This window comes from Sciurus carolinensis, chromosome 9, assembly GCF_902686445.1.
Source record: "Sciurus carolinensis chromosome 9, mSciCar1.2, whole genome shotgun sequence".
In the NCBI taxonomy this organism is placed as follows: domain Eukaryota; kingdom Metazoa; phylum Chordata; class Mammalia; order Rodentia; family Sciuridae; genus Sciurus; species Sciurus carolinensis.
The window spans coordinates 67,102,124-67,246,302 of record NC_062221.1 but is presented as its reverse complement, the minus strand read 5'-3'; the positions used below and the strand labels follow the sequence as shown (position 1 = coordinate 67,246,302).

At 43.2% G+C, this 144,179-nt stretch overlaps 3 protein-coding genes across 17 annotated transcripts; 1 reads left to right on the top strand and 2 right to left on the bottom strand.

Annotated features, from left to right (window-relative positions):
- Positions 1-6,520: 6,520 nt before the first annotated feature.
- On the bottom strand, positions 6,521-53,435 carry Tnk2 (tyrosine kinase non receptor 2). 13 transcript variants are annotated; one of them, XM_047563916.1, is made up of 17 exons: positions 52,653-53,435; positions 32,185-32,304; positions 28,653-28,833; positions 26,758-26,828; positions 24,431-24,652; positions 22,919-23,071; positions 21,719-21,996; positions 20,164-20,290; positions 19,623-19,769; positions 19,426-19,520; positions 14,057-14,251; positions 11,863-11,954; positions 11,142-11,264; positions 9,145-10,493; positions 8,956-9,051; positions 8,704-8,831; positions 6,521-7,356 (listed from the first exon to the last, which is right to left on the bottom strand). In XM_047563916.1, the coding sequence occupies exons 2-17, from the start codon at positions 32,260-32,262 to the stop codon at positions 7,350-7,352; spliced, it is 3,342 nt and encodes a 1,113-aa protein (XP_047419872.1). In that variant the 5' UTR covers positions 32,263-32,304; positions 52,653-53,435; the 3' UTR covers positions 6,521-7,349. The 13 variants fall into 13 exon arrangements, with proteins under 13 accessions (XP_047419872.1, XP_047419873.1, XP_047419874.1 ...); XM_047563917.1 differs by having other exon boundaries at positions 8,956-9,045; XM_047563918.1 differs by having other exon boundaries at positions 11,220-11,264.
- An 11,728-nt stretch (positions 53,436-65,163) lies between these two features.
- On the bottom strand, positions 65,164-96,634 carry Tfrc (transferrin receptor). 3 transcript variants are annotated; one of them, XM_047564110.1, is made up of 19 exons: positions 96,529-96,634; positions 90,645-90,695; positions 88,937-89,138; positions 88,266-88,467; positions 87,052-87,201; positions 86,740-86,845; positions 84,847-84,960; positions 82,190-82,288; positions 81,415-81,554; positions 79,413-79,570; positions 77,801-77,920; positions 75,958-76,043; positions 75,646-75,709; positions 74,602-74,669; positions 73,543-73,601; positions 73,241-73,322; positions 71,502-71,723; positions 69,659-69,799; positions 65,164-68,418 (listed from the first exon to the last, which is right to left on the bottom strand). In XM_047564110.1, exons 2-19 carry the CDS (start codon positions 90,678-90,680, stop codon positions 68,176-68,178), a joined length of 2,292 nt encoding a protein of 763 aa, XP_047420066.1. In that variant the 5' UTR covers positions 90,681-90,695; positions 96,529-96,634; the 3' UTR covers positions 65,164-68,175. The 3 variants fall into 3 exon arrangements, with proteins under 3 accessions (XP_047420066.1, XP_047420068.1, XP_047420067.1); XM_047564112.1 differs by lacking the exon at positions 96,529-96,634 and adding an exon at positions 96,383-96,467; XM_047564111.1 differs by lacking the exon at positions 96,529-96,634 and adding an exon at positions 93,902-95,374.
- On the top strand, positions 96,062-109,857 carry LOC124992829 (uncharacterized). The gene is made up of 4 exons (XM_047564113.1): positions 96,062-96,685; positions 107,858-107,917; positions 108,985-109,033; positions 109,762-109,857. Exons 1-3 carry the CDS (start codon positions 96,149-96,151, stop codon positions 109,000-109,002), a joined length of 615 nt encoding a protein of 204 aa, XP_047420069.1. The 5' UTR covers positions 96,062-96,148; the 3' UTR covers positions 109,003-109,033; positions 109,762-109,857.
- Positions 109,858-144,179: the final 34,322 nt, after the last annotated feature.

The following is a 144,179-nucleotide window of genomic DNA, read 5'->3' as shown; positions in this document are numbered from 1 at the left end:
TGCATATATAGATATGTAACAACAGTTCCCCCCATTATGTATTACAATGCACAAATTAAAAAACAAACAAACCAAAAAACTCAGCCATTTCACGCAAGCATATTCATGATTCAGGCCTGCCTCACTCACCAGGATCTTGAGAACTGTCTCCAACCCCCCCAAAACAAGAGAACAACAGGCTCTGGGACAAGCCAGTTCATGACTCCAACCTTTACAGATGACCACTGCAATGCTGTCACACCCTCACCTTCTTGGGATCTGCTTTTTCTTACCCATCAGTCAGCACAAGGTCACCTTCTGGAGAGCAACCTCCTCAGTAACATGATTGTACAGCTCTCATCTTGCTGTAATGATATCACAGTTCCCTAAAGAATGTCAACCTCTCCCCAGGAGCACAGACTGTGTCTATTTTGCTTGTGCCCCATCATCGAGGATCTACTACACAAAGTGCCCAACAAATCCTGACTTGACTCCCCATGTTGGCAAAGCTGAGTCAGTTTTTTCAACATGCTCCCTTAAGATCTCAGTAAATCCAGGAGATGCTGGCAACAGCTGACAGGTCGATTATAAGAAAACCAGGAGGAAACCCTAGGGTTTAGGAAACTGAGTATGACATGATCTCCTGATCCCAAAAAACCTCCAGATGCTGTGGAATCCCTGTCCTCCCTGGGGGCGGGGGACGGGACTCTTTTGAAATGTGTTCTGTCTGTAACAGACCTGTTTGTTTGTTTGACTTTTTTTGGTAGGACTAGGGATCAAACCCAGGGCCTCACACATGCCAGGCAAGAGCTCTGCCACTCAGATACATCCCCAGCTCTTTTAAGACAGAATTTTGCTAAGGTGCCAGGCTGGCCTCAAACTTTTGATCCTCCTGCCTTAGCCTCTAATAGATTCTTAAACCCTCCTAAAGTGTACAAAGTCTGCCACCACTTACAAAAAAAAAAAAAAAAAAATTGATGTTTAAGTGGAGTTAACAATGTCCTTGACCTAAGATAACTGTGTAGCAAGAGAATAAACCATTTAAAATTTTTAAGGGAAAATGGGAAAAGTAGAACACAATTCTATGCACATGTGGTAGGTATATGATACACATAAGTTACTAACTGGCAGAAACATGAAAAAAATAAAATTTATAATGGTTACAGTTTAGTGGGTTCATTACTATGGCCCATGCGATGGGCAAAATGTTTATCTCTGTGACCTCCTTTAGTCATCACAACCACTCTTTGAAGAAGGAATGGCTCTCTCTCAGTTTACAGGTCCAGAAAGGGTAACTTACTTACTTTCTCTGATTTACCTCTTTTCTTAAAGTTCATATAATAATGTGAAGTTCAAAAAACTAATGTCCTCAATCTAGTAATTCTCCAAGACACAATAAGAACTGATTAATAATCTAATTTTTCTAAAAATGGGTCATGGAGGGGATGGGGGAAGAAAACAATGGGTCATGAATATTAACAGACAACTCACAGGAGAAGAAATACAGATGGCTCAACTTTTTAAGTGTATTCATTCATAAAATAAATACATTTCAAAACTCTAAAAACACCATTTTATGCCAATCAATCTGACAAAGATCAGAAGGTTCCCTAACATGTGGACAGCTCTCACACACTGCTGGTATGGCAACTGGAACTGCTTCCTCTATTGAGGACAATTCAGCAACATCTATCATCACTGCACATGCTCTTTGACCCAGGAATTCCACTGTCGACATTCATCCTTCAGATTGACTTGCCAGGAGGACCCAAGATGGCGGACTACAGGGAGGCTGCATTCCTTGTCCCTCAGTAACTCCCTTGTTGCTCAGTAACTCGAGTTTCAAGCAGAGGATTTCTGTTTCTTGGTGAGGCAGTTTTTGCTGCTTATCAATCCCCTGCTGCTTACCCCATTTGTCTGCTGTGATGACCAGCAGTCTGCCAGCATATCGATGCCTTTTTTGACTGCAGATTGCTCACTGTCAGGCGTCTATCATCCGCCATTTGCCTGCCTCTTGCCTGTTCATCGCCTGCCTTACACCTATCCATCACCTACTGACCAAGGTTCACCTCCCGATCGATCGTCTGACAGCAGTCAGCAAACTGATCGCCGACCGCCAGTGGAGCACCAGCTGCCTGCTGTTGCCTGGAAGTTCACCGTCACAGTACGTGCAGGTTTGGTTACACGTGGCTGCCGCCATTTTGAGACAACAGCCAGGCCCCGTAGGACCCCTGGCCAGACTGACTGAGCCCTGTCTCCAGGATCCCTCAGCCCAACCGATCACTCCCTGCCTCCGGGGCCCTCACACTGACTGACTGCTCCCTACCACCAGGACCCCCAGACCGACTGATTGCACCCCGCCTCCAGGATCCCGCAACCACACCAAACACACCCCATATCCAGGAACCCTGCCTGACCAACCACCCCTCCAGGACCTCCTGCTGACCACGGCCACACCTGAGCTGCAGTTCCCCATTTGCCAACACATTTGGAAGTCGTAGCTGATCTTTAGACACATTTGGAAGCCATAGCTCCAATCTTTAGGTGGGGCAAATCCCATCCTGAGACACCTGCTGGAGACTTGAAGTTCATAGTCAGGTTCCTCTCATGCATCAGGCTATTGAAGACTGGGAGGTTTGAACACTATATGACTGTTATAGTGTAGATTTTCTTTTTTCTCCTTATTGAACAATTTTAAGTTTTTATTTCTTTACTTTTCTTGCTCTCTTTTCCTTTTGTTTACCTGTTTCCTCAGAGTCTCTTTCTCTCTTTTTGCATGCTAACATCCAATTTCTTTTGATTACACTCTCACCCTTTCTATTATCTAGAACTCCTGTATATTCTTTTCTTACCCCATTAACAGCTACAGCCTACATCCCTCTGCATCCTCTTTGTCCTCCATTAGAAACTGCAGACCTTATTGCAAATCTATTTGCTATACTGAAGATAATAATTGAACTCATTCTATTTATTATGACAATATTGTTAATGTCCTCATAGGGGCTATTTGGTCTAGGATTGCATACTGTCTGAACTGGGCACTGCTAATACTGATCTCCCCCTTAAAGAAAAGGTTTAGGAAACCTATAGGGCCACGATAAGCCTATAGGGGGAAATCTGCAATACCCCAGATCTGCACTGCTAGAGGGGAAGATACATGAACCACATGAAAAAACAAGGGAAGAAAATGATCCAAACAAATCTAGATTCTATATTAATAGAATCCAATGACAGTATGTTAGAAGAAATGTCAGAAAGGGACTTCAGATTATACATGATTAAGATGATTCATGAAGCAAAGGATGAGATAAGAGAGCAAATGCAGGCAGTGACTGATCATACCATAAGCAGTTGAAAGAGCAACTGCAGGAAGCAAAAGATCATTTCAACAAAGAGATAAAGATTCTCAAAACACAACAACAACAACAAAAAAAAAAAACCCAAAAAACAAACGGAAATCCTTGAAATAAAGGAAACAATAAACCACATAAAAAACTCAATGGAAAGCATCACCAAAAGACTAGACCACTTGGAAGACAGAACCTCAGACAATGAAGACAGATTGACCTGCCCGTGAAAACAGCCCACATATATGACTTACTGCAGCAATGGCTATAACTACAAAGAAATGAAAACAACCAAAATATCTCTTCATTAAGAAGAGCATGATTAGGCTGGGGTTGTAGCTCAGTGGTAGAGCGCTTACCTCACACGTGTGAAGCACTGAGTTCAATCCTCAGCACTAAATTAAAAAAAATATATATATTGTATCCATCTACAACTAAAAATATATATTTAAAAAAAAAGAACATGATTATAGAACATTAAAGAAACTGAAATTGAAGAAGACACAAGAAGATGGAAAGACCTCCCACGTTCATGAATAGGCAGAAGTAATACTGTTAAGATGGCCATACTACCAAAAGTACTATATAGATTCAATGCAATCCCAATCAAAATACCAATGACATTCTTCACAGAATTAGGAAAAACAAGACTAAAATTCAATTGGGAGAATAAAAGACCCAGAATAGCTAAAGCAGTTCAAAGCCAAGTGGAGGCATCACAATACCTGACTTCAAATTATACTACAGAGATATAGTAACAAAAGCTGCATGATACTGGCATTAAAAACAGATACACAGAATAGAAGCCACAGAGACAAACCCACACTGTTTCTGCCAATCAGTAACTTATTTATGTCATACAAATCCACAGTCATCTGATCCTTGACAAAGGTGCTGAAAACATACTGGAGAAGAGGCAGCCTTTTAACAAATGGTGCTGGGTGGCTATCCATACATAAAAGAATGAGACTAGACCCTTATATCACCCTGCACAAAAACTAACTCAAAATGAATCAACGACCTAGGAATTAGACCAGAAACTATTCAACTCCTAGAAGAAAACATAGGGTCAACACTCCAGCACACAGGCACAGAAAATGACTTTCTCAATAGGACACCTAAAGCTCAGGAAATAATGCCAGGAGTTAATAAATAAGATGGCATCAAATTAAAAAGCTTCTGTACGGCAATGGAAACAATTAGGAATATGAAGAGAGAACCTACAGAATGGGAGAAAATCTTTGTTAGCTGCTCTTCTGACAGAGGATTAATATCTTGAATATATAAAGAACACAAGAAACAACACTAAAAAAAGAATAACCCAATTAATAAATGCAAATCAAAACTACCTTGAGATTTCATCACTTCAATCAGAATGCCAGTCATCAAGAATACAAACAATAATAAATGCTGGAGAGGATGTGGAGAAAAGGAACATTTTGAAACTACTGGTGAGACCTTAAAGTACAACCACTATGGAATCAGCATGGAGGTTCTAAAGACTTGGCATGGAACCACCATATGACCCAGCTCTACCACTCCTTGGTATTTATCCTGAAAAATTAAAAGTCTTCATAAGTGATTCATGCATATCTGTGTTTATAACAGCATAATTCACAATAGCCCAATTATGGCACCAGACTAGGTGTCCATCAACACATGAATGGATAATGAAAATGTGGTATATATACAAAATGGGAGTTTTATTCAGCCATAAATATGAAATTATGTATTTTATAGGAAATGGAGAGAAATTGAGAATGTTAAGTGAAATAAATCAAACTCAGAAGGTCAAGGGTAGTATGTTTTCTTTCATATGTAGAAGCTAGAGAGGAAAGAGAAAAGAAAGGTGGTGATGGGATGTCATGAAAATCAAAGGGAGATCAGTAGAGTAGAGAAAAGGGACCAGGCAGGGGAGGAGGGAAGGTCAAGGGGAAATACTGGGGAATGATACTGGTCAAACTGTATTGTTATATTATGTACATGTATGATATGTAACAATAAATCCCACTATTATGTACAACTATAAAGTAACAATTAAAAAGAAGAAGAAGAAGCAGGGCTAGAGGCACACCTATAATCCCAGCGGCTCCGGAGGCTGAAGTAGGAGGATCACAAGTTCAAAGCCAGTCTCAGCGAAAAGCAAGGTGCTGAGAAATTCAGTGAAACCCTGTCTCTAAAGAAAATACAAAATAGGGCTGAGAATGCGATTCAGTGGTCGAGTGTCCCTGAGTTCAATCCCCAGTACCCCCCACAAAAGAAGAGGATGGTTAAAAAATATGGTAATCCAGATATCCATATGGGGAAGCTCTCTAAATATTGCTGTGAAGCTCCTCAAACTACTGTAAGTTTAAAAGAAACAAAGAATACATAAGAAATGGATTATAAAGGCATCCTGTGGGGGGCAGTGAGCATCTGTAGTGGGACACCACTGTATATTCTTTAATACCTTCTGAATTTTGAACCATGTGAATACTTTATTCAGAAAAACAAAACACTTCTACATACTGAAGACTTCCTTGTTACTAAGTCTTCTGGCTTAACTCTAGTTAACTGAGTGGCTGCCCCCACTCCTGGAGCATATGCTGCATTAAAGAAATCCAAGGAGTAAAAACACAGGCTCAAGCTGGGTGTGGTGGCACATGCCTGTAGTCCCAGCAGCTCGGGAGGCTGAGGCAGGAGAATCACGAATTCAAAGCCAGCCTCAGCAAAAGCCAGGTGCTAAGCAACTCAGTGAGACCCTGTCTCTAAATAAAATACAGAATAGGGCTGAGGATGCAATTCAGTGGTCGAGTGCCCCCGAGTTCAATCCCCAGTACCAAAAAAAAAAAACAAAAAAACAAAAAAAAAAACAAAAAAAACACCCAAAAAACAGGCTCAGTGGCAGAACACTTACCTAACACATGTGAGGCACTGGGTTAAATTCTTAACACTGCATAAAAAAATAAATAAAGGCATGCTGTCCATCTACAACTACAAAAAAAATAAAAACCAAAAACCAAAAGAAACCAAGCAGACTGTCTTCTGGGACAGCCCTGCTAACGGTTGTTAGGCTTAGGGGTTTTTCCTGGCTTGCACTTCCTCCCTCGGCCTACAGGTGGTGCTACAAGGCCCAAGACCTGATAGTGACTTGGGGAGTCTTGGGGCTTCAAGCTGCTGACCAACAAGCACAAAAACAGGCAGGCACAAGTAAATAACATAAAATAGAAACTAACTTTATTTCTCTGGAAGAAGCAGATATCGATAGCTAGGGCAGCAACTTTGGCCACAGAGGTTGGTGGGAAAACATGGATGGTACAGGGGGGAAATAGGGTTGGTCAAACAGGAAGCACTGGTATCCCCCCAAGGGCAGATGCCCCCTTGGTCTCCTTCCAATCCTGGGGCCCTTGGCCCTGGTCCCTGCCAGAAGATGGTCTGGCACCCCTTCTCTGCTTCCTAAACAGCCTTGAGCTATATCCAGGCATAAGAGTCTAAGACCAAACAAATCTCATAACATGTTCATGGTGAGGCCACAAGTCACATTCTGTCTGGCACCCTCAACAGCCTGCCAGGGGCTCTCTGGAAAAGGGACCAGCCCTTAGGGTTTTCCAGGTGCTGACCAACCTTTCCATGGGGCCAACACATCCTCCCTGCCCAGGAGCATGCCTGGTTTTCTCTCAGTCTTGTTCCCCTGGGCAGGGCCTGAGAACACACTCCAGTCACAGGCCGTGTCAAAGACTGAAGCCAGAGTCAGGTCACACATAGGGCCTGCTGAAGCAGCCCCCAGCCTATTATAGGACTCCTTCCCACCTCTTAACTGGGGCACTGAGGTCTGAACAAAAATGTGCAGGGACAGTGCTTGGTGAGGGAGAGATGGGCAAGGCAGGATTCCCAGCCTCCTGCTGCCTTGGCTTTACTCTGTCCACTGGGAGCAGCAGATAGCAGCAGGTTCTCCAGGCCTGGGTGGGAGTGTCTCCCTACCCTTGTCACATGGATAGGCTCAAGTGATTCCTTCAGAGCAGACCCTCGATCTCCAGACGCCCCTCAGCGCCTAAAGAATGGGAAAGAATCAAAAAGTCCCTCCATCAACATGGGCTAGATAAACAGATTATGGAAACTCATGTGTGGCTGAGCACTGAAGAGTCACAGGAAATCACTGCCTCTAGGCACCAGGCAAATGACTTGAAAACTGGTAGTTCAGGCAATAATTTTGGAATTTATAATCCTGGAATGTTTTTTATTTAATAAACTATGAATAAATTAAGAGAACAACATTATTATGTATTGGCATATCCAAGGACAACAGACAATAAATTCTAAATTTATCTGAATGCAGAATAGGAAGAATAATCTCAATATAATATTCAACACTTAGGGACTGTCCTGCATATGCAGTATGACAGATCTACTTCTCCTATCTTTCTAATTGCTTCTGACTAGAAACTACAGATGAGGAAGTCAAGGACTCAGAAATGTGCATAAGGTCACACCATCAGTGAGCAGCAAAGCCTGGTTCACCTGGGCTGTCCACCTCGAAAGCTCAGCAGGTTGAGTCCCACATCCCACCAGCACTTGTTTCCTGAAATACCTACACTTCACTCACTTGCCTGTGTTTCACTATGTTGGACTTAATCGAAGTTTCATATATATATTTGTATATCATTATGTTATTTATATGCCATGTATTTTGTTATATACAAACATAAGTTTTTTTTACAGGAAAGAAGGGAACTTTGGGGGCGGGGAGGTGGCATTTAAAAGGCTTTGGCATTTGAATGAAATTCAGCAAGGCACGATGGTTCACACCTGTAATCCCAGCAACTGTCTGTGAAGCAGGATGATCACAAGCTCAAAGCCAGCCTCAGCAATTTAGCGAGGGCTTAAGCAACTTAGTGAGACCCTGTCTCAAAATTTAAAAAAATAAAAATAAAAAGGGCTAGGGATGTAGCTTAGTGGTAAAACCGCCCCTGGGTTCAATCCCCAATCCCTACCTCCAAAAAAAGGCATTAACATTTGAAATGTTAAAACACAAACATAAAAAAAGAGGTGAGAAACATTTGTTCAAATTATTGGGCCTAAAGCCATGCCACCTGGAGCACAAGCTACCCTGAGTTGCAGGGGAAGCCAGTCTTCTTCACCCAGAGGCTGCAAGTTCCTCTTTTACTCGTCATCTCCAGTGAAAACCAAGTGGCTAAAGGTCCAAATACATTCACTTAGAAGGAATTGTTTTCAACCCAAACTGCCTGCTTCCTGGGTCTTGTGCCTCCCTCCCAGCTGGAGAGCCCTGTCTGCACCTAGCTATGCATGGCCTTTCAGGTGTTGGGTTTTTCTTCCTATGGCATGATCCAGGGACCCTTCATGGGACAGGGAGGTACAGCAGAGTGTAGGGTTCACTCACTTGTGGTGGGCAGGGCCACAGGAGCCCAGAAGGTGACAGCCAGCTTGCTCTAGGTTCCAGTCGAACATCTCTAGCACTTTGTGGCACTCCACTCGTGGCCGTAGACCGAGCCCAAAGAGCTGCTCCACCTGAGGGGCAGAGAATGGTATCATGAGATTCCCTGGAGTCAGAGCCAGGAGGTGGGGGCTAGGAGCAGTAGAACCACTCTTCAGGATCCCTGCATGCCAGAGAGCAGGCAGGAGGTGGTAGTACCTTCAGATACTGGGCAGCCCTCTGCACGCTCCAGCCGTGGCTCTGCAGGGCCGCCTGGCACTCCTCTGTGGTCACCCCATGCACCATGGCCTGTAGCTGGGCACACCCACCCATCAGCACCACTCAGGCTCATTCCTCTGGATCCCTTGGGCCCCTACCCACTCGCCACAAAGCCAGCCTGGCACTCACCATCTGGATCTTGTCTGCTGGCCGTCCAGCCTCTGGCCCATCCCCAGGGCAGCCCCTCTGTGGAAGCCGAGCAGTGGCCCTCAGGGCTGGTGGCCGGGCACCTAGGTTGCTGTTGTTGGTGGAGAAGTTGGCCTTGGGGTCTGGGGCAGCCTGGGGCATTGGTCGAACAGTGGCAGTGGGGGCAGCAGGGGCTGGGGTGCTGGGCGGGGGCAATAGCAGGGGTACAGGCAGAGGGGCCGGATCTTCAGGGCTCTGGGCCTCGTGCAGGTAACGCTGGTAGCGCTCCAAGTAGGGTGGGCGCTCAGGCAACAAGTAATAGTGGGTGTTGCTGACCTTCTTGCCATCCCGGACAATGGGCAAGATGCAGGGACCTGCGCGTGGGCCAGGAGCCTGGATCACCTGGGGTGTAGCATACTTGGGGTCTGAGGCAAAGCTCTGGGTGGTGGGCATGGTCTTCCCAGGTGAGCTTGAGAGCCGGAGTGGCAGCGGGGAACTGCCAGGTGGTACCAGGGGGCTGGGGGTCCTCGAGCCTTGAGGGGACAGAGGTTCTCGGGGAGGTATGCGGGGAGGAGAGGCAGGTCCAGGCCAACGACCTATCTCTTCCTCACCTGAGGGGGCTGGAGATAGCTCAACACGTGGGCGTGTGGGCCGAGGGGGGATGGGCACCCGTGGAGGCACCTGAGGCTTATCATCAGCCCCTGGGCTGGGTGAAGGGGCCAGTGAACCGGTTGGGACCTGCAGCTGCCGCATACACTCCTGCTGCAGTGCCTGGAAGATCTCTGAGGTCTGGGCCAAGCTGGGAGGCTTGCCCCCACCCTGAGGTGGGAGGAACAGGTTGTCCTCCAGGGCAGGGGGGAGCCGCCCCTGCTCTGGCACAAAGGCATAATTGGTCTCTCCCTGGCTAGGCCCAGCTGAAAGCCCTGCACCCACCAGGGTGCTGTTGATGGAGCAGACCTCAAAGTCATCTTCGTCTTGGGCCACATCATCATAGGTAGGGGGCGGAGGAAGCGGGCGTGCATCCCAATCCACCACAGGCGTGGGATGCAGGGGTCGTGGCAGTGCCCGTGTAGGACTCTGTGGAGGGGTCTTGTCCAGCAAGGAGCAGGCGTCCATGGCCAGCTGTGCCAGAGAGGGTGCACAGGGCCGAGAGGCTGGAATCACAGGCTCCTCGCCAAAGTCAATGAGTGTGACCTCGCCACCACTGCTTCGGCCTGCCTTGGTGCCTGGCACCCGGGCTGAGGGCTTTGACAGCCACAGCCCTCGGGGCAGACCTGGCTTCCGCAGGCCCAGCCTCTTGAAGTCACCAGATAGTAGGTCTTGGTCCTCACTCACAGGGTCATAGGTTGGTTCTGTGATGGAAAGGGAGACCCCAATAGGGAGGCAGCATTAGGCAGGGACAGGGGACAAGGGAAGGTAGGATGTGAGAAAGAAAGCCAAGTATCCCCCACCAACCCTCCAATTCTCAAAAAGGATGGCTCTCAGCTGCCAAAATTCTCAGTGTATGCTTGACCCCACACAATGGGAGGATGGAGCTTGCCATCTCTCAGCCCTCTATGGGGGCTGGTGAGCCTCCTGCCTCTACCTAATTTAGAACAGGCCACATGCCACTTGTGTCTGTCTCTGATGCTCCCCCAACAACACAAGACCCCTAATACCCTTGTTCTGGGCCCTGTTAGTAATCCTTTATCCCCACCTCCATTACAGCACACCATTAGTGCAGGCACAGGCAACAGAAGCCATCCTTGGGGAGGACAGAGCTCCTGAACCACCACCTCAGAAGCCCAGACATAGCCTCTGCAAATCTGAAAGGGAGTGAGGCAGGGCTAAGCCACAGCAGAGCAAGGTAAAGGTGAGTGCCAGACCACACACCTGCTTATGAAACCCAGGTCTTGGGGGGGTGTGGAGCAGGGAGGCAGGCATGCTGGGCCAGGTCAGCAAAAGCTCACAGCACACACCTGCTTTCCCCTCCCACCCAGTCAGCCACCAGGAATCTGTACCTTCCAGGAAGAGAGGAGAAGTGAGAGAAGAAAGGGGGCGAGGGCAGGGGCCAAGGCATCCTGAGCAGCCCCACTTACTCTGAGTGAAGATGGCAGGCTGAGGTGGGCGAGGTGGAGGCTCCCCTGCAAGACAGGCCATGCGGACAGGAGAGGAGAGTGATCAAGCAAGACAGAAGACAAGAGAGCAAGACAGAGCCAGACAGTGTTTGGGGGGCGGGGGGGGGTGCAGTGAGGGGAAAGGGGGAGAGAGAGAAGTGAATAGGAATGAGTGAATATACAAACCCAACTGCATATGGGAGGAAATGGGCGGCAAGATGGGGACAACCGTGTTTTAGAATGACAGGACAGGAACCAGGAGATAGATGAGGCTCCTGGCTGAGATGGAACCCGTGGGGTGGTTTTGGCTCAGGAGAGGAGAGCAGGATTAGGGGGAAGAGAGGAAAGCCAGGATCTGAGCAGGCCACTGAGGAAGGAGGGAGGAGGAAGCTGAGGCGGGCAGGGCTGATGCAGGACCAACCCGAGGATGCCCACCTCGGCGGATACAGCTGCCTCCCTTCTTCCACCCCACGCTCAGTCAGAGCCAGGGTCACAGCTGTCCCGCCTGCTGCCCTGACCCAGCTGTCCCCAGAGCAGAACAGCAGGCTCAGAGTGGTCTGAGATGACAGTTCCCCTTCCCGGGTAGCCAGTGAACAAGGGAACCAAGGTGTGAGCAGGCTCTTACTTTTCACCCTTCCTAGGTGCTGGGTGGGTCGGGAGGTGCTCAGTTCCACACTCAGCAGGTCGGGAGGATCCATGGGGTTTCCCAGATAGAGTCTGTGGGGAGAGAGCCAGGTCAGTGTGTGATGTGGTGGCAGTGAGGAAACCTCTGGAAGAAATTCTGAGCCTAAACCCTGGGTTTGGGCAGAAAATAAAATTCTGAATGTGTCCAGGGGAAAACAACATCAAAGTCACTTCATTTTAAGAGACAGGCAGGACTACCAACTCCAATCCATAGATCTTGATCCCTTCTATGGATGTAAGCTGTAGCTTGATAAGTTAAGGAGAAAGGGCAGAAAAAGTCCTCAATTCCCCCCACAGCACCCAAGCCACTCCAGGCAGTTATCTGCTGGTGCGTGCTCCTCTGTCCTGTAGGCTCTGTTGGGAGGGCCTGGGGCAGAAGTATTCTGGGCTCTAGTCCCCCTGGTCAGGGTGGACAGAGGTATCCTTCTGCTCAACTAGCAGGAGTTGGGGGAGAAGTTGGGCCACCAGCACTACTTCAGATTCATCCTTAGCCCCTTGCCAACTGTTAGTATCTGGAACTTAGTCATTGGGGCTGATTAAAGCCCAGAGGAATGGGGCTGGGCTGGCCACAGCATGCCAAGAGTCGGGCAGAGGGCACTGGTCTCCTCCTGGAGGTTGCCCCAGCTTTCACAGGCCCTTGCCTGATTCTTATGAGGAGAGAGACCCTGACTGAGCCCTCTCAGAGCCTTGTGTTCCAGTGTGCCAGGCATGCAGGGTGAAGGGCTGCTTTACCATACCCTTCAGGAGAAGTTACCAAGACAAAGAGCTGCCAAGAGGCATGGAGGCTGGCAGGAGGAGCTGCCAGGGGTTTCCCTGGGGGGAGGCATCCAGGAAGTGCCTAATTCTTCTGTGTTTTCCCAGATGCCTCCCAGTGACCTTACTCTTTACTTAAAGGAGACTACAACCCCCTACCAGACACAGTAAGCTTTGCAGAGAAATCCAGAAAACAGTGGGGTGTGGAGGAGATAGCTGCCACTGCTGTTCCCTCTGAAGTTACCCTGCAGGAAGCTCCCTCCAGGACAGCTCCCACCTGGATCTGTCCAGAGCCAGGTTTACATTTCCAGGACTCTAGTACCACCAGCAAAAGGAAAATTGCTCAAATACAGAAGTCGTGAGAGCTTTCAAACTAAACTGCTTCCACGGTCTAACTTCCCAAAGTCAATGTGCCAGACGGCATTAAGGCCATGGCTCTGGTAACCTTCACACCAAACCAGATTGTGAGTCCAACCTCAGAATTCCCAACCCATGTTTTTTGGTTTTGGTTTTTGTTTTGTTTTGTTTTTTTTGATACCAGGAATTGAACCCAGGGGTGCTTTATGCTTTACCACTGAGCCACATCACCAGCCCTTTTAGTAATTTTTTTTTTTTTTTGCGGTGCCGAGGATTGAACGCAGGGCCTTGTGCTTGCAAGGCAAGCACTCTACCAACTGAGCTATATCCCCAGCCCTTAGTATTTTTTTTTTGAGACAGGATCTTGCAAAGTTGCTGAGACTGGCTTCAAATTTGAGATCCACCTGCCTTAGCCTCTCAAGGTGTGAGGATTACAGGTGTGAGCCACTACACTCAGCAATACTTTCTAATTCACAGTACACTTAAAGCCAGCACAGTGGCACATACCTGTAATCCCAGAGGCTCAGGAGGCTGAGGAAGGAGGATTTCAAGTTCAAAGTCAGACTCAGCAACTTAGCAAGGCCCTAAGCAACTCAGTAAGACCCTGTCTCTAAATAAAATATAAAAAGGGCTGGGGATGTGGCTCAGTGGTTAAGTGCTCCTAGGTTCAATCCCCAGTTACAATCAATCAACCAACCAACCAATCAGAATATATTTACAACCCTTACCTCATAAGTGGACACACAACCCCATCTGTTGAATGTGCCCATTTTACAGAGTAAGTAAGCTCACAAACTCACCAAGAGAGGAGAAGGAATCCTGACTCTCAGGTTAGGGTTTTCTAGGGTTCCACAGCTTCCCCAAAGCAAAGCAAGAATCAGGAGGGAAAAGTGGCAGGGATTTGGGACTGGAGACAAACACAAAGGGTAAGGAGCCCATGAGAGCTTATGTGTGGTATGGTAAGGGGTTGTTGACCCTGGGATCCCTGGGCCAGAGAGGACCAGTGGCCCTGTCCAGGTACTTACTCATCAATCCTGTCAGGGAAGCCCCAGCAGTGGCGAGGGTCACTGTCGCCATGCCCTGTGTGGATGAAGCTATTCTGTAGGGGCTGGCTAATGTCCTGGGCTGACAGGCCAGCCACGGAGGTCACCACATTGCGAGGAAAGGGTCCCACGCACAGTGTCCGTGTGTTCTGTCCACGCCACCAGTAGTTCTCAGCCCTGTCCAAAAGAGATGACAAGGTAGATACCTGGCACAGGGGTAGGGGAACTGCCCAGGCAGTGGGACTCTTCTCAAACCAAGCTCTTTGCCCACAGAAACTGCCATCTTGACAGAAGAGCAGCTTAAGAAGCCTCAGAACTAGACAGTCTGCATCAGCCCACCTCCCCCAGTAGCACTCCCATGACCTGCCACTCCCTGAACAGGGCCTGGCTGTTTGTTCACAGTCTTACCCTAAGATTCCAGGGTAGGTCAGGCAGCTATTCCTATAGTTTACAAATAAGGCAACAGGTTGTAACAAGCGACATAACTTGCCTATGGTTACCAGAACGATTGCAGCAGACCCAGGATTCAAATCCAGTCACTAAGTTTGCAAAGCCAGCACTCCTCTCACAATACTATCTTGCCTCCCTAACTCCCCTGGCAAGGCCTGGCCCTAGTCCTCTTCTGGCATCAGATTTTATTCTTTAGTCAGTTTCCAGGAGTTTTAAGAGATGCAGGGGCCCAAGGGAGCTCTATGGGCCTTAGCACTGAGCTTAGAGCCCTCCAACTGCAATCCATCTCCTGTGTGCAGACCTTCAAGTGTTTGGAAGCACCTGGAGCAAGCCAAGACTTCTTTCTGCCAGTGCTCCTCACATCCGAGAGACAAGGCTGTGGAACCGTGGCCCTTGTCACCCTGCCCATCTCTTCAGGAGGTCTACTCTTATATTAAAATGAGGGGTCCAGAAGGGAACTAAGAACTTGCAGTGTAAGCAGACTATGGGGCCTTTAGTCTCTCATTCTCTCTGACTATAGACACAAAGCATGTGTTAATGCAGCCTAAGCCAGGTCTGTGCTAGAAATGCAGGCAGACAGGTGGAAAAGAACAGAGGTCTCCCCTGGACACTCCAACACCCAAAAGCTCTGACAAGACTGTGAGACTCCTATACCTGCTGCTGGAATTTCTCATACCTGGTGACACAGGCAGAATCTGGTCTAAGGCACATGTGGTGACAGTCTTTTGCTGCTATGACACATGTGTCCTGTCACTCCCTCACCCTCGAGTCACCTGTCCCAGAGCCAGAAGCACATAAAAGGTCTCCTCCAAAATACAGGAGATCAGAGAGGCTGAAGAGGATGCAGGAAGGGGTGATGCCTGAGCACCTGGACCCACTGCTTCCTGAGGTGATACAGTTCAGCTGGGATGATGGCATGATCTCCAAAACAGCCTGTCCTAGAGACTGACAGTCACCCCCCATGAGCATAGCAGTCCTTAGGGAGGTAAGAAGTAGAGCCAGCAGAGGAGGTGCCAGGCTCCCACAGCCAGCCTCCTTTTAAACAAGGTCGCCTGCTTAGCCCACCACCAGACACAGCAACCCTGTGATTACACCCTGCCTTCAGGGTGGGAAGGACAGGAAAGGAAGGAAGAAGAGAAGACAACACCCTAAAAAGGGACAAGACCCATCTGAAAATAGCAAGCCCATTCCAAGGAGGAGAAAATGCTTCCCACTGCACACACAGCCACCCATGGAAGCTGGCAGAGCAGCACCAGCCTAGTACGACCAGCCCTAGTGCTACTCCCAGCAACACCACAGGCTCCCTGATGGCAGCCTCCATAGGGCAGCCCCTCACCACCCTGGGGCTGGCTGTTGGGACTCTGTTCTCCACAACCCCTTAGAGGTGCTCATTAACTTAGGTGGGAAGCACAGCTAAGGAGGAGACGTTGTTCACAGTAGAGCGGACTCATGTCCAAGGCCAGGTCTGCCAGGAGGTCATTCCCTCTATGCCTTTCCTTTTACCAACAAAGCCCATCTCCTCCCACAGATGCCTCCTTCTGAACACACTTCTAAGAGTGAAAGGAGACACCAAAGCCACCTGCCCTTATTATAGGTACAGCCCAGGCCAGAATCCCACGGCCACTGGAAATCCCAAAATCATTTTTCAAAATTATGCTTGTTACCAGAGGAAGGGAAGTCTTTTGGGATTGCACCCAGGCACACTGAGAGGCAGCATTCTCCCCGGGCAAGTCTCAAATTAACATTCCAAGTTGGTCAATGCTCCATCTCACAGCCCACATATGCCCTTTGGGGCTCAGTGGAGCCAAGGTGCCAGAAGCCCACAAGGCTAGGGCCAGCCCTTCCCACCAGCCTGCTCCAAACATATCCTCTCTCCCTGTGGTACACCGATCAGAATCTCCACAGTGATTGGAGAGCCAGGCCAGCCATCCAAAATGAAAGAAGCATATGGGAAAGTCTGGGGTGAGCGAAAAGGGGGCTCAGCACCTCACCATAAACTTTCTACTTCCTGCTGCCTTCAAGCTTCCTGGCAGATTCCCTGGGGCAGAGAAGACAGAAAACTGTGGCCTGGGCTGAGAATTATCTAAGGCTGCCCCAGCTCTAGAAATCTCAGCACCTTGATCTTACCCTGATTAAAGTAGTCAAGAAATGGCTTAACAACAAACGTTGCCTAAACATTCTCTCAGAAAACACACACACACACCCCTATGCCTGCCCCTTGTCTCAGGGGGTCTCAAGTACCTTTGGCCTCAAGGGATAACCCACATACTTAGTGCCTGCCCCCCACGACACACCTCCACTGGAAGCAGAGGAAGCCCAGGCCAAGGACCTGTAAATGGACTTCAAATCTAGGGCCCCCTTCACCACTTCTGTAAAAATAGAATGCAAAATGATTACTAGATATCCTACCCTCCAAATAAGACCCTTTGAGAAAGACCATAGCAGCAAAAGACTGTCACCACATGTGCCTTAGACCAGATTCTGCCTGTGTCACCAGGTATGAGAAATTCCAGCAGCAGGTATAGGGTATTTGTTCCTCCAAATCTAGACAAAGTCTAAGTTCAACTCACAAACCTCCAAGGTGTCTTCTCTGCCCACTGCCTGGCATTCTGAGAAGCACTGAGCCTACAGAATCAGTCAGAGCTGGAGACAGACAAGTGGCTTCCCAGGTTCTGAACTAGGAAACACAAGGGAGATGGTTTTAGCAAGGAGGAATTCAACACCAAGAGAAGAGCCCAGATAAGGAGAGAGTTAAGAGCCAGAGAAACAGAGACCCACATACACAAACCATCACCCAAAGAGACACAAACAGCCCATGCACCTGGGGACATGGAGATAGACTAAGCCAAACAAACAAGAGATATTCGGAAAGTGAGAAAACAAGGGGGCAGAGTTAAAGCTCTGGTACCACCAACACACAGGCCCACTCCCAAAGCCTCACCGGCTGTTGTGGCCTCCTGCCCCTCACCTCCCACCTCCTGAGCAGCTCCAGGGACCCAGGGCAGGCACTGTGGTCCTAGTCAAGGCTGGTAGCCCAGGAGGAGGAGCCCTGTGTGCTAAACCATTGGTGACAGCAGCAGCCAGTGGCAGAACCAGCTGCTGGATACAGCAAGAGTCTGTGACGGAAGGGAGGGACAGGGTGCACCCAAGACAGCCTTCCAGGAGAAGCCACCCCTCCAGCCCCTCCCGCAGACTGCCTTGCTCACAATGACCCAGGGCGCCAGCTCCAGAGACACACAACCAGGAAACACAGGAAACTCCTGAGTCACCCCCAGGCTCCCTGAGAGGAGATGGGGGTGGTGAGGAGAGACAGGGGTGGTAAAAATCTGGGGTTATAGGAGCACAGAAGGGGTGGTCAGGTCCAAGGCTGTCTGCTAGCCCTTCCCACCAGCCTGCTGGTTTAAGGTCCAAACTTCTGGTTTAAGGTTCAGCCAGGTACTTCCAGAAAGGGCCCACCCCCAATCTTCCTATTCCCAGATTGCTCCCCAAAGTGCAAAGCCTACAACCCCTTTCCTTGCCACCTCAGCTGCACACTGGCACTGTTTCTTCCTGTCCCCCAGGTCTCTCCTAGCAATTTTCAGCTATCTTCTACCACAACTAACTCCCCAAGAATACATACCCCTGCAACCTGCTGGAATATCATTCTTATTCTCAGGTACTAGGCCCAAAGGTGAGAAAACCTTGCCCTGGGACAGAGGAATAGGGAATACAGGGTCTATTCCAACACTCAAACTCAGACTCATCCTACTCACCAGTCCCCATGAGGCACAAGATCTGACCACTGCCCCCATAGGCACCTCAACCCCAAGTCCAGGCAGAAAGAGCTCTGTTAGACACATACCCCTCCTGCCCACACCCTTGCCTGATTCTGTGTCAGAGGAGGGGAGAACAGGGAATTCCCTCTACTTCACTCTTCCCAGTCTTCAACACTCACCCTCTGCCCCAAAGGCATCTCCAGCCTGCCCTAACCAGTTCCTCAGACACCTTGGGGATCAGATAACAAAAGGTGGGGCCAGGAGAGGATGAGGCCTCCAAGGCAGGCCCTAGAACTATTTACAGGGGGCTGCAGGTATGAGTCTAATATTTGAGTCTCTTAGCCAGTAGGAGGTAGGGGGTGGGGGTGGGTTGAAGAACAGAGAGTCTTGCAAAGGGTGACTTGGAAGAATGGGAAGAAGGTGGAAGGCCCAAGCTGAGGACAGAGGGAAACCCAAGACTGTGAAGCCCTAGGAGACAGCCATGAGGAAAAGATATAAAACAGACAAGAAAGTTGTAGGACTGGACAACCCCACACCATAAGGCTCAGCAGCAAGGATGGACAGCTGACAAAGGTGGGCCTAGGCAAGGGCAGGTTGCTTTGGGATCCTGAGAGATACCTGGGTAGGTAGAAAGAGTCTTATGCTGTCAATTTAGTGAGGCCCTAAGCGACTTAGCAAGACCCTGTTTCAAGATAAAAAATAAAAAGAAGTAGGGATGTAGCTCTGTGGTAGAAGGCCACTGGATTCAATCCCCAGTACCAAAGAAAAACAAAAAAAAGGAGTCTATGCTGAAGAAGGATGATGAGTATAGGAATGAGAGGAGGAATATCGAGGAGTCAAGGGTTCTGCTGTGGCCCTGACACTAGGCTGGGTCACAGCCTCAACATAATGCAACTTGGCCCTGATCCACACAGTCAGGGCTGGTCCAGTAGGAAAAAGGTAACAGAGGTAGAGTTAGGGAAAATTTCATCTGAGTTACAGAATCTGTGTCTTGACCCCTTCCCTCAGGAGACTGACCCAGACCTGTTGCCATTGCACACTGACACCCAGGCCTGCCACCAATCCAAGTGCTGCCATGGGAACCTTAAAGGAATGCCCCTCCAAACTGTGCCCTTTAAGGAATTCCAGTCCAGGGCTCAGCCCTACCTTCCCTCAATGACAGTGATGACATCATTCATCTGGATGTGCAGCTTGTCAGGTTCCTCAAAGTCCTGAAGGGCCCGCATATCAGTGGGCTGGGCCTGGGGACAAAGACAGGTCACTGACCACCCTGGGACTAACTCTCAGGCAACTCCTTGCTTGGCTACCCCAGCTCCTGTGGGTAGACCAGACCTGTTCCTTACCTCCAGCAGGAAGTCCCGCAGGGCCACAAACGTGGGTCTGTCTTCTGGCTTATGGGCCCAGCACTGGACCATGACATTATAGATGTCCTGGGGGCAGTCCTCAGGCCGGGGTAGTCGCTCCCCCTCCTTATCAATCTTATGCAGGATCTGATGGTAGGGTGGTACAGAGTTTGAGGATAGACAAGAACTTAGTTCTTTATCTCCCATCTTCCTCCAGACCATCCTAGAACTGGAACTGCTGGCTGCCCTATCTATCCTCCAAAGGAGGAAACTGCCAGGGAAGGTCCCATCCCCAGAGCCTCAGATCAGTCAGATACTATAGCAAAGGCTAAAGAATGAGAGCCAACTCCAGTTCTCCCCTCCCCTGATCCACTGGAGTGATCCCTCTCTACGCTCAGTTCTCCATGGATGGTACAAACATGGGGCATGGAGGAAGAGGGAGTCCATCAGATGACAGCCAGTTCCAACAAGGCCAGGCTAGGAACCAGGGATAGAATTACCCCCCTACCCATCCTACAGCAACACATCTCCTGCCCCTCACCTGACTGCCATTGAGGCCAATCCAGGGCTCTTGGCCATAGGTGAACATCTCCCACAATGTGACCCCAAACATCCAGGTGTCACTGGCATGGGAGAAGGTACGTGTCTTCAGGCTTTCAGGGGCACACCTGGCAGAGGACAGGTCAAAGAGAAGGGTTCTTGAGCACCCCTACCTGCATCAGCCCAAAGGGACATAAAACACTGATTTGATAAGCATTTACTGTTGCCCTGTGTGCCAGGCTCAACAGTGGGTACCAGGGACATGGTATGAAGTGCACAGGGAAGGGCAGGACTTCTTAACCATATATGGTGCACAGTCTTGGAGAAAATCACCTATGCTCAGGTCTCTTACTCACATAAAGCCTGGGATGGGGGAAGGAGAGAGGGGTTTCCCTGTCAGGGAAGCAGGGAAAAGGAGGAGGTCAGAAAGCTCCAGGACAGGAAGGGCTCATAAGGTCTCAGACTATTTTCTATCTGGTAGGAGGATGACAATTTCTAGCTCTGTGGAAGAGTATGAGATCTGAAACCGTTTCAGCATAAAGGTGTGGATGGAAAATTCAGATAAAGCCTGGGGAAGAAACAAAATAGGTGCAAAAAGTTACACTGGCTTTACCCAAATATACCCACACTTGCCCCGGACTCCCTCCTGGGTATGGGAGAGACAGCACTATGGTGAAGTTCCAAAGGGGTTTCCCAGGGTGCGCTGAGGTACAGAATGAGGAACATGCACCTTGAATGGAATAAAAAGATCTCTCATGGGATGCTCTCAGGATGGAACTCCAGGAGAGCTACTCAAGATCCCTAAACCTCATTTTCCTATTCTGTGAAATGGGAATAATAACCTGTACACTCCACAGGGTTGTTTAAAGGGGTGGTTAAAAAAACAAACAAAAAAAGGTGACCTCACAATTTATCACCCAAATCAGGATGTCTGAATACAAGAGAGTATGTTATTAATCACTCCAGGCATAATCTAGGATACATGGTCACTGATGGTTACAGAATCAGTTATCAACTAGGGTGAGCATATGTCCTGAATAAAAAAGTTGCCCATACCTACAGCTCTAAATTCCTCCTATCCCAAAGACTATTCTTCGCGTGCCTCTGGCACCAGGGGACCACAATGATCTCATCACAGGGTAAGCCCACACAGAGGTCAGGACCACCTAGTACCACCATAGTACACAGGTGAGCAGCCCATGAGGCCTAGTTCAGCCTGGCCCTGCCAGTCAGTAGCTCTACCTAAAACACAATTACCAACCTGTCTTGCGTGGTTACCCTTCTAATATCTTAGGACCTAAGTCTCTCTAGGAAGTCTTTTAATACCCTACAAGTAGCACAGCCTTGGGCCCACAGCATTTATCCCTGTGCCTTCCAGTATTCGCTTGAGAATTCATGGACAGAAGTAGGAAAGAATGGGCGCACAAGGACGCTCCAGGCCCAGAACAGACAAGGACAGGCCCAGGCTGAGCCAAGGGCTGCAAAAGCTTTAGGCTTGGGTCTGTTGGGACCAGGGTGGGTCCACACCCTCTGAGCCAGCAGCACCTGCCCCTCACCAGGCAAAGGGCACCTTGCGATGTTCCTGCATGACATAGTGGTCATCATTCTGGGGTAGTGCTCGCATCAGTCCAAAGTCCCCAATCTTGACCAAGTCACGGGTAGCCAATAGCAGATTTCGGGCAGCCAGGTCACGGTGAATAAAGCGCTTGGACTCCAGGTAGCCCATGCCTTCAGCCACCTGCACAGCATAGCGGCTCAGAGTCCCCAGGAGGAAGTGACCCTGATGCTTACGTAGTCTGTCCAACAGGGATCCCAGAGGTGCCAGCTCTGTCACCTGAGGCCACAGAGAAGACAAGAGGAATAAATCTGGATGAGTTCCACCCCTCTCTCAACAGCCTATGCCAACTCCTAGTCTTTCCTGAAGGCCTGTCACAGACTACTCAATGTTTCTTCTTAACCTATAATTACGGTTTAGATATGTGTCCCCCAAAAGTTCATGTGTAAGAAAATGCAGGAAGGTTTAGAGGTGAAATGACTGGATCATGAGAGCCTTATTAACCCAATCAGTGAATTAATCCCCTGATGGGATTAACTAAGTAGTGACTGGAAGCAAGTAGGGTGTGGCTGGATGAGGTGGGTTACTAGGGGTGTGTCTTTGAGGTACATATTTTGTCCTTGTTCATCAAAGCTTTCTCTCCCCCTCTCTCTGCTTTCTGGTGTGATGTCTTGAGCCACTTCCCTCCACCACACCCTTCTGCCCTGATGTTCAACCTCACCTCAAGCCCAGAGGAATAGAGTCACCTGTCTATGGACTGAGACCTCTGAAACTGTGAGCCCCTAAATAAACTGCCTCCTCTAATTGTTCTTTTCAGTTCTTTTGGTCACAGCAGCAAAAAAGCTAACTAAAGCTAGGAACCTCCACAAGTCCTATAGTTTCTCAGGCCTCTCCTTGCAAGCAATGTGAGAAATTCAGGCTCAGAGAGAAAAAAGCAGCCCAAAGAGGTTCAGGATAGAAATTACAAAAATTAACTCAAGGTCAGCCCTCCCATGGATATAACTCTTTGCCAATGAGCAATAGCAAAATCCAGAGATGATATAGCCAGCACTGGGTTGGGCCCCTATGAGCCCCTTTGTCACATCAGGTGGATCTGGGGAGCCTCTGTCCTTTGTCAGCACAGGCAGGAAGTGTAGCACACCTGGAGGACCGGAACCTGCAGGCAGCTTCCTGTCCTCACTCCCAACTGCCCAACACTCACCATCTTCATGGGCGGTGTAAGCACTACACCATAGAGGCGAATGAGGTTTCGGTGGTCAAGTGAATGCATGGCATTGACCTCCCGGATGAAGTCATCCATGGCCTCTGGCTGGCTCAGCACATCTGGCTTCAGGCACTTTACAGCCACACTCACCTGGCCAAAACAGAATTTTCAGGGAGTCAGGACTTGCCTGGCTCCCAATACTGAGATAACCTATTCTTCCCTCCAACTTGGCTCAAAGATCCCTGCCTCAGATCTACCTGTCTGTATGGAAGAGCATGTCACCAGTGCCGGACTTACACATATTCTGTCAGTATCCTGGAAAGGGAAAGTCTACTGTCTGACCCCCAGGGGCCATTAGATGGGATTCCCCTTCTGGGAAATTCCCAAGTTAAGGTAAGAGATGATCAGTATGATGACAGAATACTAACATGTTATAATAAGACAGACTATTAAAAATATCTTTGGTATGAAAGGAAAATGCTTTCAATACAATTCCTAAGACTAACCTATGGTGCTGGAAGTGGGAACTATCCTCCCTTGGAGGAAGGTGATACTAAGTGGCAGGGACCTCAGAGTCTTCTGGGGTGCTGGCAATTGCTCACACCAACTGGTCAGTGCTCACAAGATTCTATTCATAGGTAAAAACTCACTTAATTGTATGCCTTAGTGTATATTATCCCCCAGGGGAAAAATACCAAGGAAAAAGGATAAGATCTAAAAAATTATATCCAAAGTTTGTATCTAAAATTTAACTAGAGGCTGGGCACGGTGGTGCAAGCCTGTAATCCCAGTGACTCGGGAGGCTAAGGCAGGAGGACTGCCAATTTCAAAGCCAGTCTCAGCACCTTAGTGAGGCCCTAAGTAACTCAGTGAGACCCTGTCTCAAAATAAAATATAAAAAAGGGCTGGGGATATGACTCAGTGGTTAAGAGCCCCTGGGTTCAATCCCTGGTATGTATGTATAAATAAATAAATAAATAATCAAATTTAACTAGTGCCCAGTATGGTGGCACATGCCTATAATCCTAGTGACTCTGGACTCTGAGGCAAGGGGATCCCAAGTTTGAGGCCAGTCTGGGCAACTTAGCAAGAACCTGTCTCAAAATATAAAGGGCTGGGGATGTAACTCAGTGGTAGAACCCCCCGGGTTCAATACCTAATACTGGAAAAAGGGAAAAAAAGAAAAAGTAAAAATCAACTAAATTCAACAAAATACCTGAGGGAGAATAAAAGGCAGAAACACTAACTCTGCTTCCCCTGAGTAGTGGGATTATAGGCAATTTTTTAAAAAAACTTTTGAATTGTTGCCAAACTTTTACAGTAAGTAAATTATTTTTATAATTAAAAAATGAAATAAATATGATTATTTAACCCTGAGCACGGACTCCAGGATAAGTCACTTATGACCTGTCCCCAGTTGCATTCATATCCCAGCAGAGGGGCAAAGGAGCCTCAACTAATGTCAGGGGCCTCACACCTCTGGCACCACCCACGTGACACGGAGCTCACCGTCTTCCCTGCAGGGGCGTCCCACTCGCCCCTGCGCACCACGCCAAAGGAGCCATCTCCCAGCTTCTCAAGGAGGCGCAGGTCTTTTTCCCCAATGAGGCAGGTGAGGCTTTGCAGAGGCCCCTCACCCACTGGGCCTCCAGGGGTGGGCGAGGGCTTCCGGAAGGTGCTCTGAGAGTGATGAGGGGGAAACTCTGCCTCCAGTCGCTTTCCACTGAATACCTGTTTGAAGGCAGCCAGGGGCCAGATGGAACCCAGGACCCCAGGGCCAGTCACTTAGTTCCACCCCTCTAGGTCTCCCTGCTAGCCCTCAGCTCAACCTCAAAGAGGCTGAGCCACATTGCCAGAGGACAGACTGGCTGGAAGCCCATCCTCCCTCCATATCACGCCCATAACGGAACCCACAGCAGGGTAGCCTCCCGGTGAATGTCTGAAACAGACTGACAGGCATGCAGCCTGTGGCTATGGTGGCCCCACACCCAGATGTGGGTACTGAGAGAGCCCAAAGTCAGGGACACTTTGCCTCCCAAGTCTAAGTCTCCTCCCTGCCCTCCTCCTGCTCCACCCCTCCCTTCCTACATTCCCTACCAGGCACAGACTCCAGCCCTTAACCCTCAAAGATGAGGCAGAAGCCTGAGGGGCCCTCCACAAACACCTCTCTGTCCATTTTTAGCCCTGGCCCCTACTCTGGGTTGACCATTTGGCGCTGTCTGTCTCCACCCTCCCTAGGGAGTCGGCTGCCCTTCATACTGCCCAGGGGAGAGGATAATTTTAGATAATTTTAGTCCGAGGTTGAAGTGGGGAGGGAGGGAAATAAAGAAGAGGGAGGAAGAGAGGGAGGGAGGGGGGAAAGGGGGCAGGGAGAGGGACGGGGTAGTGGAGAGGGAGAGGGGGGAGAGAGGGGGAGACGGGGAGGGGGGGGGAGGGGGAGAGAGAGAGAGAGAGAGAGAGAGAGAGAGAGAGAATATATGAGTGTGAGTGTGTTATTGGGAAGAACCTGGGAAGACAGCTGGGTTTCTGGAGAAGTGCCTAGAACTAAGAGCTGAGAAAGAATGAAGACTGGAGGGGACACTGAGGTCTAGTTTGGAGAGGAGAGGAGTCAAAGGTCAGGGGACAAGAGGAAAAAGGCTGTAAGCAGCAGAGTTGGCCATGTCAGTCTGACTTGGCCACATTCAGTGGGGTATCAGAGTCTGGCTTCAGGCTGTGGATTCTTTTCACCCAACTTAAAAGTTGGTGAAGTCTTATCTATGTGTGCTAGGAGGTATCTCAAATCTGAGGGTGTCTTTTGGCCTCACTCCATCCTTCCTCCCAGTAACTGAACTTCCTTATGTTTGCAAGCAATGTTCATCTTACAAGGACCTTCATGATCATTAACTCCAGGAGGAGCCTAGGCTCCCCATAGTCCTGCAGGTGAGCTGGGCAATGGGGCTAACACTGTTGCTGAAGACGCAACTAAAGTCTGGAGAGGGCACTGACCTCCCAGACACCTACTGTGAGCTGGTGGGAGACCCCAAATCCCTGAATCCTGGTACACACACAGCTCCTCTCTCCTGCCTTTACCAGACCCAACACACTCATCCTTCCCTAAAACCTGGGCCAGGGCCCAAAACTGTGTCCCCAGAAAAGGCCACAGAATCCCCAAAAACAGTCCTTTTGCCAGACTGCAGTTAGGAAATCTCTACTGCCCAAGCCCAGTCCAGCTGTTCTGCCTTGCCCATCCCCCACTCCATGCCAGCCCTGAGGCCAGGAGTGGGGAGGGAGGCCCCAACTGGTTCATTTCCTCTCTCATTGTCTTCCAGACAATGGGTAAAGCTCCACTGAGTCAGACCAGGGACTGACTACACCACAGACCCAAATTAGGACAAGGTAGTGGGGGAGGCCATGGGGAAGGAAGCTATCAGCAGGGCCAGATGACCACAGACACTGAGACACCATAGAGGGCGGGCAGGAGGAAACCAGGCAAGATGTCCAGACAGTCCCTACCACCCCACACACCAAGACAGGCCACTGGCCCCAACACTCAGTCAGAACGAGGCTCAAGTGGAGATGCGCTGTCAACACGCTCCTGTTCCCACACGCCAAGAGGGGCTTTGAAGACCTTGCTGCACACAGGCTGCTCACATGTCTATCTCCGCCAGAGACAGACACTTAGCTGGGCAGCTCCACAAGTGCCCTGCCTGATAAGACCCTGGAGGAGGGAGGTCTGTACAAAGTACAGGGAAAAAGAATGAGATTACATTTGCGTGGGGAACGGGGGAAGGTTTCTAGGACTGGCGGCAGAGTGAGGATCTTGAGACTGCCCCAGACCCCACTCTTCACTCACCCACCTTACTCATCCAAGACTTGCGTTTGCACATGGCTTTCCTCCTCTTCACGGCTTCCCATAGCCGTCGTTGGCCTGCAAGGAAGGAATGGGATCAGGTTCTATTAGATAGCTCTCATTCCCCAGAGAGGCCACTGCCCACCTCACAGGCTTCCTCAGTGCTCCTGGGGTAGACCATTCTAGACAATGCCCACCATGATGATACTAACTAAATCAATCTCAGCCAACCAGGAGCAGATGGTCAATGCATTCCACTTCTAGGCAGTGGTTCTCAAACTAGATGGAGATGTTTAACCACCAAAATTGAATAACAGCAGTCTTTTCAACTCAAGAAAAATCAATCAAGACAATGGATTACATTTTCTTGATTTTTAGTTTTCTTCTCATAATTTTATGTTACTGGTATCAGAAACTGCAGGGGTTTCAGCCATGTCCTGCATGGATGAGGGAAGGGTTAACTGCTGGAGGATGGTGTGCCAGCAATAAATCAATTAATCACCCATAAACTTATCTAATCAACAAACACACAAATCAACAATCTCCAAATGGGAGGAGGCATGACGGATTGGGCCATACCAGATCTGGCCTCTAACAAGATGGAGTAGCTTACCCCTCCTTTATTTTAAGTCACACAGGTAAAGGGGGCCCAGACCAGGAGGGACGACTTCTGTGGTAAACAAGATGAGGTGGAGTCAGGGGAGTCATTTGTTTGTTATTTCCAAAATCCCAGAGTGCTGGGGACTCGAACCCGGGTCTCCAGCATGAGAGGCAGGCACTCTATGAGATGGGCTATATGGCCTGCACTCAGGGGAGTCATTTGCTCAGGAAAATTAGCATATTCCCAGACTCCCACACAGGGTCACCTACTCCCTGGCAATCTGGAAGTCTCTTATGGCTGCCACTTCCTGGGAGTCAGGCCTCTGTGTTCCATGGTTCAACCATGTCTGATTCTGCTAGATATGGATGGCTCCCCACAAGAAACCAACTATCCAGGCCAAAGTAGTGTAAACTGGTATCTAATTTAGCACATTATTACCCTAGCTACTTTAAGCTGAATGCACTGATAGGTTTCTAATGTTCTTTGAAAAACACCGTGACTTCTAGATGCTACAACCATTCCTTTTAGGACAGATACAGAGAAATGAGTTCAAATTAGAGGGAAAGAGATACAGCAAACCATCTGGTTTTTGTCTTCTTGTCTCTCTTTAGATCCCTGAGCACTGATCCTACTAGTGTTCAGAATGGTAAACAGAAGTCTCAAATCTATGCTTATAAAAGGGTGAGGAGCTGTGATTGTGGCTCAGTGATAAGAGTGCTTGCCTAGCATGTGTGAAGCACTGAGTTCGATCCTCAGCACCACATAAAAATAAAGGTATTGTGTCCATATACACAAATAAATAAATAAATAAATGGGTAAGATGAGGAAATAAATCCTACGAATGTTTGATCAAACAAAAAGGGGTATTTATTTACTCTTGAGTAGCAGAGCTTCAGGTAAGACTCCATTCTCCTCAAACTGATTGACCTTTACAACTGCAAACTGTTCTCAGTGAATCCTGTGTGCAGCATCTATTGATGCCCCTCCCGCTCCACCTCAGAGTCTCTGGGACAGACAAGAGTTCTCAATTGTTACCCCGTGGAATCCTTAGAAAGGGGTTTTAACATGTGCTCAGTGATCCTAAGGACAGAGGAGGTACTACTTGGGAGGATGAGAAAGAAGAAGCTTGAGGCCAGTCTCTGCACCTTAGCAAGACCCTGTCTCAAAAGAAAAAAGAAAAAGGTCTGGGGAGAAAACTTAGTGGTAGAGTGCCCCTGGGTTCAATCTCTAGTACCACCAAAAGAGACAGAGGAGATTAATGGTCAGAAGGGAAAAGGAAGGAAGGCAAATGTCCCACCTACCGGGCCGGCCCATGCCAATCTTCTCCAGGTCCTCATTCTTAACATATTCAAAGTGGGACAGGCGGGTAACATTGAGGTCATCCCGGAGCCGTAGGAAGTATTGCTGTAGCTGCACCTCAGACAGCAGCTCCAGCAACCAACCTGTGCCCTCCTCTGGCTGCATGCTGCTGCTCCCCAGTCTCTGTGGAGAAGGGAAAAATGGCTCAGGGACCAATGGATGCAGCAAGGTAGCATCCATTACTATACAGCTGCCTAGGACTAAGACCACTTGCTTGCTCCCCAAAACAACTACATCCTTATGTCCCTATTCCTGCCAGCAACAAGGGTAGAAGTGGGGCAGCTGAGATACAGCCCTGTTCCTAGAGCAGTCAGGAGTCAGAGTCTTAATCACAAAATATGTGATCTATGGCTACATGACCTGAAACCAACTCTCTGTGCTTAATTTCCTTACCAGTTTTTACATTTCCAGAGGTCACAAGCTCTTTGAAAATCTGATTAAAAACTATATATTCTCTCTCCAGGAAACAGTACCTACTCTTGGTCCTAAAATTTTAATTAAAATTTTTTGGGGTGGCAATGTCCTGATACCCATCTATGGGCTCCTTAGATCAGATTTACCTCACAGAAAGATCTAAATGAAGTTCCTCCCAAAGCATGACATCACCAGAGCCTTTCCCTTCAATCCTGAGGCCAATTCATAGGCCACCACTCAGGTGCCTGCAGGGTCACAAATGTAAGACAAGTGGGAAGGGTGGGGATCTGAGTAGCCTTCAGATACTCCAGCTCAGCTCCTATCAATGGTTTTCACAAGAGACTGAGGCCCAGTATTGTCATAGTTTTCCATTTATCCAGTATCTGACACCTAAATTTATATAAAATCTTGCCATTTCCAGTATCTGACACCTAAATTTATATAAAATCTTGCCATTTTTTTTGAAAAGGTAATATGTACACATGGTAAAGTAAACATGGGAGTCTTATTATTCCCTCCCCTACTGCACAGCCACCTATCTCCTCATTCTCAAGGCCGAGTGCCAATGATGCCTTTTACGTGCTCTTTGAGACTGTTTTTCCCTCACACGTTATCCATACTGTTCTGTTTCTCAATTTCTTGTCACACTTTATCTTTCTACTGACTTTTAAATGATATCAACTAGTTCAAGTCTGAAACACACACACACAGTGCTGGCAAAACAAAACATCTGCAGGCCACAATCAGCCAATGAGTACCAGTAAGTGACCTCTGACCTATACTCTCAAGCCCTGAGACAAAGGACAGTGGCACCTTCAAAACTAAGCAGGCTGACCTACCAGACACCAAGCCCATCCCTGTCCAAGTAAGAGAGCTCAGCCCGCCAGCCCCTGATCACTGCTGCATTTCCAATGAGGAATACAGGCAGAAGGGAAAAGGCCAGCTGTCCGGCTGGGGGCCAAACAATCCTCCCTCCACAACCTAGAGGTGGCCTCATCCCCAGCTCTCAGCACAATAAGATGCACCAAGAGAAACAGGCACTCACAGCCCAGGCCCAGCATGAGCCTCCTGCCCCCACAGTTCCCAGTGGTCCTGCCAACTCAGTGCCAAGAGCTCAGACTTTCCCAGGCAGCTTAGAGCAATACAAAGAGTGACAAATGAGAATGAGAAGCCCTCAGTTCAAACTCTGGCTCTTCCACCAAGGCGAATGAGCCAGGCAGCTGGGCCAGCCTGGTGGTTTCCAAACTTAAAGCTGTAACCCTTTATTTGGATGGTTGTCATAGGGAAGAACATCCCTCTAGGGGACATTTTTGGTTGTTACAATGTTGGGTGGGGGGCACTGTGACATTTAGTGGGTGCCTGGAGGATAAAAACACGAGTTATCCTACAGTACACAAGATGGTCATAAACAATATTCCAAATCCCACATAACTTAATTCATGCAGGTGGAAAACATTCATAATCCTACATACCTAGACTAATTCCATTTTACATATGTGTAAGAAAATACTTTCACAGTTTCAATGTGCACTGAGTTTCCTTGAATGAAACTATTATACAAACTAAAGGGCTGGGGAGAAAGCTCAGTCCATAGAGTGCTTGCCTTGCAAGCACAAGGCCCTGGGTTCGATCCCCAGCACCGCAAAACAAAACAAAACAAACTAAAGAAAAACTGAACTTTGCTTTATGCAGAACACAGTAAAATTTCACTATTTGGAAAAATGTCAGTGAAGGCAATCCACCCTTATTTCAAAATTTCCCTCTCTGTCAGCACTTGTAGATATTGCCTTCACGGTGCTTATATCTGAGATCTTAGAATCTGACTTCTTATGCTGTTCAGTGTACAGACATAATAAGAATACATAAAATATTGTCAACTTTCATTTTATTTCTCCTAAATATTACAGTTGACATTATGATTATCTGACTCTATACACAGTGAACTGTTTACATTTCTATAACTGTATTTAGAAGAGTAATAATTTTTTAAAAATCCAACACTTCAAAACTATACTTTCTATATGCCAGTTCTAAATGTTTAGCTGTATTAACTTGTTAACTTCCATAAAAACATCCACTTGCAAAAATGGGGGTTTGAAACTTAAGTGGATGGGCACCAGTGCTTCCCAGAATAAAACCCAAAGGCGTACTGTGAAAATCTCTGGTCTGGGCAGGTCTCCCTGTAGTCAGGCCAGGCAGAGCTAGCCAGCATTTCCCCAATTACTGCCTTGCCCCTGGACCAAAGTAATCCCACTGGATACACAGCTCAGCCTCAAGATGTTTGCCCTACTAGGGCATGCAGTCTGTAGGTTCCCTGTTCTTTTCCCCCAACCAAGTTCCAGGGCTCCAGGGTCCTCCACTGCTAAATCATCTGGGTTCTGGAAAGCAAATCAAAGTCATGCCCTGGATGGTCAGGGTTGGGGAAAACCCAGAGACCTCTATCCTAAAGCTACTTAGAAAGCACAGCCTGGTCTGTACCCTTCCCTGAAACACCAGCTAAAAAATTTCTCTCCTCTGTTGGACAGTCCCCACCCATCTCCCCAGTCCAAGGAACAGGATGGTTGCGTAGGCGGGTATGTGGGGAGACTGGGAAGAACACTGGGATCCCAGTGAGGAGAAAGGGTTCAGGGTCCCAGTCCTGTCTCTACTACTGAGCACAGGGTGACCCTCCCCTCCCCTCTCCTATCTCCACCTCCGACCCAGTTCTTTGTCTGTTGAAGCAGAGTACTGCTGCAGTTTCCCCCCGCTCAAACAGTCCAATTCTGCATGTGCCTGACCCCCACGTAGTGCAGATTCTGCATACCTGTCTGACACGTGCAGCTCCATGGCTGACACGCAGGCACACACTTTAGTGGGCTCCTGCATGTACTTTTCTAACATACACCAATCAGAATGAAAGTAGCAGCTGGAAAGGAAAGGCCACTCAGCCCAGACCCCCAGAGTCGAGCCTCCTAGGAGGTGTTCTGTAGCCATCCCCAGTCCTACTATGCCCCTCAGTTAAGTGCCACTGCTAAGGAGCTGACCCTGTCCCAGCCAGTCCAGCCCTAGCCCCCCACTCACTGTGTACAGTCGTCGCCGCAGTCTGGCCAGGAGAGGGAAGGAGAGCTCTAGGCCAGGAAAACGACGAGCTGCCGGCATCTCCACAGAACTGAACTCTGATCAGGTCAATGGGGCTGTGGCCTGGGAAGTGGGCGAACAAGGGCCTCAGCTCGTTTTATGCTCTGCCCAGAGGGAAGCTGGCCAGAGATCTGTTCCAAGTTCCCCAAATCTCACATGGGGGACAGGAGTAGGAAATGGGGCAGAAGAATAGGGTAGCTCCCTCTGCTTTGCTGCAAGCTCCGCTGGGATTTCTACAACTGGCTGCAGCCTGGATCCTCCGTCCTGTTTCTGTCTTCTCTCCAGTGCAGTGGTCACAGCTCCAGTCCTACTCCCTGGCTCCCCCACCCGACTTCTGCCTGTCTGCCCGCCTTCCCTCCTCCCTCCCTCTGCAGCTGAGCAGCTCTGACACTGGCTGAAAAAGGACCTTTCTGAATCACTGCCAAGAGGACAGCAGGAATGGGGGGAACTCTTCCTCCCAGCTACCCGCTCTGGCCTCCCTGCCTCCCCATACACAAGGCCCCCTGTTTCTGGCTTCCACTACTGCCCTCACAGTTGCAGACAACTCCTGGGATTTCACAGTGGGGGAGATGTGACTCAAAACAGCATTTAGGGTCAAAGGGTTGCAGGTCCCCATATGGGCTTATCTAGGGCTGTGGAGACTAGAATATAACCTGAATTGGGGGCACAGACCCCTGAATCTTTCCTGGACCCTGCAAAAAGATCCTTCAGAGACCCTCCCCCATCCCCAAGTCCCAGTCTTGGCTGGGCGTCTCCTGGCTCAGAACCTAATGTCGCCCTGTTACCCTGGTGCCCGACGGAAATAGGAGGCCGACAGCTTGCCAGAGTGGGACAGTCCAGCCAAGAGCAAGGGTGGGGGGAGTGTAAGGATCTCCACCCCCAGCCCTAGGATTGCCGTGTCTGCCCACAAAATGCTGGGTGCCTTCTCCCCAGACCAGTTGGCAAAGGTCTCAAATAAATATGTTCCAAGACCTCTGCTGCGATGCCTGTACCAAAGCTATAGGATCCCAGGCTACAGGATGCCCCCTGTATAGTACCCCACACAGACAACAGACAGAGCTTAAGAAGACTAGAGACACTCTATCAGGTCCCCCTGGGCCCCCCATGTTCCAGAGTTGACAAATGGTCCTTCTACCCCTTCTCAAAGGGCACCAGCTGCTCTTACATCCCCCTCGCTACGGCCCCTAGACACACCTGACAGCTGCAAGAAGTCCCTTCCTGCTCTCCAGCCCCACTGGCTATGCCTGAGGAGCCCCTGTTTCTTGCACACTGATGGCTTGTCCTTATTCAGCTCATCATCAGCTCAGGAAACCCCAGCTGGCTCACAGGGTAAGCAGCTGGGGTTAAGAGAGTTTTGGGGATTCAGCATCCCAGGCTTTCTTTCAAAGGCTTTTTACAGTGCTAGACATTCCTAGGGGTGTCTGCAGAAACAGTCTTTTCCTATTCTGCTGGGGGTGGGCAGTAAGCAGTCCTTCTTCCCCTCTCCCTATCATCTACCACACAAAGCTATGGTCAGCCAGGTACTGCCTCCCCTCCCCAGTCCAAGTGAGTATCTAGTCAGAGAGCTAGGTCACAGCTAAGGAACAAGAAAGGTCAGGGTGAAGTTACATGGACAATTACTTTTCCCCACAGCTGACAAATCACACCCTCAGACTGGAGAAGCCTACTAGCCTACCATCCATCAGGCACCACCTTGAAATACACTGGGGTTTGGAGACAACCTAAACAGATTCCCTGTACTGTAAGATGGGGCTATTGGATCAGACCAGTCAGATTAAAAACTCCAGTCATCCCAGAGAGATATGCACCAAATCCACCAGAACCCTATGCCTGATCCTTCCCTGATTTTATTTTCCTGATACTAGGGATTGAACCCAGGGGAACTACATCCCTAGTCTGTCTGCTTGCCTGCCTATCTATCTATTTTAGGACACAGTCTTGCTAAACTGCTGAGGCTGGCCTCTAACTTGTGATCCTCCTGCCTCAGCCTCCACAGTAGCTGGGATTACAGGCGTGGGTCACCACACCTGGTCTGACTCTTCCCTTGGGTGTATAGTAAGAACAAGTTCTAGCAACTTCCCCAAAAGTACAGCTGTGGGAGGCAGTGAAGAGAAGCAATGTATATTAGGGGTCAGAACCAGGTGCATTCCTGAACACCTTATTCCTAGCCATGGGAAATAGCCCCAACCTTTCTGCCTCAAAACTCCCCAACATATTCCCTTTCTCCTGTCAGCTACTGCCCCCTGCTGGCTAAGAGAAAAAGTGCTTGAATTTCAAAGGGAAGGGAAAAAGCCCCATAAACACAGTGATCACATTTTCCAAAGCTAGTGACATTTAGCTTGATACTCATACTTAACAGGCTGTAAACAGGAATGTCCAGGACACATATAGTTCCCATAGGGATGTGAAGACTGAACTCAAATCCCAGCAGTGTTTCCTAGGCTCCTAGGGGGCATTGCAGAAAGCCCAAAAGGCAGCTGGAGTCCCAGGGGACTGATGCACACCACAGCAAATGCTAGCATCTGAAAATTCACTACCAACACCACCCGTTTCAACCACTGTCCCCTACACACACACACACATCATGCTTTACCCAGTCTCTTGGCCCCCAGGATCTGTCCCAGGCCCAGGAGCACAGACACTCTTTTACTCCAGGAAGGCTGCTGCAGAGTGCAGCGTTGGGCCTCTCTCTGCTCAAGGCTTATGATGGGGCCTGGGCCTCAGGTACCTGGCTATTACCTAGTTGTTCCCATTACCTGCTGTCCCTCTTCACTCCCAGCCAGGCACTGGTAAGCAGATCTCTCCCCCATGAAGCCCAAATTCCCAGCGTTAGACCAGGGAGGGAATCAGCAGTCGCCTGCAGCCGCACCCCCCTCCAGCAGCACCAGCAGCGTCATTGCCCTGCGTCCAGGGGGGATGGGCCTCGAGCATCCTCCAGGAGGGCAGGGATTGCTTAAGTGCCTCAGCTGGGAAATGTCTCCAGTCCACGCCCCCCATACCTTACAGCTTCAGGTCCGGGAAGGGTGGCTGATGCCCCTCCTGCAAGGCCTGCCTCTGTCCCCTCCCCCAATCCTGTCCCCAGCCTCCATTTGTCTCTGCGGCACTGCCCCACCCCAGCCAATAAAACTGCAAGCTAGCTTTGTCAGCCATGACCCTCAAGAGAGTCAGGGCAGAGGCCCCACCCATACTGATCATAGAACCACAGCTCTTCTCAGTCCCTGACCCACCTCGAGGAATTCAAAACCAATTAGGTCCTTAGGGATACAAGCCCCTCCATATTCCATGATAAGGGGTCCAAATCTAAGAAGCCACAAAAGAAAAGCCTCCACAGCAATTAGACTGGAGACCCCTCTTTCTAGACATCCTGGGGCCTGAAATCTATACCTCCACCTGCTTCTACTCTGCTCTAAGAATGCCAGGAGCCCAAATGCTTAACTTGTAAAGCTCCCTTCAGACACCTCACCAACCCACTCCTCACTCAATCACACGAGCTATGTCTCCCACACTGGAGGAAGATAGCAGCCCACCTACCCTGGCCTGCCTCATCTCTACTGGTCCTGACCTCACCCTCCCCTCTGTCCTTGGGAGTACAGGGTAGGCCTTCATACTGGGGCTCATCTCTGACTTCGGAGTGAAGAACTGCTCCAACACATGCCCAGGCAGGGATGCCTCACCCATCCCTGGGGTGAGGCCATGGCCAGCCACACAGGAAGTCCCACTGTAGAGGCTCCTTCTCTCCCTCTAGCCCCAGGGTCCCAAGGTGCTACACACACACCTGTCATCCTAATGGCATCTGAAGCATCCACTGACTCTTTCCTACCAGGTATCTAGGGCTGAGCTCAGGCTACCTTCACTCCTCCCTGGGTTGGGGCAGAGGAAGAAGAGATGCTTGGAACACCCTCTTCTCCACTCAGCTTCAAGGTTGAGGAAAGAGATCCCAAGAAGGGCACTGGGTAAGTTCCTATCAGGCTCACTCCTCATATAGTCCCTTCCACATCTTAAAGTTTGAAGTCCCTTCCACATTTTAAAGGCAGGGGGTCCGGAACACATGGTTTTATTCTGTACAGAAGCTCCTTGGTATCTTATCACAGCCATGGCAGAAACTAGTCCTGGCAACAGCTACAGCTCTGCAGAACCCAAAGCCACCAGGCTATGAAATAAGGAAAGCTGAAAATGTCACATCTACCCTTTCTTGTCCTACTTGGATAGAAGTTCTGATCCAATCCATTCCTCCTCCTTGCTTTCTGTCTGTCTCATTCCTCCAGAAACCCTATCTCCTAGAACCATCTTGTGACACTACAGGATCTAAACCACTCTGGGAATCAGGGAACACCCACATCTACACCCCTTTGGCCTTCATTTCCCCTTTTATCTCTCTATACCACGTAACTAAAGGGAGTCAGGAGTAGCTGGGGACAGCCTAACTCTGCTGTCCACTACCCTCTCCAGAGCCTCTCCAACACCATCAGTGAAGTGACAAATCCACACTGAGGAGCAGACATGACATGCAATTTCCGTCCAAGAGGATTTTTCCAAAACAAGCTACCGTATTCTTGAGAATATATGCCAACTTTACTTCCAAATTGGCCCTCTCATGCCTTTGCTTCCCTCTTTGCCAAGTCCCAGAGGAATAACAACATATTAGAGAAGAGAGGAGGGCTTTCAGTACCCCTCACCAATCTATTGCCAGAGGTTTGCCTCCCCGTGTGAGCCCACTAAGTTCAGTCAGCCTCAACTCACCTCTCTATGTAGGGCCCAAGCTTCTGGACCAAGGTCAGGAAGGTTTCCCTCCAGACCTCATCCCAAAGGCAAGTGTACCAGGCAACCTTGCACCTTCAGGTCAGCCTGGTCTTACATCATACTGATCTGAGGAGGTGGCTGGTCAGGGGCCAAGGACGAGAAGGGAATGATTCAGATACACAACATAACTGTCCACACCCTCTTCATGTCCAGTACATGGGGAGCTTGGTCACTGAGGTCCTGAGAGCAGGCAAGACTGACATTTGTTTGCTGGCAATGGTGGGCCTTGAAGCCTCTTCACCTTGCTTAACAGTTACTATTTCCTAAGACTTCTGACTTCACCCTTTATTCTCTTGTCAAAGGATGCTCTACTTCCTGGGGGTCAACTCCTCTCCTTCCAAGGATCCTACTGCCACCCTGTGCTGCCTATGTCCATTCTTAAGCTCCTGCAGCTCCTGACTCACATTTCCAGACATTTACAGGACAGCTCCATCAGGAGGCTGCACAAGTGCCACAAACTACAGTCCAAACTGAGCTCATCGCCATCCCCTTGAACCCTGCTAATCCTGCTCCTGTACCATGACTAAAAACATCATGAGCCAACTCAAGCCAGAAGCCACACTACCCAACTCCTTCCTTTACCAGGCTACCACAAAATCATGTTGCTTCCACCTACTCAGTATTCCCTACACTCAATAATACCACTGGAATTAGGAATCACAGAGGCCTGAGCCAAAATTTTAGCTTCATCATATTCTAGATGGACATTTGGCCAAATCGCTTAACCTCTTAGTTTCAATTTCTTTATCTGTAAAGTGAGGATAAACAAAATCTCCCTCACAGAGCTGTTAAAGAGTCCATGACTTAAACTGGGCGTGGTGGAGCCTGCCTATAAATCTCAGTAGCTCTGGAGGCTGAAGCAGAAGGATTGGGAGTTCACAGTCAGCCTCAGCTACGTAGTGATGCCCCAAGCAACTCGAAAAGACCCTGTCTTAAAATAAAATATAAAAAGGGCTAAAGATGTGGCTCAGTGGCTAAGCGTCCCAGAGTTCAATCCCTGGTACCAAAAAAAAGTCAATGAGAGAATGACAAGCACAACACTTGACACATGGTTGCCTGTTGTTATTACTGTCATCTTGAGGTAGAAGAAATAATAGGTAGAAAGGAGAACACAAGGAAGGACAAGAAAATGTTGGTTTTTATTTTTATTTTTTACTTGGTACTAGGGACTCAACTACTGAGCCACATCCCCAGCCCTTTTTAAAATATTCTATTTAGAGACAGGGTCTCACTCTGTTGCTTACGACATGAATAAATTGTCAAGGCTGACTGTGAACTCATGATCCTCCTGCCTCAGCCTCCACTGCCATTGGGATTACAAGCCTGTGCCACCACACCTGGCAAGAAAATGATTTTAATCCAGAAGTTCCACATACTTTTCCAGGTCTGTTACTCTCTAACCCTATCTTCCTTGCAGGTCTATTATTCCTGGGAAATCTGTAAATCTACCTGAGCACTATTAATTAAACCTCCCAGTAAAGATTGAGCAAAGAGGCAGGATATCTTGAGGAATCTATAAATCAGGAGACTTTCCAGTGCTGTCAATCAAATAATGAAGACCACATCATCCTAAGGATCCAGACCAATATAGAGGTCACCAGAATGATTATATAATTCCTACATACCTTCCTCAACAAGTTTCCTTTAAAAGCAGACCTGGGAACCCCAAAACCACATCTCTCACTCTTGGGATGGCCCACTCTCTCCCTCAAATGAATATTCCTTGCTTTATCTCCAAAGGCATCTCTTTCAAGATCACCCTCACTTTCCCTTGAATGTGTATCTCCTTCCTAAATAAACCTTCATCTGTGCCTGGCTGACAATGTGCTCAAATTCTTTTCTGTCACGTATGCCAAGAACCCCACTGGTCCTGAGTCAGGTTTCCCCTTCTCTCTGGGAGCTCCTTGGGGCCTTTGCAGACACCTCTTCTCCTAGGACAGTATGAAGAGCCAGGTCATCCCCCTTACATCTTTCAGTACTTGTGAGTCAAACCCCCTGTTGGCACATAAGGTCCTTCAGGAACCGCTCTACTATTTCTTCACCTCCATCTTACCATTCATTTTAAATGTCTCCTGTCCTGGTCAATTCAAATGCTTGCTCTTCCCCAGACATACCCTATTCCTTAATTTTAATGCCTCTGATCTATTCTTTGTCACACTTATTCTTTTTATCTACCAGATGAACTCCTACATACCTTCAAGATCCCTAGCAAATGCCATCTCTTTTGTAAAATCCCATTTCCTATTTCCAAACGATTATTTGCAAATGTGCCCATGTTGTTTTTGATAAAGAACATTTATAAGGGCTGGGGTTGTGGCTCAGTGGTAGAGGGCTTGCCTAGCATGTGTGAGGCCCTGGGTTCGATTCTCAGCACCGCATATAAATAAATAAATTAAATAAAGGTCCATCGACAACAATTAAAAAAAAAAATTTATAAGCAAGAGTAGTAGAGGGATGGGGACGTAGCTCAGTGGTAGAGTGCTTGACTAGCATATGGGAGACCCTAAGTTCACCTAGCACCATGAAAAAAAAATGCTTTTAAACAAGAGTAGTATAAGCATGCCAGTTGTATTTCAAAGGTTAAATTATCCACCATGCTCAAATTCTTAAAAGGTCACTCTCTGTAACCCTCTATAATAGTACATAATTCTACTGAACACCTCTATTGTGGTTTACACATTGTAAAGTGTAAGAAACCTGGTTGAGAGTTTGATGAAAAGACTTCAGCTTAGTGATGGTGGAGAAAGGTGCTGCCCCTTTTCTTGTGTGCTACTGCCACCTGACTGCCCCAGTGGATACCACATCCAAGTCTGGTTGCCTTCCCCCTGCCCCAGCTTTGCTCCTCCCCATTATTTCTAATCCAGAGAAGCTAGCACCTTCATGAGAAAAGAAGATTGTCAATCTCATAATAGCTACTCCTAACCCAGACCCACTAAGCTACTTTGTTCCCACAAAGCTGTTTCCGACCCACAGTCAACTTAGCCAGTCCTGAACCGGCTTTACTAGGAGCCTTATCATCAGACTACAGAGAAGAGTTGGGCCATGGGATGCAAGAATGAAAGTCTGGGCTTATCAGGCATCCCAGTCTCACCAAGAGGGAGGAGGGGATCCAGGGAGTGCCAGGGTAGGCAGTAGGGCAGAGAAACACCAGACACAGGAACCCTCCTATGACTTATCTCCTCCTTCTCTAATGGAGAAGGTGTAACTTTTAGAGAGGAAAGGAAAGGTCCTCCGGAACATGACACACTGTGCTAAACTCATCACCTGTCCCAAGTTGGTCTTGAAAGTATTATGAAGTTATTTCATGCTGCAGAAGCTAAACAGTAGTATACCAACCCTGCCTACCAGATATGATACTGGAAACCCTAAAGTGCTCCTGGAATATGCCCCCAATTCCTGTACATACATATGCAAATACCTGCAGTGTGTGACAGAAGACAAATTCCTGTGGCTCTCTGGGTCTCATGGCCATGCACGCCATGCATGTTCAGTGCTAGGGCTTGGATGCAAGTTCAGAGAGCCACCCTGCTGAGGTACCAACGCAGTACCAGGGCCCAGCAAGATCCAGGGAAGAGGATGGTAGGTGGGAAGAAGGATGCAGTCCAACTCCCTGCAGTCTGCACTCCCAGAGTTCTTCCAGGGCTGCACAGAGGCTGCCCAGCTGGTCACCCTGTCCACTGCTGGCTCAAGCCTCACCCCACCCCCACCCCCACAGCAAGAATCCAAAGCTGAAGGGACCTATTGTTGGGCCTTGGAGGTGGGGTGGGGAAAGGAACAGTGGTGAGGAGATGCCAGAATAGAACAGTTACTCTGCAAGAAAACTGCTCATCCCCTTCAGACTATGTCCACACCAAAACCCCAGGAGCTGGGAACATGCAACCCATGCAGGCTGCAGGGCTTAGAAGAGCGTGGGAATGAGAGAAATGTCAGGAACTTCAAGATACATATGTTAAAGCTCACCACACTCTTCCCATCCATTTGATCAATGAAGAAACTCAGATCCTGAAAGGGGAAAGGGTTTGCCTAGTCCAAGGCATTAAGAAGCTGTCATAAGGGATGGATCCTCAGTAGTTAGAGGAAGCAAATGTTCAGAGTGCTAGTTTTTTGGCCATGGGGGGAAAGCCCTACCAAGGTCAGGAACTGGTGAAGTTCAGGGGCCCAGAGAGGGGACCCCACCTCATTTAGTGATACAGCATACAGAAGACAGGAAAAAGTCAGTGTTGCCCACCTATCTTGGGGGCACTAGGGGTTGGGGAAGGAAAGAGCTGCTAAAGGGAGGAACCAGGCTAAACCTCATGCCCCCTCCCTCTCTTCAGTCATTCTCCATGAACATAATATCTGTTCACCCTAAGCTAGGGATTCTGGGGAAATTTGAAGGAGCACAAGTCAACAATCTGGGTCCTCAAGAAAATGGTACTGTGGCACACGTCTGTAATATTAGCAGCTCGGGAGACTGAGGCTAGAGAACTGCAGTTCAAAGCCAGTCTCTGCAATTTAGCAAGGCCCAAAGCAACTTAAGTGAAATTGTGTCTCAAAATTTTAAAAAATCAAAAAAGGGCTGGGGATATGGCTCAGTGGTTAAGCACACCTGGGTTCAATCCCTGGTATCAAAAAAAAAAAAAAAAAAAAAAAAAGATGAAATTATGTACAATACGTACAAGTTCTTTACTCCATGCTTCATATGCACTGACTGATTTAAAATCCTCCTAGGGACTCTATCCTCAAATTTTACAGCTAAAGAAAGTGAACCTCTGAAATAACCAGGGTCACCCAGAGAGTAAAAGAGGAAGCCAGGATTTGGTCCATACATAACCATACACAAAACTGCTTAGCTCAAGGACTCAAGTTCCTGGAAGACAGAGCAGAAGTCTACTATTCCACTGTATAAGACAGGTCAAATATATACTATACCACTTTCTGGGACTAAACGAATTTATGGATTCTATAAGACAGTTTAAAGAAGAGCTTGAGATTCCAGGAGAAGACATCAGATTGACCCATGCAGATAATTTCACTCTTTTATCCTTAAACTCCACCAAAATTATAATTAAAAAAGGTTTTGTTTTGTTTTGTTGTGAATGGCATAGTTCCCTAAGGCTGGGGAAACTGGAAGAATGGACAAACATATCTTTGGAAGTTGAAAAGATGGGCCAGTGACAATTGAGAGCAGACCTGAGAGAATCCCAGGTTACAAGGTGAGAGGAACTCAATGACCTCACAAATCCTTCAAAGGCCTAGAACTGGCAGCCCCAGGCACCTGTGAAAGAAGAGGTGATGTGTCCAATGGGAAATGCTAAAAATACAGGAGTACTAATACTTAGAAGCTATATAAGAAATAGTAAGTTAGGTATAGTGGTGCATACCTATAAACCCATCAACTCAAAAGGATTAGGCAGGATGATCACAAGTTCAAGGCTGACTTTGGCAACTTAGCAAGACCCTGTGTCAAAATATAAAGAGCTGGTGATGTGGCTCAGGAGTCAACTACTTGCCTAGCATGTGTGAGGTCATGGGTCTGATCCTCAGTTCTGAAGAAAAAAATACAAAAACACAGTAAGACTTCTCATCTCCCTTCCCAATATAAGCCAACAAGTGACTGCCCCTCTAAACCCTGACAGACCCAAAAATTTCCCCAGAGAGATAAGCTGAAGCTCTCTCTACAGTGCCCCAGGGGCTTGGTGGACAACAGGGAGTGCACATACCAAACAAGGGAAGCTCACAATGTAAGCACCACAATCCCAGTTCCTTTTTCTACCTGAGAACAGAAGCCTCCAACCCCTTAAAAGACAAAAGGTAGGTTCTCTGGGCCATCCAGGTCAACACACAAAGTTCAAAGTTCTCCCAGCACTGTAGTCCTTAAGAGCAGACAACAAAAAATTACCAGAAGCCCAGAAGAAAATTTCAGACAAGAGTGATACAAGTTACAGCCACAAAAATAACAGGATTTTCTTTTAATTGGGGGAACAAAAAATTGCAAATGAGAGCAGAGAAAAAACTCAACAGATGCACTCCCATTCTAGCAGAGTCTGGAGTACAGTGGGTACTTATAAATATTTGTTGTATGGATAAATTCACTTGTCTTTCAAACTTTAGTAATTATACAAATAACAATATAGATCCTGATCCCACAGAACTGGAGTAGGGCCCAAGAGTCTATATTCTAACAAGTTCCCAAGGGATGCTGTTGTGCTGGTCCATAAAGCACAAACTGAAAAGTAAAGGTCTTCTAAGCTCTAGAGAGATTTTTTTTTTGCCCTTGTATGATTAAAGTCACCTGAAAGCTTGGAAACTGTCAATATTTGGGTATCCCCTGAGATTCTGATCACATCAGTCTAAGTGAGTCTCAGGCATCGTATCTTGAAGTTTCTTCAAACAGATCTAAACTGGGGCTGAGAACCATAACTCCAATGAGAGCCCATAATTGTGCCAATCATTTGTCCTTGCCAGAACAGTCTGTTCTCAGATATTATCTCCATTGTTGACCTGGACCACTTTTTTAGAATGCCCTTCACACCATAATTACGAACATCAGTTTATGGGTCTACTCATTATTCAAAAGATAATTCTCAAGGACAAGTCTCGTTAATGTCAGTGGATAAATAAATCCCAAAAAACTGTTCTAAGAATTTTTTCTTTATTAGATTTTCACCCTTGATTTTTTTTTAAATGGAGACCTCTAAACTCGATTTGTTAATCAAGCTTTCTTTGAAAGATTTTTAAAAAATGAGATGTGAACTACCTCATAGAATAAAATAGTATTAACAACTCATCCTCACAAAGGATATAGAATTATTTTAGACTGCAATGTGAACTCTGAAACCTAAAAAGCAATGGAGTAATGTCCCAAAGATGCTGAAGGAAAACAATTTTCAACCTAGATTTCTATATTCATCTAACTATCTACAGAGTTATTCAGTGTCAGACTGGCATACTCTCAAGCCTACCACTCCTACACACTGCTCTCCAGAAACTACAGAGGGTATACTCTACTAAAAAGTAAAGGAACCAAGGGAAAGACAATGGATACAGGAGACAGAAGATCTAATAAAGAAGGGCAGTGAAGGAAATGCCCAGGATTTTGAAGGTTGCCCAGTTCATGCCACTACAGGGAAGAAGGATGTTAAAGAGTCTTCTTCAGAAAAAAGAATTTGACAGAATACCTAATGGAATTGACATCTTGGGAAGTGTAGACAGTTACTGGAGAATGTGACTAATCAAAAGGAACACAGAACATTTGGCAGGGTTAGAGTATATAGCTCAGTAGTAGAGAGCTTGCCTAGTATACAAAAGGTCCTGGATTCAACCTAACTTAGAAAAAAAATTAATTAAGTAAAAAGAAAACCAAGCAAACAAAAACAACTTCAGAGAGAACAAAAACTTGTTCGGGAAAGGAAAAGTCATCAAAGTTTATGATATCATAATAACAAAACAATCACTTAAAAGAAAACAATACAACAATACTTCTAGAGTGGATGTACAGAAGATGGGAAGAGTGGAAGGGTGAGGATGGGTGAATGAAAGTCAAATCCTCATCTTACTGACCAACATAGAATAACAGGGATCAGATTTAACCTCCTTGCTGAGACACAAACAAACAAACAACTAGGCAGGAATACAGATCTCCCATAGGCAGCCAGGATAAGGGCCTTAGAGAAGGAAAGGAGAGGAGGGGGGCATCATGCCAACCTGAAAGAAGACATCAGGTCCAGAACATCCTGTGACTCCTTACAGCATCTACCACAGGAACTCCATCTTAGTTAGAACACATTTCTGTTCCTCATAGCTTCAATCACAGAAGTCCTTCCTTAGAGGCCACTGCCTTTACCAAAGGCCAACCATAAGCAGACCCCTACCCAAAATGCTTCCTCTTCCCAACACAGGTGTCAAACCACAAGGATGGCCCCAATCTCTTAATTATGTAAATAAGAGATGAAATGATGCAGTTCTGATTGGCTTAGTAAGCTCAGAGCTTGAAGAGTTTGATTGGTCCATGTTGACATCCCTCACCCCACTAATCAACATCAGATATGCCTTTAAAAACCCAAAACAACAGATACCCATTGGCCCTCTCTTGGGGTTCCTCCCCTTTGGGAGCTCTGCTTTCTATTACTTTAATAAATCCCATGGCTTTTCTCTCACTCTTGTATCCATGAACTTCATTCCTTGAATTTGCTAGACAAAGAACTCGACTGACATGAACTTGCTAGACAAAGAACTCGACTGCCTAATTCCATGTTACAAGCAAACAGACAAAACACAAAAAATACTTTAAGACACAAGATATCAGAAAATAACAGTGAATCCTTATGACTGAGAGTTTATAGGATATGCCATGGGGAAAAAAACCTAGCTGAACCCAGGAAACTCCCTGAATTGAGAAGATGGAGCTAAGAATCCAGGAAGATTTAGGTGGTTAGTGTTTGCAGAACACAATCAGAGAGGAGAGAGTACCACAGATCTGAAAAAGGTCCCCCTTGAGGATCAGCACAGCACTGGTTATCACAGGAATGTGAAGAAACTATCCAAGGCCAGGGAAATGAACCACCCAACAGATTAGAAATAACAGTGTCTGGCACTCACAAGTCTGGGAAAGTGCTTGTTCTCACCAGCAAGATTGGAAAAGGTAAGCCCTGAATAGAATGCACCAGAGGGTCTTGCCTCAGCAGTGGGGAATAACTAGCCCTAGACTGAGTACAGTTCTGGTCCCACCTAGCAAAACTTAAAAACAAGACCCAAAAAGATCAAACCATTTCCAAGTCACTTAACTGCATTCCAGAACAAAGTTCAAGTATTCTTATAGGAATTCAAAAATATTCAGCAAACAATTAGGTGAAATTCACATTGTGTAACAGCCAATCGAAATTTATCAGGCGTGAAAAAAGCCAGAAACTGACTTATAACAAGGAGATGAAGTAACCAATTCCAAACAACCCTGAATTGACAAGATATAAGAATTAGTAAACGTGGGATGAGGGTGTAATTTAATGTTAGAGTACTTGCCTAGTACATGCCAGCTTCTGGGCTTATGAAACAGTTTTATAACTACATTCCACATGTTCAGAAGTTGAGATAATTATTTTTTTAAAAAGACCCAAATCAAATTTCTAAAATAGCCAGGCATGATGGTGTACACCTATAATCCCAGCAACTCAGGAGACTGAAGCGGGAAGATCTTGAGGTCAAGGACAGCCTCAGCAACTTAGCAAGGCGCCAAGCAACTTAACAAGACTATGTATCAAAATAAATATTTTCTTAAAAGAGCTGGAGATGTAGTTCAAAGGTAAAGCACTCCTAGGTTCAATCCCCAGTGACCGCCCCCCCACGAAAAATTTCTAAAAGAAAAATGACAATGCATGACAGTAATATACAAGTGGACTTAGGAGATTAAACACTGTGGAAGAAAAATTTGGTAAACTTGGAGACCCTGCAATAAATAAATAAACAAACAAACAATAAGACTATCCAGAACACATACACAAAGGAAAAATAAGTTAAAAAATAAACAAAGCAGCAGATGAACCTGGCACACACCTATCATTCCAGCCACTGGGGGGTTTAGGCAGGAATATCCAAGTTTGAGGCCAGCTTGGGCAACTTAGCAAGAACTTATCTCAAAATAAAATAAAAGGACTGGGGATGTAGTTCAGTGGCACAGCATGCCTGGTACCTTCTGGGTTTGATCCCCAGTATAGGGGGAAAAAAAAAGAACAAAGCATCAAGGAGTAGTAGGCCAACTTTAAATATAATACATGTATAATGAGTTCCTAAGAAGACGACAGATAGTTGAAAATAAAAGGAATATTTGAAGAAATAATGGCTGAAGTTTTCTAAATTTGGTTAAAACTATAAGCACACAGATCCAAGAAGTTCAATGAACACCAGTATAAGAAATATGATGAAAACTATATCAAGGCACATCATAATAAAATTGCTCAAAATCAGTGATAAAGAGAAAAATTTTTACAGTACCAAGAGAGAACACAGTGAACATAATCAAAGCACAGTATCTGCATGTGTGGAAATGTCACAGTGAAACTCATTAACTTGTATAATTAATGTGTTAATTATAATAATTTTAAATGGGAGAGGGAGAAGGCATGTAATATACAGAGGAACAAAGATGATGGCCAACTTCTTGCAGAAACAACAGGAAGTGTGGAAACAATGGCATAATACAACTAAAGTACTGAAAGAAGGAGCTGGGGTTTAGCTCAGTGTCAGAGTGCTCACCTAGCACACCCAAGGTTCAAGGCCCTGGGTTTGTTACCCAGCACCACAAAAAAAAAGAAATGAAACGTGACAACCTAGAACTCTATTTCAAAAGAAATATCTTCCAAATATAATGGAAAATAGCCTTTTAGACATACAAAAGCTGAAAGAATTCATTACCAGTAGACCCACACTAACATTTATTTAACAATAAATGTTAAAGGAAGTCCTCCAATAGAAGCAAAATAATATCACTGGAAATACAGATATATGCAAAGAAATGAACAGCACTGGAAACTGTACAATAGTAACTACATGGGTCAATATTTAGATCTTTTTCTTATTATTCAAATCACTTTAATAGATGAATGTAACATGGGTTTATAACATATACTTCTTTTGTACTGGAGATTGAACCCAGGGGTGCTTTACCACAGAGTAACATTCCCAGCCCCTCTTATTTTGAGACAGGGTCTTGTTAAGTTGCTGCAGTTGGCCTCAAAATTTGTTATCCTCCTGCCTTAGCCTCCTAAATCACTGAGATTACAGGTATTTGCCACCCAGTTTATAACATACTTTTGACAACAGCAAAACAAGGAGGAGAAATAAAAACACTATTTTAAGTTCTTATACTAATATCATTTGAAGGTGTTATAAGTTGAAGATGTATACTATGAATCCCATAGACATTACAAGAAAATGACCCATAAGCACAGATATAAAAATACTTAACAAATTCCTTAGCAAGGGCACGGTGGTAAACACCTGTAATCCCAATGGCTCGGGAGGCTTAGGCAGGAGGATTGCAAATTCAAAGCCAGCCTTAGGAACTTAGGCCCTAAGCAACTTAAGGAGACACTGTCTCAAAATAAAATTAAAAAAAAGGCTGGGGATGTGGCTCAGTGATAAAGTGCCCCTGGGTTCAATCCTGTGTATGAAAAAAAAAAAAAAAAACCAGGGCTGGGATTGTGGCTCAGTGGTAGAGCGCTCACCTAGCATATGTGAGGCACTGGGTTTGATCCTCAGCACCACATAAAAATAAATAAATATATAAATAAATAAAGGTATTGTGTTCATCTACAACTAAAAAAATTATTAAAACAAAAAACAAAACAACAACAACAACAACAAAAAATACTGTACCAAAAGATCTAATCAGTGCAATCAAATAAGAAAAAGAAGTAACAGGTAATAAAGATCAGAGAGAAGTAAAATTGTCTTTATCAGCAGATGGCATAATTTATGTAGTAAATCCAATGGAAGCTACCAAAAAAATCTATGAGAATAAGTCAGTTTAGCGAGGCTGTAGGATTCACATTCCATGTTAAAATATCAATAGTATTTATAAGTCAGGTGCAGTGGCACAAACCTGTAATCCCAGCAACCTGGGAGGCTAAGGCAGGAGGCTATTAAGTTCAAGACCAGCCTCTGCAACCCAGTGAGATCCTGTCTCAAAATAAAAAAATAAAAGGCTGGGGGATATAGCTCAATGGCAGAGTGCCCCTGAGTTCAATCCCTAGTACCAGGAAAAGGAGAAGCAGGGTGGAAGGAGCAGGGAGATGGGGAATAATACTTATATATATTAGGAACAAACAACTAGATATTGAAATGTAAACAATACCATATTATTGCAGTATTACTGACAATAGCTAAAAGGTGGATGCAACCCAAATGTACATAAAAGGATGAATAGATGACCAAACCGTGGACTACTGATAGAGTTATTCTGCCTTAAAAAAAAAAAAAAAAAAAAAATTTCTGACATGCTACAACATAGATGAACTTATACTAAGTAAAACAAGCCAGTCACAAAAGACAAATACCTATGATTCTACTACTATGAGACACCTATAATAGGCAAACTTATAAAGACAGAGAGCAAGTAGAACTATGGTTGCCAGGGACTAGATACAGAATTTCAATTCTATAGGATGAAATATTATAAACATTTTAATACCACTGAACTGCACATTTTTAAATAAAGATTAAAATGGTAAGTTTGTTACATATATTTACCACAACTAAAATAGTTTTTAAACTGGGCTTGGTGGCACACATATAATCCCAGCTACTCCAGAGGCTGAGGCTGGAGGATCACAGGTTCAAAACCAGTTTGGGCAACTTAGTGAGACCCTATCTCAGAATAAAAAATTTTTAAAGATCTGGGGATGTAGAGTGCCCCAGGTTCAATCCCTAGTACCACAAAACAAACAACAACAAAACAGATTTTAAAGATTAAAAAAAAGCCATAAAAATAATAATTAAAAAAAAAAAAAAAAACAATATTAAGCCAAGTGTGGTAGTACATGCCTGTCATTTCAATGACTTGGAAGACTGATGTAGGAGGATTGCAAGTTTAAGGCCAGTCTTGGCAACTTAGTGAGACCTAAGTAACTTAGGGAGACCCTGTCTCAAAATAAAAAAATAAAAAGGGTTGGGGATGTAGCTCAGTGAAAGAGTGATTCTGGGTTCAATCCCCAGTACCACCAAAAGCAAAAACAAAAAACTTCTCTTCAAATATACAATGTTAAGAGAATTAAAATACAAACTACAAACTTAAATACAAATCATATACCTGACAAAGGGTTTATATCCAGAATATAAAAAACTTTTCAAAAATCAACATTATAAAAAACACACAATTAGAAATGGGTAAACAATCTGAAGAGACACATCACCAAAGACATACTGTTGGCAAATAAGCACATGAAAAGAAGCTCAGCACTAGTCATTAAGGAAATGCAAACTGAAACTATAATCAGATACCACCACAGACACATCAGAATGTCTAAAATTAAAGAGACTAACCATATGAAGTGTTAGTTGTATACTGAACTGTTCAACCACTTTGGAAAACAGTCTGGCAGTTTTTGTTTGAGCAGGGCTTTTACTGGGTTGTTCAGGCAGGCTTTGAGCTACTGGGCTCAAGTCATCCTCCTGCCTCAGACTAGACTACAAGCATGTGCCACCATGTCCAGGTTTTGTTTTTGTTTTTAAATACAAAATAAATGAGATGTTTTCTCATTTATTTTACGATTTGAAAAAAATTAAATTTATAAGAATGAATAAAGAAATAAATACATAACAAAAAATTAAATTTATTTAACTGGTTCATAAAACAATTGTACAAATTAATGGAGAAATGTGATCAATATGACAGTTTCTTAAAAGCTAAATGTTCGCCTACTATATGATCTAACCATTACAATCCTAGAGATTTACCCAAGAGAAAAAAAAAGTATATATCCATACAAAGACTAAGATAAATGTTCATAGCAGCTTTATTTGTAATACCAAAAACGGAAAACAATCCAACGGGCAAATGGATAAAGACTGTGGCTTTATGTATGCAACAGACTACTCAGCAATAAGAGGATGAACTACTGATATACGCAACAATGAGGATGAATTTCAAAAGTTAAAGGGTGAAAGAAAGCCAGATTCAAAAAAAGGGCACATGCCATTTGATTTCCACTTACACAAAATGTTAGGTACTGCAAACACAAGAGTGACAGAAAGCAGATCAGTGTGTTACCTGAGGAGGAAACAGAAGAGAGGTGGGAGGAATTCCTAAGGGGCAAAAAAAAAAACCTTAGGCATGTTCAGTATCTTGATCATGATGATGGCTTCATAGGGTACACATGCTTTAAACTAACTAAATTTTTTTTTTTTTTTTTTTTTTTGTGGTGCTGGGGATCGAACCCAGGGCCTTGTGCTTGCAAGGCAAGCACTCTATCAACTGAGCTATCTCCCCAGCCCCTAAATTTTTTGTATGTTTTAAGTATGTTCAGTTTACCATGTCATTATACTTCAATAAAGCTTGTTAAAAACATCTTCCAGAACAAGCACAGAGCAGGGTGGTAATCTCAAACTTAAGACATACGATCCTGTCTCCCCAACATCTGCTGATCAGAGGTTCTGGGAGGTGGGAAACAGGCAGGTACCACTGCACTCAGAATTCTGAAAGTCATGGCCCACTGAACAGACAAGGAAACAAACTCAGAGATGTTATCTTACTCAAGGTTGCAGAGTTAGTAATAAGTAGTATCACCAGATCAAAACAGATAAGCCTGATACTAAAGCCTTTCCCCTGCTCTTCATCTACCACAAATTCAAAAAGTAGACCTAAAACAAGTAGGTGAAGGTACCCGTATGCTTATATGTATGTGCTTAGAACAGACAATTCTTTCCACTGAAGCCAGAGAGCCAGAACCCCTCTGGCTATTCCAGAAGAGCCAGGTATCGTGGACACTACAACTGAACTTCCGGTATGTGAGTGTTTGGGAAGCAGTGTGACAGGCACGGGATGAAGCTGACAGACGAGTTTGGGTTTGCCTGAGGAGCAGACTAACCGGCTTCTCCACCAGTCCCAACAGTCCCAGTCACCACCACTCCCTCTGCCCCCACAAGAAAGCATTATCTCCACCCAGTGTAGTTCAGGACTGGAGTCTGGGGGCTATCTGACTCAGCCACTCACCAGTTAAGGCAAAGATGGGTCAGTTAAGGCCCTGAAGCAGGCAGCAATTCTGCATCCATCCCCACCTGAGGACTAGAGAAGCAACAACGCTGACAGTGCCAGGAAAGGGATGAACAGCCCTAGGAGGATAAAGCCCATAAGCTGCTAACCAAGCCCCCAACCCACCGCAGGAATAAGCAGGACTGGCATTCTGGCTGAGAGTCAGTAAGAAGCCAAATCTAGTCCCTGGCCCTGGCCTCTGAAAGCCCCACCTCTAAGCTGGGCCAGGAGCAGGCCCTATTCCATGCAGAATCCACAATACCACAGCTGCCCATCTGTCAATCTCCACTGGGTGGGGTTAAGGCCTGCACCACAGAGGCAGTCCAGATGCAGCAGTGCAGGTACACCTTCCTCTCCCACCTCTGTCACATTGAAGTCCCAAGGTCCCACTCAGACAAAAGACCTCACCAGTTGATCGCTGCTCTTTTGCCCACTATACAACTTGGCTTTGGGCCATCAGTATAAATCAACCATGACAGGACCTCTGGGCAGGAGCAGCTCATGTAGCCAACAGAGTTACAAGGGTCCAATGCCTTCTTCATTTCTCTGGATGGCTGGAGGCATCTTGGGTTGACTGCACCATGTAAGCTATTGTGTGGAGGCACCCCAATCTCCACCAATAGACAGGTGGAGGGGGTGACTACTTACCCTGCAACTGAAGACCTGGTACTACCCCTGTTTTCCCTCTGCCCAGACCTGGCAACCACTCAGAGGATCGCATGCCCAGTCTAGGCTAGGAGATGGATGTTCAATCACTCCACCCAGCACATACAGAACTGGAAGGAAGCATCAAATCAAGAAAGCTCAAATGCAGTTTGGAAAGCATACGCTCCTTGTGGTTCCAAACACATCAACTCCAGGTAAGAACAAACCTGGGCTTCCTTACCTGCCACTTTCAGCTGACTCCCAGCAGAAAATGCTTCGATGATGCCCAGAATGAGGAAGCAGAAGAGGATCCCGCAGGTTACTTCCTGCCCTCGGGCAATGGCTTCAGAAGCTCTCAGATTCACAGTGCTCTTCAGTGCCCCAATCCCCAACCTCCTACATCTCGTAGTCCCCTCAGCCCTAGATCCCTAGATGCCAAGGCGGTGACCTGAGAGTTACCACCTCCTCCTACGCCTGCGCCTGCGGGTCCTGTGCCCTTCGGGGGCTCCCTCTCCCTCCTGGGACCCCTTCCCGTTCAGATAGGTTTCCTGGACAGCCCGAACCACCTGTCCCTCCTGCACCCCTGGCAGCCAATTTGCTTCCTGCACCCCCAGTCGCCCTTCCCCCTCAGGCCCCTGGGGGCCCACAGGCCGGGCCCTCCCCACCAGCTCAAGTGTGTCTCGGCGCCGGGGGGCCGCTCCCAGGACCACCGCCTCGGATCTGAGGTGCCCACAGCTCTCCCAATTCCGCCCACCCGGCTCGCCGGAACTTTCGAGGGCCTCCCCGCGCTCGAAGGAGCCGTCCCCGAACCCCGGCAGTTGCTCGGGTTGCTGCAGCAGCCTGCGTGGGCTCCCCTCCCCCCGTTCCTGCACCCCGGCGCGGGCCTCGCCCCGCTCCTGCACTGCGGGGCTGCCACCCCCCTTCTCCTGGTGTTGCTTGCGGGGCCCCAGCCCCTCCTCCTGCGCCACAGGCCAGCCAGCTGAGCCCTTCCACCGCGGCGAGTGCCTCCAGTCCGCGCCGTCTGGCGGCCCCCACACCACCCCCAGGTTGGGCTCGTGGCCGCGACCGCCCCGCTCCTGGACCCCCAGACCCACCCCGCCCTCCTCCTGCACCGCCGGACCCACCCCGCCCTGCTCCTCCACGCCGAGCTTCAACCCGCGGAGCTGCTGCGGGCCCCAGCTGAGAACCCCGACGCGCTGCGGCTGCTGCTCCGGCAGCGCTGGGCTAAGCCCGCCCCGCTCCTCCTGGGCTCCCCGCCGGGGACCCCCCGCCCCCACAGCCCAACGCACTCGCCTGCCCCCGAGAGGCCGCGCGCTCCCGCCCCTCCAGATGGTGCTGCCCTCGGCGCCCGCTCACACTGCCCCCCACCCGGCTCCTTCCGCCTCGGCCCCCAGGGGAGGGGGCTGAGGGGTCCCCGCCCCAACCACTTCGCCGCCGCCCCTGCGTTGCGAGCCGGCCTCCCGACCCTCGCCTCCGGGCGTTGACGTCGGCCGCCGGGCGCCGCGCCCCGCGCCGGCCCCCGCAGGTGCTGCGGCCCCGCGCGCCGGCCGTCAACGCACTAACGCCCGCCCGGTTTCCCGGGGCCCGCGCGCGCCTGCGCCGCCCCGGTGGGGCGGGGCTCGACTGGGTCGGTCCGCCCCCTTAAAGGGCCCAACCCCACTACTTTCCGCGGCCCCCTACTCTCCGCCTCTCGCATCAACCCGCTATTCTCCCCACCTGCCACTGCCTGGCTCTGGCTTTCCTGCAGTACCAAAGGCAGGAAAGGTGAAGCAAAAAGTTGGGAGGTTCTACTGAATTAAGGGGGCTCAATGGGGAGCAATTGAATGCGAGTCTGCTATCCAAACAGCAGTTCAGCAGCTGCTTTTTTACACTGTGAGTGTAAAAAGTCACTTCCACCCTACCTCGGTTGCTTGGCTGTAAATAAGGAGGGCGGTTTGGAAGATTTCCAAGGTCACAACCAGTGAGGGTAGGACTCTAATCCTAATCTCTGCAGCTGCCTGGAGGTCTAGGAAACTGGGCCATCTGCACTCTTTCCCTGGGGACAAGGGAGAATTTGTCTCAAGCCTGTGACATTTCTCACTGGGACCTTAGGCAGAAACAGTCGCAAGCAAGTCCTGCATTGCCTCCCTCTTGAGTCCTCTCCTCCCTGCTCTCTCTCTCTCACACACACAAGGAGAGAACTCAAAATTCTGATTCTTAGTAATATTGCAGCCTGCAAACCCAGATCCAACCCACAATGGAGGCAGCCCTAGGCAGTGGGACTTAGAACTCGCAGGCTCAGGGCCACTCAGCCCTGTTAGATATGGAAAATGAAAAACCCAAAGTAGTCCTGGGAAAAGAGTGAAAAAGAAAGTCACACATTAAAGCATTGATCCTTCCCAGTGCATTCTTTCCCAATAACAGAACAATCCCATAGAAAGGAAGTCAAAGCATTGATCCTTCCCAAATAAATCCTTTCCCAGTGACAGAACAATGGGACCCTGAAGGGAAAGAGACAAGCACTGAACACTGACCCCAGACCGTCCATTCTTCCCCGAGTACAATTACTACCCAGTAAAAACAAATTTTCAAATTCTCACAAACCTGTTTCCTGAGTCCCCAAACTGACTGCTGACCCCAGACCCACTCCCATTTCATCCAGTAAAACATACCCCAAATTCCTGAGTGCCCAACCTGACATGCTTATTAATTAAGTCACCTCTCAGTATAACCTACATAAGCCCAGTCTCCTCCTTTGTTCATTGACTCATTTCCCACCAGGAAAGTGGGTCCAACGTCACCCCGTTCCTACCTACCATGTTCCTGCATGAAACTTCATTTCTGAATAAACAGCTGATCTGTGAAGTTTGCGTCCAGTCCGGTCTTTTTGTGCTAATAAACCCTGTTACTGTCTCTTCCTCATCTATAAAATGGGTATAATAAAGCAACTAAAGAATGAATGAAGGATCAAACATCGGGGAATATATAGGAGTAACAGAAGTTACCCCTTTGCTGAGTTGACCTTTGATATCCGCTCCCTTTGCACAAATTCTAAATTCTGAAGAAAAGCCACACCTAATTATTAACTGCTAAATTTTTCTTTAGATTTATAAAACCCAAAATATCTGATCTTCAGATAACATTAGAATGTACAATGTTATTCTAGTCCAATCAATAAAACCAAAGCAAGTAAGTTGCTGTGAGGTTTAACTTGTCTTGTCTAAAGAATTACTGGAACCAGCCCCAGGAGATAAAGGTGATGGCAGTATTCTAGCTAGAGGGAAAAAAAGAGACACACCCTAGAAGGCAGAAGACCCTGCTCAGCACATAAACTGTCTGCATATTATCCCTCTGTTCCTTCCTCCTTTTCCTCCATATAAAAGACCTTTCCCTTCCCTGAGTTGCCCAAGAAATTCTTTTGGGAGGGATGATAGCTTCCTCCACCCCATCTCAGGATTGCAGCCCTTGAATAAACCTGATTTCTTTTCATCAACTCTTGGCTTCAGAATATTGACTTTTGAGTGGTGATCAGATGGACTTGGGTCCAGTAACAAACACATTGTCCAGCATTAGGCCCAAAGACCATGACCAAAGGACAATAAGACAATCAGAAAGGGAGTGAGTTCCAGAAACCTACACAGGGTCTAGTCTGGTTGAATTTGGGTTGGTGCCTTGCCCTGTGAGGCAAAAAGGCAACTTTCTACTTAATTATTTGATAATACTATGCGTGGTAGAGTCCTTTCCCCATGGAGCCAGGGAAGTGAATACGCCTCAGAGTCTTTTCCCCTGTTGCCTGGCCTCAGGGAAAAAAGTCAGAAGTTCACTAGATTTGGTGGAAACAAAATCCCTCTTGCTATGTACCTCAGTAATGACAATCATTAAGGTTTAAGGAGCCCAATTGTGGATAGGGTCCTGCACTTTGCATTTATTCTCATCCAACCACCACAGCAAACCAGTAAGATGCATATTATCACACCCCATTTCACAGATGTTAGGGTCCAGCCAGTTAAGTGACTTGTTTGGTCACAAAACTGGCAGTTAGAAAAGCCAGAAATCAAATCCAATTTTCTTACTCTGTAGTCTCTTTGCTGAACCACTAAGACGCAATAAAGCAATACTAACCCAGAAGCCTTGTTACAACAAGCATTAGGACTAACTAGATTTCAGTGGTCAATAGATGGAAACAACTGATTTGGAGCAAATTTTCCTGCAAGCAAATCAAGCTCCAAATCAAACAAAGCAAGGGGTCAAAACAGTTCCCTGTTGGTCCTTCTCGGTGATTCTCTTCATTCCCCCATTTCTCCTCCAGTTTCTCTCAAGAGCCCAATCCAAACGCCTACAAATACCTAGTGCAGGATTACCTGTAGCTTCAGACTCAAGACAGAGGAAAGTCTCCTGCTTCCTTCTTTCATCTTTTCCTGTTCTTCATCAACTCCTGGACTATCCTCATCATAGCCCTGAACCCAGGGGCTGTCCTGGGAGATGTCTCTGAGGTTGTCTTCATCTCCACATCATTCTGTGACTTAAGTACAAGTGGCCAGAAAAACATCATGGGAGACGGCTCTGCCACCATGAAGCTGGCAGTATAAAGAAGAAAAGAGCCTCTGAGGGGGGGAAAAAAAAAAGCAGAAGGCTCGGGAGATTCAGGAGGTGACTATGTGGGAAACCCCTAGCCTCTAAGGTACCTGAGCCAGTCTCTTTCCAGATTTGGAACTTTAGGCAGGCTGCCCATAGCAGAGTGACTCTGCATGGAGAAGGGCTTGTCAGGTCTAGTTCTAAACAGAGGGGGCCCAAGCTGCCAGAGGGAGGCTGTTGGTGATTCCCCGAAGAAACTCAACCAAGGAGGTGGTTGCCCTGCGGGGTAAGCAAGAAGGTAAGGTAAGGCAGGCACTGCTGGGGTGATGGGCAGCTGGCTCACACCTGCAGCAGATGCTTAACCAAGACTTCATCCTGCTGCTGAGTTGATTGGGCTGAAGGTTTTTTTCTTTCTGGTTTACATTTTTAAATACAGCAATTTTTTAAAAACTACCATTACAACCTAATAGTGGGAAGTGAATTGAATCTAGTGGATTTTGACTGGCTTTTTTTTTTTTTTTTTTTTTTTTTTTTTTTTTTTTAATGAAAGAGCACAAGAAGAAAATACCAGAATATAATTTTTCGACTTTTTATTGACATGCAACATACATCTAAGAATTACAAAAACTTGGATTTTTACCAAATGAATATACCCAGCACTCATTTTAAGATCCAGAACATATTCAGCACCCCAGAAATCCCTCCCTCAAACTGTAACTTTTACAAGAAACTTTAGGGCTGGGAATGTGGTTTATTGGTAGAGCACTTGCCTAGCATGCCTGAGGCCCTGGGTTTAATCCCCAGCAGTGCAAAGAAGAAAAAAGTAAAGAATTCTATCATATTAATCTTCTAGTATGCTGTTCATATTCATGTTTTGTGTGTGTGTGTGTGTGTGTGTGTGTGTGTGTGTGTGGTGCTGGGGAATCAAACCCAGGGCCTTGTGCTTGCAAGGCAAGCACTCTACCAACTGAGCTATCTCCCCAGCCCCTAGTTTATTTTTAACTTTCTAATTCTCCCCCACAATACACACACACACACACACACACACACACACACAGAGATTTTTGTTGTTGTTGTTGTTCTTCTAGGCCCAAGTGGTACAATGCCCAGCACAAAGTAGGTGCCAAGAATATATGTGAAATAAGTAGGACTGCACCACAGGTCATAAAGGTATTTTTTGGTAACATTTTTATTTCATTACATATGTACATATGCTCTACATTTTGATGTAAAATTCATTTATTTCTGTAGGTCATAGTGAAAATTTTCAGAAAGGCACTCCTACAGCTTAAAAAAGTTGTACAAGCTGAGAATCAGACTGGGGAGACGAACATGAGTGAAGAGTATACTAACTAGGTCACTGTTTCTAAATCAGTTGGAGATATTGTCAAAATGCAGATTCTGATTCACCAAGTTGGGAGGGGGATGCTGAAGTCTGGCATTTCTTATCAAGCTTTCAGCTCAGGTGCTGGTCCATGGTCACACTTGAGTAGCAAGTTCTTCTCAGAGATTCTTAATAGTGTTGCACATAATCATATGGAAAACCTTAAAAAAAAATTCTCTACTGATGCCCAGGTTCCACCCTAGCACAATTAAATTGGAATCTCTGGGATGGGGCTCGGTGTCTATGGCTTTTTTTTTTTTTTTCCCTTGTCCTGGGGATTGAACTCAGGGGCACTCAATCATTGAGCCACATCCCCAGATCTTTTTTGTGTTTTATTTAGAGACAAGGTCTCACTGAGTTGCTTAATGCCTTGCTAAGTTGCTGAGGCTGACTTGGGACTTGTGATCTTTCTGCCTCAGCTTCCCCAGCCGCTGGTATTACAGGTGTGCACCACTGTGCTGAGCAGCGTCTATGACTTTTAAAAGCTTCCCAAGTGATTCCAAGGTGCAACCAGAAACGGATAGTGCTTTGCTAAAATGTAAACTTGGGCATGGAGGGGGGAAAGCCCAGACATGTTGGTCTCTGTTCCCTAATACACCCTTAGTTCCTAGAAGATACCCCAGTTGAGGTTAAGGAAAGTAAACTGTGGGAGCAGGAAGTAAATTGTGGTATCTGAGCCAACATCTGATTTGACAAAGGCAAAGGATTTTGGAGTCAAGAAGGGGCCATTAACCTCTTAGTGGAGGTGAAAGGAGGGATTTCTGAAAGAATCCTTAGGTGTAGGGTATCTGCTAACTGTGGCCAGGTCCTCCTAGGACCAAGAGCAAACTGTGCCTTCACCCAGTTGCCCAGGTCAGAGCTCTCTGGAGCTGCCAAAGGGACCAGGCTCACATGCCCCCAAGCAATTCAGTTTCCAAAACCTTACTAGGGCATCGGGAGGAGTTGCTTGCTGCCAGCCACTCCCACACGACAGTCCAGCTAGAGTAAGAGCCAAATATACCAAGAGATTACAAAACCTTGAGGTCATGATGGTCTATTCCCAAATGAAGCACCATAGAGTCCTGGATTCTGATGACCTCTGGTGGACACCTAGAGTTAAGGTTGGTAACCAAAAACAGACCTGGTGGGTAGATTCAGCATTTGTCATGTGTTCCTGTAGTGTTGGGCACAATCACACAAGGCAAGGCCCAATACACAAAATCAAAAAACTTCTGTTGAAGAAGTTAATACTAATCATATGAAGGACTGGATCCTTTATTTTTCATCTACCCACTCCTTAACTCCCTGATATTCAGCTTCTGGAATCTATTTTTCTGGATCTCAAAATGATTGGCAGTCAGGACTTGCCTTTAAATGGTGAAGTTTTGTTTTGTTTTGTTTCACTTTCATACCTTTCTTCTGCTCCTCTCCTCTTCTTAACTCAGCTCTTCTAGTAGATAGTGCACAACCCTTACCTGACTGTTCCTTCCTCATGATGCTCATCACAGGCAAGTCCAGACATGCTAATTTTTGGCCAGCCTGGTGAGTTCATTTCCACTTCCTGCCACCCCACATAGCTGAGTTAGTTAGGCCACAAGTATAGAGCTCCTTGCCCTTGTGGCTGCCCTCCTGCATGCCAGACATTTCCATGAGCTCACACAAATCCAAGGACATAGCAACGGAACCCAACTTGAATCCAGCCACTTCTCCCCTATTTCCCTGGCTCTCTCATTTGCCCTGAAATCACGCTCAGGTTCTTGGCAGCCTCTTTCATCCATCTCCTCGCTCAGCACTGGACACAGGCCCCAAACACTCAAGCTTCCATTCTCCTGCCTCGCCTTCTCTCAGCTACCACACTTCATCCAAGTCCTGCATCACCACATTCAAGTTCTCATTCAAAAGGTAATCAAGCACCCTTGAAATGCCAGAAATCTAACCACGAATTGACTTACATATAAGATGGAACAGATCCTTTCATCAGCAGCCTACTTCTAAAATGTGATCCCCTCACTGGGAGATTGTAAGGATTAGGATAATGCTATAGTATTTACCCTCAAATGGTGTTATTACCGTAAGTGTTCTTTAGATGACCTTGCTGACTTCAGTCTCTGTGCCTATTCGTTAATTCTCCATTTAACTTCCTAAAACATGAATTTCATCGCGTTGCTCCCTTACTCCAGAATTATAATTGCTCCCTAGTTGCCCCCAGGTGTTCTGAAAATCACAGCAGTCCCACAGGGGTTGATTCATCATGGGAATAGAGGGGGAAATTGGGTCCAGAAGGGCCAAGCCAAAAGTAGAGGTCAAGATAGGTCTGTAGGTTAGAAGGAAATCTTGTCTCCAGAAGACAAGGCAATCAGAAATCAGGGAGGCAGGTGGAAGAACAGATACAAGGACATGTATTAGCAAAGACATGTATACCATCAGAAAAGACGTGACCATCTAACTTCTGCAATGGGCTTGTCCCGAATAAAAGGTAAGTTCCTAGAACACTAATTTTAGCTGTCTAAATGTCTCAGTATCAACAGCCTCAAAGAGGGTAATCAGGTGATTAGACCAAGAGGAACACTGGCTGGGGAAAAATGGGACACCTGCACAAGTTCCTGAAGAATGCCTGCAAAGTAAACACGGATCAGTAAGGTCTCACCAAGCCGGTGCCTATAATCCCAGCAATTCAGGAGGCTGAGGCAGGAGGATCACAAGTTCAAAGCCAACCTCAGCAACGTAGTGAGGCCCTACACAACTCAGTGAGACCCTGTCTCTAATAAAATGTAAAATAGGGCTGGGGATGTGGCTCAGTGGTTGAGTACCCCTGGGATCAATCCCCGGTACCAAAACAAAGCGTGAGTGTGTATGTGTGTGTGTGTGTGTGTGTCTGTGTACAGTCTCATCAGTAGCACTTGTGTTATTGGAACACAGAGAAAGGATCATAAATGTACCCTAAAAGGACAGACTGAATTTGGGTTGGAAGGAGGAAACATACATTCTCAGTAGGAGAGGGATTCTATATTATAGTTAGAAGATCTTGGTGAACAACAGGCCTTAATGTAGTAGTGAAGAAATTAAGGTTCTTAGAGCTATAGTGAGATATTCAGGGACACCCAGCAATTTAAGAACTGTCACTGAACTTGCATTGAATCCCCATGGCCCAAGATACAAATCCAGGGCTCCTACTCTCACTTTCTTACTCAATTCCCTAACCCCTCTAATACAAACACACACAGCATGCCAATGCTAATCAGCATAAACAAAATATTTTGGTGAATCCTGAAGGTTTATATAGAGAGAGCAAGCATATATGGCCCCATCTCTAATTTGCTTGGTGAAAGGTGATGAAACAGTAAGTACCTTAAGAGGTTAGTTAGGGGACCAGCTGGATCTGAAGGAAGGCTGGAACTAAGTGGTGGCCCGAGGATGGGGAAGAGCAGTAGGCCTCTTGTTACTTTCTAACACATAGAGACAAGCATATACACAATTTTTTTTTTTTTTTTTAATTCTAGAAGCACATGTGGTGTCAAACATATGCTGAGTTGTCCCTGATCCTGATGTTAGTACTTACATGGAATATATTATAGCATGGAGAGGAGTAGGAAACAGGTCAAGTCACCAGAAACAAGACTTTTACAATTGAATATAAGAAGATAAAGATCTAGAAAAAGAAAAGGTCATGGAAATAATGCTGCATCCAAAATATACCATAAAATCTCTTTAGGTATAAAGAGAATTAGTCACTTATGTGTAGAGATTTGATTTTTTTTTCATAGTGCTAGGGATCAAACCTAGGCCTTGTGCATGCTACGCAAGCATTCTATCATTGAGTCATACCCCCGGCAGCCCCTACAGAATATTTCAGTTTGTCAATTTCCTTCTGATTTGGCTTATGGTATTTTTTCCATGTAGCCGCAATTTGCCTGAAATTGATCAACATTTTCTCAGATGGCACCTGTTTTTTGGTGGGTTTTTGTTGTTGTGTCATCCTTTGAAAGCCCTTTCCCTCTTCCAAGATTATTTAAATATTTTGGTGTATTTTCTTTTAGAAGGTTTGATTTCATTTTAACATTTTGAATCTTTAATTTGATGTGGAAGTTCAAGTAGAACAATTTTATTTTTCCATGTGACAATTTATCAGCTCTGCTGTTTTATGGTTAGAAACTCTCAGAACACTTTTAACCAATACAAAAGGGAGATTACACCATGATTGCCATAAACCAGAAGCCACACTTAAGTTCATATAGTGTTAGAGAACAAAGGGGGGTTAACTCAAATGGAAGAGAAGACTGAATTCAGGATATGTGGATCAGCAGAAAGTCTTATCAGTGACTTTTAGATCTGCAGTTTTCCGAGGCTGGGGAGATAGCTCAGTTGGTAGAGCGCTTGTCTCGCAAGCATGAGGCCCTGGGTTTAGTCCCCAGCACCACCAGCAAAAAAAAAAAAAAAAAAAAAAAAAAAAAAATTCAGTCTGCAGTTTTCCTTGTTGGGAGGGAGGTACCCAATCTAAAGCATTGAATTATAGTCTGCAGACTGAATGGTCATGCTCAGCAGCCTCTCTCCTGGGAGTTAGAATGCTAGGAAACAGGCTTCTAACTTCTTAGATAAAAGTAAATTGTCCCCCATAAATTCCTCCCCAAAGAACAGACCTACAGATACTAATTCAACAGTGAAATTTCAGGGTCCCCACTAATCACTATACTGAAAGGCCCTTCAGGTGACAAATGCCACCCTACATACACAGCTTTACTGTCACTCTTATTAACAGACCCCAGCTGGGCATGACAACACACACCTGCAATCCCAGTGACCCAGGAGGCTGAGGTAAGAGGAATGAGTTCAAAGCCAGCCTCAACAACTTAGTGAAGCCTTAAGCAATTTCTTAAAATATTTTTACAGGGGAGGGGGCTCTGGGCTGTAGCTCAGTGGTAAAATACCCCTGAATACAATCCCCAGAACTGAGGGTGGAAGGGGGGAATGGGAGGATAAAAACTCCTGAAGAGATGACTGTAGGAATAAATATGAAACTCATTTATTAGCCTATGGATTTAGATGTGTTAGGGAGAGATTTATGGTTCTGTCAAAGGATTGTGGGATAAGATAAAGAAAGGCAAATAGAAAACAAAACTGAGTGGAAAAAAACTAGGTAATTATCTCCAGACAAAATAAAGAATTGAATAAGAAAGGAAATTTAACAATAGATCATTTTATGGCTTTTGAATAAACACTGTAGGTTTATTCAGTAACTATATTGAAGAATGGAAAGTTGAATTGGTATAATAGCTAAAGCCACATTTTCAATAGTAGGAAGACAAGATTATATTTAAAAGCTTAAAAATAAAGAAATAGTCATTACAAGTACATGACTTAGAAATAAATAGGTAAATGCCAAAAGAAAATTGCTAAGTTGAAAACTATGGCCTCTAACAATTGGGGTTGGAATTATTATTTTAATAAATTCTTACGTATATACTTAGGTTTTAATATTTATTACTTTGTTTTGAGTATATTTAGCCTCTCTCTAGACTTGGGGGATACAGGGACTTTGATCTGATTCACACCTAACTGAAGCAAATCTGTTAACCAAGGAAATGGCCTCAGGGGGAACCTGTCAAAAGGAGTCAAGTCTTTATTTAGTTGTCTTAGATAGCGCCTATGCAGGACATGCCTGCATGAGGGCACCAGAGTCAGAGGCCTCCAGCAGGAAGATCTCTGAAGAACATGCAAATGCCCCCTATGAAAGACCACTGGCATTTGGACAGCTCATACCCATACATAACCACACAGCCCTGCACCAGTTAAGAGGTTTTTGTTTGCTTTTGTGGTGCTGGGAATTAAATCAAGGGCCTAATGTTAGGCAACCAGAGCCACACTCCAAGGCAAGAGTTTTTTGCCCTTTTTCCCTTCTCTACATTTCTGATGAAGCGAGAGTGAGGTAAGTGAATAACAAAGAGTTAACAAAGAAACCAGTAACATCATGGGCAAAAGACTCAAATTTTATTATTACAAGATTTTAAAACCTATAAAACAGTGATCCACACCGGTAATCCTAGTGGCTCAGGAGGTTGAGGCAGGAGGATACCAAGTTCAAAGTCAGGCTCAGCAAATTAGCAAGGCCCTGAGCAACTCAGCAAGAACCTGTCTCTAAATAAAATACAGAAAAGGCCTAGGGATGTGGCTCAGTGTTTAAGAACCCCTGGGTTCAATCCCTAGTACCAAAAAATATTTTTAAAAAAACAAATAAACAAAAACCCTATAAAATAAACTGAGCTTGGGGACAACACACCTATTAATTCCAGGTACTCAGAAGGCTGAGGCAGAAGGATCTCAAGTTCAAGTCCAGCCTAGGAAACTTAGTGAGACCCTACCTCAAAACAAAATACAAAATAGGGCTGGGGATGCGGCCCAGTGGTCTGCCCCAGAGTTCAATCCCTAGTACAAAAGGGGGGGAAAAAAAGAAATTCAAATAAAGGGTTAGGGACATAAGCAGTAGGGCAATTGCCTAGCATGCCCAAAGGCCCTGGGTTGGATCCCTAGTACCACAGAGGATGAAAAACAACTATAAAATAAGAATACCGTTTTTGTCAGTAACTATGAATGCCTAGAAAAGCTGTGAGATCTAAGATACTCTAATGCCAAGGAGGAAAATTATAGAGTGTCCAATACCAAGACAACCTAATATAAACTGGACTTGGGGTGATAATGATTTGCTTTTGTAGGTTCATCAATTCTAAGAAATGTACCACTCTGGTATGGGATGTTAATAGTGGGGGAGGATGTGCCACTAGCAGAGACAAGGGGGTATATGGGAACTCTGTACTTTCTGCCCAATATTATTGTGAAACTAGACTTTTAAAAAAATAACAGTTCAGTGTTCAAGCATTTTATTAAATCAGATAAATCTCCACATTGTTGTACATACCAACTTGTATACAGCATAAGGGCATGTCATTTGTTTACAAGATACAGCTGAGCAGTACACTGGCAAGTCTAAAATTTCAAAAACATTCAAAGAGTAAACACAGAAAAGGTCATGCAAGTTCTAGAATAGTGAATCATGACAGAGCTCACTCAATTTACCCTTCACCTTTCAAACGCACATATCTTTAAGCAGGAAAAAACTCTAAGACCAGCAGGCTGTCACTGTCACATGTCAGACACACAGTTCAATCAGGTATATTTAGCCTCTTACCATTTACTGGTTTGTTTTATTGGAAATAACTTAACCCTAATCATAGAAAAGGGTCAGTCTATTTGAAGAGACTTCCTGGTAAAACATATACCCTTTATCCACATCATGCCTTAAAGTCACTGAGCTTTCATTAAACTATGAATGCATGATATCCAAACTATGAATCCCAGCTATGACCTTTCATTTAGCTACACAGACTAAACACTGTGAAGATTAAAGAGACCATGAGTAGCGAACAGTTTAATAAGACTGCAAAATAAACTAGTCTATCATAATTTAGGTAAGTGACACTAAGTTCAAGAACCTTAAGAGATCCTATGGACTTTTTTCTCAGGTGGCAATTTTGAACCATCTTATGACACATTTGATTTTCAGGATTATAACGATGGCTAAGTAGAAAATAGACTTTTTACTCACATAGCCTCAAACTTACTTGTTCATATCTAGATAATTTATAGCCCATACTAATGGGTATGTAGACATGATCAAAGATCCTCTTTGCAAGCTTTGCCTCCCCACATTCGACTCCTCCCCACCCCAAATCTATGCAAGTTCCCCTTGCTTTAAGCCATATGACCAATTCTGAACTCAAACTTGCCTGAATTAAGTTTATATGCTATAACATGCAAATCAGGGGCTAAAGTTATATTCATTAGTCAACAGCAAACATTATAAATGTATGCTACTATTCCACTAAACTGAAGACCTAGAGGAACCACAAAGAAAACAAAACACCCATATTAAATTAAAAAAAAAGTTCTTGAGTAACAATTTTATTTTACAGCAGTTGAATTTACCACCAAATGCTTAATTGACCACAAAATGTTTCTGCAACTAAAACTAAGAGAGTTATAGGGAGTTGGGAATATATGTTAGATACTAACTATCTTCAAGCTTTGAAGATGTCATTGCATGAAGAAAATTATGGGAAACACTGTTCCCGATAATTACGTACACCCTTAGTGTAACATATGGAGATCACTGTCTCCGATATAGACACTGTGGTAGGCAAAAACTACCTTGTTCTTTATACATTATGGAAGACACTGCTCCCGATAATGTGAGTTAGGTTTGCGACAAAGGTACTGGAAATTTTGCAAAATTGGAATTTAAGTTACACTCTGGACAAAATTGAGCTGTAAAATTTTGCATATATGAATACTACCACAGCCTTTAAGTGACATATATTTATAAATTGGTCACAATTCACTGCATTTAGCAGAAATATCATTTTTATCTGGTCAGTTAAATAGAAGTCTAACTTGATTAGCAACCCCTAATTAAATTTAATCCTTTTCCAATACTTAGCATTATAATTTTATTTGGCTTGCGGCTATTTTCTAAAACCCTCAAGTGTTGGCCATGAGTGCAAAACTTCCAGTATCTGTTGGGTTTTATTAGCAGATGCTGCTTTTATTCAAAAAAAACGACAGTATAACTGTCATAATTATGGAAGGCACTGCTTCCGATAATTATCTTCTATAAAAAAAACACCATTTATAGTGAACTCTGTCACTGATAAATAAACAATAAATATCTCAGTGCCAAAACGATAGAAAGCTTTCCCAAAAGATTAACACTTTGACCAAAAATTGGCAGTGTGTTCTTTTAAAGTCTGACAAACTGAGTCTGAAATTAAATGCCTAAAACTGATTCTCTTTCAGAATACTTTGGAAGAAACAAAAACGACAAAGAACGAAACAAAGGTTATGGGGCCCGGGGGCAGAGATCAGAGGAAAAGAAAATGTACTAAGTCTTTGGCTTCTGGTCTCCTCTTTTCATGAATAATATTAACACATTAAGGCCTTACTCCTGAAATAAACAGTTGAACCTCATTTTATCCAACTGAAGGATCTCCAGTTCAGATTTCATCGGTAAGAAAACAAATCCTCTCTCTTCTGAAAGTTAACTGTTTCATTCAGGTATGCAGAAACCAGCTAAATCCTTATAGAAGGGCATTTGGAGAATAGGGTCTTACAATCTGGTATCTCTCAGCATCAAATGAATGTGAAGGATCACACCAAGATACCATTTTGAACCTTCACTAGATATCACCTTCTTCCTTCTACCTCAAAAGATACCAGCTCAGCTGGGTACAATGACACATACCTAAACTCCCAGCAACTTGGGAAGCTGAGGCAGGAGGATGGCAAATTTGAGGCCAGCCTCAGCAACTTTGTGAGATCCTGTCTCAAAATAAAAAAAGAGCTGGGGATGTAGCTCGGCAGTAGAGCACCCCTGGATTCAATCCCCAGTACTGGGAAAGAGAAAGAGAAAGAGAAAGAAAGAGAGAGAGAGAGAGAAAGAGAGAGAGAGAAAAGAAAAAAGAAACCAGCTCATGTCAGCTCCTGTCCTTGGGATTTAGAGCAACAGTTCATGTAACTGGTTCTGACATTTTCCTAACTACGATGCGAGAGGCAGTTACCTTTACAAAGCACTTAACATTCTAAAGATAATCAGAGAAAATATTCTGTCATGAATGTTTTTTGGTGGTTTAACTTGAAATGCAGGTACCTACCCTGTATTAAAAGCTGCCACCTACAGACATCTAGTAGCATCGAGATGATTGGGTAGAATTTTAACATTAGGTTTTGTAGTCCTACTGAAAATTTAGCACAACCAGCACAAGTCTAGAAACCAGACTACCCTGAAATTCTTACTTCATGTTTAAAACTCATTGTCAATATTCCAAATGTCACCAGAAAGAGCATTTGCTGCTCCTTGAATAGTCCAAGTAGTTAGAGCCAACTGGTTTCTAAACAGAGTTTCATTAAAAGCACCGTTATTTTTCTGTCGTAGTTTCAAGTTCTCCAGTAAAGCTGACACAGTATGAGAGCCTGAGCCCCAGAAGATGTGCCGGAAAGGAGAATCTCTTGGAGACACATAGGGTGAAAGGAAGTGATACTCCACCTATGAAAATAAAACAGACAAGTCAACTTACACAGTGCTATGACTGCAGACAGAAGACCCGACACAGTAAAACTGTTGTTTTCCCACTTCAAAATGTTAGATCCCCTTGATTTTGAGAATGTTGAGACCCAAGTCACTAATATTCTAAGGTTAAACTTCTGAAGCAAACTGTCAAATCCTCTGTTAAAGTGAACTTTATAACTGTGTTGAGATTTTTTGGATAGGAGCAGATATATGAAAGGATTATAACACATTGTCTGTTCCTTCCAAGCAGACTAGGATAAAACAAAGGCTGATTTATACAACAGAAATAGAAAATGACAGTTAAAACTCAAAAAAATGATTGATTTGTTTTCTGTGATGCTAGGGATTAAACTCACAGCCTGGTGCATGCTAAGCATTCTAATTCTACCACTGAGCTAAACCTGCAGCCCCTAAAGTGTTCTTAAAATCTTAAAAAAAAAGGCTGGGTACAGTGGAACACGCCTGTAATCCCAGAGGCTGGGGAGGCTGAGACAGGAGGATTTTAAGTTCAAAGTCAGACTCAGCAACTTAGCAAGGCCCTAAGCAACTCAGTGAGACCCTGTCTCTAATAAAAGAGAAAAAAGGGCTGGGGATGTGGCTCTCAGTGGTTAAGTGCCCCTGGGTTAAATCTCTGGTACCAAAAAAAGCCCCAAAACATATCAAAAGTCTAAAAAAAAAATAAATTAAAAACAACAACAACAACAACAAAAAACACCCACAACTCAAGGTCAAATGATTCTTGTATTTCTGGGTTATATATGTTGGTTTCAGATTTTGCTACAAGTTAAAATATGCCTTCAATTCTAAAGCAGCTAAGGACTCCAGGCTCCCAGATTTACTTCACCTTTTAGAAATGCAAGCTTAATAAGTAAAATTTAACACACTTCACTGGGCATGGTGGCATATGCCTGTAATCCCAGTGACTTGGTGTGCTGAGGCAGGAAGATTCCCAAGTTTGAGGACAGCCACAGCAACTAAGCAAGACGATGTCTCAAAAGAAATTTTAAAAAGGGCTGGGGATATAGCTCAGTGTTTGAGCACCCCTGGGTTTGATCACTAGCACCAAAAAATAAAATAAATTACACCTCTAGTTTCTCCCTTCCTTTTTAAATTTTTTTTGGCAATATTACAGATTGAACCCAGGAGGTACTCTACCACTGAGCTACATCCCCAGCATACTCAGTTACAGGAGTACACCACTAAGAAGTTTACTTACTTTCATGATACGGTCATTGATTTCCCTCATGACAAATCTGTTTGTTTTCTCAGCATTATGGAAATCTGTTGTTAGTCTGGAAGTAGCACGAAAAAAGTCTCCACGAGCAGAATATAGCCACTGTAGATTCAGGCCCATCTCCTGACACAGAAAGATAATAAATTCACTATTAGAAGTTGTATTTTTCGGTATGTTACTTTATTTAAAATTTTAATGTAGATGTGGCAACTGAGAAGTGGTTGGTTATTTTTTTTTTTTTTGGGTGCTGGGGATCGAACCCAGGGCCTTGTGCTTGCAAGGCAAGCACTCTACCGACTGAGCTATCTCCCCAGCCCCTGGTTATTTTGATTTTGTTTTTTGAGTCATGGTCTTACTAAGTTGCTTAGGTCTCACTAAATTCCTCAGGCTGGCTTTGAACTTGTAATCCTCCTGCTTATAGTCTTTCAAACTGCTGGGATTACAGATGTGCACCACTGTTCCTGGCAGAATCTAATAAAAGGAGTGACTGACAGGGAAATTTGGGACTTGAAAAGTTAGAAGCACGTTGCACCAGAGGTTCTATAAACATAGTAACACATTCATTTTTTGGCCTAGCAGTTAGTATAATTATCCATTCTCTTTAAAAAAATATATTTTTAGATGTTAACAGACCTTTATTTTATTCATTTATTTGTATGTGGTGCTGAGGATAGAACCCAGTGCCTTACACATGCTAGGCAAGTGTTTTACCACTGAGCCACAACCCCAGTCCCAATTATCCATTCTTAACCTCCTAAGAAAACCATCCTCATGAAGAAATTCAACATAATTTACTAGGGAAAAAAAATATAATCCTATGTATTATATTGTTTCCAGTTCAATTTCCCTATGGAGGAAAATGCTGGTTCAGTGAATTTCAGCATGCAATTATTTCTGTCTGGTAAGTTCCTTTTCTGATTCAGTTGCCAGTGATTTAATTCAATTAAGGGACCTGTTAAATCAGGTCCTCATTCCATAAAACCAATTAGAAACTACTTATTAGTTTAATTTAATGTCTGAATTCTAGGCACACAGGATCAACTCCACAGCGTTAAATAAGACTGTGTAACTAATGGTTATGTTCTTTCCATCCGAGCATTGTCCAAATGGCATACAGCCCACATTCACAATTGAGATCTTCAGAGTCTCCAGGTCCTACCTATGTATAGATTGACTACATCATGACCAACAGAACACCACACAGTTCTACATTCTGAAATACTTGTTGGGGGTCTATCCTAAATTTGTATCCCATAGCCTCCTTATATCTCAGTTTATTTTAAAACATACTTTGGCTACCAATCATATCCCTCCCCAAGAATATCATACTTCAAACTGCTTGATACTTTACCATAAGAACTTAAGTCTCATGGGAATATAAATTAATATAGCCATTATTGGAAAACAACAGAGGTTTCGCGAAAAATTAAAAATAAAGCTAGCATATGATTCAGCAACTCCCTCCTGAGTATATATCTGAAGGAAATGAAATCAGGATGTCAAAGAGACACCTGTATTCCCACGTTTACTGCAGCACTATTCACAATAGCCAAGAAATGGAAATAACAAATGAAAGAACAAAGAAAATGGCTGGTGCATACACAACAAAATATCATTCAGTCATAAAGAATGAAATTCTGTTGTTTATGACAACATGGATAGAACTAGAGATGTCAAATGTCAGGCCAAATGTCAAACCAAATGCGAGATAGAACTCCATAAATACACATAAAATTTATGCTTTTACATATCAGTGAAAAAATTAATTTCACTTAAATTAAAAAAAAATTTTTTTTAAATAAAAACATTTTCAATTACTATTTACCTTTATGTCTGCTCGGTACTGGTTCAGATCTCTCACAAATGAAAACAGTTTGTTGTTATACATCTCATAGTCCAGGTTCAACTCAACATCATGGGTAAGTTTAATCATGAACTGCCCAGCTACTTCTGCTGCTGCACGCATCATTTTGTTCAACTGAGGAATTTCTTCAATCAGTACATCATAGGTATCCAAATTAGTATTCAAATAAGGATAATCTCCATCCTGGAAAACAAAGGGAGGCTACTGTACTCATGGGGGTTGTAAGAGTAGGAGCCTCACATTCTGGCTTCGCCATCGAGGTAACACTTACTGCCAATTCTTCATTTTTAATATATTCCCACCCACTTTTATCTCACATCTGCTTCTGTAAGAAGATGCCATTCTTGCTACTTCCTCTGAATCTAACCTATTTCTAGAATAACTACTATCTTCCATCCTGGTCTTACAGAATTCACGTTTTATCATATCACATGCCAAAACAGTTTCAGGCCAAATTTGTTGAAGGTATATCCTTTGTTCTCTCTGGGAAGTTTAGCCCATATTGATGGGTAAAGATAAAAATAATACATGAATTGTACTTTCAATAAAAAAGTTAATCTTGAATTAAAATTTACCTTCTTCCTAATCATGTAGCACTCAGCCCATTCATACATGCATATTACCTTTCTAACAAAATGTTTGATGCTTCTTAAGCAACTTTAGTAATTATTTCCTATGCTTCAACTCTACTCCCTGCCATTGTCCTTGGTGAAAACCTTACTGATAATCATTTGGTTTGACTTCAATTTATTACCTTCAAACTATACATTTCTCTGACTGTGCCTGTTAACCAGAACTGCTTAGAGTGGCATCTAAAACTACATTTGAAGTTTTAAAAATTTTAAGGTAAACAGAAATCATAAATTCCTTCAAGCTTGGACCTGATACCCAGTACTCTCTAATGTAAAGTAGACATTATGACCAGCTATTTCAATGAATTCATGCTGTTGCTCTTGCATGAATTCAACAGCATGACTTCAAGAGAATTCGTCATGCTTATCTCTAAATTCAGATCTTCCATCACTTGCTCACTTTAGATTTTTGCCCCTGCTAGTCCTAGCTAAAACATCCAGTGATAAAAAAAGTTCAGTTGAGGACCTGGCTTCTACTGGATCAACAATTTGATGCCAAATCAACAGCTTCCACCTGACCCCCTAATGCTAATACTAGGATCTCTTCATCCTACTCCAGCTTTTCAGCACAGAAGTTGTCATCATTGTTTACTCTGTCTGGCCTTCGGTGCCTTCTAATTGGCTCTTGTGCCAAAACAATGATGTTTCCCTACAATATGGTTCAATTCAAAATTCTGCCTCATGATAATCACACCTGTTTAGTTTTTCTGCTTTTATCCATCAATCTCTGCTTAAGACTTTAACATTTCTAGACACAGATCTAGAACATGTGTGATATATCTGGACAGTATTGTCTGTTTGATGCAAATATTCCATACCTGCATTATTCAATATTTAGACCCTGGCTACTCAATCATTTAAAAAACTAAGTCTTGTTAGTAAAACTCAACAAACTTTGAGAAAGTTTTAGTAATAAACCCAAATGCTAATTAAGCTGAGATAACAAGTCTATTTTAAAACTGATAATAAGGAAGTATGCAGTAATTATAACTTCTGAAAAGGAAAACTGGTTTCAAAGTTAAAATAAGAAGATCTTACATATAATGCTTTAGAACTCTTCAGACTTACCTCACAAAAACAGAAAGAGACTGCTGGAATTCCAGAATATGCAAGAAAAGGGAAAGCAGCATTATCAAAAGAAAGTGTCTCACTGCAAGGAAAGGAGAACATGTCTTTAGAAAGTTTCCTAAAGAACAGACTGCTGCCAAGCAATTCCCTCTAACATCCAAATAAATTTTTATATTGAGTATCCCTAATGATAGCTAAGCTCGATGCAAGGTTAAGAAGTTTGGAGTTCTTCCTAACACTGTAGTTGCTACTGGGTGATTCTGCTTTTCTTTTCACTTGTTCATTCACTTTTCTCAACTTACACTTTGTTGACCCAGTTGCTGTCCCGATACAAAGATAGTCCAGTAAGTGGATGTTTCACCTGTAAAATAAGAAATTATCATTAACTTTTTTGAACTTATTCAGGCTAGTCACTAACACGTTTCTCTATATCTATATTGAAATAATATAATAAATTATATTATGATTATAATGATTTATATATTTATATTGAAAAGGAATAAAGCAGTTACAACAGTCCAGGTTTGTTAACCTATCCCTAAAGTAATGTATGTCAGTTCCATCACTTATGGTAAGAAAAAAAATGTCTTACTTTTTGACATTTTACAGATGGCCTGACCACAATTTAAAATGTTCTATCTAGCCTACAGGATATGCTTATCTTGTTTCTGGTTTCTTCCTTGTATCACATTTTATATTGCTAACCTAACCACATTACTGCCTTGAGGGTTTATAGTAATTTCTAGAATCCAACAGGATCAAGGCCAATATCCAGTATCTAACCTTTGTTTCCTTCCAACTTTAAACACTCCAGGATATGTCCTCTAAACCCGTTAAGCAAATACTCTCTTTCACATGTGTTCCTCCCTTATTCAAAAATACAATCACAGGGCTAGGGTTGTGGTTCAGTGGTAGAGCATCTGCTTAGCATGCATGGGGCACTGGGCTTGATCCTCAGCACCACATATAAATGAATAAAAAATAAATAAAGGTAAAAAAACAGTCATTTTAATGTTTGTCTTTATTCAATGAATATTTCACCTGGACTTACTCAAGGCATTGAAGTTTTCCTTAACATTCTGAATTATACACACTGCCCCATGGACATCTGCGATACAACTCAGGTTACTTGGCATTCTGTTACCTATTCCAAAGATTATGTATTCTTTGAGATTGGAGCCGTATATATGACACTTACCTCACCTCACGTGGTTCAATAAGTCAAGAGCCTGACTTAAACAATGCTCCTATAAAATCTATCATAAATACTTGTTATTGGTTACTGATAATGGCCTAAATGTTTTTCATCTTATAGAAAAGACAAAGAAGTTATACACTTTTGTAATTAGTTATACACTCACGTCTTGCATCGTTTTCTCAATAAGCTTGTATAAGAGTGGGCTGGCGGAAACCTTGAAGTTGCTGGTACCTGCAAAGACATTATTTTAACACTCCCTTTTTCAGTCGAGTACATTTCACACAGAGATTTCTACAACTAAAAGTACCTGACAATCAGGAAAAGAGTAACTTATCATCTGTGGCCCTATACAACGAATAGTAACAAAGTATACAAAAAAAGTAGTTGAGTCCTCAAGTTCGTTAGCAACTATGGGAACTGACTCTCTTTAATGTGATTTTTTGGAGACTTTTTAGAGTAATTTCAGGTTCACAGCAAAATTAAGAGGAAGGTACAATGATTTCCCATACATATACTGCCTCCCCACATGTGTAATCTCCCCCATCATCTGTACTTTTTTAAAAAAATCTTTTTGATTCATCCAGGTTAGGTGTGGCAGTCACGTGCTAGTTAAAGTAAGTTTACTATACTTGATACATTCTACTGCAGAAGTAAAACGGAAATAATGACCAATGTAAGAAAGATTTTATTTTAATTATATTAAACGAATATAATTAGTTTTTCTATCCACTGGTTACACAAGAAGTTTAAATAACATGCAAACTCTTTCATGAGTCTGATTATCTAGTATTTCTATCAGTGCTAACACAATCCAGCAGGATAAAAATTAGTCTCTAGAAGTTCTATTCTATATGGTATGATTTTTGCTCCTTTTGGTCTAGAATATGGTCTAGATTAGCAGTTCTAAAACTTAAAAAACAGTTTGTTGGATATATGTTCCAGTTTATGACTCAACAAGATCTGGGGTGGGAAGCCTTGAAGTTTGCATTCCTAACAGTCCTGATGGTATTGATCAGGGGACCACATTGAGAATCACTGCTCTAGATAAGTCAGTCTGTGTCCATTCAGCAACCTGATGGATTATTAGGTCTGGTTATGTCCAGTGTAAAAAAGAAAACACCCACAAACAAGTGATGCCTTATGAAGTTTTCTTGTGCTGTTCCATAGTTACCTGAATTCATAAAATTATTCCTGAAAAAATACTTACCAAGAACAACTTTATCCAGATTAATGTAAGTAAAAGCCTTTAAATGCAAAGAGGAAAGGTATCCCTGAAAGAGAAAATATTAATGAGTATGTAATAATATGTATTTATTAGTTAGTAATAGCATTCATCTATCTATTCATTACAGAATAGCTCTTATTAGGGATTCATTCTGAAATCTGGATTCTATTGAAACCTGTTATACAAAAGCACAAATGGTATAAATAAAACCTAAAATCGCAACTTCTATATGATAGCTTAAACCAATTCAAGTTCAGGTGGCTATTCTGAGTACAAATGATACATAAATAATACCTCAAGCCATTCAGTGGCACCAACAGCTCCAAAGTCTCCAGCACTCCAACTGGCAAAAATAATGCTCCTGCTGGGTTTAAACCCACCTGTAAGAGAACAAAAAATTAGGTTAACATTGGGAAAAGGTTGTAGGCAGGTAATCAACTTAATAAAGTTTCTAATTCAAGATAGCAGATTAAAAGTATTGCTTTTCTTTTTGAAACCCCAGGTGAAAGACTGCTAAAGGAATAGGAATAAATTTTTTTTTTTTTTGTGGTGCTGGTGATCGAACCCAGGGCCTTGTGCTTGCAAGGCAAGCACTCTATCAACTGAGCTATCTCCCCAGCTCCGGAATAAATTCTTAAAGCGATCTACAAAGAATAGAATACCAAATCTTCTACCAATAAGATTTCAAGTACACAACAGTCACTCTTTTTTTTTTGAGTCCTTTGGTTTTTTGTTTTTGGTACTGGGGATTGAACCCAGGGGGGGGGCACTTTACCACTGAGCAATCCCTTTTATTTAGAGAAAGGTTCTTATTAAGTTGCTGAAATTTGCAATCCTCCTGCCTCTGCTTCCCAAATCCCTGGGATTACAGCAGTTCATTACTGACCTGGCTCTTTGAGTACTTTAACACCTGGATCAAGAAATATTTGAAATTATAGTCAAGTATGATGTGAATCTTCTTTTTTGTGGGGGTAGGTGGGGGTATTTTGGATTGAATCCAGGGGCACTCTACCACTGAGCTACACCCTAGTCTGCAAAATAAAAATTTTGAGATAGGGCCTCAGTTGGCCTTTAACCGATAATCCTCCAGCACCAGTCTCCAAGTGCTTGGATTATGGGCACGGGCCACCATGCCCTGTGATATCTATCTTCTTTGAGAATAAATTGCTTAGCAGCAAATCATTTAAAACATGATATTTTATTTTTACTTTTATTTATTTATTTTTTTGAGACAGGGTCTTACTATGTCACCCAGGCTAACTTCAGACTTGTAGGCTCAAGCAGTCCTGCCACCTCACACTTCCAAACACCTGGGAACACAGGCATGCATCACCACACCCATGTAAGCATGGGAATGTTTTTATGAAATAGAATAAAAACTCACAAATTTAAGTTGTGAGAAGTTTCCAGAGAAATTACATTTATGGCAGCTCCTTTTGGAACTATATATTGACACTGCCCTCCATCCCACCCATTACCCCAGATAATTATTTTTCTGTATCAATGTACTTTGTATAAAAGCTAACCACTATAATTTACCGTACAATGAATGATTAAAGTGTAATGTGGATTTGCATCGAGTGTGTGGATGGGTGTGGAAGAGTGGTAAGAACCATGAGAGAAAAGCTTGATCATTTGGCTTTAGTACATTCATATATGCCACTACTTTGAGGTACATTCCTTAAGGACCATATTAGATCTGGCATATAATTCTAGATATGTCAAATTAAAGATCAAGGCTTGGGCTGGGGTTGCAGTTCAGTTGGTAGAGCACTTGCCTAGAACATGTGAGGCACTGGGTTCGATCCTTAGCACCACACAAAAAAATGAACAAATGAAAGGTATTGTGTCCATCTACAACTAAAAAGAATATAAAAAATAAATAAATAAAGATCAAGGCTCAATATAGTACTTTTCCATTGTTAAAACTGATGATTCCCAATACAAAAGACACTTTATTAGTCATTTCAAAGTCAAAAGGCAGCAAAAACAAAAGGAAATCTACCATGTTTTAAGTAGTAAAGGTCTAGCTAAAGAGAATCCTAAGAAGATAGCCAAAAATGAAGAAAGCATAGGATAACATCTAGAACTATACATAGTACATAAATGTTCAAAGGTCTCAAACTTTGTACTCTACCTTTTAAGACCATATCTGAGAATGTCCGGGCAAGTTCCAAGAGAAGAGCTGTTCCTACACTGGACTTTGCAGCTCCATCAGTCCAGGCATCCCTCTGGGCCCCTACTACAATATAGCGATCTTAGGGGGGAGAAAAAAAGAAAAAGGAAAAATATAACTTTACACAATGAGCTTTCTTTCTTTCTTTTTTTAATAGCACTCAGGGGGCTGGAGTTGCAGCTTAGTGGTACAGTGTTTGCCTAGAACGTGTGAGGCATTGGGTTCAATCCTCAGCACCACATAAAAATAAAATTAATTAATGTATTGTGTCCATCTACAACTAAAAAAAATTATTAAAAAACAAAACAACAACAAAACAACAGCACCTGGGGTGCTATACCCTGCCCCATTTTTATTTGGAAACACGGTCTCACTAAGTGCTGAGGTGGGCCTTGAACTTACGTTTCTCCTGCCTCAGTCTTCTGAGAAACTGGGATCACAGGCATGTACCACTGTACCTGACCTATAATGAGCTTTTCTTTTTGGTTCCAAGGATTGCACCTAGGGTGCTTAATCACTGAAGCACATCCCCAGTCCTTTTCATTTTTTAATTAAAAAAAAATTTTTTTTTAGTTGTCGATAGACACAATACCTTTTAGCTTATTTATTTATTTATATGTGGTGCTGAGGATCAAACCCAGTGTCTCATACTTGCGAGGCAAGCACACTGAGCCACAACCCAAGCCCCCTTTTTATTTTTAATTTTGAGACAGGATCTTGCTAAGTTGCTAAGGTTGGCTTTGAATTTTCGATCCTCCTGCCTTAGCCTCCCCAGTCACTAGGATTACAGGGGTGTGCCACAGCATCCAGCTTTAAAACTGTTTTCTAATAATTAAGTCTAGAATAAGCATGCCAGTAAAGTATAGAGTATGTATTAAGGATAAAAGAGCCTAACTATGGGGGTGGCAATATAGCTCAGTTGGTAGAGAGCTTGCTTCACAAACATAAGGCTCTGTGTTCAATCCCCAGCACTACAAAAAATAAATAAATAAAAAGAGTCTAACTACAGATTTGATCTAGAACACCATGACAATGCTATTTCTATATCAGAATTACTACTTTTTCTGTATTACCAGCTAAGCTATTCACTGATTACTTATTTGTGCTCATTAATTGTTTAATAAGAAACCTAAGTCCAAGGGCTCTCCTTAGTAAATTACATGACTATATGATTGCATTTAAACAGAGCTGATTTCAGGGATTGGCAAACTGTAGCATGCACACTCATTCATTATGAATTGGCTATGATGATGTTTGTGCTACATGGACAGAGTTGAACAGTTAACATTGTATAGCTGGCAAAATGTTTGCCTCTCCCCTTAGAAAAAATGTGCTTATCTCTGGTCTACTAAAAAATTCAAGATAGATTTTCTAGTAATGATGGGTCAGTTTTTAAACGAGGGCCTTGTTACCTCCAGATAAGGCTAATACTTAGAACAGTCCAGTTGAGGACAGATAAGACTTTGCACTTCACAAAACTAACCCACGCTAGCATTTCTGCCCTCCCTCCTTATGTAGTCACATCCCTAAGTAAAGAAAATCAAGGAAAAAAGTACAAAACAAAGATCTTTACCTGGTTCTTCAAAGCCTTTAATAACTCCAAAGATATTAAGAATTCTTGTCTCTTTCAGCACATTGTTCACAGTAAGCTTCACATTCCTATCCTCTGCCAATTGCATCCTACATGAAGAGTCTGTTTTCCAACTAGTTGGACAGTCTCCTACCATATATCTAGAAGTAGAAAACAGGCAGAGATTCAGGTTATTGTTATTTCTGTAAGGCTTAGAAAATTAGTCCTACTGTCTGTCCAGTGAGGTTCTACATTAAAAGGACATAAAAAGAAAACATACATAACTTACTCCCCAGTGGTCAACCATTTCCCTCTTACTCTATTCAGTAGGCAGTTATTTGAAAACCATGAGTTTTTCCTAGGTTAACCATGTTTTTAAGATGTCTCCCTACTCTCATCTGCCTGAGACAAAGCTAGTTTACATTTGAAATACATGCCAAGATAAGACTCAGAATGAAGGTATCACATAAAAGTCCATTAATACAGTTCATATTTCCCAGATTGCTCCACCAACTAGGGTAATGTATATTCTTATCAATTACAAAGGAATATTCCCATGTTGCTGGCAGTTAATTATTTTCCCCTAATGTGTTGTCAAAAAAACAAAAAAAAAAAAACAAAACAAAAAAACCCAAAAACTGCCCTAGAGGGTCTTACTTACACATATTTAAAAGACAAAACACACACACACACACACAAAATAAAAAATAAAAGACAAATCATTATGCCAGGCGTGGTGGCACACACCTGTAATCCCAGCAAATTGGGAACTGAGGCAGGAGGATTGCAAATTCAAAGACAGCAACAGTGAGGCGCTAAGCAACTATAAATGAAATACAGAAAGAGCTGGGGATGTAGCTCAATGATTGAGTGCCCCTGAGTTTAATCCCCGGTACCCACTCCCCTGACCAAAAAAAATTACCCCTTATTATATAAGGAGAAGATGGGGGCTGGCTTCACAGGTTAGGAAAGACTTGTAGATGGTGGGTAGAACAAGTCAAAATGAATCACCTATTACAAATGTACATTTACATTATTAATAGCCACATAGGACTTTATATTGATATTACATGTTGATGCTCTTTATTTGAAACCAACCAACCACTCTATTAAGTAAGATAGTATTTTCAATATCCAATAAAGTTGAAATAACAGGTTCAGAGGGTTTAGAGTAACTTGTTCAATGTCACATGATTTTTAAAAAGTATAAATAAAGGTCTAAAATTAGATATTCATTGTATGACAACATCAGGTGGGAAAGATAAAAATTAACGATATGCACCCTCATCAGATTGGAGTATCTTTTGTTTTATTTTGTTTAAGATGGTAGGGGGGAGGGGAGGGGTGTCTTGTTTTGTTGCTCGACTGATCTTAAATTGTGGGCTCAAGTGATCCTCCTGCCTCAGTCTCACCCTCCTGAGTATTGGGACTAGAGTCAAGTGCTACCATGTCTGGCTACATTCTATTTTAAAGAGATACTAGTATACTAGGGAGGATTATTCAAAAGAATTAATTACGACCGTAAAACATTTGAAATCTATCAAGAGAACTGAGGACATTCAATAGACCAGGAGACCAGACTAATTCTGTGCTATCAAAGAAAATCATCCAAAACTAGTGGGTGTTACAAGGAATAAAACTGCAGCTCAACATGAATTCTAATATATTTTCTCCTATAACTGAATAGGCTACCACAGGTAACAAAGTCCTTCACCATAAGGACTCAAGCAGAAGCTATGCCAGAGTACCACACAATGAATTCACTGAGCTTACTAGGCAAGATCTACAGAGTTTATAAATATTTATGATATCTATTATCAAGATCACTTGACAGAGGAATTTTTCATTTCTATCCATACCAAGTTTATTAGTTAAGCATTCCCCAAATTTCCAAATGTGGAATTGTCCAATTGTTTTAATATTTTAGTAGATCAACTTAAGCTTATTATTCAGTCTTCCCTTATAAAACCTCACCCTACAAGACAGCTTTCAAATAAAAACTTACACAAACAGTTTTTCTGCACCTTTTCTGGAAATTGTTTGGACAGGAATATTAGGCAATCCTGATGACTGAGATGGAGGAAACTGAGTATGATTGAAAGACGGGAATCCAGGTGTGTAAGGGTCACCTGTTCCCAGATGAGCCTAGTAAATAAAAACAAAAGAGTTAATTAGCTTTCTCTGGCACTTAAAAAGTTCCCTAGAAGATTCAGATTTGGTATGAGGCTACAACCCAAGCTTAGTTCACAAACCGGTAGTATCAGAGTCTATGTGTCTCTATGATATATCCCAGATCCACTTGCCCCGCCACCTTTTGGTTACCCAGCAGGGGCTTGAACCTAAAATTCTCGGGTCTCATCCTCTCAAGTAGCTGGAAGCACAGGCATATACCCACCCAGGCAGCTCAAGACACTACTGATAAAGTACTTTAAGCAATTAGGTCTAATCTATCTTCCTGCTTCCTACTAAAACTCTGCCAGAGAAAGAGTATTAAAGGCACAGTTCTATTTATTTTTTTCTTTTTTTGGTTCCAGGGATTAAACCCAAGGGCACTTAACATCTGAGCTATATCCCCAGCCTCTCACTAAGTTGCTAGGGGGCCTAAGTTGCTAAGGCTGGCTTTGAACTTGTGATCCTCCTGTCTCAGCCTCCCTAGTCACTGGGATTACAGGCGTGCACCACCATGCCCAGTGCATAGTTCTAATTCTACTAAGGTAGGTGGAACCCAGTAATGATTAGGAGAACTCAAAAACTCACTGATTCAAGAAATAAAAACTCACATGTCCAAAGACTGGAATGTCTGCCTTAACAATGGGAAATGTAGCCTGGTCCATGTATATTAAGACACCAATTGCATTGGCACTTTCGGCATTTGCAACCTACAGAAAAACACAGAAAGCTCAGAAAACAAAGATTTAATCATGTAAGGTAAGAATAATATGTACTGGACTTTAAGCTTAAGGACAAATTATTATAGAGGACTAAACTGATATTCCCAAAGGTTTCAAATATCTTACACATTTAGAAAAAAAAAATTCCTTAAAACTTAACTCATTAATTAAGGAGAATCTAGAAAATAAACAATGAAAATTCATCCAAGATAACCACTGTCTTTTAATATTTTCCAGACCCTTTCTCAATAGGACCCCTAGCTCAGGAAATAATTCCAACAGTCAATAAATGAAATGGCATTAAATTGAAAAGCTTCTGCACAGCATAGGGAACACTTAAGAATGGGTAGAGAGAACCTACAGAATAGAATTTTTTTTTTTTTTTTGGTGCTGGGGATCGAACCCAGGGCCTTGTGCTTGCGCAAGGCACGCATTCTACCGACTGAGCGATCTCCCCAGTCCCAGGAGAAATTTTTGAGAGGATTAATATTCAGAATATATAAAGAACAAGTTTAACAACAAAGAAAATCCAACTAACCCAATGGGCAAATGAACTAAACAGACAAAAACTACAAATGGCCAAAAATATATGGTAAAACATGTTCAACATCATTAGCAACTAGGGAAATGCAAAACATAACTGCATTGAGATTTTTATCTCACACCAATCAAAATGACAGTCATTAAGAATATGAACAATAATAAATGTTGGAAAGGATGTGGAGAAAAAAAGAACAATCTTACACTGTTGGTGGCCTATAAATTAGTACAACCATTATGGAAATTAGTATGGAGGTTCCTCAAAAGACTAGATATAAAACCACCATAGACCCAGCTATCCCACTCCTCAGTATTTATCCTAAACAATTAAAGTCATCATACTACAGTGAAACATGTATACCCATGTTTATAGCAGTACAATTCAAACTAGCAGTACAATGCCAAACTATGGAACCAGTCTACGTGTCCATCAGTGGATGAATGGATAAGGAAAACATGGTATATATACACAATGGAGTTTTATTCAGCCATAAAGAAAAATGAAATGTCATCTTCAGGAAAATGGATGGCACTTGAGAACATGTCAAGTGAAATAAGCCAAACTCAGAAGGTCATGGATCACAAATTTCTCTGATATGTGGAAGCTAGAAAAGAAAAAGGAAATGAAATGGGGAGGAGGTTCTTCATGAATATCAAAGGGAGATCAGTAGGGAAAAGGGACCAGGCAGAGGGACAAGGGGAGGGAAAATGGAAATATTAGGGAATGATATTGGCCAGATCGTATTATTATAATGTATGCATGCATGAATATGTAACAACAAATCTCACCTTTATGTACAACTATAATGCACCAATAAAAATATATGGAATTGGTGCAGCCACTCTGGAAAGCAGTATGGAGATTTCTCAAAAAACTTGGAATAGAGCCACCATTTGACCCAGCTATCCCACTCCTCGGTTTATACCCAAAGGACTTAAAATCAGCATACTACAGTGACACAGCCACATCAATGTTCACAGCTGCTCAATTCACAATAGCTAGACTGTGGAACCAACGAAGATGCCCTTCAATTGATGAATGGGTAAAGAAACTGTGGTATATATGCACAAGGGAATATTACTAAGTCATAAAGAATAAAATTATGGCATTTGCTGGTAAATGGATGGAGTTGGAGAATATCATGCTAAGTGAAATAGGCCAAATGTTTTCTCTGATAAGTGCATGACAATATATAACGAGGGGGGGTAATGGGGGAAAGAGAAGAATGAAGGAACTTTGGATGGTGTAGAGGAAAATGGGGCAGGAAGGGGTGGGGAAAGGAAGGATAGTAGAATGAGACAGATAGTATTAGCCTATGTATATTTATGATTACATGAATGGTGTCAATCTACATTGTGTACAACCATAGAAATGAAAAGTTGTACCCCATTTGTGTACAATGACTCAAAATGCAGTCTGTAAAAATAAAAATTTAAATTAAAAAAATATATTTATACAAAAAAATACACGAAAAAATATTTCCCAATCTTGTCCCTTATGTAGGTTTGGCATTTAATTTCCCCTTTTATAAAACATAACAATTCTCTATACACATAAAACCAGGTTATATAGACATAATTTAAACTGCTTTCACTTAAGCTTTTTTTTTTTTTTAAATCTTTTATTACTGGGGATTGAACCCAGGGGCACTCAACCACTAATACCCTAGAACCTTTATATTCTTTTTCTTTTCTTTCTTTCTTTCTATTTTTTTTTTTTTTTTTTTTTTTTTTGAGACAGGATCTCAAGTTGCTGAGGCTGGCCTTGAACTTGTCTCAGCCTTCAGAGTTGCTGAGATTACAGGAGTGTGCTTATACCCTGCTCAGTGAAGCATTTTTGATTACTTCATTTTCACTAAAAGAAGATGGCTGGCTACAAAATACTCCTAAGTGAATATGTCATAGTTTTGAAGTATCCTGTGATTTTAGATAACTGAAATTTAAGAAAATTAACAAGAAATACCATTTAACAAAAGATACCAATGAATTTAACAACCCACACTCACCTTTTCTGCAAAAGTGATTTTCCCAGCTCTAACAATCACTAAAGATCCATTAACGGAAGCATTTAAATCCTCAAAGTCTTTTTTTGTGCCAAAATTAGCATGAACCAATTTGCCCTAGAACAAAGACAGTAGGTTTAATGAGGTTTAATGAGCCGTATCAGAATAGCTATAGAATCTTCAGAGTTTTACAGATCAAATCTAAGAGAGGAAACCAAGAAAGAGGAGAAAAAACAAGTGTGGGAATCAAAGGCAAAAAGTGATATAGGAAAGTTGAAGTCAAAACTGGTCAGTTATCAGGAATAAAACCAAGATTTCCAGTTTCCTTTACTTATCCCATGCCTTTAATTTAACAAGTACTTTTACATTGCTTCAGATATTTCTGGGGAAAAGAAGTGATAACAGGATGTATTCAACACAGAGGCATACATAGGCTATTAAAAGCAGCAGCAATGACATGAGGTTTCCACACCTGAATCTCAGACAATGAAGGACATGCCTAAGTTTTAAATGAAGAGTCTGATAATAAATCTTTCCAAAAAACTGTTAAATGCCATGTATTAAATAACATGACTTGCATAAGCCAACTTTTACGTTTGCATAAGTTGCCATCATGTTTCTAAACTCTATATCTGAATATAGAGAACTTGCAGATGAACTAAAACCTCAATATTATGTAAAATCTACTCATCTCCAAATTCCTGGCTTTGTAGATAGCAAAGAAAAATGATACAAGTAACCAGGAATGCAGAAAACAACCATAAAACTTCAACTGGCTCAGAAGACACCCATGAATATGTGGGTGCATAAATATGTGATTTTTAACTGACAAATAATCTAGTCTATCTGCCCATTGTCTATTTTTATATTAGTCTGGCTATATTTGCCTAAATTTAAAAAGACTAATAAGCATTTAAAAAATCCAACTAAGACAATACCCCAGTCAAGATAGATACATGTTTTTACACTAAAAAACTTTTATTTTTAATTTTATATTTTATATATTTGTGTACTTTTGTGGTACTAGGGATCAAACCCAGGGCTTTCTACATTGTAGGTAAGCATGCTACCACCACTGAGTCACACCCCTAGCCCACGATGGATATTTAGATCTGTCTCAAGGGGGAATTTGATGTGTGCATTCATTAGCAAATACTACCACATGTCACGCACTCTCCAAGGCCGTGAGTCATGTCATAAATGAAACTAATCTCTAGTTTACATTCAGTGGAAATAAATGAATAGATGATGTCAGGTGCTAGAAGTATATGAAAGGGAAAAACAAAAACCAGTACAAAAGGAAAGCAATAGAGGGAAGTTTAAAAAAAAAAAAAACAAAAACAAAAAAAAAAAACCGGAAGTCATTCCAATAAGGTGATATTAGAAAAAAGACTAGGACGAAGAAGGAAAGTTTTGTTAGTACTAGGGATTGAATCCAGGGTGTTTTGCATTCCCAACCCTTTTTATTTTGATATAGGCCTAGCTAAGTTGCTTAGGATCTACCTAAGCTGCTAAGGCTAGAATTGAACTTGTGATCCTCCTGCTTCAGTCTCCCAAGTTGCTGAGTTACAGATGGGGATGCAACACTGCACTCAATGGAAGGCAAGTGTTTTAAAAGTTTGAGGTAGGAGCATGCTTGAGTTTAAACGGTGAACAACAAGGAGGTCAAAGTGATCAGAGCAGAGTGAGTGAAGAGGAGAGCAGTGAGATTATTTAAGGCTTTGAGACAAAGATCACTACCATGTAATTTATTTTGACTGAGGCAATGGAAGGTTGAGAAAAATCTCATGATCAGTAACATTTTACAAATAAATGAATGTCTAAGAACAATAAAAATAATGAGTGTTCAAGCCATTCATTAGGGAAGAGTCTCATGCACTGTTTTGCCTTACTTACAGTAACTGTTGTAGCTTTGCTGTATGCCACATAACCCTCTGGACTCTCCACTGGCTCTACCAGGGTATTATTCATATTCATTACTGCCACCGAGTTTTGAGCATTGCTAAAAAAGATTAAGTTAAAATGAAGCTAAGGTCAACCTTGGGAGAAAATATTAAATAGCTTAAGTACATTTAGCATCAGAGTTCAATTACCTGGAAATTTTGCTCTAAACACTAAATTTGATTTTTACTTTGAAAGTCACTGCTATGGTTAGCATGCCTCAAAGTCATTACTTCTATAAAATAAGTTTACTATCTTTTGACATACCTGCCTTTGACCTGAATCTTAACATAATGTTCATCACGCCAGACTTTGTCGAGTTTAAATTCACGGAATTGATTTTCAACAAAATTGGCAAGATTTTCATCTTTCTGAGACCCAGCCTCACGAGGGACATATGTATTTTGATTCAGTTGCCTGGAGGAAAAAAATGTCTGTTAAAACATTTATTTAAAACAAACGGGCTGGGGATATAGCTCAGTTGGCAGAGTGGCTGCCTGGCAAGCACAAGGCCCTGGGTTCAATCCCCAGCACCGCCAAAAAAAAAAAAAAAAAAAAAAAAAAAATTTATCCCAATGACCAAGTAAATTGTTTTTAAAAGCATAGCTCAGAATCATCCCTCACATTAAATGAACAATGACCCCAAACTTCTCAACAGACCAGATAGAGAAAAATTTAGAAGAAAAAAAAAAAAAGACATATATAGTTTCAATTCTGAATCCCCTAGAAGCAAAATTGTCATATGTCCCATGGTTCTTACTAAATATACTCAGCACATTAATTTTTTGCTCCTCCCCCAGGGACCACACTTACTCTATCCATAATGCATGCTATACAGTATACACAAAAAGTATTCCTAGATAAAGTAAAAATACCAAAATTTCTAATTTAAGACTGAAAGAATTATAGTACCACTGAAAACGTAGGAAGCTAGCAAAAGATAAAAAGATGAATTTGTTTTTTACACAGAGACGTATCTGAGGAAGATAAGACAGAAACTTTAAGGATACTTTCTGAGTTATGGATTAATGAGTTAAGAAACAGCAGAAATCAAAAATACTACAGGACATATCAAACTAGGCAGTCAAATAAGACATGATGTAGAAGATGAAGGAAACTATGTTCTCATGGACAGTAGCAGAGCTCAGCATATTATGACAAAAAGGCTATGATGGAACATCAAAGCAAATAAGTCTTGATAGTAAGCAAAATTACAAAAAAACGAATGGCAAAAAAGAGCAAAGTTGTGAAAATTTTTAGGAACTCCCAGGAAAGTTCTAACTTTTCCCCCAACTGCTGAGTTTCAATTCTTTGCTGACGCCTTTTCTCTGCAGCTATACATGGGAATACACATGGGAAATCTCCCCTATCCTAAAAAGCCTTTCCTCAAGACTCACTCTTATTTTCTTTCATTGCCAGTAATAATCAGTAAGTATTTGTTTACACATTGAAGATGAAGTTGTGAAGTAATTCATTCTTACTTGATAGTGCCAGTGAAATCTATGGTATTCAGTTTCTCTGACAACATTGGTTTAAGGTCTGCCCAATACAAGCGAGAAGGTAGTTCAAGGATGTCCTCTTCTGCTGCCATCTCTGATTCCTCCATCTCTGTTCCAGCTGATTTTCCACAATCAGTTTTTGGTTCTACACGTTTACAGTAGCCCAGATAGCCAATCATAAATCCTGAAGATAAAAAGGTTTTAGTTGAACTTGCAGAACTGATTTATAACTTAATATTTTTAGCTAAGCCTTGAAAATACTGATTTTAGTTAAATTCTAAGTAGTTTGAAAGTATATAATGCATTTCAGCCCACAGGTTTTAAACTAGTCAATCCATTATATAGTAAATATTTAAAGAGTTTTTTGTTCAAAATATAGGTAAGTACATTTTCCCATCAGAAGCCTTCCTTGAAACCTCAGGCTGAATTTCTTTGCTCCAAATAACCTGTGTATGTTTCTAACATAACTTTTGTTCCACAATATTGAAAAAAACTTGTATCTCTTTTACCAAATTAAATTCAATGGCAGGTATAGAATCTTAGTCATCATTGTATTGCTAGTGCCTAGCATAGTGACACATAAAAGGTACAAAATAACTATCCACTGAGTTGAAATAACAGACTTTTCAAAATTGGTTAGAAGAAATACTTACCAATCAAGAAAAAGATGATGACAGCAATAGTCCCATAGCAGATACTTCCATTAAACCTTTTTGGTTTTGTGACACTGGCTCTCATATTATTGTCAGTATTTTCTTCTTCATCTACAGCTAGTTTCATCTCCACATGACTGTTATCTCCATCTACTTGCCGTGCCAGACTAAACCGGGTATATGACAATGGTTCTCCACCAAACTGAGATTTGAAAGAAAGCATTACAGAGATAAAAAGGAATTAGGAACATTTACAAAAGCTTGGTCAGGTACTATACATGTTTTTTGATTTTTTTTTTTTGGGGGGAGGGAAGGTGTTATACTGGAATAGATCCTAGAACATGGCAGGCACTATACCACTGAGCTATATTATATTCCACAGCCTTTTTTTTTTTCCTTTCTTCTTCAGAGCTGGGGATTGAACCCAGGGACTTGTGCTTCTGAGGCAAGCACTCTACCAACTGAGCTATGTCCCCAGCCCTACAGCCTGTTTTTGAGATAGGATCTCACTAGGTTGCCTAGGCTGGCCTTCAACTTGAAACCCTCCTGCTTCAGCCTCCTGAGAAGCTGAGATTATAGGTATATGGCACCATGCACATTCACAAGTACTATACTTGGGCCATTACTGTCACCTGATATAGTTTTCATTGTTGTTGTTTTGTAACAGGGATTGAGACCTACAACTCCAGTCCCCCCAACCCCCGCCCCAGCTTTTTTTTTTTTTTTTTTTAAATTTTGAGACAGGGTCTCGCTAAGTTGCTAAGGCTATCTTTGAACTTGTGATCCTCCTGCCTCAGCCTCCCAAGCTGGGATTACAAGTGTGTGCCATCACACCCAGGCCACTTGATATACATTATTAAGGGAAAAGAAGTAGCTCTTTCAAATTTACCTTCCCTATGCCCAATTCTGTTAATGGCAGATGAGGTCTAGATCACACACTGGTTGTCTTCATTTCATTAGCCTTTTCATACAGGGTTTCTGTTTGTATGTCTTCTCTACACATTTTTAAGAGAATTCTTTTTTAAGAGCTCAGGTCTTGTGGTGCTGCCTACACTGGCCCCAAAGATCCTCATGCCTCAGCCTCCTGAGTAACTGGGACTATACATGCACACCAATGTGCCTGGCTTTCTATGATACATCTTGATCAGTACTTTCTTTAGTTCATCTTATTCTTTAGCTCATCTTATCAAGTAGAGATTAACCACATACCCAAACCACCCTGAAGCTTCTTGCAATATTTTTTTTTTTTGGTGCTTATAAGGCAAGCACTCTACTGACTGAGCTACCTCCCCAGCCCCTAATATTTTCTATAATTAACCTTAACCAAAACTGAATCTATAGCCAGGTGTGGTGGCATATGCCTGTAATCCCAGCTACTCAGGAGACCGAGGGAGGAGAATTTCAAGGTAAGAGTCCAGCCTAGGCAATTTAGTGAGACACTATCTCAAAATAAAAAATAAAAAAAGGGTTAGGGCTATAGCTCAGTAGTAGACTGCTCCTGGGTTCAATTCTCATTATCACATACACACAAAACAAAAAAACTGAACATGTCCTTCCTTCATGGGACCTGTTATACCTCAAGACTACTAGTTCAAATGTAAAAGATTACATAAGGACAGTTTGGGGTATTATTTCATGCATGCTGGGTGAAAGCCAGGTTTGTATACTTCATGTATTGCAGACAGAAATAAAACTGAAAATATCTTACCAAGTTAGAGAGTGCTGATCTGGCTTGATCCATCATTCTGAGTTGCCACACCTAATATTAGAATAAAGAATATAATGAGACAGATTAGTGAGGGCTAATAAATATAAGAATATAATGAGATAAATTAGTGAGGACTTTTCATCATCAAGCTAGATTATTATATACCAAATTCCTGAATTAAAGAAGAGTAGCAAATAAGAAATTTGAATATGGACTACCTACTGGATGATGCTACTGTATCAATGTCAGATTTTGGGAGTGTGATAATGATGTTATATTTTTGTTTTTAGATTAATGCCAAGTAATTTAAAGGATGAAGTATCATGGTATCTGTAACTTACTTTCAAATAGTTCAGTAAAACATTACATATACATACACACACGCTCACGCACACTAACACACACACCAATGTGGCAAACTGCTAACAGTACATCTAGTTAAAGGGTACATAGAGTATATCACTGTACTATTATTTCAACTTGTCCTGCAGGCTTGATATATTTGAAAATTAAAACATGGGAAAACTAGTTAGAATGTCATCCCTGCTAAGCAGGTTTAAATTACCAAATTCAGTAGCGAAAGAAAAGGGAAGGGGCTGGGGATGTGGCTCAGTGGTAGAGCATTTGCCTAGCATGCTCAAGACCCTGGGTTCAATTCTCAGTAAAGGAAAAAAAAAAGAACAAAAAGACAATAGACTATATCACCTGGGGGAGGGAGAGACTAAAGTAGAATTAAGTCAAGATCACAAAGCATCTCCAATACACATGAGAATCCTAATCCTTCATTTAAAACAGTTGGCATGGCTGGGGATATAGCTCAGTTGATAAAGTGCTTGCCTTGCATGCACAAGGCCCTGGGTTCAATTGCCAGCACCATGGAAAAAAAAGAAAAGGAACAGTTGGTATTAACAATCTGTTAGATCTTTGACACAAAAAACAGACAAAACAAATACATGCATGCTATTTTACAAATGAAGAGATCAAATATCTAAGAAGCTAAGTGATTTGCATAAGGCTGCAAGCTGATATTTTTTCCCCTTTTTTTTTTTTTTAATTGTAAACAAATGGGATACATTTTGATTCTCTGTACATGGAGTAAACCAGGGATTAAACCCAGCCACATCCCCAGTGCTTTTATGGCATGTTTTGTTTTGGGGAGGGTACTTTTGTTTAATCCAGTATTTTCACCTGTTTTTTTGTTTTATGTTGAGACAGTGTCTCACTAAATCTGAGGCTTGCTTTGAACTTGTGATCCTCTTGCCTCAGCCTCCAGGGATTACAGGCACACACCATCACACCTGGCTAAGAAATCTTTCTAAAAAGTATTAGACAAATTTTTTTTAAACCCCAAGTTTTAGGGCTGGAGCTGTAGTCCAGTGGAAGAGTGCTTGCCACACATGTGTGAGGCACTGGGTTCTATCCTCAGCGTCACATAATAAATAAATAAAAGGTATCGTAACTATCTAAAACAAAAAAAAAATTTTTTTAAATCCCCAAGTTTAAAGAGCAAATTTGTATGCAATCTATCATATTCTTAGAAGCACAATCTCTTGCCCCTTCTGGTACAAAGTTTATCAGTACCACTGCACCAAAAGTGTATAACCCCAATCGCTTGGGCCAGAACTAGAAGGCCCCACCCTAAGCCAGTTTTGATCATTCCTTTTCTAGGAGAAAACAGCTTACAAATTTAAAGCTGGGCGTGATGTTGCTTGCTTGGGAGGCCGAGGCAGGAGGATTAGCAAATCCAAAGTCAGCCTCAGGGGCTGGGCTTGTGGCTCAGTGGTAAAGCACTTGCCTACCAAGGGTGAGGCATTGGGTATATCAACATCTTAAAAAAAAAAAAAAAAAAAACCCAGCCTCAGCAACCAGGAGGTGCTAACCAACTCAATGAGACCCTGTCTCTAAATATATAATAGGGATGCGGTGGTGACTCAGTGGTTGAGTACCCCTGAGTTCAATCTCCAGTTACCCCTACTCAAAGAAAATAAGTCTAAGACTTGCCTGAAGCAACCATTCCTTAATTTTTCTAGCTTTAAATTCATTTTGTTTATTTACATATTTTGCAGTATTGGCAATGGAACCCAGGATGAAACACCACATGCTATGCAAGCACTCTACTGCTGGCCCTTGGTCACTAAATTAATTTTAAAATTACAGTGGGACTGGGATTGTGGTTTAGTGGTAGAGCAGCTGCCTAGCACACGTGAGGCACTGGGTTCGATCCTCAGCACCACATAAAAATAAATAAAAGTTGTTGTGTCCCTCTACAAGTAAAAAAAATTAAAAAAAAAAATAAAATAAAATAAAATTACAGTGATAACATTTAAATAAATGGTATAAATAAATGAGATTGAGTAATTTAATAGAACAGGTAATATTAACACAATTTATTATTTATATAATTAAAATAGTACATGTGTTACTGCTAAAACATGCTATTTTTATTTCAATCAATAGACATAAAATTAATAATGTAAAAGAAATCAAGTGAGCTGAGCATGGCAGCCCACACCTATGACTCGGGAGACTGAGGCAGGAGGATGGTAAGTTCAAAGACAGCCTCAGCAACTTAGCAAAACGGTCTCAGAATTAAAAAAAAAAGGACTGGGGTTGTGGCTCTATGATTAAGCACCATTAGGTTCAATACCTGGTACCAAACAAAATTAAAAACCCAAGTGAAATCTGTGCTCAAAAGGCATGGGAAAGAAACTTTTCCTACCAGTTATAACACCATTCTGTCTATAAACAGTTCTGTTAAAAAGCCCTATCTAAGGTGGTGCACGCCTGTAATCCCAGCAGCTCAGGAGGCTGAGGTAGGAGGACCTCCAGTTTGAAGCCAGCCTCAGCAACCTTGAGGTGCTAAGCAACTCAGTGAGACCCTGTCTCTAAATAAAATACAAAATAGGGCTGGGGAAGTGGCTCAGTGGTTGAGTACCCCTGAATTCAATCGCTGGTACCAAAAAAAAAAAAAAAAAAATTATGATAAGCAAAACATTGTCCCATGTTTTAAAAAACACACTAGTTATCTTGAAGTCATAAGCTAATTGGAGTGTCTCAAAACCAAGGATCTGTAAACATTTCACAGAGTTAGAAGGGGTGGATGAGGTCAGATATATTCTCACCTATGTATAACAGCCAAAGCCACTACTCTTTTGTGATGAATAAGCCATTTGTTAATGCCAACAAGCCTACTTCAATTTAGAAAATCAGCCACTGTTTCAAGTCCTTGGAGTTCACATAAAAGGAAATTCTTATACCTGCTTTTGAGGATCTGTTCCAGAGATCTTCACTGCCTAATAAGTTCATCGCCCTCCATTTTCTCCAAAATGAGACAGAATCCATTTATCCACTAACATTCTTCCCCTGTTCCTTGAGGTCCTACTTATTTCTTCCAGACTCAGCTCAAGGACCATCTTTATGAACTCTTTTCTGACATATTTCCCTATCCTGAAACACTTGATGATGGACTGTGTGTTAATTAATAAGGTGTAAAGATTTTATTTCTTAAAGAGTATTGGTGCATGCTTCAAGCACATGAGGTTCCAAATGACATGAAAAAGAACATACTGAAAACCTTGGAACTAAAATCTTTTCCCATCCTTTACTATTCTGGTTATCCTGAAATCACTGGGCAAATTTTGGGTAGTATTAAGAGTTTCTTTAAAAGCAGAAAAACTGCCAGACCCAGTGGGACATTGCCTCTATTCCCAGAGTCAGGAAGCTGAAGCAGGAGGATTGCAAGTTCAAGCCAGTCTCATTAACTTACTGAGACCTTATGTAACTTAGCAAGACCCTGTCTCAAAATAAAAAATAAAAAAGGCTGGGAATATGGCTCAGTGATTATATAACCCTAGGTATCTAATAATAATCCCAGGTACCTAAATAAATAGAAGTAGAAAAACTGTAAAATGCACCTGGTTGGAGACAATGCAAACATTTTCCTAGATAACTATGCATTCGCCAGGTTAACAGGAAATGATTACATCAATTTGCCAAACTTGTGCAGAATGCTCAGAACTCATGTACTTTATATACCTAGTATGAATTCACAAGAGATGGTCAAGGTCTTTCTAGTTTTAAAAGTCTAATTTTATGGGCCTGAAATGAAAGGGCAGTGGAGGAATCACAGAAAATAAGCAGCAGCTTCCTTCCCATACAGCTTTCTGAAAAGAGACTACCCAACATGAAGGTCAGAATTACAGAACTACTTGAAGCCACTGCGGTCTGTGTAATGCTCATCTGGGAGGGCAGAAAGAAGGCACTTACACAGAAGAGTTCCACAAGGGCATTTTTAACTAGGTTTCATTGTTTGCCTCAGGTTTAGCTAGGAAACTTATTCTATAAGAGAGAAGCACATTATCAGAAGCAAATAACTGCCTTAGGGTGGAGTTAGTCAAACTAACTCCTATCCAACAATCTTCAACACTAGCTAGGTTTACAGCCATTACCTGACAAGAGCATCCCAAAGGGGGCTGCTGGGTGCTATATTATATATAACCCCGTGGAAAGTATTTCCTATCAGTGATAAAAATTTTCAACTGTGGGTTTTTCCTGTGAAGCACATTATTTATTATAATCCAAAACTGAAAAACACTGCAGGACCCGTAAGTACCTTAGCAAGCCTAAACTTAATTTTCGCAGTAGATAAACTCTGGAAATCAGCTTAAATTTCAATGGGTCAAATTTCCCAGTCCAGAGACAAATGAGTCAGCATCTACTATTACAGACTCGTAGTTAAGTCCCCAAATACTTGGGTAACTGGACAATTATTTCCTATTTCAATCCTCTTATTAAAAAAAAAAAAAGCAACAATGCAGGTCCTCTCCATAAGCCATGTACCCCAAGGTCACACTACAACCAGTGGACAGGGAGAAATGGTTAACTGAAAAGAGGGGTCACTAAATATTCTTACACACCCTCTCTCCACACACACTCAGGAGAGCTGTCCAACAGAAACAATGAACACAATGGGTCTCTACAGCTCTTTGATCACACTGCTAATTCCCAAATAGCCTTTACACATTTAAGTCTTCTGCCTACGCTCTCCCATCTTTTAAGGACTGCTGGCAGTATTCTTAATGTGAACACCTGGGACGTTCTGTTGGATTCCGCCTTGGGAAAATTTTAAGAGTCCACACACAAGGCCAACAGGCAAAAGATCAGGTGGTACCGGAGCTCAAATGTACGGTTCTCAGTAACTGCCAACTAAATACCCCTGACATTCTCTAACCGAATCGGGGTCAGCGTTGTCCCTTTTAGCGGGAAGACCAGGCCCTACAGAGGAGAAGGGTTATAAGCCCAAGGTCACCCAAAAACCCCGACAGCCATCGCTGGGGTGACTTCCTGGAGCAGCCACGTGCTCCAAGCCCAGCAGTTATGCCGCAGCGTGGCTGCCCCTGAGCCTGAGAACACACGGCCTAAAGCCAGCTGCAAAGGCCATGCAGCTGTGAAGGGCCAGCTAGTGAAGAGCTGGGATCCACCCGGCCTGAGGAGCCGGAAGCAGAATGGAGAGGCGCAGAGCGACAGTGGGTATCCTTCATCTTGCCCTCAGCCCTAACAAGAAAAACCATTCGCCGCTCCGCGACCGAGGTGGGCGCAAAACCGCTGAGAAGAAATTAGAACGCTCCTCTCTCCACAGAGGCCCCACCCCGCTGCACCTGCACTGCAGCCCGCTCTCGGCGCCCCCGCAGCCCCTGGCCCACCAGTTCCTGGGTCCCGCTGCATCCCACCCGTCCCACCAGAGCCGCTGCAGCCTCGGCACCTCCCCGCAGCTGCTGGACAGCACCGAGGTGGGGTCGGCCCGGAGACCGCTCCGACCCGAACCGACCCGCAGCCTGAGGAAACAAGAAGGTCGGAGGAGTTCTAACAGCAGCGCGTCACTTACTCAGGCGCCTCCTCCGTCCGCTGCCGCCCAGCGATCGCCAGTCGCGATCCTGACGCCCTTTGAGGGGTTGGCCACCCTCAACCGGCGGCTTATAGCTGGGCCCGCCCCCCGACCCCCGAGACTTGCGTCACTTCCTGCCTCACGTACACCTAACGAGGTATTCTAAAGAAATCGCCTGGGGCTGTGTGCGCGCGCACCCGACCCCTGCTCTCCGCTCGGGGTGCACGGGTGGGGCGAGGTCTTACAGAAAAGGCGCCAAAACAGCAGGTGCCGGGAGAAGCCGCGCGATTGGCGCACCGGCTTTCTACTGGGCGCGCTCCTCCGCGGCTTTAGCCACCCGACGCAGTCCCTGTCGCCCAGAGTCTTCCGCCTAACCTTGACCGACCTCTGGGCCCTGCAGTGCAAGGTCAAAAGTGTTAGCGTTGACTCCAAAATATTTACGGTGAAGTAGTTTCTTAGAGTGTATGACCAGAATGGAATAGTAGGTAGCCACTAAAGCATATTGTGAATATATATATTTACAGCCTCAGATATAAGCAAAAGGGGGAAAAAAAATAAAAGCAAAATGCAAAATTGTTTTCGGGATGTGTACAAGCAGCACTTGAACCTAGACTAACAAAAGAATTTGCATAACGTTTAATGCACAAGAGAATAGAAAGGAAGAAACAAGTGATTTACTAAGGCGGTTAAATTGTAGATTAAATTTCACGTTCATTGACATTATTGTTATAGGATAGTCCCATGCATAAAAAATACGACAGGTTATCTGTCACTTTTTAAACACTTTGCAAACATTCACATTTTGCCTCCCGCCTGTAATTTACAGACCAAAACCAAAGAGAGTTTTCAAATAGCTTCAAGGCTATTTGGTCCAGTTAAACCTGGACCAACAGAGAGTTGCAGATAACAACAACAACAACAACACACTTTCCAGGTGGAGCCCTTTGGGACCTGGAACAATCCTTAAAATGCAAATCTATTCTGGGACTGCAGGCTCTTGCCTTTCCCCTAATTCCGCCTGAAATAAGGACAAATACTTGAGATTTGCCACAGCCCTTTTTTGTTTGCTTGTTTCTTCAGTCCTGGTGACTGAACCCTGGACTTGGTGCATGCTAAGTAAGAGCTCTACTACTGAGCTACATTTCCACCCTTTCTTAATTTTATTTTTAGATAAATAAATATAACCCAGGCTGGGGTCAAACTTGCAGATCCTCCTGTGTCAGCCTCCTAATAGCTGGGATTACAGGTATGTGCCACCCAAGAGCCTTGTGGCCATTCCATTTACACCCCACCCCTGTATAAAATCTATCTCCATCCCTAAAATATGTATTTAAAAATCTTCTAAGCCAGAGCACTGTATTAGTAGAGGAGTAAAGAATTAATCATACAGGAGTGACCTTGAAATTTAAACAGTAGACTGCTTTTCCTTAGCTGTGAGATGGAATGGGTCCTCTCAGAGAGAAGGATGGTGCACCCCTCCTGCCCTCTAGTTTTCTTGGGGATCCCAGGGAAGTTTCAGAGAGTCTTGTCCAGGACTACCTCTTGACTTTTGAATGGCAGAATGGGAACTGCATAGGCTGCTTCCCAAAGAGGATGGTGTGGTCCTGGCAGAGTTGGTAATTTTAAGGAAATTGAGTCCCCCTCTTTTTGCCTCAATTTACTGCCCCCTTAATCCGTTAATTACCCTGTAAGTAGCCTTCAGCAAGCTTCCATTGGGAGGGTCTTCATGTTTTAGTTGCCACAGTGATTGGAGGTTGTTTATGTTTTGGTGATAAGGGAGGGTCCAGGCCACCTGGTAGGATGACCTGATCTTGAAACAATTTTTTTTTCCCCTTAAGGGGATGTAATTAACATACTAGGCCCGCATCTTCCAGGCATTTATCCTCAGATAAGGCTCCCTGTGGTTTTCAGTTGCCCTTCATTGTCTTTTCCCTGCTCACCCTTTCATGACTGACTAGCTACTTCACATCACTCACCACCCCCCAAATCCCTTAAAGGACTTAAATCGATTCAATAGTCAAGAGGTAGTCCTGGACAAGACTCTCTGAAACTTCCTTGGGATCCCCAAGAAAACTAGAGTGCAGGAGGGGTGCACCATCCTTCTCTCTGAGAGGACCCATTCTATCTCACAGCTTTTAAGTTGGTTGGGCATCATCTAGTCCGGCTATTTGTTGCTGAGAAGGGGCAAAGTTGGGCGAGTGACCTCAAGTCCTGGTCCTCTATCAGATGGTGAATGGAAGTTTAGGACATTTAACAATGCTAATATTTCCAGGTGAAAAATCTCTTACCCTCTGGGAGAAAATGGGTATAGAAAACCAAAGTCAGGATCATCCATTGATATGAAATTTCAAATAAAATTTTATATTCACTAAATTAAACGAGATGACACTGAAGGGCTGGGGTTGTGGCTCAGTGGTAGCGCGCTTGGGCACTGGGTTCAATCCTCCGCACCACATGAAAAAAGTAAATAAAATAAAGTTATGTATCCATCTGCAACTAAAAATAATTTTTAAAAAAAGATGACACTGAGCTGGAGAGGTAACTCAGTCGGTAGTTGCAAGCACAAGGCCCTGGGTTCGATCCCAAGCACCAAAAAAAAAAAAAAAAAAAAAAAAGACACTGAAGAGGATGTCAATTGTCTTTATTTTTGTGCTTTTATTAGTGATAACAGACACTATGCAATCAAATTCCCTTTACTAACCCTTTCCCCCTGGAAGTTTTGCAGGATCACTCCCCCGCTACTATTTCAAGTAAATGAATATAAATGTGTCTTACTCTGTTGTGAAAACTATATGTATTGAGAAACAATTTTTTTTTTTTGGCCTCCAACTCCAAACATTCAGATATTTTCCTTTTTTTAAAATCTGATTGTCATTGTTTTTGTTGTTGCCACTATTACATAGCATTATCTTCCACATGTGGAGGTCCAGTAACTTGGATGCTTAAATGGGTATTGGTAACTTTTATCTAAACTATCCAGTATAGCTAATGTGGATATTTTTCAATATTCAACCTTCCACAAACTGTAACAAAAGATTTATCTTTCTCTGGAAATAAAATTCTTGCAGTCCTTCCAAAAAGTGCAGAAAAATCAAATCATGGGTGCTAGAATTTTCATAAAATTTGTGGAGGCTGGCAAGAAATGTACAAGTTTAAAAAAAATGTGCTAAAGAAAAAAAAAAAACACCTTGAGTTATGGGGAAAAGAGCACAAAGGCTGGAGAGTCAAGGTACCGGGCTGTATCAACTTTAAATAAAGTTTAAATACCTGCCTCCCAACTTTTACTAGTAATTTTCCTGAAAGATACAATGCAAAAAAAAAAGAAAGAAAGAAAGAAAGAAAAAAAAAAAAAACAAGCAAAAAAAACTGTAATGAGGTCTGAGCTATGGGGCAAAATGTCATCACTTAGGTGTGATCTTATAGCAGATGCCATTCAATCACGTGTCTGGGAATAGAATGTAACTATATGGGAAAATGTTTAAGTGGAAATGTTAACTTTCCTTCATAAGAACTCACTTAAAATTTTTATAATTGAGATGAAATTCATAAGCCATAAAATTCAACATTAAAAAAAAAAATATATATATATATATATATATATATATATATATATATATATATATATACCTGCCTCCCCAGCCTTTCCTTTCTATGTTTAAATGAGGTAAGGCAGTGAGAAACTCCTAAAAACAATGACTGACTCAGAGTAGACTTTTGGTCAGCATTGGTTTAGTCAGAGTCTGGGTGGGGAGGATTGGGGTCCGGTAGGACCTTGATGTGGAAGATGTCTACAGACTGGGATAGAATTTAGGTTCATGAAGAGGAAGAGAAAAGACATTTTAGTGGAGAATGGCCCCATTCATGCGAAAGGTCTGGAGTGAGAATGAGCATAGGGTTTGTTAAAAAACCTACCCTAGCCAGGTGTGGTGCTGCTCGACCTTGATCCCAGCTACTCAAAGACTAAGGCAGGAGGATTCCAAGTTCAAGGCCAGCCTGGGCAACTTAGTAAGACCCTGTCTCAAAGTAAAAATATAAAAAGGGCTGGGGAGGTAGCTCAGTGCTAAAAGTGCCCCAGGGTCCCCAAAACCCACTTTTGCCGCAAAAAAATTTTTCTCTAAGGACATACTGAATAGCTACTGCAGGGGGATTACTGATGAAAAAGAGGGTATAAGCATCATCCACTACAAAATTCTCCCTCTTTTTCTTCACTTGGAGAGTGAAGAAGACTCCTGAAGAGTCTTGCTAGCTGGTGAGGGAAGAATGGCAGGAAAAGCAAACCAGAGAAGCTATTTATATAGTAAAAAGTGCCCCAGCCTAGAAGTCAGCATCTAGTCCCAGATCTGTCACCAACTGTGCTGCTGCAGAACCTTGTGATTAATGGCTCTGTGCCTCAGTTTCTTTGTTAGCCACATGTAAATAGCATCCCTTTAGTTCCTTCATCCGTGAATTTAAAAGTAGGAAAGCTTCTTAAACTATATGGTTAAACAAATGTGAAGTGTTAACTCATTCAGAGCCCAGTGTAAGTAAGAACATGTATAGTGGTGGGCAGAAGCCTGGAAACTGAAAAATTCTAAGCTTCTAGCAATGAGGTTATTGCTTAAGAAATTTTCTTTTCTTTTTGGTACAGAGGATTGAACTCAGGGTCTCACACATGCTAGGCAAGTGTGCTACCATTGAGTTATATCCCTAGCCCAAGGCTATTGCTTAAGAAAGAAAAGGAAAAATGAAAGGTATCTTCAAGAACTTTTGAATGCTTTGATTCCAGAAAAAAAAATGACTTAAGTCATTGATAATGGCCAAGATAAAAAGGTAATCCCTTATTGACTAGGGTTGTTTATTAAGTTGTTTATTGAGTAGAGTTGTGTACTGGGCAGACATACAAAGAAATATTCAGACAAATACCTCTAAAAAGGCAAACAACTGGAGAAACTATTTATATGTAAAATAAATAGCAAGAATGCAGATATATATACACAATGGAATGCTATTTAGCCTTTAAAAAATGAAATTGTGTCATTTGCAACAATGTGATGAACCTGGGAGACATTATTCCAAGTGAAATAAGTAAGCACAAAAAGACAAATACCACATAATCTCATTCAAATGCAGAATTTAAAAAAATTGATCTCATGGAAGTAGAGTAGAATGGTGGGTACCAGAGGCTGGAGCAAATTGGGGTGCAGGTAGGATGGGGAAAGGTTGATCAATGAGTACTGAGTTACGATTAGATAGGAGCAAGAAGTTCTGGTGGGCTATTGCAATGTAGGGTGACTATCGATAATGATATGTTTCAAAAAGTTAGAAGAAAGGATTTTGAATGTTTCCTTATAAGGACATGGTAAATGTTTGAAGATAGGTATGTTTAAGTTGATTTAAACGTTACATATGTATTCATGGGTCAAAATATCACATGGCACCACATAATATGTATATACTTTTTATGTTTTTATGTATCCATTGAATATATATGTATATATACACATCTATGTCTATATAGATACACTACATCTATCTATGTGCGTGTGTATTGCGTGTTTTGTGTGTGTGTGTGTGTGTGTGTGTGTGTGTGTATATATATATATATATATATATATATATATATATATATATATATATATTTGTTTGTTTTTGTACCAGAATTGAATCTAGGGGTGCTTAACCACTGAGCCACATTCCCAGCCCCAGCCCTTTTACTTTTTATTTTGAGACAGGGTCTCCCTAAGTTGCTGAGGGCCTCACTAAATTGTTGACGCTGGCCTTGAACTTGTGATCCTCCTGCCTTAGCCTCCAGAGTCCCTGAGATTACAGGTGTGCACTACCAAGTATGGCAGTTCTTTAAATCTTATTCCAAATTTTGTGCCTACCTAGATTCTAGTTAATCTTAATGTTTATCTGTTGTTTGTTTTTTTTTTTTTTTTAATGTAAAAATACAATTGAATGAAATTTATTCTCTTCTTCAGTCCCAGATACAAGAGGGGATCTTGCCACTTGCCTCCTGGGAGCAAAGTCAAACATAAACCTCTTAACTGAGATATTTACCAGGAACTGAGGAGGAATAATCAGTATAGGGAAGGCACTGGAAAACCAAATTTTTAAGATGAGGGAAAGAGGATTTTAGTTTTTAGACAAAGATATTTAGTATTTTGTCTTTTACATTTGAAAACATTAATCTTCTTATGTTGTATATATTTTAATCACACTTTAAAAAATACCACTAGCCGACCTCCCTACCCTGATACTTACACCTCAATAAACTGCCCCAAGTGGGGGAAGAAAAATACCACTGGCGGCACTGTGGTACACACCTATGATCGCAGCAACTCGAGACTGAGGCAGGAAGATTACAAATTCAAGGCCAGCCTGAGCAACTTAGACCCTGCCTTAAAATAAAGCTTAAAAAGGGACTGGGGGCACTGGAGTTGTGACTCAGTGGTAAAGCACTTACCTGGCACGTGTGAGGCACTGGGTTCCATCCTCAGCACCACATAAAAATAAATAAAGGTATTCTGTCCATCTGCAACTAAAAAATATTTTTTAAAAAAGGGGGACTGGGTATGTAGCTCGTGGTAAACACCCCTGGGTTCAATCCCTAGTATAAAAAAATCATAATAATTAATCTGTCAATTTATTAATAGATCATCTAAAACCAATGTGCTCTTTCTGGGGCTATACTTCTGGCCCAAATGGTATATGGGGTCTTTTGGATCAGCATTTCTCAAAGAGTTTTTTACTACACTCCATAGAAAAACATCCATTTTATGTGTGTGTCTCTCTGTTCACATGAAACTGAAGTAAGTTTCATGAAATAATAATCTTGATGTGTGCAAAGCACTCTGGAATTTTCTGTTCTATTTAATTGTAAAAACGCTGATTTTAACCCACTCCATTGATTTCCCAATGGGGTGTGTAACCGTTTTTGAAAACCTTGTAAGGTAGCCCGGGATCATCTACTTTTTCAAGGCACATGTCTGTTTAGTCAACTCAAGGTTTCTCCCTGTTTCTTTACTGACTGTTTAAACTTTCTACCACCCTACACTTTAGCAAATATTGATTAAGGTTTTATGAGTGGAGAGACCAAGTAAGGAAACATAGATCAGATGCTTTTAAATAGTGTCACACATTTTAACCGGTGAAGACAGTCACACAACAGATCTCTGTAGAAACCTCAATAGAAACCACTCTAACTACATTCATCTCTAACTAGAGCTCCTATGAACATGCTATATCAATTTTCTTTTTCTTTCTTTCTTTTTTTTTTTTTTTTTTTTTTTTTTTTTGGTACCAGGGATTGAACCCAGGGGCACTTAACCACTGAGTCACATCCTCAGCCCTTTTTGTGAATTTTAGTTAGAGACAGTCTCACTGAGTTGCTTATGGCCTCACTGAGTTGCTGAGACTGGCCTTGAATTTGCGATCCTCCTGCCTCAACCTCCCCACCTGCTGAGATTACAGCACCACGCCCAGCTATATATCAGTTTTCTTTACCTTGGAATCCTAAGCCTAGGGCAATCACTTTAGGACCAGAATCATAAAATTAAAATTTGGAACTCTGCTACCTTGGGACGCAATATATTCTAGAGAAGAATGGCTGTTGGACTGTCAACTTACAGATTTGAGATTGGTATTATTTTCCATTTTATTTTGCATTTCTTCCCACCCCCACCTTAAATGTATACATGGAAACCTTCAGTTTCCTATCCTTTCCTAGTTGCTGACTAGATTTGTTTTTCTGTTTCCCCAGGGCTTAAAAATCTCACACAAGGTTAATATGGAGGACTTTGCCCCCACTTTATAGCAAATGGCAAAGGTTACTTAGGGCAGGGAGAAGAGAGTAATTAATTTTTAATTAATTACAAGGGTAGTTATGCCAACTAGTCTAGTGATATGAGGATACAGGTTATGAGGTTTGACCTCATAATAGAATTTCAAAATTGGAGGGAACTTTAACTCAGTTCTGACCCTGGCCTATAGTAAAGGTAGCATTCAATGAAAGTATGTTGAGTTAATTAAACAAAATCCCTCTACTTCATCCCATCAAGTGGCTGTTGTTTAGTTTCTCCTTTTCCTCTCCAATAACAGGAAATCTATAATTTCCCAAAGCAGAGAACCTTGGGCATTTTGAACTGTCAGAATGTTTTTACCCATACTGAGCTGAACCCTCTCTGCCTTTAATCCTATAAATTGATTATTGTTTAAAGACTACTCACCTATCCACAACTGTCTTTTCTTTTTAAGCTAAATACCCAAATCTAAGAGCCACCACAGGACATGATTTGACATCTCCCCACTCACTAATCACTTTTAGAAGCATGGTATGACCAACCTTTCCAGAAGAAGCAGGGTTGGCATTTCTTTGTGGATACTGCAGACTTTATGAAGGCCTTCCATCTGACACCACATTCACTGCACATTCTCATGGTGTTTTCAAGAGGGTTCATGGGAAAAGATTGTTCTTGAAGCAGTGATACCTGGGTTCAAAATCTAGTTTTGCCATTTAGCAATTAGGCATATTAGTATTTCATGTTTCCTCTTTTCCATGGATAATGTGATATCCAGATATTGTTGTAGTCTAATATTCTGGTACGTAGAATATCCGCCTTAGTTTATCACCAGTTTACTTCAGCTAAAGATAGAAAATAATCTAATAATCTCAGTGCCTTGGGAGGCTGAGGCAGGAGGATCATAGGTTCAAAGTCAGCCTCAGCAACTTAAGTGAGGGTGTAAGCAACCTAGTGAGACCCTGTCTTAAAAGAAGAAGAAGAAGAAGGAAAAAAAAGGGCGGGAGATATGGCTCAGTGGTTAAGTGCCCCTGGGTTCAGTTTCTGGTACCAAAAAAAAGAATCTAACCTATTTGATTAAAAACCTTCTTATCATTAGAGCTGAATAGTAATAACTAAGGTTTACTGAGCATATACTGTGTGTGGGTACCATTCTAAGGTCTTTAAGCCTACAAGTTCATGTAGCCCTCATACAATCCTTAAAAATGAAAATTATCATTATCCCTATTTTCCAGGCATGGAAATTGGTATTATACTAGAAGTCAAACTTAGGTAATCTAGCTCCTGACCCTGGCCCTAAACAATTCCACAATACATACTGCCTTCTTACAAATGCAATCATGAATAGTCTGACCTTAAATTTGCAATTCTCCTGCCTCTGCTTCTTGAGTAGCTGGGATTATAGGCATGTATCACCATGCCCTGCTCAAGGCAGAATTTCTATTAAAGAGGTCCAGGGCATCCATGTAGAACAATTTGGAAAAAAAAAATTAGCTCGTGGAGAATTCATTAATTTTTCACTTCAGACTTAATTTCACTTCAAAATTTGGATTTATTTTTGTGTTGAGGGAAATCCCAGATAATTCTAAAAATCAGACTTTGTAGTATAACTGATTCTCCAGAAATCTAGGTACATGTATGAAAGAATTACAGTGCATTTTTTTTTTTTTTTTGATACTCAGAATTGAACCCAGGGGTGCTCAACTACTGAGACACATCCCCAGCCCTAACCCCCTTTGTAAATTCTTTATTTTGAGACAAGTTCTGAGAGGCTTGCTAAATTGCTGAGACTAGTCTTGAACTTGCAATTTTCCTGCCTCAGCCTCCCGAGTCCCTGGGATTTCAGGTATGTGCCACTATGCCTGGGTACAGTGCATTCTTATTGTCCCTGCAAGACAGTTGATCTTTTAAAATGTATACCTGCTTTTAATAAGGAGCATTATTAAATCAAAGAAATTATTTTAACTTTGTTTCCAAACTATTTGTGAGTCAATTTGGTTTTACAAAAAATTTTTCTTCTTCCTTCTTTGGACATCTGAGCTTGCAGCTCCTACTTACATGAGTTTCCCTTCCTCTAGTGTTGAAATCTGGCATCTAATAATTTTGATAAACTATGTGCCATATGGCCAAACACTGCCTAAGTTGAGAACTTTTAAAAAGACTAATAAAGAGGACTTTGAAAGGAACATTGTACTGATGTAAAATGAACATATGTGTAAAGAAAACACTTGAAAACAGATGATTAAACCTAACTCCCAAGTCAGCAAATTCGGTGTGCAGGAAAAATACCAAATTGTCAAAAACTTGTTGGTTTCTTTGGCTTAATATGCATGGTAGACAGTTTCCCCCAGTTTGGAAAATAACACTGCCAAAACTTTTATTTCTCATACATGGAAATGTGGTCAAGGAGGCAACTGTATGGTGGTTGGTTACATCTGTGAGAGCTGGCCCGACTTCCCCTGGTTCATATCACACGGGCTTCCACATGTGGAAAGAGTCCTAACCCAGCGCTGGGGTTCCCAGGCCTCAGAGTCAAGTAACATTAACTGAATCCCCAGCTTGTCCAGAGACTAGACTGGGTGCTTGTATTTGTGTCATCTTATTTGACCCCTGGCAATTCTGTGAAACAGATATCTCACCCATTTTATAGATGACGAAGTAGAAATGCAAAGGATACAAACTAATTGACTAGAAGTGGCACAACTTTTTTAAGTTGCAGAAACTAATCTCAGGTCTTTGAGATCTTCTGTCTTAAAAACCACTTTTCATACTTCTCAGATGTTGAAATATTGAACTGCTGCCTAGAAAGCAGAGGGTTGAATCTCTGTGCCCAGGGTAGAATGACTTAGTATCAGCCTCCAAACTGAGCCTTATAACTACACCCATCTTAGGAAGGTTTGAGTTCATTTGTGCTGAATTTTATGCCAGGGACTCAAAAGACTCCAAAATAAAATGACAGGGTCACAAGTACAGTGTGCCTGGAATAACTCTCCCAGACGCTTCCTAGAAATAACTTACGGTACCATGGGATTTAGAACTGGCTTAACTAATGAGATGGCTGTAAACAGCTGCCAACCAGGTGATGGGAAAGCAGGCAACCTAAAACATAAGCATTATACACCATCTTCAAACTTGTATGAGATTACTGCTTCTGAAACTGAGTTCCAGTGAGGATAGGGAGCATCTAAGGAGAACCACTGGCTTCTGAAGTAAGGCCAAACCCAGGACATAAGGTGGGCAAAGGCTGCCTGTAATCTCAGTCACCTGAGAGGTTGAGGTGGGACAATCATAAGTTCAAGACCAGCCTCAGCAACTTAGCAAGACCCTCTGCAACTAAACAAGACCCTGCCTCAAAAGTAAAAAATAAAAGGACTGGGGATATATATAGCTCAATTGTAAAGCGCCTCTGGGTTCAAGCCCTAGTACACACACACACACACACACACACACACACACACACAAGTGGGCAAAGGCAGCAAAGAACTCAAAGGGCGCAAAAATTCTGGGAACAGAAGCTGATCCTGCTGAGCCTGTTGTCCTCTCTATTTCAGGGAGCCATTCTTGTCAGTGGGCGAGATCCAAGTTCCTACTTTGGCTTCATTAAGGGACAGGTAGGTTTCCCTGCAGGTGTTGGGATGAGTTAAACTAAAATTGGCTTTGAGATCGCAGGGAGCATCCAGTCCTCCTTGTCCTAACCCGATTGCGCCACTGGAGCTCCTAACCCAGTGCTTCTTAAATTTTAATGTACATCTGACTCACCTGGGGGCCTATTAAAATGCAGATTCTGATTCAGAAAGTCAGGTGGGTGGGGCCCAGTTCTGCATTTCTAACATGCTCCTTGTGGATAACAAGGTTGCTGGTTTTCAAAGTACACTTGAATAGATTTTAGAGGAGGGAGAGGTTTCATTAACTGTCTCTCCAGCCCTTCCCACAGAGAGGGCACACTGTGCAGCCAGCTGGCATGAAAGTGGTTTCTACTTGGCAGCTGTTTTTGTGTAGCTATGGTGGCCTATTATTCTACTAAGCTTTTCAAAGGACAAGGTCAATTCCTGGGGCTATCACAGCTTAAGTAAAACAGCCCTTGAGACCATTTAGTACTTTTGCTGGGACTCCACAATTGCCAAACAATCCACTCATCCTGGTTCTTGAGAGGATTTTCCTAAGAAGATACTGAAGTTTTGACCTACACAGCAGCTCTTGCTCCGTGCAAAGTAATAAATTGGCCATTACAATCTGTGTTCTCTGCCCTTGGGTAGCAGATTACCTGATGACCTTGGGTGAACTGATAAAATTGAGGTTCTAAAGAAGCTATAAACTAGAGGAACAGCCCAGACCTGTTGTGAACTTTACTGAATGCCTTGGGAAAGCCAGCTGAATAACTAGTCCCCACACATTCTGCTCTGGGACCTCTCGTGCAGAAGGGGCATGGACTGGAAAAAGGGTAGGATTTTTCAAAACAATCAAACAAATGGCAACAAAAATTCTTATTGGGAAACTAAAGGGAAACAAATACTAAATCACTACTTTCCTCCCTCCTCACAACCACTCATACATTCACAACATACAAAACAAACAGATCACAGAGTGTGCATTTGGGAACCTAAATTTGGAGTATGGTTTGAGGTCTGTATGAATGGAGTACCATCTTTGACCTGCTCTTTCTTCTCTACCTCTCTAGGTTGGCAGAAGCTTGTGAGTTCCAGGCAATGACACTTATACTTGATGGGGTAGGTGCTCATACAGTGCAGGTGATATTGTCATCCCTGACCTGGGAATGGTTTCCCAAGATGATTGTTTCATGGGTGGCCCTGACCTGAGTCTTCCCCAGTACACCAGGTTCTCCTTAAAGACTAAGCCTTCAAACACTATTCCACACTTTTTTGGCATCTCTTGGGTAGTTAGCTCTTAGAAGGCCAGCCCTTGGCCTTCACTTGTTTCTCTCTGGCCACTTAGCCCTGTCACTGGGCTGGGTCACACATGGCCCAAAACCTGCACCTGAACCTCAGTGGCAGAGGGCACCTGTCCAGTGCTTATCCTGTGTGCACTGCGTTAGCTCCTTCTACCAGAGAAGACTGTTGACTCATCCTGTTTCTAAGCTGAGCTTACATTGGGATCATCCATTGGGACCATCCATTAAGCCCTTTCTTCCTGTCTGAGGAAAGCCTCTGATTTTCATTGTTCAGAGAATAGACTCTGAGCCTGTGAGTGAGCCTTAATGAGCTTATGTTCCCATTCTTCTCTTGTTCCTGACAAACATTTACCAGGTTTCTACTGTGTGTCAGACCTTGTTGAGCCCTGGTGATAAAGAGTTGTCCCAGGATATCCCTTGGGTTCTCTGATGATTTATCCATCAAGTGCCCCACAAGGGAGGGATCTTCTAGAAGCCTGTCATTTCATTTGTCCAACATCAAAAACTTTTGAAATATTAAGAGAAGCATCCTTGTTTCATATTTAGATATCAAAGACAAATGGCCAATACAGAAGGACCACTGAAATGGACCTATCATTATACTTCTAAGAATTTTTGTGAAAATAAACTAGACATCAGAAGTGTAACTGCCATGTGTTATCTGAGGGAAAGTCTGTGATGAGTTGAAGGTGAAGTACCTTAGAGATACTGATCTCTAAGTGTCTTCAGCTAAGACTTGATTATCTCTTATCTGTAAAATGGAAATACTATGCTTACCTCTGAGGCTTGAACAAGGTCATTAAATCAGATAATACATGTAAAGTCAGATAATGCATGGTGCTCAGCATCTTAGAATGACTTCTTTTTCTTTTTCTTTTTTTTTTTTTTGATGCTGAGAATTGAACCCAGGGGCATTTTACCACTGAGCTGAGCCCCGACCCTTTGTATTTTTTATGTTGAGACAGGGTCTTACAAAATTGCTTAGGGCCTCACTAAGTTGCTGGGGCTGGTCTCGAATTTACCATCCTCCTGCCACAGTCTCCTGGGTTGCTGAGATTACAGGCACACACCACTGTGCCTGGACCCCAATTTTTTCCTCCCAAGTTTGTCACCCCCAACTGTCATCAGACTGTGTGTGCCCTCCTCTCCTGGCTTCCTAACCTATCTCTCTGCATCTTTCCTCTTTTCCACCTCTTCCATCCAGGCCCATGGGGGAGCTCCACCATGAGGATCGCCCCTCCTTGCCATCTGTTCCTTTTCTCTTCTCTAGATAGGTTCTTCTTTCAGTCTCTCTCTGATCACCTTTCCTCATACTTGTCTGAACACCTTTCAGCACCTCTGAGTCTCCTTAAAGTCAGAAACCTCAAGGCCATATTTGCTTCTGTCACCAGCGTATCTTAGATTCATCTATAATAGGAATTCAGAATTAGTAAGAAAGGGATCATAGTGTGCTTTTCCACTTCAACCTAAATATATACTTTACCTACTATAAACAACAAATCAGAAAAGATAGCTGCCGCATTTTCTTCCTTCCTTCCTTCCTTCCTTCCTTCCTTCCTTCCTTCCTTCCTTCCTTCTTTCCTTCCTTCCTTCCTTCCTTCCTTCCTCTTTCTTTTTTGTGCAAGGGAATGAATCCAGGGGTACTTAACCACTGAGTCACATTCCCAGTCCTTTTTTGTATTTTATTTAGAGACAGGGTCTCACTAAGTTGCTTAGAGCCTTGCTAATTTCTGAGGCTGGGCTTGAACTCATGATCCTCCTACCTCAACTTCCCAAGCCACTAGGATTATAGACATGCACCACCACACCCAGCAGCCAAAACATTTTCTGAGAAAAATAATATCTGTAGTGTTCATAGCATGGTACCATCTGGATTATTGTGGAGGTGTGCAAAATATACATAGCCTGGGGAAAACCTCAAATGGAAGTTGAGATTATGAGTTTAGTGAGGAGAGACTACTTCCTCCCATGACAGCCACCCTTAACCATTGGCAGGATAAGATATTCTTGGACTTTATTTCAATACTGGTGTTTATACAGTTTTCCATTGGCCAGGAGACTGATAAAATTAATCAAAGGGTTCATATCTCCCTTCCAGGCACACCCTTTCTTTCCCCCAGTTTCCCATGACCTGAGATCCATAATCTCCCCAAACTGGAAGCAACCAAGATCACTTTCAAGAGGTGAAAGGATAAACAAACTTCAGTTAGTCATGCAATGGAATTCATCAGTAAAAAGGGATGAACTATTCATGGGAAGCATTGCTAATAAAAATGTATAAAAAGGCACAATGCTAGGAGCCTTTGCAGTGGTACATGCCTATAATCCCAGCGACTTGGAAGGCTGAGACAGGAGGATCGGGAGTTTAAAGCCAGCCTCAGCAAAAGCGAGGCTATAAGCAACTCAGTGAGACCCTGTCTCTAAATAAAATACAAAATAGGGTTGTGGATGTGGCTCAGTGATTAAGTGCCCCTGGGTTCAATCCCTGGAACAAAAAAAAAAAAAAAAAAGAGGCAAAATGCTAAATGAAAAAAGACAGTCTTCTTAAAAGGCTACATACTAGGGGGAGGCAAAAATGGAGGAAGGATGGATTGTATAGAGGAAAATGAGGGGTCGGGGGAAGATAATAGATAAAAGATAATAGAATGAGACAATCATCATTCCCCTATGTACACGTATGATTATGCAAACAGTGTGACTCTACTTTGTATACATCCAGAGAAACGGAAGTTGTACTTTATAGCACGGTCAACCTTAATATATACTAATTTAAAAATTAATTAGGAGGTCAGGGAGTCCCAGAATGTAATGCAGGTTTGATAAAATCTATGTTACAAACATATGACCTAATCTCACCTAAGAGAGTATAAGAGTGCTCACCTAAGTGACTGGGAGTGAAAACTAAGACTAAAGACAAAAGGAACTGTACATTAAACACTTTACTGTAATTGGTAAAGATGTTTCCCATGAGAAGACGGGTTAATAACTCTGAATCACTCTACATTTATATACTGGGATCGAACAAATAAGTAGATGGCTGGTAAATTGTGGAAGCCAGATTTTTCACTATTGGAGTGTAAAGTTACAGATAAACAAGGAAGACAGCTGGAATGAATCATGTCCAGAGTTGGAGACATCATATAAACTCATGAGTAGTTTAATATAGACACTGTATTTAGCTGGGCATGGTGGCTCATGCCTGTGATACCAGTAACTTGGGAGGCTGGGGGCAGGAGGATTTCAAGTTCTAGGCCAGGTTCAGCAAGGTACACTATTTATCTATTATCTATACCTATATATAGTCAAGAATATGGGTGTATACACAGGTTAAAATATATGTATAAAATGGTAGAGAAAGTAAAAAAACTGAAATTGGTTTTTCTTTTTTTGGGGGGTGCTGGGGATCAAACCCAGGGCCTTGTGCTTACAAGGCAAGCACTCTCAGACTGAGCTATCTCCCCAGCCCCTGAAATTGGTTTTTTGAAAAAATAAAACTGATGAACCTTTAGCTAAAAGGATCAAATTTAAAAAAAGAAAAAAATTCAGTATATGAAAATCAGAAATAAAAAAGAACATTTATCACCATCAACCTTACATAAATAAAAAAGATGATAAAGGAATACTACAACTATCTGTAAACAAATTAGATAATTTAGATGAAAATTTTAAAATTCCTAGATAGGCATAAATTACTAAAACTGATGCAAGAAAGAAAATTTGAATAGACTTAATAGCAATTAAAGATATGGAATCATAATTTTGAAACTTCTCATGAAGAAAAACTGTGGTACAGAGAGATTCATTGGTGACTTCTAACAAACATTTCAAGAAGAATCAATAAAAATTCTTTACAGATGTTTTCCAGAAAGTGGTGGAGTTGAGTATGGTGTTACATGCCTGTAATATCAGCGACTCAGGGGCTGAGACAGGAACTTGCAGGTTGGAAGACAGTCTCAGCAACTTAGTGAGACCCTGTCTCAAAACGGGCTGGAGTTGTAGCTCAAAGGTAAAGCACTGATGGGTTCAATTCCCAGAACTGCAAAAACAAAAAAAAAAGAAAAATGAACAGAGAAAAATAGGCAGTAGAACACTTCCCATTCATTCTATCACATTTCTATTACTCTAATATTAAAACGAAAGACTTCATAAGAAAGCTACAAAATAAATAAATAAATAAATCCTCAGTAGTGACTAGCAAAATTCTAGATGCAATCAGCAACATTTAAAGAAGGATCTACAGTGGAGCATGTTGGAACATATCTGTAATCCTAGCAGCTGGGGAGGCAGAGGCAGAAGGATTTCAAGTCCTCAGAGCCCGCTGCCAGGCGCCATCTTAGAGATCAGGCCAGGTGCGGCTCTGGGGCCCTCAGAGCCTGCCCCTGACAAGGTCCAAAGCCAGCCTCAGCAACTTAGTGAGGCCCTAAAGCAACTTAGGAAGACTCAGTCTTCAATTAAAATGTAAAAAAGGGCTAGGGATATGGTTCAATGGTTAAGCACCCCTGGGTTCAATCCCTGGCACCTACAATAAAATAAAATAAAAAGGATCTACCCCATAGCCATGACTAAGAAGAAATTACCCCAGGAACAGAAGGCTAATTTAATATATGAAAATAAGAAACATGCCATATAAATAGAATAAAGTACCAAAACCACATGGTCAACTCAATAGAAGCGAAAAAAGTATATGACAAAATCCAATGCCCTTTTGTGGTGTTTTTGTTTGTTTGTTTGTTTTGTTTTTGTTTTTAGATGTAGACAGACACAGTACCTTTATTTTATTTATTCATTTTATGTGGTGCTGAGGATCGAACCCAGTGACTCACACATGCGAGGCAAACACTCTACCACTGAGTCACAATCCCAGCCCTGTTTTTTTTTTTTTAAACGCTCAACAAACTAAAGGAACCTACCTCAATCTGACAAAAGGAATTTACAAAAATCCCACAGCTAACATCATACGTGGTGGTGAAAGACTTTCCCCTAACATCAGAAACTAGATAAAGGGGGTTCACTCTCACCTCTTCTATTCAAGACTGTGTTGGAGATCCTAACCAAAGAAGTTGGGCAAGAAAAACAAATAAATGGTGTCTATGTTGAAAAGGAAGAAGTAAATCTATCTTTGCAGAGGATATGATTTTTAATCTAGAAAATCCTAATGAATCCCCTTAAAAAACTGTTAATATACACACAAATGTCTTCCAACTCTGTCCACTGAAAGGGTGTAAAAGCAATAATACCCAGGTAGCAATAAGCATCTTGGTTTCTTTTTTTCTTTTTCTTTTTTTTTTTTTTTTGCATACTGGGGATCGAACTCAGGGCCTTGTGCTTGTGAGGCAAGCACTCTACCAGCTGAGCTATCTCCCCAGCCCTAGATCTTGGTTTCTAATACAATTCTCCAATATAAAAGAACTGAGCCCCTTGGAAAAATGGCTGCTGATTCTAAAGCTGGGTCAGAGGATATAAAACATGAACCTGGAGCATCTTCTAGTACCAGAGAAGACAGTCCTCAAAAAACAAAACAGTGGGGGTATGTCTGTGGACACAGGAGTCACCTGAAGGAACAATAACCAAAGCTGGAACAATTTGAGCAACAAAATAAATAGAATAATACTGAATTATCAACCAAAGTATAAAATAAATATCTGTAAGATCCTACTGATATAAATAAATCATTGGCTAAATAAATAAACGAGGAAAAAGTAGACACATTTCCTTTACGGATGAATTCCAAATAACATGAAGACACTGCCCTGTTGAGAAGGTGGAGCTTAGCTCCATACCTCTAAAGTATGGGCTTCAGCTAGGCATGGTGACCTGGTGGCATGGTGGCGTGAGCCTGCAGTCCCAGTGACTTGGAGGCTGAGGCAGGGGGACTATGAGTTCAAGGCCAATCTTGGCAACTTAGCAAGACCCTATCTCAAAAAATAAATTAAAAATGGCCTGGATATGTATCTCAGTGGTAGAGCACTTGCCTAGCATGTGCAAGGTCCTGGGTCCAATTCCCAGTAGTGCGCACACACACAAATATGTATATAAAGGCCGCGTATCATAACTTCTTTTTGATGAGTACAGTATGAAAAGGGGATAAAAAAAGATAGTAACTTTGCAAACTTTACAAATACTACCTCAGTCAGATGATCAAAGTCAACACCAACAGTGATAAATCATGTTAATAGTATATACTCTGACATGATAGGAAGAAATGGCACTTCACCTCTGTGTTTTTCTTCCCTCAACCCCAAACCCTAATCTAATCATGAGAAAAACATCAGAAATGAAGGGATTTTTATAAAATAACTGATCAGTATTCCTCATAACTTCCAAGCTCAACAAAAATAGGAAAAGTGTAAGAAATTCTTATGTTCTAGAAGAGCCTAAGGAGACATGATAACTAATGTAATGTGTTGTCCTACATGAAATCCTAGAACAAACATGGAGCCCCAGGTAAAAAGTAAGGCAATTCAGATTACGTATGGACTTTAGTTAAGAATACCATGCCAGTATTGGCTCATTAGTTGTGTTCAATGTACCATAGCAATATAAGATAGCATTAGGAGATACTAGGTCTGGGGTATAGGGGAATCCTATATTATTTTCCTTTCAACTTTTTTGGAAATCAAAAAACAGTCTAAAAAACAAGGGTTAAGAGTGTGGCTCAGTGGTAGAGCACATGCTTAGTATGCACGAGGCCATGGGTTCAGTCCCCAGTGCCAACAAAACAAACAAACAAGAAACCCACAAAAATATTCTAAAGTAAATCAATTTATTTTTTTAAAAATACACTCAAATTATACACATACATATATGTAGAGTCACAGAAAAGGAAAAGAAGAAGAAATACCGGAAAGTTAATAATGAATAATATTTTTTAAAAAATCTTTTTCTATTAAATGTTTCTTACTGAATATATATTACTCTGAACAACAACCACAAAACAACTTTTTAAAATCATGAACAAAAAACGATTGCTTTATACTTTTCTTCTTTTGTGGAGCTTGGAAGTTATGAGTACTGATCAAATATTTTATAAAATGCCCTTCAATCCTGACCTTATCATTTCTACTGTAGTTTGTCTACGACTACTCTGTAATGGGAGGCACACCTTTCTGTTGTGCTGCCTGTGGTGCAAAGAATAGATTTGGGAGGCCAGCTAATTCTACTGAGCACACACAGTATGACACACAGGTGCACATATGGTGTCATGTGATTCTCATAACAACTTGGTGAGGAGGTGTGTTGGTTAGCTTTCCATCGCTGTGATGAGTATCTGAGATCATCAAATTATGAAGAGAAAAGGTTTATCATGACTCACTGTTTTGCAGGCCCTAGTCTATGATTGGCTGGCTCCATTGCTTTTGGGCCTGTGGCCTGTGGTGCCACATCTTGGTAGGAGTGTGTGGCAGAGCAAAACCACTCAACCCATGACCAGGGAGAAAAGAGAGTGAGGACAAGGCCAGGATCCCTCAATTTCCTTCAAAAGCATGCCCCCAATGACAAAGATTTCCCACTAAAATTTCTTAAAATTTCTTACAGATTCCAGTACTTCCCATGGAGTGGGACCTAACCTGTATCAAATGGGATTTAGGGGAACATTTAAGATTGAGCCTATAGCAGGTGGGTACAAATGCAATCATCTTGTTCATTTTACAGTTGAGAAAATTTGGAGTGGTTAGGCACTTGCCACACTGGTAAGAGATAGAGCCGGAATCTGAATCCAAGTCAACTGACTCCAGAGCCCATGATGGCTGGTGCGAGGATGGAACACAAAGCCTGGCTGGTGTTGTCTACATTCAAGGTTCAGAGTGACGCTGAAGGGAAACTTGGTAGGTTTTGAGTGACTTTACGTGGCAACCTCAAAGCCCAGCCCCCAAGGGACTCCTGGCTCTCTCAAGACCCAACTACTGTCCAAGGCATGACCTCAGTGGAAAGCCCTCCTCTTCCTAGGAGGAGGAATTAGGAGAAATGAGACTGTGACTGATAGGGCCACTGTCTTGCACAACACGATGCCACCTGCCCTTGCTTTGGCACAGTCTGTGAGGTAATAGAGGGACCATCTCAAGGGGAAGCAGAGGGAGACTGGGAATCAGTCTGACTTCCATATTGCCCTTCACTACTCCTAAGTCCTTGGGCAAGATTATGAACCTTTTTGGGCCCATTTCTTAATTGATAAGATAAGACAACCCGCAGGGTTGGTCTGATGATTAGTAAAATAATCTATATAAAATAATATATTAGTCTATAGTAGGGCTCAATAAATGGGAGCTAGTATAATAATTAATAGGTTATATTTATTTTCATCGCCACCTCAAATCCTCCTTTGGAATGATCTAGGGGTAAAGAATAATATAAAACTCTTAGTAGCCTAGACTTTTCCATGCACCTGTGTGGCACATTTTCCTATTTGACAAAAATAGAGAAAACCAAAATGAAACAAGAAGGGCGCTTGGTAGGACAAGGGAGTCCCCCTTTGGGGATTAGCTAAGTGAAGAGAACTGCCTCACCCAAGGCCATGCTAGCCCCAGGAACAACCAACATCCAGGAAAAAGGCCATGCCCAGAGAGTTCCATTCAGCTGCAGGATCAGTGGTGAGCTGTTACGCCGGCACTCCCAGGTCACACTCTCCCAGTCCTGCTATTCTCTCTTCTGAGGGCATCTTTTCAAAAACTTTTTATATGCAAATATCCATCTTGGACTGTTTCTCAGACATACCTGTGACAGTTTTAAGGTGTGATTATTAAATGACCCTATCTCTGGCAGTCTGATGTGTTTATCTTCACAATGGGCATGTACCCTCGTAGCTCCCCTGAACAGGCACTGTGTCCTTAGGGGTTTTTGGTTTTTGTTTTTTGGGTACTAGAGATTGAACCCAGGGGCACTTTATCACTTAGCCACATCCCCAGTTCTTTTTATTTTATTTTATTTTTTATTTTGAGACTAAGTTGTTTATGTCTAAGTTTCTGCGTTTGGCCTTGAACTTGCAATTTCTTATCTCAGCCTCTCTAGTTGCTGGGATCACAGGTGTGTACCACTGCACCTGGCTGCACTGTGTCCTTAAGGATGCATGTAGACCAGGTAATTTGTAGAAACTGATCAAAGTCAGAGACTGCGAAAAAATATGAAAATACTACTGATCCTTGCATCATTTCCCAGTCTTACCTCCTACTTCACTCCTACCTAAGTGGAAAAAACATTTTTTTACAAGCCACTGAAGAGGAACAAGCCAAAACACACATCTCAGAGGTGCCTGGCATTGAACTTGCTTCACATGAAAAGGATCTTCAGTAAAAACTTTTTTTTTTTTTTTTTTTTTTTTGGTTTTCCCCTAATGTCTTAAGCAAAAAGGGAAAAACTCACTCTTTACTCTGTATAAGAAAAGCTGCGAAAATCCTCCAGGCTCATCAAGATTTTAAATGTTAGGAATAATGAGTTTCTTAATGGATCTCTGTCTGCAGGGATTTGAACAAAGAGGGAACACACGCGGAGATGGCAAATTCTAGCTTGCCAGATGACGCCGAAAACACTGTATGAACTAATGCCTACTCTCCTGAGTGACTTTCAGGTCACTGATTGAGCTGTCGAAATGAAAAGAAATGCAATGTGGAGGTTCAGATTGAGGGGAGGGCAGGGTAGCAATGAATCTAATGGACTGTGGAACTCAGAGGTGACTTTTCTCAATTCCAAAGAGTGTCCTTGAAGGTCCTTGACACATTTGATAATCGTGTGCACATAAACTGTGAAAATGTCTTTAAACATTCCTTTAGCATTTGGGGGGAGTGTAGTCATAAGACTAGCTATTTACCTGGGTGAAATATTCTCCTCTCTTAATGAGGTGCAGAGGGGGTGATGGCAAGTGGAGGAGCAAGTGACTGAAGCTCTTTTCTCAGTGAAAATGGTCCACAGTCCTTTGTCTACATGACCAGAGTCATCTTTACCTATTTTCAGTAGGACACAATTTTGGGTCTATTGACCACATCATGATAATCTATTGTTGAATGAGAAATGTTCTGGATTTCCAACAGACATCATGCATGACAGATGCTGAGTTTTAGGCCTAAAACTCTTCTAATTCCAAGATCACTTGCCTTTATTTTGAAATAACTTGGTTTTATTTTCTTCAATTCCCAGAATCACATACTTATTCACTTGTATCTCTCTAGAATGCCCTCCCCAAATAAGTAAGGTATCATACTGACCATTTTTCTGCACTGTATAGTTTATAGTTCTTTTTCATGTATTTATTATTCTGTGGTGCTTCTATCTGGGTATCTTTTGGCTTGTTTTTAAAACTGTTTTAGATTTATGCACATAACCAAATCTATTGCCCACTTAGGACCCTTGAACATGAGCACTAGGAAGAGAGAACTTTGAGGTCATTTCATTCCTCCCCATCCTGTATGGATACATAATTGGAGGACCAAAGAGACCCTGTGAGTGGGAGGAGTTACTGGTAAGGCATTTCAGAAATATTGTATTTGTTGGTAAGATTAGTAGCATCTAGTTTGTCTTATCATTATGATTTTCCAGTAATAGCAGCATCTTACATAAATATGGTGAGACTCGGAACTTAACTGATGGAACCAATATTGTCAAACAGAGTCATGGAAGGATAGGACTGGAGGTCCAGACTGAAGTAGAAGTCCCAAGGACTTATTGTTGTGACTGCTTTGTCTTCACTTAGCATTTAATCTACCATATATACATTGTTCACAATTTTTAAAAGGGGTAATATTCTTTTTTGGGGGAAGTGAGACCAGGGATTGAACCTAGGGGTGTTTAACATCTGAGTCACATCTCCAGCCCTTTTTATATCTTTTTTATTTAGAGACAGGGTCTTGCTGAGTTGCTTAGGGCCTGACTAAATTGCTGAGGCTGTCCTTGAACTTGCGATCCTCCCACTTCAGCTTCCAGAACTACTAGGATTGCAGGCGTGAACCACCACACCTGGCTGGGTAATGCTCTTAATGTCTACCTATAAGGAAAGTTGATACATCCATTCCATGCATATCATACAACTGTTTAAAGGAATGGGGTAGAATTCTTCACATTGATAGCAAATCGCATCCAGAAGACATTCAGTTGAAAAAGCAAGCAGTAAAGTGATTACCTTGGTGACAGGAGACAGGGGTAGTGAGGGCAGTGGGAATTGATTGGAAGGGGCATGAAGACAATTTTGGGGGAATGGAAATGTTCTATATCTGTTTTAAGTGGTGGTTACATGGATGTATACAATAGTCCAAACTCATCAAATAAAGAACAGGGAAATCTATTATAGGTAAATTATGGCACTATTTTAAAATGCAAGTTGCAAAATACCATTTTTAATGTGGTTCCATTTGCATTATAAAAAGGAAATATAGCTATTTTGTGCTCATATGTGCTTAAAATTATTTCTGAAAGGACACTTAGGAAATTATTGATAATGATTACTTCTGGGGCTGGAGTTGTGGCTCAGTGGTAGAGCACTTGCCTGGCATGAGTGAGGCCCTGGGTTTGTTGCTCAGCACCACATATAAATAAATAAAATATTGACAACTAAAAATTTTTTTAAAAAGATTATTTCTATAAGGTAGACCAGAATGTTCAGAGGGAGAAATTTTGTTTTTCATTTCATAACCTTTCATAGTATTTGAGATATTTTCTTTCCCCATATATATACTTACAAATGTACACACACATACATTTTTTAAAATATTTTTTTTTAGTTGTAGATGGACACAATACCTTTATTTTATTTATTTATTTTTATGTAGTGCTGAGGATCCAACCCAGTGCCTCACACACTCTAGGCAAGCACTCTTCCACTGAGCCACAACCCCAGCCCCCACATACATATTTTTTAAGTGCCATTTTTGTTGCAGTAGGAGTCTGGTTCCCTAGAATAACAAAGGACTTTCAGAAACCTCTGCTTAAATCTGCACACTCGTGGGGCTGGGGCTGTACCTCAGTGGCAGAGTGCTTGCCTAGCACGTGTGAGGCACTGGGTTCAATCCTCAACACTGCATAAAAATAATAAACAAATAAAATAAAGGCATGGTGTCCTTCTACAACTACAACATTTAAAAAAAAAACTACACACTAATGACTCAAAAGAAAATTTTCATATTATCTGAAAAAGCACTTCCTTAAATACTTCTGTGAATTTGAATGTGAGGGCTACTAGCCTTGAGTGGTTCTTCTAGATTGGCAATGGTAGCTCTAGCAAGCTGACTGTTGCACTCAAACCCAAACACAGCCCAACTGATTTTACACATCTCAATACCTAGTTCAGAAGCATTTAGCACACAGGTACAACCCTTATTCTTAAACATCTCTGTACTACTTGTGAAAAAGTAAATGATCATTGTAAAATACGAAAAATGTATGGACCTTATCATATATCTGTAGCAAAAAGTAAGTAGCAAACTAGAATGTGAACAAGAACCAAGACTCAGTACCACACAGCACCCATGCTCACCAGATGCATTTCAAAGGAAGTGAGGTTGGGAAAGCCCACAACCCATAGATCCTTACAAACTTCTCTTTATATGTAAAAACAACGAATCAGGAAGCAGAAAATGTATGATGGTTTCCTTAATGGTACATTCTTCAGTAATGATTCAAAACTTTAGCAATCCCTTATTTCCTTTTCTTCTTATATAGGCCTACTTCTAGATAGCCCCATAGGAGATGCTAAATGAGACCTTATAAAAATTCAAAGAAGCAAGCTTTGTGTGGTAACTGTATGAGTGTAGAAAGCACAGACATTGTACCCTAGTAGAGTAGGAAGAACAAGTACCTTACCTTACATCACCTCAAAAAATAAAATAAAAATCTAGGATTTAAGGATGTAAATGTGAAAGGCAAAACTATAAACCTTTTAGAAAAAACAATCCAAAAATATATTTATGACTTTGGAATAGGATATATTTTTTTAAATCATACATAAAAATTACAAACCATAAAATAAAATGTTGATAAAATCTTTCTATTAAACCCAAGAACTTATTAAAAGATTTCTTGAGGAGAGTCTGAGGGTGTAGCTCTAGGCATGAACAAGACCCTAGATTTGTTCCTTGTGCTGCCAAAAAAAAAAAAAAAAAAAAAAAAAGATTCCATAACGAAGACAAAAAACAGTATGCAAATACCAACAAAATATTTGTACAAAAATATGAAAACATGCTATAATTCTTTAAGCCATTCAATTATGTTACATATCCTATTTGGAAAATATATTTTACCATTTAAAGCAGACAAGCTGGGCACAGTAGCACATGCCTGTAATCCCAGCAGCTTAGGAGGCTGAGGCAGGAGGATCTTGGATTCAAATCTAGCTTTCAGCAACTTAGTGAGACTCTGTCTCAAAATATAAAAATAAAAGGGGCTGGGGATGTGCCTCAGTGATTGAGCCTCCTTGGGTTCAATCCCTGGTATCAACAAACAAACAAAAATAGGGGGTTCTGTGACTGTGACTGGACCTCTCCAACTTGATTTGTCATGTTACATGCATACATAATAAAGTTCTTTCTTTGTGAGGTTTGTGGAGTTTAAATGACAGTACGGGTAAAGTGCCCTGCCTGGCACATGACAAGAACTCAATAAATGGTTAATGATTACAACTATAAATAAGTAATAACATCAAAGCCAGGTAAGAATCCAATCAGCTCCTTAAATCCTTTGTGACCTCAACCAGGGCTGTTCCTGGATCCCTTGACTGAGGGGAGGGTGGCCCTGGTAGAAGAGGAAAGGGGCAGCAAGCAGGTACAAAGGGATGGAGCTTTAATGTGTCCAACACATTAACTTCCAAGTTATTTCTCCTATAGCTGGATACATTTTCTTCTCAGTGTCTCATGGAAACTTCTCCAAAATAGACCATATTTTAGGTCACAAAGCAACTCCTAGCAAATACAAAAATATTGATATAAAATTATAAATTGATACCCCCCTCCAAAAAAATCTACAGAAACTATATAAACACATTGAGATTGAACAACACACTTTTGAATGATGACTAGGTGACAGAAGAAATCAGGGGAGAAATTAAAAAACTCAGACTCAAATGAGAATAGTGGGGACTGGGGAGATAGCTCAGTCGGTAGAGTGCTTGCCTTGTAAGCACAAGGCCCTGGGTTCCATCCCCAGCACCCAAAATAAATAAATAAATAAATAAATAGCAAATGAGAATAGTGGTACAACATATCAGAATCTCTGGGACACTAGGAAGGCAGTTCAAAAAGGAAAGTTTATAGCTATGAATGCCTACACAAGAAAATCAGAAAGATCCCAAATAAACAACCTAATGATACATCTCAAGGACATTAAAAAAGAAGAACAAACCACTGGACATGCTGTAATCCCAGCAGCTCAGGAGGCTGAGATAGGAGGATCATAAGTTCAAGGCCAGCCTCAGATCCTAAAAAACTTAGTAAGACCCTGTCTCAAAATAAAAAATTAAAAAGGCTGAGGTTGAGGCTCAGTGGTAAAGCACCCCTGGGTTCAATCCCTAGTACAAAACAACAGCAATATCAAACCCATTCCAAAACCAGTAGAAGGAAAAAAATATTTAAGATCAGAACCAAAAATCAATGAAATTGAGAATTAAAAAATGACAAAGGATCAATGACATGTTTGCAAGAGACTCACCTTACAGGCAAAGACAAGTGAAAAGATAGAAACTGACATACCATGTGAATGGAGCCTGAAAAACAAGCAGGAGTAGCTATTTTCATATCTGACAAAGCAGACTTCAAGCCAAAATTAATTAGAATCGAAAAAGAAGGTCACTTCATACTGGTAAAGGAAACAAGAAGATATAACAATAATAAATTTTTTTTTTGGGTGCTGGGGATCAAACCCAGGGCCTTGTGCTTACAAGGCAAGCACTCTACTGACTGAGCTATCTCCCCAGCCCCAACAATAATAAATATTTATGCCCCAAACATGAGTACAACTAATTACATAAAAGAGACACTACTCTAACTAAAACCTCAGATGGACCCCAGGACAATAATACTGTGTGATTTCAACATATCTTTCTTGCCAATAGATGGTCATCCTGTGATAGGTCATCTTGTGACTTATCTATTGGTGAGAGATAGTTTATGTGTATAAACTCAGAATCTGAAAAATTTTATAAATCAAATGAACTTAACAGACATCTACAGAATATTTCATCCAACAACAGCTGAATACACTTTCTTCTCAGTGGTTCATGGAACCTTTTCCAAAAAAGACCATATTTTAGACCACAGAGCAACTCTTAGCAAATACAAAAAAAATCCCCAAGTTATTTCTTCTGTTCTTCCCACTCCCTGGCTCTGAGGCAGGAGCTTTTTATCTCCAAACACTTCCCACAGTGAATCTTCCCTCCCACAAAGAGAGCTACGAAGAGCCTGGGGCAGGCAGGGTGCTAGAGGTGGATACCGGAGAGGAGAAACTTCTCAACTAAGACATTTTCTCTTTTGTCAGCAAAAATGTTCCTTAGCAGTGGATAGCCAATTTCCATTTTTCAACAGGAGAAACCAACTTAGAAAATTCACTAGGCCCTGACTTGGCTATACTGAAACAAGGAACTCATTTATTTTGGGTTGAGTTGGGTAACCAAGGATTGAACTCAGGGGCACTTGACCACTGAGACACATCCCCAGCCCTATTTTGTATTTGGTTTAGAGTCAGAGTCTCACTGAGTTGCTTAGTGCCTCATTTTTACTAAGGCTGGCTTTGAACTCTTTTTTTTGTTTGTTTGTTTTGTTTTGTTTTTTTTAGATGTTGATAGACCTTTATTTTATTCATTTATTTGTATGTGGTGCTGAGAATTGAACCCAGTGCCTCACATATGCTAGGCAAGTGTTCTACCACAGAGCCACAATTCCAGCCCCTGGCTTTGAACTCTTGATCCTCCTGTCTCAGCCTCCCAAGCTGCTGTGATTACAGGCGTGCACCACCATGCCCGGCATATTATTTATTTATTTTATGTGGTGCTGAGGATCAAACCCAGTGCTTCACACATGCAAGGCAAGTACTCTACCACTGAGTTATTACCACAGCCCTCTGAAACCAGGAACTCTTAATGCCAAACTAGTTTTGCTTATGAGAGAAATTTCCCCATTGTTGACACATTCTTAAATTGTCTGTTTTTTCATAACTCCACTTAGAAATGTCAAGTAAGAAGAAAATATAAAAATAAAAAACAAGGGACAAATCCCCTCACTGCCCCCCTCCCCCCGCAAAAAAAAAAAAAAAAAAAGGTAAGAAAGAGACTGAATTCAATTCTGATGTCCAAGATACCCAGGCTAAGTGAGAAAGCTCTGGACTCCAGAGTTGGTGTTGGGGGGTTCGCCATGGAAGAACTGAATCAGATGTCCCTCCCCCGTGGAGATATGGAGCCAGGAGTCTTAATAAAAGTCTCTGGGCTTGGTGACTGAAGTGATTGAAGAGTGGGTCCCAGTAGAGACTAGAGCAAAGACCTTCATGGAATGAGCAGAGACAGCCTCAACAACACGAACAAGCCTGTCTCATCTGATCCTGTGTCTTGATTTTTTTATTCCAAAAATATAATCTCCATGTGTCTTTACTTCTAAGGCTTTTCGAGGACCTGTTTGTTTGTATCATGATTTTAGGGGAAGGAAGTTTGGTTCCTCTCCAAAACAATGAAGGGAAAAAAGGACTTAGTAGATGGCCCAGCTACTCTGGTCCAAAGGACACAGTCCTCATGTTCCATGGGACATAGATAAAGACATGGTCCCCAGGGATGGCAGAAGCAACCCTATCCATATTGTCCCACTCTCACAGTCAAGGGTGCAGACAGCTGGGCAGGATTTAGCAGAACCTGGGAACAGATCCACTTGGGATATGCTGGGCTGTAGGTTGGTGTGGGGCTGCAGCTGAGACCACAGGAGGCCTGAAGCTAAAGTTCAACAACTGTCTTCCTCTCTTGTCCTCATGTACTCTGACTGTCACCTTGGCTCCCAGCCCAGACAGGCGCCTGGTCAGAGCAAGAGCTGAACATGTGCAAGGGAGAAGAGGCATGGAAGCTGGGTAACCCAGGCTGGCAGCTGACTGGAAGTCAGCCTAGAGATCAAGAAGGAAACATTCACTTTACCAAAATCCACATGGCAAATGATTGCAGGGCTTCTGCAGGGAATTGCATGAGAGGAAGTTGAGCCACAGAGGCAGGGGTTGGTGACTTCCTTCTCTGCTAACCTTCTGCCGCTCTTCAGTCTCTCTAAGCCACACATGCATTGCCTTCTGTCCCTCGGGAAGAATTTGCTGTATCAGGAAAACTTATTGCAACATCATTCTTGGATTAACATGTCTCTTTACTTAGGTCTTTATTTATTTTTCTGCCAGGTGATTAAAGTAGGACCTGCAGAATTATCCTCACACCACAAAGTCTTGTCTTTGGGTCTCAACCAACTGCACTTAACAAGTCATGCCCAAAAGACAGAGAAATAGGTTACACATTCAAACACTGACAATTTTAGGAAGTTTAGGTAAAATCTGGAACTTGCATTAAAACATCTGTATAGCCAAGCATGGTGTCACATGCCTATAGTTCCAGTTCTTTCGAAGACTGAGGCAGGAGGATCACTTGAGCCCAGGAATTTGAGACCAACCTGGACAACATAGCAAGACTCCATCTAAGAGAGAGAGAGAGAGAGAGAGAGAGAGAGAGAGGGAATAAGTTTTTGTAGAGTTCTTTCTCATTTATTTCTAGTGACTTCTTTCCTTAATGGTTAAATTTGGAAGTGGTTCCCACAGAATACTATTCACGGATAAACTGAACTTTAGTTCCACCCTTCCTCTCTTTGAGAAGTTGAGCAGCTTTTGCTTAGCTTCACTTGAAATTAAAACAAAACAAAACAAGAAGAGACAGGTAAAATTAATTTTAATAAAGTGTGTGATTTCACTCAACATATCAAAATATTTTCATTTCAACAGGCAATCAACATATTAATGTGATATTTTATATTCCTTTCGTCATAGAAATAAGTCTTTAAAATCTATGTATCCTACAATTGTGGCACATCTCAACTCGGAGTCAGCACATTTCAAGGGCTCATGTGGTCAATGGTTTAACACAGACTTACAGCACCAAGTCTGAATTAACCAGCTCAGCCTTCCAGATCCTTCTTAACTTGACTTTCATTTACTGATTTAGGCATATTTATTTTTACCCCTGAGCCGCAAGGGGAGACTTAGAGAGCTTCTCTCACTTTCCATGGAATCCCCTGAGAGCTCAGAGGTGGAAAGTGATTAGCTTAAAGTCACACAAATAGTGACAACACCCAGGCTTTCCTGACCTTAGGAGCACATGGAACCATTTGAGCCAGTAAAGTATTGTCACCTATTTTTATAAAAATGTTACTGTTTATAACAAATGAATGTTTATAACATAAAAAATGTTTATAACAAATGAATGGTTCCTCATCTGCTTTGCTGAGAGTTTTTAGATGATCTCAGCTTCTCAGAACCTGGTGCTGAGGATTAGTCATTCCCACAGCCAGCCCCATGACTGTCTCCAGCAGGCTATGCTGGCCTTCGGATGGCTACCGGGGAAGCTGCTGCTGGCTCCACAGGTCACGGGATTCCGTAGGAGTCAGTGTGGGGAAGCTCCATAGCAGTGTGCCACCAGCATCCTGCTCTTAGTAACTGTAGGGTGAGGCCTTTCAAGAGATAGGGAAATGGAAGGGACATCCAGAACCCAAGTCCTGCAGGAAACAGAAATTGGGGCAGAAAGGCCCTGGGACCAGGTATCTCCAGCAGGTAGGAGGGAAGAGGCTTTCTGACTGCAAAGGGACCAAAGCTTCTCCATATAGAAATGACTTCAATGCCCAGTTCAGATGCCTATTCCAACGCTCCTCAAAAATTAATGTTCCCCAAATCCCCCAGAGATCTTGTTAAAATGAAGATTCTGCTTCAGTAGGTTTAGCCCCACCTTCTTGTCTCCCAGGTGACAAGTTACTGCTGGTTCAGGAACCACACTTACTAGCAAGGGTCTATGCTATCTACCCAAAGGTAACTGACCCAAAGGTGAGGAGGCCCAGTTGGGCTGGACAGGACTGGGGTATTTCTCCCCACTGAGATGTATGGAACCAACATCGATAGCTAACATCACCAAAATACAACTGGTGCTCTGAGCTCTGTGCCCTCCTTCCATCTCCACAACAGCTCTATGGGCAGGTGCCTACACTGTCCTAAGGAAACCAAAGCACAAGTGGGTCAGCCATAAAGCTGAGATTTGGACCCAGGCCACCTGCTTTGTTCTGTTTTGTTTTTTTAGAGGACGAAACATTTATTTGGGGCTCATGGTCTCAGAGGTGTCAGTCCATAAATGGCCGGTTTCATTGCCAAAGGTATGGCAGAACAACATGGTAGAAGAGTGTGGTGCAGGAAAGTGGCTCAGGACATGGTACCAGGAAGCAGAGAGAGTGCCACCTGATTCTTAACACACCCCAGTAGTTGTATACTTTAAGGTTGTGTAACGTGACCAATCTTGAGAGACTCTGAGGCTGGAGAATATTATCTTGATAGCTGGTAACAATTGTGTCTATGATCTATTATCAGAATCCTTCCAAACTGTGATGGGCTCTCCAAAGTTTGTTTCAAAATGCTTGTAAGCCTTCCCTTCACCAACTTTGGCCCATGACATACCTTTTATCTTCAAACAACTTCAAAGCTTGTTTGTATTTATTTATTTTTAAATAAAAGTTTAGTTTCTTAGGAATTCTGAAAGGGAATTAAAAGTAATCAGTACAAACTTGAGGAATTTTATCTCTCATTTCCTCACTCTGGGGGACAGGCCCTATTGAGCTTCAAACACTGTTGATCCATCTTCTCTCCCTTGGGGGGCGGGGGGCATGTTAACCTGTTGGGCCCAGGGTTTTCTTGTTTGTTCTGTTTGATCCACTGCCATCTGTGGTTCTAGGAGGAACTGAGTGTGTTGAGGCTGAATTCCAGTTCCCAGATCAGGATAAATGTGTTCCAGGCCTGCTCTTCCTCCAGTTAGTTATGTGGCCTGGTCAAGTCACAACCCTTCTCTGGGCCTTAACTTTCTCATCTGTACTACAAAAGGTCTAGCCAGATGCTCTGACGTGCTAGCATAGGATGGGTGTATGTGTGTTTCTTGGTAGTAGGGATGAATTCAGTGGTGTTTTACCATTGAGCTACATTTCCAGTCCCCCTGCTTTTTTTTTTTGAGATAAGGTACCCCCAAAGACACTGAGGTCAACATCAAACTTGCAATCCTTCTGCAGTAGCCTCCCGAACTTCTAAAGCCTGTGGATTACAGGCTTCCCGGCAGGTGTTTTGTCTGTGAGGACTTCTGATCTTTGGCAGGATTTCCCTAATAGCTTGTGATGTTCTGTATGATTGGTTGAACATGGTGCAGAAAGGGGTGACTGTTTTCCTGCAAAACAGGAGTCCATAGAAAGGCCCAAAGAAAGATGAGAAATTCTTTGGCACACAAGTCTTTTTTTTTTTTTTTGTGGTGCTGGGGATTTGAACCCAGGGCCTTGTGCTTGTGAAGCAAACACTCTACCAACTGAGCTATATCCCCAGCCCCACAAGTCTTGATACTGTTTCAGAATTCCCCTCAGTCCATCTGGTCCCTTCAACTTGTCCCCAATATTCACCTTTCCTCATGTGGCTCTATCGCCTTGATAATTTGTAACCTGCTTGACGTTTTCAGTTCTGGATTCCAGTCCCTTGCTTAAATTCCTGCCTGGTTCCCAACTGCCCACTCAACCTAGTCCACACTGCCTACTGTGGCTCCCTGGTTCTACCTACCTCTCCAGCTGGCTCCTCGCCTTTCAGCTCTCAGTGTGCCTTCTGACCTGCACCCTCTTTCTTGACTCTGTGCCTTTTTCTATGCTGTGCCACTTCAACCCAGAAGTGCCTCTTTCCTTTCCCTACCTAGCAAACTCCAACTCATCCTTCATGACCCTCTTTCCGGGGTGGAGGGGGCTTCCTGAGGCCCTTGTAACCCATCTGGGTAAAACAAATCACCCGTGCTTTGTGCTTCCACTGTGTCTGGTGCTGAGCATTATGTTTTCAGAGCTATTGTCTTGTTAGTTTGGATGAGTTCAGGTACAAGTTAAAAGAGCCTCTTACTAACAGTGGCTTAAATGGTAGAACATTGAATCTTCTCTTAGTCAACAGGGAGTGGACTCTCAAGGTAGTTCAATGGCTGTACTCTGCCACCAAAGACCTAGTCCCCTCCTCTTATGTCTTCCTGAGTATGTAGGCCACACATTGCCTCCTGGTCACCAGATAGAGGCTATAGTTTCAAGCATCACATCCTTAACCCTTTAGCATCCAAGAAAGAAGAAGGGCAGTGGGGAAAGGGACCTTTTATTCAGGAATATCTCCTTTTCCCGGAAGCATGCAGCAGAGATTTTTACTTCTGTATGATTGGCCAATACCAGGTCATGGAGCCCACCAACAAAGGATAATCACTGACAAAGGGAAATGGGTCTGTCGTGATTAATTAGACTAATCATGAATCATCCCTGAGTCTAGGTATATTACCACCATGAAATCAGGGTTCTGTTGTAGAGAGTTAAGGGAGAGTGGATTTGGGGTATCAGTTGTTCTTTTTCCTTTAGTATGGGGGCAGTGGGCACTTAACCACTGAGTCACATCCCCAGTCCTTTTTTATATTTTATTTAGAAACAGGGTCTCATTGAGTTGCATAGCGCCTCGCTAAGTTGTTGAGGCTAGCTTTGAATTCACGATCCTCCTGCCTCAGCCTTCAAAGCCACTGGGATTGCAGGTGTGCCCCACCATGACCAGCTGGGTACCAGTTTTGATTTAATTTTCCTTGAACTTTGCTATCTTGAGGTCCATGGACCAGCAAGCTGACATCAACTGGGAACTTGCTAGAAATGCAGAATCTCAGGCCTTACCTTGTACTTATAAATCAGAATCTGCATTTTTACAAGATCTCCCAGGTGTTTCATATGTAGCTAAAAGTCTGAGAAGTACTATCTTAAAAAATGGAGCTTGAGGTGCTGGGGATATAGCTCAGTTGGCCTGGCATGCACAAAGCCCTGGGTTCAATCCCCAGTGCCACACAAAAAAAAAAAAAAAAAAAAAAAAAAAATTGGAGCCTGAGTCAAGTTTTATGTTTTGTTGAGATTTATAATTCAGGCTCAGGAGAATTAAAAACAAAAAGGGAAGCAAGATGGGGAAGGATGTGAAGAGACACAACTTGTTCCTGGGTCATGTGCATCTCAGGAAAGCCTTGCCTATCTATCTGCTGGCTCTTGGCCCCACACACTCCATCTCTCATTGGTAAGATTCCTCTACCAAAATTAACCCACATGCTTCCGGGTCATATCATCTGACTTTTTCAGGAGCCAAATCCTTTTTTTTGTAATTAGCACAACCACAGAATGCTGGGGACTCGAACCCGGGCCTCCAGCATGAGAGGCAGGCACTCTACGAGATGGGCTATATGGCCTGCCCAAATCCTTTTTTTAAAAAATCTTTTTAGTTGTAGATGGACACAATACTTTCGTTTTATTTATTTATTTTTATGTGGTGCTGAGGATTGAACCCAGTGCCTCACACATGCTAGGCAGGCGCTCTACCACTGAGCCACAGCCTCAGCCCCTCGGGAGTCAAATCTTATTCCCTGCAGTGCGTGCTTTACCCAGGCCCGAAAGGCCAGGAGGCCTGGTCAGTGGAGCTGCAACTTCTGTCATGGGGAGCACAGCAGAGGCCCTGCAAAAGGCTGGCACTCAACTAGGGCCAGCCAGGACAACTGGCCGGGTAGATAACTAGGACGGTGGCAGGTGTGGCACCAGGAATGCTCCATGCTCCAGCAGTCAAGAACTTGTGGGACCAGTGAGGATGAGGTAATTTGAGGAGCCGCACGCAATACACCCTACGTGGTTGGGATGTATCCGGGCTTCCTTGCTCCTTTGAAGGCAGGGGTTATGTCTTAGTCATCTCCATGGAGAACTCCACATACAGTAGCTTCTCAACACAGCTGCCTGAATGGATGATGCTGTGGTTTGAATATGGTTTATCCTTTCTGAAAGTAAACTCATGCTGAAATTTGCCGTTTTGTTGATGTTGAGAGGTGGTGCCTCTAGGATGCGATTATGTCATGAAGAGGGATTAATGCCTTTCTGGCAGGAGGGAGTTCTCATGTTTGCAGGACAGAATGAGTCATCACCAGAGCAGGCTGTGATAAAGCACCCCTAGTGTTTGCCTCATCTTCATATGCCTGTTTGTCCTTCTGCTCTCCTCAATGAGTTGAAGCGGCATGAGGCCCTTGCAGCATCATCCTCTTGAACTTTCCAGCCTCCAGAACCATGAGCCAAATCAAACCTCTTTCCTCTTTAAACTCTCCAGTGTAGGTATTCTGTGATAGCAACAGAAAATAGACTGAGATGATGAGTGAACTTCTAAGTGTGGACTCCTGTGCACAAAGCCCTGGGTTCAATCCCCAGTGCCACAAAAAAAAAAAAAAAAAAAAAAAAAATTGGAGCCTGAGTCAAGTTTTATGTTTTGTTGAGATTTATAATTCAGGCTCAGGAGATCTTGGCCTCCTTCCCTACACTTGGTATCTATCCCTGCACTCTATCAGATGCTCTAATTTTAATTACCTGACATAACCAGATACCTTAAAATGTCTACACTCAAGACCTGACCTCTCAAGTACCTGAGCCTAAAGACTACTTTGTCCGTTTAAAAAAAAGAAAGAAAGAAAGAAAGAAATGGAAAAAAAACTCCTCCCAGAGTCTGGAATCGTGAAAGGTTTTTATCATCTGGAGGTTTCTTAGCTTTTGAATAGTTTTGTTGTGCGTGGCTTTTATGGTGAACCACCTTGAATACTTTTTTGGATGTGGGTGTGGTATAAATAATAAATAAATTTATGAATATCTGGAAGTGTGACTGTTTTTATTTAATCTTAGGAGAATGTGATTACGTCTGTGATAAGCCCCTCTGGACAAGAATAAACAGGATGGTTTGGCTCGTTTCTGGAATCTAAAAACTGCAGGACATTATAGAGAATCAGTCAGTACGAGGGGTGGGGTGAACCTTGAACTTGGTTTTTGGTGCAGCTTAGATGCACAGACTGTGGATTCTGAAGAGGGAAAATGTCAGAGGTGAGGCCTCATCAGAACCCACAGAGCAACTGGCTGTGAGACAGAAGGATTCTCCTGTCAAGGCTTCAGTATGGCCGGGGTATGACTGGACTTCAGGTTAGATATCTTCAAAGGGCCCTTCAAGCTTGGCTGCTGGGAAAGGGGTCTATGATGTGATGGCATCCTGTCCACCTTCTCTTCTCACTACACGTGGCCTTGCCCGCCCACAGGCCCTTGGCCCACTGTCACCTGCCTGTCTCAGAAGGATGTGGTTCCCATACTTTTCTATTTATTTATTTTTCCTGGTGTGGTTTGAACCCAGGGTCTTGCACATGCCAAGCAAGTGCTCTACCACTGAGCCACAGCCCAGTCCTGGGACCCTTGCTCTTGGGGCTCCTTTTCCCTTGGCAGGAGGCCCAGCAATAGACAATCACCGTCACTCCTTCACCAAGTAGTTCAGTCACCACTCCCTTCCCCGCCCAGCCCTAACCAGGACAGAGCAGGTGGGAGAAGAGGACATGTGCAAGCAGGGCTGTAAGGGGCAGTGGATATCTCTCAGGTGCCTGGGGAGGTGTCTAGGGGACCCTGGCTGAGGAGAGCTGCAGGGAACTTCGTATTTTCCTGAGTCTTCCTCTGCTTCTGCAGCATGCATGGCAGGGCCAGGCTTGCTGATGTGAAGTGAAGCAAGAAGGGCTGTGTCCATGTCCATCTCCATTTATTTGTCCCTTGTGTTGCAAGATGCTGCCCACTGAGCCTGGGGAGACAAGCATCTCCGGACAGAGTGGTTCTGCAGCACCCAGTCATGTGACAGGCACTCCACTCCTTGGTGCTGCTCGGGACATTCTCTAGAGCTCAAACCTGGTTGATCTAAGATGGGGACCAAGGCAGGTCAAGGGCACCTCTGCCCATTTGTTTTGGAAGTCTCTAGGAAGGCAGAGTTATGTTGCACATGCATGGCTCTTCCTGAGCAGGAGAATAACCGGAGATTCCTAACAAACCAGGAGCTCAGGCTGAGGTGGATGTGATCCATCCAGTTTCTGCCTTTGGCTTCCATCTACAGCCCAGCATCACCATGCCAGTACACAGCAACTCAGGAGGCGGGAGGATCCCAAGTTCAAGGCCAGCCTCAGCAACTTAGAGAGACTCTCGGCAACTTAGCAAGACCCTATCTCAAGATAACAAAGGGTTGGGGATGTGGCTCAGAGCACTCCTGATTCCAATCCCAAGTACCCTCCCCGCCAAAAAGTAAAGGAATTTCTATAAACAGATAGGATTCTAACTCAGTATCTTCCATTTGCTTATCATTCATTGAGTACTATCCACTAGATAACTACTTTGTGTGGGGTACCATTCAAAACACTGGAGAGATATCAGTGAACAAGAGAGCCAGGAATTCCTGCCCTCAGGGAACTTGCGTGCTGGTCAAGGGGACAGTAATGAATAGACGTGGTAATAAGGTAATTGCTAATGTGTCTGAAGATGACAAGCTCCAGGAAAAGAGAGCCAGGCAGGATGAGGGAAGAGGTGTGCTGATGGGGGTGCAGACTGCTGAGGGGGACCACATGGGTCTCACTGAGAAGATGAAGTTTGAACAGAGACTTGAAGAGGTGAGAGTGACCGCCAAATACCTCAGGTAAGAGCATTCCAGGCGGAGGAGACGCCCTGCCATGTCCTGCAACACAAGTGTACCTAACGCATTAGAGGCACATCCAAGAGCCCAGTGGGGTTGGAGAGTGGCCACTGTAAGAACTTGGCTTAACTCTGAAATAAGAAACCACTATGAGGATACTTCATTTTTGTTTTTGGTTGGGGATTAAACCCAGGGTCTGCCACATGCTTAGGCACACACTCTTACCATTGAGCTAAGACCTCCGCCCTCATCGTGAGGTTTGTTTGTTTGTTTGTCAAAGGAACAATTGTAAAAAGACCTTGGGTTCATGTCAAGCTGGTGTATGGGGAGGGGGAGTTGGAGAGAGAAGGTTTGGGGGATTATGATGGTAAACCAGAGGTAAGAGAAATGACTGGGCTCAAGTAGGGGGTTATGCCATGGACCCCTGCGAGAGATATGGGAAGCTGAGGAAGGTGGGCTCTGGCCCCAGGCCAGCACAGTGGAACGAGGGAGTAGTTTCTGGGCCTGTGTAGACTGGACTAGAGGGTCCTGTATGTCTGGAGGCCCATGTCCGGCCATGCCAGCCCAGAGATAACTCAAGCAGACTGGCTGGAGACAGACTTGACTCTTCAGGGTCTCCCACACTGAGCAAGTCACATAAACTCCCGCATCCAAGCCAAGAAGTAAGAACCACCTATTCTCATGCTAGAGAACCCACAACAGGGGCTGGGGAGATAGCTCAGTTGGTAGAGTGCTTGCCTCACAAGCACAAGGTCCTGGGTTTGATCCCCAGCACCGCAAAAAAAAAAAAAAAAAAAAAAAAAAGAGAACAGTCGAGATTTTCAGGGGGGCGATGGGTGCAGTGGCACAAGCCTACAACCCCAGCAACTTGGGAGGCTGAGGCAGGAGGATCTCAAATTTGAGGTCCACTTGGGTGTCCCGACCCGCGGGACATCAACGCGGACGGCAAACCTAAGAGAGAAGGAATGAAGGGACAAGAGACGCAGGGAGAGACAGCAAGACAGGAATTCTGATCAAGCTGCAAATTTTTATTGTTCTCACGGGTATTTATGCTGAGGGAATGAGGGGTATGACGAGGTGCAGCCTGGTTGGTTGTATTCTTCTGCTGGGTTCCTGATAGGGTGCAAATTCGCGCTGGCGGGAAGGTGAAGTTCGCGCCGGCGGGAAAGTGTAGTCCCAGAAGAGAAGCCGTGGGCACCATAGGCGCCATACTGTCAGAATTATCAGCCAGGAGGCGGGGGGAGCGCTGCTGCTTATTGTAAAGGTCAGAATGTTCTCAGAATGAGAACTTCTTGGTCCCTGACATTTCCCCCTTTCTTATATAAAATTATTGACCATTTTTCGATAGCCATATTTTAAGGGGGTGATAGAGGTTATGTGGCGAGACGGGGGCACAGCTTGCCTGAACAGGTATAGGGCTGGAGTGACAATCCCTCGGGAACTGCGCCTGTCTTAGGTTGTCCGTGGCAGAGCAACATCCTTACCCGTCATTGGATAATGAGGCTCTGGCCCTCATTTCCTGTCTTAGGTTGGTATGAGCTCTCACGAATCTTACCCGTCATTGGCTGTCCAGTTCAGCTCACAGGGGTGATGGTCTTTTAAGATCACCATCACGATCCATCATCTCCAGTCGATGGTAATGAACCTGAATAGGTTTCGCCTGTATAGCCTCAATTTGAGCTTTAAGAAAAGCCATGATCTTGTTGAATATCAAAGGACCTATAGATACAATAAGCAGCAAGCAAAGGAGGGGACCTTAGCAGGGTCCTCAAGTCCTGCATGGCTGTGGAAGAGCAGTGAACAGGCAGCCATTATCCAGGGAAGCAATGGTGTGCAGTCACAGGGTCTGTCATTCAGGGGATTTTTCGCATAGATTGTCAGCTGCATCTATAAGAGAGGAAGATTCATCCTCAGGGGGAAGGTTTCCGTCCCTGGGTTGTGGTAAATCATTGACCTGTTTGACCAGGCGTTCTGGTAACCATCTTGGGGCTGCTTGTTCTTGATCTAAAATACAAGCTGGGCCTCGTCCCCAAATGAGGACGGGATCTGGGCCTTTCCATTTATTTGTTAAAGGATCGCGCCACATAACAGATGGGCGAGCAGAATTAGAAGAGGGATGCCAATGTCTGTCTGCGGTCGAATGTCCTTCATTGTCTAGGGTAAGAAAGTTAAGAGCAAATAATGCATGATTAAGGCGATCCCTGGGAGTGGTAAATGCAAGGGAAGAGGCCTTAAGGTGGGTAAGCCAGGTTTTTAAGGTGAGGTGTGCACGTTCCACAATGCCTTGACCTTGAGGGTTATATGGAATTCCAGTAGTATGAGAGATTTGAAGAGTGGCACAAAACTGTTTGAACTTGGTACTGGTATATGCAGGGCCATTATCTGTCTTAATATGTGCTGGCTTTCCCATTATGGAAAAGGCTGAGACAAGATGAGAAATGACATCCTTGGTAGCTTCTCCGCAATGCGGTGATGCAAAAATAAAGCCACTAAAGGTATCTATGGAAACATGTATGTACTTTGTTTTCCCAAATTCAGGAAAGTGAGTAACATCCATCTGCCAAATCTGATTGGGCAGTAATCCTCGAGGGTTAACACCCAGATGTTGAATAGGAAGGGAGACAACACAAGCAGGACACGCTTTTACAATTTCCCTTGCTTGTTGCCTGGTAATTTTACAGAGTAACCGAAGGCTCTGAGAATTTAAGTGGCGAAGTTTGTGTAAATCTGTGGCCTCTTGGATGGATCCAATAAGAACTGGGAAAAGGGACCGAGTGGCTGCATCAGCCTGAGCATTACCCCGTGATAGGGGACCGGGAAGATCAGAATGTGCTCTAATGTGTCCTAAGAAAAATGGATGTTTTCTAGCCTGAATTAGTTGTTGAAGCTGGTTAAACAAAAAGGCTGCGTTGGAGGAAGCCTTAATGGCGGGTGAAATCTCCAATAGCGGCACAGAATGGGCAATGTAAGCACTGTCTGTATAAATATTAATAGGTTTATCAAAAAATGCCATAAAGACTTGTGTTATAGCAAACAATTCTACAAGCTGTGCTGATGGATAAGCAGTGTCAAAGGTGGTAGGCTGATTATCAACAACAAAGGCTGCACGGCCATTGCTGGAGCCATCTGTAAAAACAGTAAGGGCTTGAGGAATAGGAGCCTTCCGAGTAACCCGAGGAAAAATAAATGGATGTAACTGAGCAAAATGCAAAAGGGGGTCATTGGGAAGGTGGTTATCGATTATTCCCAAAAAGCCTGATAGAGCAATACCCCATTCATCCCTCGTCTGTAGCAAAAATTGGGTTTGATCCTTAGTGTATGGAATCAGAATGTTATTAGGGTCTTTGCCAAAATGTTGTCGAGAAAGCAAGCGACCTTTAATAATGATAGAAGCTACCTGAGCAGGATAGACAGCAATAACTTTAGAGGATGTGGCGGGCAAATGAACCCAGAGCAAGGGGCAACCCTTATTTTTAAAATGTGGATCCCGCTGCCAGAATAGTCCCGTGGGTGTATGAGGGGTGTGTAATATAACCAAAACCAAAGGAAGGTTATAAGATATTTGTGTAACAAATTGTTGAGCGATGGCTTCTGTGACTTGAATTAATGCTTGCCGTGCCTCGGGAGTAAGCTCTCGAGGAGAAGAAGGGTCAGAATCTCCCCTTAAAATATCATTAAGAGGCAAAAGCACATAGGTGGGTAGTTTTAAATATGGTCTTAGCCATTGGATATCCCCTAGTAGTTTTTGGAAATCGTTAAGAGTGTGGAGATGGTCCACACGCAATTGTATATTAGGGATTTGAATTTGATTAGTTTGAAGTTTGAGGCCCAAGTAGGTGTAGGGGTCCTGTGTTTGAACCTTATCAGGGGCTATCTGAAGTCCCAAGGCAGTAAGGGCTTTATAGAGATCCAAATAACAATTGTTAAGATCATAGGTATTAGGTGCAGCAATTAACAAATCATCCATATAATGTAATATATAAACTTGTGGCCACCGCTCTCTCACAGGGTCTACTGCTTGAGCAACATATTTTTGGCAAAGACTAGGGCTGTTAGCCATACCCTGGGGAAGGACCTTCCATTGAAATCTTTGCATAGGGCCCTGAAAATTGATGCGGGGGAGGCTGAAAGCAAAATAGGGTCTGTCATCAGGATGTAAAGGAATAGTAAAAAAGCAATCTTTTAAGTCGATGACCATTTTATAATAGTCCCTAGGAATAGCTACCGTGTAGGGATGCCTGGCTGTAATGCCCCCATCGGGCGCATAACCTTATTGATAGCGCGCAAATCCTGTAAAAGGCGCCATTTGCCTGATTTCTTCTTAATAACAAAAATAGGAGTATTCCAGGGTGAGGTTGAGGGTTCCACATGGCCGGCTGTCAACTGTTCCTGTACTAACATGGAGGCAGCCTCTAATTTTTCTTGGGTAAGGGGCCACTGATCCACCCACACAGGAGTTTGAGTTTCCCAAATAATTTTGTCTGCATGGGGTACAGGAGGGTCAGGGACCAACACTAAAAATCCACATACCCAAGTCCAAATTTGTCTGTTTTTTGTATGGGCTGTACAGGCTCAACCTGTCCTTGTCCTAGCCTCCCAAGGCCTGTACCAGGGATAAAGCCCATACGAAGCATTTGATGAGTGACTAAAGAGTCGGGACTAGCAAGAATAACTTTCATTTGGCTTAGAATGTCTCGTCCCCAAAGGTTGACAGGGAGATCAGGAACAACGAAGGGGGTAACGGTTCCTTTATTCCCTGTGTTATCTTTTGTGTCAGTCCAATTAAGCACCCTGGAGCTAACTAAGGGGTTTCTTGACTGCCCTATTCCTTTAAGGTCAGTTAGTGATGAGGTGAGGGGCCATTCTGATGGCCAATATTTTTGAGAAATAACTGTGGCGTCCGCACCAGTATCTAGGATCCCTTGGAATTTCTTTCCTTCAATAAATAAGGTAAGAGTGGGTCTTTTGTGGGAGATAGGTTGGACCCAATACACATCAGAGGAACCTAAAGAGGCTGTGTTTCCTGGTGAATTTCCTGAATTGAGGGGAAGGAGTATTAATTGTGCAATTTTTGTTCCTGCAGGGATGGCAGCTACTCCGTTAACAGCTGTGGCCAGTATTTTAATTTCTCCAGTGTAATCATCATCAATGATGCCAGGGAAGACCTGAACACCTTGTAAGGTGGTAGGAGCTCTCCCAAGAATAAGAGCACACATATGAGGTGGAGGGGGGCCTACAACCCCAGTGGGTATTATTTGAGGTCCTTGCATAGAGTCTAATATTGTATCGGTGGAGGCACAGAGGTCCAATCCTGCGCTGCCTGGGGTAGCACGTTGGAGGGAGGTGATTGTGGAGAAGGACAGGGAGCCTGGATTGGGTTGGGAGTCTGAGAGGGAACAAACCTTATTGCCCCTGGGTTTGCTCTGGGGGTGGTCGGGGCCAGGGGCTGGCCCCGAGAGGAGTTTCCCGAGAAGTTAGAGGGAATAGGCTGTCCAAGGGCATTGGTCTTGGATCTACACTCCTTGGCCCAGTGGCGACCTTTACCACATTTAGGGCAAAGGGTGAGCGGAGGTGGTTTAGTCCTTGTTTGAGGAGATATGGGTCCTTGACCCAGTTTCCCTGTTGGGCAGTCTCGCGCAAAATGGCCAGGTTGTTTGCAAGTAAAGCAAGTACGTGGGCCAGGGTGGTGAAGGGCCTTGGTGAAGGCAGCACCAATGGCGAGACCCATGGCATGGGCTGTTCCTACCACGGCACACAGCCTAATGAAGTCAGAAAGGTCCCCTTTATCTTTGTGGGGCCGAAGAACATCTTGACATATTGGGTTGGCATTTTCAAAGGCAAGATATTTTACAAAGGAGCTCTCGCTTTCACTTGGTCCAAGTAAGCGCTCCACAGTTAGATTAAGCCGGGCAATTTTTGCTAGGGAGGTGGTGGCTGAGCCCTTTTGAGGGAGCCGTCTCCAAGCATGCAAACCAGCAGTTTGAACCTGTGCTAGGAGCCCAGTAGGAAAGCGTGCCTGTTTAGGGTTAGTATCAAATGGCGCATTACCCACTAGTTTAACATAGGTCTAGGATTTAGAGGAAGCCTTGGTTGAATTTTTTTGGGCAGTTTCCCGACAGTATTCCCTAAAGTCTGCGTTCCACAACAGGAAGTCACCCGCACTGAGGGTGGCTCGGGCCAAAAATTTCCAATCATTAGGGGTGAGCCACTGTGTACTATGGTTCTCTAGCAAGGCCAGTGTATAAGGTGCAGTGGGGCCATACTGTGTACAAGCCTTTTTAAGTCTTTCAAGAAAGCGGAGGCTCAGCCTTTTATAAGAACCAAGGGCTCCACTCTGTCCAGAGGTGGGCTCCTCCTCATCCCCTGATTCCTGGTCCTCCTGTTGTTCCCTCTCTGGTTCTACCTCTTGTTCCTCCCCTGATTCCTCTTCCTGACTTCCTTTTAAATTCTCTGCTTCAGTTTGTGCGGGCTGATCTGCTTGACTGCGAGTGACTGGAAAGGCAAGAACAGGCTGACCACGTGGCTTCACCTTACGAGTATTGAGGGGTCTTGGGCCAGTTTGTGTTAACTCCGTGCCCAAGGCCAGTGAGCGAAGCTCGGCATCAAGGGCTTTTAGTTCTTTTAAAAGTTGGATTTGTTCCCACCTATGTTGGAGAGACTCGCGTAAAGGGGTTAGATTAGGCAAGGGAAGTGGGGAAAAAATGTCTGGGGGGGCAGTAGGTCCCTGAGGGGCCGGAGCACAAAAGGCAGGGGGTGTATAAGTGGGAAGTGGATTTTTAAGAGGTGGCAGGTCTGGAGAATGGTGTTGAGCCGCTGCCCCCTCCAGGGTAGCCTCCTCCTCTGGGGTCACGTCATCATAGGGATTTAAAACCGGATAAATCTTAGGGGGACTTTTAGGGGACTTTTTTGGTAAGGTGGGGTCTGGGAGGTTCCCGGGGCCTGGGAGGGTCCCAGGGTCCTGAGAAGGCTGAGTAGGGGGCATATGAATACTAACCGAAGGGCATGCCGATGGGGGGCGAGAGGTGGATTGCATTGCCTGCTCCCCAATCTTTACAAGTTTTAAAGTACCACTGTCAAAGGGTGAGCTTTTAAGAATCTCATTAATTAAATTCCAATAAGAAAAGGCAGTGACAGGCACCTTTTGAGGACCAAAAGTTTCATAATAATCTTTGAGGCAGTCTCCTACTCTGAGCCACCTTTTACCATCAATTGACCCCTCGAGGGGAAACCAAGGACACAAATCCTCTATGTATGAAAAGAATGATCTTAAATCCTTTTTCTTAACACGCGCTCCCCGAGTCTTGAGGGCCTCCTCGAGACCCGTCAGAAACAAATCATGTGACGAAACTGCTTGTCCCATGGTGCGTCACTCACCTTGCGCTGGCCTCACTCTCCTCCTGGATCTGACTCCCGGTCGCGTCCACCGAGGCGATCCCGAATCCCGCTTGGCCAAGTCTTCCCCAGAGGGCAGCGTTCGCTTCTCAAACAAAGGCTCGAGCCAACCACGTTGGGCGCCAACTGTCCCGACCCGCGGGACATCAACGCGGACGGCAAACCTAAGAGAGAAGGAATGAAGGGACAAGAGACGCAGGGAGAGACAGCAAGACAGGAATTCTGATCAAGCTGCAAATTTTTATTGTTCTCACGGGTATTTATGCTGAGGGAATGAGGGGTATGACGAGGTGCAGCCTGGTTGGTTGTATTCTTCTGCTGGGTTCCTGATAGGGTGCAAATTCGCGCTGGCGGGAAGGTGAAGTTCGCGCCGGCGGGAAAGTGTAGTCCCGGAAGAGAAGCCGTGGGCGCCATAGGCGCCATACTGTCAGAATTATCAGCCAGGAGGGGGGAGGGGGAGCGCTGCTGCTTATCGTAAAGGTCAGAATGTTCTCAGAATGAGAACTTCTTGGTCCCTGACACTTGGGCAATTTAGCAAGACCCTGTCTCAAAATAAAAAAATGATTGGGGATGTAGTTCAGTGGTAAAACACCTCTGGGTTCCATCCGCAGTAACAACACAAGCAAACCCAAAAGAGAGAGATTGGCAGGGGACAACCAGTCAGAAGCATCTAGTGTTTATTTACATGTGCGTTACCAGCAACAAGGCCAGGCGAAATGGTGATTGTTTGGTTGGAACTTCAAGCGAGGAAGATCCCAGGAGGTTTGTGTAGAGCCAGCCCCTGCCCATAGAAATGGTGCAGGGCTGGTTACATCCAGTGTAAACTGTGGCGGTGTGGTTGCTGTTCCCTTGCTGTGACTATGTTAACAAAAAGCGTGATTACAGAAGCTCCCAGAGTCTCCATGCCAAGTTTCTGTCTTTCCCCTCGCAGAGTTCTTCACCATGAGAGTCTGTGTTCCACAGATGAGGAACCGTTCTTCCTGAGGGTTTCCAGGACAGAGCACACTGCAGGGAGGGGGTTCCCATGTCCCTACTGGCCAGCTGCTTTAGTTGCTGTTTTGTAAGGGGAAACAAAACCCTGCCTGTGGAGTAAGGAGCCGGGCCCGGAGATGAGGCTGGGGGGCTTTTCTCTAGGGACTTCTGGGAAGCTGCACTCTCTATGGCAAATGGAGAGATCAAGGTACCGAAGGAAGTTGGATGTGGTAGCACACGCCTGTAATCCCAGTAGTCTGAAAGACTGAGGCAGGAGGATGGGAAGTTCAAGGCCAGCCCCAGCAAGTCAGTGAGGCTGTAAGCAACTTAGCGAGCCCCATTTCAAAATAAAAAATAAAAAGGGCTGGGGATGTGGCTCGGTGGTTAAATGTCCCTGGTTCAATCTCTGGTGCCAAAAAACTAAAAAGTCAAAGGAAGGAAATAGGCGATGCCAACTGCACACACCCATGCAACGAAGTGCAAAGAGGCACAGAAGAAAATACATTCAGGAAGGAACAGATTTGCTGGGCATGGTGATGCTTGCCTGTTATCTCCATGACTTGGGAGGCTGGGGAAGGAGGATCAAAAGTTTGAGGCCAGCCTCAGTAACTTGGTGACACCCATTGCTGAGAGCCATCTCTGAACCATGTGTGTAAACCAAGCAATGTTGAAGCCATTAAGCTGGGAAAGCCTGGTCTTAGGTACTCCCCATCGGAGTTTGAGAACACTGGTCTGAGAATGCCTGAGTCAAGTGGCACCCGGTCTTAGCTCATCACTCAGGTTCAAGTACAAGCACCCGAGATGGGAGTGACTCACTAGAGCCAAATGACCTGCTTACCTCCACCCCGTCTTGTTTTTCTCGAAGAAACTTCTATCGGTCCCTTTTGATCTGTACC

Coding starts and splice junctions, on each gene's coding strand:
- Tnk2 (XM_047563916.1), bottom strand. CDS start 32,262: ATGCCGGCAGCTCGTCGTTTTCCTGGCCTAGAGCTCTCCTTCCCTCTC. Junction 19,770..20,163: donor TTGGCCTCAATGGCAGTCAG/GTGAGGGGCAGG, acceptor CCCTACCATCAG/ATCCTGCATAAGATTGATAA. Junction 11,955..14,056: donor TTCCCTGACAGGATTGATGA/GTAAGTACCTGG, acceptor CTCTCCCCACAG/ACTCTATCTGGGAAACCCCA.
- Tfrc (XM_047564110.1), bottom strand. CDS start 90,680: ATGATGGATCAAGCCAGATCAGCACTCTCTAACTTG. Junction 84,961..86,739: donor GCAAAGCTACAACAGTTACT/GTAAGTAAGGCA, acceptor TCTTTGTTCTAG/GGCAAATTGGTTCATGCTAA. Junction 68,419..69,658: donor TCAATGACCGTATCATGAAA/GTAAGTAAACTT, acceptor TTATTTTCATAG/GTGGAGTATCACTTCCTTTC.
- LOC124992829 (XM_047564113.1), top strand. CDS start 96,149: ATGGAGAGGCGCAGAGCGACAGTGGGTATCCTTCATCTTGCCCTCAGC. Junction 96,686..107,857: donor CCTCACGTACACCTAACGAG/GTATTCTAAAGA, acceptor TCTCTATTTCAG/GGAGCCATTCTTGTCAGTGG.